This window comes from Salvelinus namaycush, chromosome 19 (assembly GCF_016432855.1).
Source record: "Salvelinus namaycush isolate Seneca chromosome 19, SaNama_1.0, whole genome shotgun sequence".
Lineage (NCBI taxonomy): Eukaryota > Metazoa > Chordata > Actinopteri > Salmoniformes > Salmonidae > Salvelinus > Salvelinus namaycush.
The window spans coordinates 9,207,396-9,324,983 of record NC_052325.1 but is presented as its reverse complement, the minus strand read 5'-3'; the positions used below and the strand labels follow the sequence as shown (position 1 = coordinate 9,324,983).

At 44.0% G+C, this 117,588-nt stretch overlaps 3 protein-coding genes across 3 annotated transcripts; 1 reads left to right on the top strand and 2 right to left on the bottom strand.

Moving 5' to 3' along the window:
- The first annotated feature begins 25,024 nt into the window (after window positions 1-25,024).
- Window positions 25,025-71,901, top strand: LOC120063684 (oxysterol-binding protein-related protein 6-like). The gene is made up of 21 exons (XM_039013979.1): window positions 25,025-25,064; window positions 27,650-27,774; window positions 27,956-28,009; window positions 28,584-28,697; window positions 31,600-31,791; window positions 35,179-35,335; window positions 41,632-41,735; window positions 45,933-46,113; window positions 49,324-49,454; window positions 49,846-49,953; window positions 50,483-50,614; window positions 51,912-51,999; window positions 52,304-52,557; window positions 57,964-58,101; window positions 60,667-60,730; window positions 60,846-60,924; window positions 61,443-61,587; window positions 61,817-61,961; window positions 64,325-64,451; window positions 65,085-65,207; window positions 67,053-71,901. Exons 1-21 carry the CDS (start codon window positions 25,025-25,027, stop codon window positions 67,159-67,161), a joined length of 2,610 nt encoding a protein of 869 aa, XP_038869907.1. The 3' UTR covers window positions 67,162-71,901.
- Window positions 71,902-78,317: 6,416 nt separating this feature from the next.
- LOC120064124 (interferon-inducible double-stranded RNA-dependent protein kinase activator A homolog) lies at window positions 78,318-80,874 on the bottom strand. The gene is made up of 8 exons (XM_039014488.1): window positions 80,744-80,874; window positions 80,337-80,512; window positions 80,090-80,171; window positions 79,896-79,971; window positions 79,591-79,708; window positions 79,328-79,422; window positions 79,051-79,213; window positions 78,318-78,919 (listed from the first exon to the last, which is right to left on the bottom strand). Exons 1-8 carry the CDS (start codon window positions 80,800-80,802, stop codon window positions 78,762-78,764), a joined length of 927 nt encoding a protein of 308 aa, XP_038870416.1. The 5' UTR covers window positions 80,803-80,874; the 3' UTR covers window positions 78,318-78,761.
- Window positions 80,875-90,109: 9,235 nt separating this feature from the next.
- LOC120063683 (caspase-8-like) lies at window positions 90,110-100,271 on the bottom strand. Its single transcript, XM_039013978.1, has 7 exons — window positions 99,991-100,271; window positions 99,239-99,344; window positions 98,958-99,093; window positions 98,353-98,372; window positions 94,426-94,546; window positions 92,163-92,679; window positions 90,110-90,443 (listed from the first exon to the last, which is right to left on the bottom strand). Exons 1-7 carry the CDS (start codon window positions 100,269-100,271, stop codon window positions 90,257-90,259), a joined length of 1,368 nt encoding a protein of 455 aa, XP_038869906.1. The 3' UTR covers window positions 90,110-90,256.
- Between the last annotated feature and the right edge of the window lie 17,317 nt (window positions 100,272-117,588).

The following is a 117,588-nucleotide window of genomic DNA, read 5'->3' as shown; positions in this document are numbered from 1 at the left end:
TCTACTCTACTGAACTCTACTATACTCTACTGAACTCTACTCTACTGTACTGAGCTCTACTCTACTGAACTCTACTCTACTGAACTCTACTGAACTCTACTCTACTGAACTCTATTCTACTGTACTCTACTGAACTCTACTCTACTGAACTCTACTGAACTCTACTCTACTGAACTCTACTGAACTCTACTCTACTGAACTCTACTCTACTCTACTGAACTCTACTCTACTGAACTCTACTCTACTGTACTCTACTGAACTCTACTCTACTGTACTCTACTGAACTCTACTCTACTGAACTCTACTCTACTGAACTCTACTCTACTGAACTCTACTCTACTGAACTCTACTGAACTCTACTCTACTGTACTCTACTGAACTCTACTCTACTGAACTCTACTGAACTCTACTCTACTGAACTCTACTCTACTGAACTCTACTCTACTGAACTCTACTGAACTCTACTGAACTCTACTCTACTCTACTGAACTCTACTCTACTCTACTGAACTCTACTCTACTGTACTCTACTGAACTCAACTGTACTCTACTCTACTGAACTCTACTCTACTCTACTCTACTGAACTCTACTCTACTGTACTGAACTCTACTCTACTGAACTCTACTCTACTGTACTGAACTCTATTCTACTGTGCTGTGCTCTAACCACGTTTCTCTTCTCTTCTTCCTAGACAGAGGAAGAGGAAGTGACCTATAGGCCTATATCTCCATGCTTCCTTCCTAGACAGAGGAAGATACCTATTAGAAAGCTATAATTATCAGAATGGGCTAAGGGTTTGTCTCAGCTTAGTTTCTAGTTGGTTAAAGACAGGGGCTAGTGACATGTTAAATGGATCTGAATTATAGATGGAACTGTGTGTGTGTGTGTGTGTGTGTGGTGCATAAACTGGTACGCTCAGGGGTGTGTCGTTAAGACTATACCGATGTTTCCTGTTATTGAAATAAGGAGTCCTTCTGAATCAGCTCTTTCCTGTAAGAACTAGGCCGACTGTAACTATGGAGGAAGGTTACACGGAAAGAACGTGGTGATCAGACGCACAACTAATCATACCCTGTGTGAGGGAGCAGCTTGGAAACAAGCCCCTTGATTCTACCCTATTAACATGTATTTTTACACAGTCCGTTATTCACTCTACCAGACGTAGGCCTGCCACCAGTCAGTCGTCTGTTCCTGTCTTTGGTTTCAGCCACACCAGTGGAATAGACTGCTGTTATGTGTTACGTTGCCTACTGGGAAATTCAGCTCTGGTCCTCAGGGTCCAATGAACCTGCAGTGTCTCCCTCTCCCTGTACACAGTAGCAGCCTGCATGACATTTGATCAATACACTGCGTCTGGGTGACAGCTAGCTCACACAATGACTCTGCACTGAGGTGTCAGCCTGCCTGGAAATATGGACTGATTGGCTGACCAATGATGGGCCAGGAACCTTTGGTTTGGTAAGCTGAAGATGCATCAGCAATGTTTCTCTTATACAATATGATGGTTATATAATGTAACCATTGACTCAGATGACTATAGCGATGTTTCTGGCTATATAATGTAACCATTTTTTAATTTAGTTTTTAATTTCACCTTTATTTAACCAGGTAGGCCAGTTGAGAACAAGTTCTCATTTACAACTGCAACCTGGCCAAGATAAAGCAAAGCAGTGTGATAAAAACAACAACACAGAGTTACACATAAACAAATGTAGAGTCAATAACGCAATAGAAAAATCTATATACAGTGTGTGCAAATGTAGAAGGAGTATGGAGGTAAGGTAATAAATAGGCCATAGAGGCGATATAATTACAATTTAGTTATAACACTGGAGTGATCGATGTGCAGATGATGATGTGCAAGTAGAGATACTGGGGTGCAAAAGAGCAAGAGGATAAATAACAATATGCGGATGAGGTAGTTGGGTGTGCTATTTACAGATGGGCTGTGTACAGGTACAATGATCGGTGAGCTGCTCTGACAGCTGATGCTTAAAGATAGAGAGGGAGATATGTAAGTCTCCAGCTTCAGTGATTTTTGCAGTTCGTTCCAGTCATTGGCAGCAGAGAACTGGAAGGAAAGGCGGCCAAAGGAAGTGTTGGCTTTGGGGATGACCAGTGAAATATACCTGCTGGAGCGCATGCTAAGGGTGGGTGTTGCTATGGTGACCAGTGAGCTGAGATAAGGCGGGGCTTTACCTAGCAAAGACTTATAGATGACCTGGAGCCAGTGGGTTCGGCGACGAATATGCAGTGAGGGCCAGCCAACGAGAGCATACAGGTCGCAGTGGTGGGTAGTATATGGGGCTTTGGTGACAAAACGGATGGCACTGTATTAGACTACATCCAGTTTGCTAAGTAGAGTGTTGGAGGCTATTTTGTAAATGACATCGCCAAAGTCAAGGATTGGTAGGATAGTCAGTTTTACGAGGGTATGTTTGGCAGCATGAGTGAAGGATGCTTTGTTGTGAAATAGGAAGCCGATTCTAGATTTAATTTTGGATTGGAGATGCTTAATGTGAGTCTGGAAGGAGAGTTTACAGTCTAACCAGACACATAGGTATTTGTTGTTGTCCACATATTCTAAGTCAGAACCGTCCAGAGTAGTGATGCTGGATGTGCGGGCAGGTGCGGGCAGTGATCGGTTGAAGAGCATGCATTTAGTTTAACTTGCATTCAAAAGCAGTTGTAGGCCACGAAAGGAGTGTTGTATGGCATTGAAGCTCGTTTGGAGGTTTGTTAACACAGTGTCCAAAGAAGGGCCAGAAGTATACAGAATGGTGTCGTCTGCGTAGAGGTGGATCAGAGAATCACCAGCAGCAAGAGCGACATCATTGATGTATACAGAGAAAAGAGTCGGCCCGAGAATTGAACCCTGTGGCACCCCCATAGAGACTGCCAGAGGTCCGGACAACAGGCCCTCCGATTTGACACACTGAACTCTATCTGAGAAGTAGTTGGTGAATCAGGCGAGGCAGTCATTTGAGAAACCAAGGCTATTGAGTCTGACGATAAGAATACGGTGATTGACAGAGTCGAAAGCCTTGACCAGGTCGATGAAGACGGCTGCACAGTACTGTCTTTTATCGATGCCGGTTATGATATCGTTTAGGGCCTTGAGCGTGGCCGAGGTGAACCCATGACCAGCTCGGAAACCGAATTGCATTGTACGGTGGGATTCGAAATGGTCGGTGATCTGTTTACTGAGATGACTATAGCGATGTTTCTCTAATACAGTATGATGGCTATATAATGGACCAGTAACCAGTAACCATTGACTCAGATGACTATAGTGACTATTCATTCCATATCCATTCAAAACATATCTTTCTCCTAACTCCTAACAATTGAATAATAATATTGATTAATTAGGTGGGTGCTTATAAGGACACTTTGACAGATTTTTCAACTTGTCGGCTCGGGGATCGAACTAGCAACCTTTCGGTTACTGGCCCAACTTTCTAAACACTAGGCTACCTGCCACTCCCTGGGCTACATTATAGGCAAGCCTGGCATACAGACTAAACTTGTTGGTGTTCCTGGTACTGCATAGACACTGTGTCTTGTTGGTGTTCCAGGTCCTGGTACTGCATAGACACTGTGTCTTGTTGGTGTTCCAGGTTCTGGTACTGCATAGACACTGTGTCTTGTTGGTGTTCCAGGTCCTGGTACTGCATAGACACGATGTCTTGTTGGTGTTCCAGGTCCTGGTACTGCATAGACACTGTGTCTTGTTGGTGTTCCAGGTTCTGGTACTGCATAGACCCTGTGTCTTGTTGGTGTTCCAGGTCCTGGTACTGCATAGACACTGTGTCTTGTTGGTGTTCCAGGTCCTGGTACTGCATAGACCCTGTGTCTTGTTGGTGTTCTGGTACTGCATAGACACTTTGTCTTGTTGGTGTTCCAGGTTCTGGTACTGCATAGACCCTGTGTCTTGTTGGTGTTCCAGGTCCTGGTACTGCATAGACACTGTGTCTTGTTGGTGTTCCAGGTTCTGGTACTGCATAGACCCTGTGTCTTGTTGGTGTTCCAGGTTCTGGTACTGCATAGACACTGTGTCTTGTTGGTGTTCCAGGTTCTGGTACTGCATAGACACTGTGTCTTGTTGGTGTTCCAGGTTCTGGTACTGCATAGACACTGTGTCTTGTTGGTGTTCCAGGTTCTGGTACTGCATAGACACTGTCTTGTTGGTGTTCCAGGTCCTGGTACTGCATAGACACTTTGTCTTGTTGGTGTTCCAGGTTCTGGTACTGCATAGACACTGTCTTGTTGGTGTTCCAGGTCCTGGTACTGCATAGACCCTGTGCCTTGTTGGTGTTCCAGGTCCTGGTACTGCATAGACACTTTGTCTTGTTGGTGTTCCAGGTCCTGGTACTGCATAGACACTTTGTCTTGTTGGTGTTCCAGGTTCTGGTACTGCATAGACACTGTCTTGTTGGTGTTCCAGGTTCTGGTACTGCATAGACACTGTCTTGTTGGTGTTCCAGGTTCTGGTACTGCATAGACACGATGTCTTGTTGGTGTTCCAGGTCCTGGTACTGCATAGACACGATGTCTGTCTTGTATTGATTTGGTATCCTCACCCGATTGGCGTCATTAACTCATTATCATAATGGTAATTAGATGCAGAGGGATTGATGTTGCCTGTGGGATCTGAGATGGCTAGTTTTCCCACTGCAATCGAGACGCTGATTACGCTCATGAATTAACTGAACACATGGCGTTCTGCCACACAATAGAACTGGATAATTTACAAGGCTGAGTGGGTGTCCTGTGTCTCATCTCTGTCTGAGACAAGGGCGATGAGCAAGTTATACTGGGTAGGAGACAGAGACATGCAGAGTAGTGACAGGAGGCCAGACACCACTGCAGTCCAAGGTGGATTATGAGTGACATGCAGAGTAGTGACAGGAGGCCAGACACCACTGCAGTCCAAGGTGGATTATGAGTGACATGCAGAGTAGTGACAGGAGGCCAGACACCACTGCAGTCCAAGGTGGATTATGAGTGACATGCAGAGTAGTGACAGGAGGCCAGACACCACTGCAGTCCAAGGTGGATTATGAGTGACATGCAGAGTAGTGACAGGAGGCCAGACACCACTGCAGTCCAAGGTGGATTATGAGTGACATGCAGAGTAGTGACAGGAGGCCAGACACCACTGCAGTCCAAGGTGGATTATGAGTGACATGCAGAGCACGGCACATTTCTCACCATAACAAACATCATTAAAGTCAAATTTCGATAGTTGAAGTCTACGCCCTTTCATCAGTGATTGGTCAACAGTACTACCCCTAGTAGGAGTGGGAACTATTGACGGGATTCTTCAATGAAGTGTTTCTGGTCATTCAACAAGACGACTAGTTTTCATGCACATTCTTTCACTTGAAAAGTACTGCACCAAACATCTTAGTAAATGTAACATTGTGCGACTTAGTCCTCGTTGGCAAAAACGTCAATTAATGACAGATTTTAAAAATTTATCTTAGATTAATTGACTATTTTGACAAGTGTTACTGGCTATGTTGACGCAAACAGTGAGGGGAGGAGGGGTTAACATAACGTAGTCTAACGTCTGTTTCCTGTCTGTATGTCTCTCTGTCTCTTTGTCTGTGCTGCAGATGAGAGGAGCGTGAGCCAGGGGAAGTGTGCTGCGTAACTGCCTGAGATAATGCTGTTGACACGCGCAGCCTGGAGCTGCTGCTGAGGGAGGAACAGAGAGTCCTGTACAGTCAGGGAGCTACTCACAGAGAGGGAGGGGGACCATGTCCCACCACCACCACAGGAACCCCAGCCAGGGCAGCCACCGCACAATGAGCGCCGAGGAGAGGAGCTCCACACCCATCCGCCACCACAAGACGCCTACACACAAGAGCGCCTCATCCTCCTCCTCATCCCAGCGCGACAGCCGCCAGGTAAGTAGCGACCGACCTGCCCACCGCCAGACACAGAGTTAGACACAGTCAGCTGCTCTGGGAACAGTGACTAGTAGACTGATTCAGTCTCTGGTGCCATGAGAAAGAGTGGGACTGACTGGTTGGTAGTAGCAGCTCCATCAGCACAGCCTGCAGGTGATCTCTCTAGGATTGGATGGTATCTGTATTTTCATACCATCATACCGTTTCTGTACCATATCGGGGTTTATGGTATTACCGAATGTGCACAATGTGCACTACTTAAAAATAGATATAATAATTGGGAGCACAAAACTATTTTGGCAACAGGGATCTTGATCTAGGAGGGGGTTGAATATCTCTGTTGTAAGCAAGAATCTTGACATATAGCCACTTAGCTAGCAAGTTAGCAAACCAAACGCATAGCTGGAGCCCTGAGCTGGATATCATTTATTTGACAGGAGCCCTGGACTGGATATCATTTATTTGACAGGAGCCCTGAGCTGGATATCATTTATTTGACAGGAGCACTGAGCTGGATATCATTTATTTGACAGGAGCCCTGGACTGGATATAATTTATTTGACAGGAGCCCTGGACTGGATATCATTTATTTGACAGGAGCCCTGGGCTGGATATCATTTATTTGACAGGAGCCCTGGACTGGATATAATTTATTTGACAGGAGCCCTGGGCTGGATATAATTTATTTGACAGGAGCCCTGAGCTGGATATCATTTATTTGACAGGAGCCCTGAGCTGGATATCATTTATTTGACAGGAGCCCTGGGCTGGATATAATTTATTTGACAGGAGCCCTGAGCTGGATATCATTTATTTGACAGGAGCCCTGAGCTGGATATCATTTATTTGACAGGAGCCCTGGACTGGTTATCATTTATTTGACAGGAGCACTGGACTTGATATCATTTATTTGACAGGAGCACTGGACTGGATATCATTTATTATGACAGGAGCACTGGACTGGATATCATTTATTTGACAGGAGCCCTGAGCTGGATATCATTTATTTGACAGGAGCCCTGGACTGGATATCATTTATTTGACACATCTTATATTTGTTATAGTTACAACTTAACTTATAGTTAGTTATAAGCAGTGGCTTTGCACGTACCCTGCAGACCCCGTGAAGCCGGGGTGCCCCCAAACCCCCTATACATACATACACACTACTGTTTTAGAACACCTACTCATTCAAGGGTTTTTCTTTATTTTTACTATTTTCTACATTGTAGAATAATAGTGAAGACATCAAAACTATGAAATAACACATGGAATCCTGTAGTAACCAAAAACGTGTTAAACAAATCAAAATATATTTTATGTTTGAGATTCTTCAAAGTAGCCACCCTTTGCCTTGATGACAGCTTTGCACACTCTTGGCATTCTCTCATCCAGCTTCACCTGGGATGCTTTTCCAACAGTCTTGAAGGAGTTCCCACATATGCTGAGAAGTTGTTGGCTGCTTTTCCTTCACTCTGCGGTCCAACTCATCCCAAACCATCTCAATTGGGTTAAGGTTGGGTGATTGTGGAGGCCAGGTCATCTGATGCAGCACTCCATCACTCTCCTTATTGGTCAAATAGCCCTTACACATCCTGGAGGTGTGTTGGGTCATTGTCCTGTTGAAAAACAAACCAGATGGGATGGCGTATCACTGCAGAATGATGAGGTAGCCATGTTGGTTAATTGTGCCTTGAATTCTAAATAAATCACAGACAGTGTCACCAGCAAAGCACCTCCACACCATAACACCTCCTCCTCCATGCTTTACGGTGGGAAATACACATGCGGAGATCATCCGTTCACCCACACCGCGTCTCACAAAGACACGGCGGTTGGAACCAAAAATCTCCAATTTGGACTCCAGACCAAAGGACAAATTTCCACCGGTCTATTGTCCATTTCTTGTGTTTCTTGGCCCAAGCAAGTCTCTTCTTCTTATTGCTGTTCTTTAGTAGTGGTTTATTTGCAGCAATTCGACCATGAAGGCCTGATTCACACAGTCTCCTCTGAACAGTTGGTGTTGAGATGTGTCTGTTACTTGAACTCTGGGAAGCATTTATTCGGGCTGCATTTTCTGAGGCTGGTAACTCTAATGAACTTATCCTCTGCAGCAGAGGTAACTCTGGGTCTTCCTTTCCTGTGGCGGTCCTCATGAGAGCCAGTTTCATCATTGCGCTTGATGGTTTTTGCGATGGTATTGTAAACAGTGAATTAGAATTCTTATTTAGGGTCAGCTTATGGGGGCTTAAATGTTAGGCCATTTAGTCGTGGTGTGAAGCTGAAGCCTTTAGTCATAGTGTGAAGCTGAAGACTTTAGTCGTGGTGTGAAGCTGAAGACTTTAGTCGTGGTGTGAAGCTGAAGCCTTTAGTCGTGGTGTGAAGCTGAAGCCTTTAGTCGTGGTGTGAAGCTGAAGCCTTTAGTCGTGGTGTGAAGCTGAAGCCTTTAGTCGCGGTGTGAATCTGAAGCCTTTAGTCGTGGTGTGAAGCTGAAGCCTTTAGTCGCGGTGTGAAGCTGAAGCCTTTAGTCGTGTTCTGAAGCCTTTAGTCGTGTTGTGAAGCTGAAGCCTTTAGTCGTGGTGTGAAGCTGAAGCCTTTAGTGTTGTTGTGAAGCTGAAGACTTTAGTCGTGGTGTGAAGCTGAAGCCTTTAGTCGTGGTGTGAAGCTGAAGCCTTTAGTCGTGTTGTGAAGCTGAAGCCTTTAGTCGTGGTGTGAAGCTGAAGCCTTTAGTCGTGTTGTGAAGCTGAAGACTTTAGTCGTGGTGTGAAGCTGAAGCCTTTAGTCGTGGTGTGAAGCTGAAGCCTTTAGTCGTGGTGTGAAGCTGAAGCCTTTAGTCGTGGTGTGAAGCTGAAGCCTTTAGTCGTGGTGTGAAGCTGAATCCTTTAGTCGTGGTGTGAAGCTGAAGCCTTTAGTCGCGGTGTGAAGCTGAAGCCTTTAGTCGTGTTCTGAAGCCTTTAGTCGTGTTGTGAAGCTGAAGCCTTTAGTCGTGGTGTGAAGCTGAAGCCTTTAGTCGTGGTGTGAAGCTGAAGACTTTAGTCGTGGTGTGAAGCTGAAGCCTTTAGTCGCGGTGTGAATCTGAAGCCTTTAGTCGCGGTGTGAAGCTGAAGCCTTTAGTCGTGTTGTGAAGCTGAAGCCTTTAGTCGCGGTGTGAAGCTGAAGCCTTTAGTCGTGGTGTGAAGCTGAAGCCTTTAGTCGTGGTGTGAAGCTGAAGCCTTTAGTCGTGGTGTGAAGCTGAATCCTTTAGTCGTGGTGTGAAGCTGGAGCCTTTAGTCGTGGTGTGAAGCTGAAGCCTTTAGTCGTGTTGTGAAGCTGAAGCCTTTAGTCGTGGTGTGAAGCTGAAGCCTTTAGTCGTGGTGTGAAGCTGAAGCCTTTAGTCGTGGTGTGAAGCTGAATCCTTTAGTCGTGGTGTGAAGCTGAAGCCTTTAGTCGTGGTGTGAAGCTGAAGCCTTTCTTTTTCTTCTGTCTTGGTCTGTGAACTGAACTGCCGTATCACCGTAGCAACCAAGAAACAGGACATTGCACCGGAGTCTCTGACATCACAGCTTTTACGATGGTGGGTCATGAATTATTCATGAGGTAGAGTGAGAAAGCCAAGGCTCTATTGGTTCAGGAAACATGTGGCACGCCCTGGTATGCTGTGCTGTGTGGGAGCTACTGCTGCATTCCTGTAACCATGGGAGATTGCTTTCTGAAGAGGAGTGCCTTGGGGGCGTTGTTGGGGGAATAGCAGACTAGCCAGAACACTTGCTGTGGCAGTCAGGCTTGCTGCTAAATGAGAGATGTACCCTCCCTATGGCTCTCTGGTTCCTGTCCTATACTGGTCCCTATCCTACTCTGGTCCCTGTCCTACTCTGGTCCGTGTCCTACTCTGGGTCCCTGTCCTACTCTGGGTCCCTGTCCTACTCTGGGTCCCTGTCCTACTCTGGGTCCCTGTCATACTCTGGGTCCCTGTCATACTCTGGGTCCCTGTCATACTCTGGGTCCCTGTCATACTCTGGGTCCCTGTCATACTCTGGGTCCCTGTCCTACTCTGGGTCCCTGTCCTACTCTGGGTCCCTGTCCTACTCTGGGTCCCTGTCCTATTCTGGTCCCTGTCTTACTCTGGTCCCTGTCTTACTCTGGGTCCCTGTCTTACTCTGGTCCCTGTCTTACTCTGGGTCCCTGTCTTACTCTGGGTCCCTGTCTTACTCTGGGTCCCTCTCCTACTCTGGGTCCCTCTCCTACTCTGGGTCCCTGTCCTACTCTGGGTCCCTGTCCTACTCTGGGTCCCTGTCCTACTCTGGGTTCCTGTCCTACTCTGGGTCCCTGTCCTACTCTGGGTCCCTGTCCTACTCTGGGTCCCTCTCCTACTCTGGGTCCCTCTCCTACTCTGGGTCCCTGTCCTACTCTGGGTCCCTGTCCTACTCTGGGTCCCTGTCCTACTCTGGGTCCCTGTCCTACTCTGGGTCCCTGTCCTACTCTGGGTCCCTGTCCTACTCTGGGTCCCTGTCCTACTCTGGGTCCCTGTCCTACTCTGGTTCATGTCCTACCCTGGTCCCTGTCCTACTCTGGGTCCCTGTCCTACTCTGGGTCCCTGTCCTACTCTGGTTCATGTCCTACCCTGGTCCCTGTCCTACTCTGGGTCCCTGTCCTACTCTGGTCCCTGTCATCTCATACTGTACATGGTGTACAAAAGATGCCTTGTGAGTTCTGCAGTCTTCTAGCCTATTGTCTGAACTCACTCTGATCTCAATAACATATTAATGTCCCATTCCTACTCCTTTAATTTCACAAGTTTAATTAAAGTAGAGAGTGAGGGAGGTAAGAGGTGCTCAACAAATTAGGGACTTGTCCAATTGAATCACTTTAGTCTGTTCTTTGTGAGGCTGCGAAGCCTAGAGAATGTTATTGGACCATAGTGACTGCTGTTGTATTTGGTTACTGTAGTCATTTACTGGGCAGGAAAGTCCTAGTGGATTGTCTCCAGTACACAGGTATTGTTGTGTTGAGGCTAGAGGCGGGACAATGTGGTGTGATTAATTAATTCAGGCTTATCCTGTGTCCCTGTTGGCTCCCAGGTGAACGTCACAGCTAGCTACAGCCCAGTGTCGCCATCACCATAGTGATGCATTAACTCAAGCCACAAGACTCATCTTGATAACTCTATGTCGCCTCATTGTCTATGCTGGATAGTGTGTGTGTGTGTGTGTGTGTGTGTGTGTGTGTGTGTGTGTGTGTGTGTGTGTGTGTGTGTGTGTGTGTGTGTGTGTGTGTGTGTGTGTGTGTGTGTGTGTGTGTGTGTGTGTGTGTGCCGTGCCGTGCCGTGCCGTGCCGTGCCGTGCCGTGCCGTATAAGGGTTACATCGTCCCTAGGGACTCCTGGGGAAGCGGTGCAGACTACAGACGGGGTAAAGCCCATGGAAGGCTGGGCTGCAGTGCGTGTCAGTGTGTGAGGGGAAAGTGAGTGAAGTGGCTATTTGTTTGGGAAGTTTTTATGAGATCCAGCCCCTCTGGGATCATATCACTTCCCCCTTATGCTGCTGACCACCATTAAACGCGCACACACACACACACACACACACACACACACACACACACACACACACACACACACACACACACACACACACACACACACACACACACACACACACACACACACACACACACACACACACACAGTCATCCCTCTGTGTATCCACAACCACCTGTCATCTCTTGGTTTTGAGACATATTAGATATAGTGTGGAAGATTCCTCTGAAACAGGAGGTTCCCTGTATGGAAGATTCCTCTGAAACAGGAGGTTCCCTGTATGGAAGATTCCTCTGAAACAGGAGGTTCCCTGTATGGAAGATTAATCTGAAACAGTTGGTTCCCTGTGTGGAAGATTCCTCTGAAACAGTTGGTTCCCTGTATGGAAGATTCCTCTGAAACAGGAGGTTCCCTGTATGGAAGATTCCTCTGAAACAGTTGGTTCCCTGTATGGAAGATTCATCTGAAACAGTTGGTTCCCTGTATGGAAGATTCATCTGAAACAGTTGGTTCCCTGTATGGAAGATTCATCTGAAACAGTAGATTCCCTGTATGGAAGATTCATCTGAAACAGTAGATTCCCTGTATGGAAGATTCATCTGAAACAGTTGGTTCCCTGTATATTTCTGTGGGTGACCAGGAAAAGTATTTTGATAGCAGATGACTAGTGTATTAATCAATCAAATCAAGTTTATTTTATATAGCCCTTCGTACATCAGCTAATATCTCGAAGTGCTGTACAGAAACCCAGCCTAAAACCCCAAACAGCAAGCAATGCAGGTGTAGAAGCACGGCGGCTAGGAAAAACTCCCTAGAAAGGCCAAAACCTAGGAAGAAACCTAGAGAGGAACCAGGCTATGAGGGGTGGCCAGTCCTCTTCTGGCTGTGCCGGGTGGAGATTATAACAGAACATGGCCAAGCTGTTCAAAATGTTCATAAATGACCAGCATGGTCAAATAATAATCAGGAATAAATGTCAGTTGGCTTTTCATAGCCGATCATTAAGAGTTGAAAACAGCAGGTCTGGGACAGGTAGCACGTCCGGTGGACAGGTCAGGGTTCCATAACCGCAGGCAGAACAGTTGAAACTGGAACAGCAGCAAGGCCAGGTGGACTGGGGACAGCAAGGAGTCATCATGCCCGGTAGTCCTGACGTATGGTCCTAGGGCTCAGGTCCTCCGAGAGAGAGAAAGAAAGAGAGAAGGAGAGAATTAGAGAGAGCATACTTATTAATACTTATTAATGGCTGATTATGAGTAGCAGGAGTGAAATCATAGAGGTAGCCACAGAAAGAGGCTGTGTTCATGGTAATGGTCAGAACACATTGATGGCAGATGGTGTGATGAACCACCTGCGCTGACAATGGAATAAATCTCTGCCTTTTTCACTGTGGAAAAGTATATCCAATAAAGCACTTGTTTTGTTCTTGTCTTTCCCCTCTGTCCAACCACCAAGTCCCATGTTTTATTTAACCTATTTTTTACCAGACAATTTCATTGAGGTCACTTGGCCAATGTAAAGGCTCTAAGATGTCAAGGGACACTTGACCAACGTAAAGGCTCTAAGATGTCAAGGGACACTTGACCAATGTAAAGGCTCTAAGATGTGAAGGGACACTTGACCAACGTAAAGGCTCTAAGATGTCAAGGGACACTTGACCAACGTAAAGGCTCTAAGATGTCAAGGGACACTTGACCAATGTAAAGGCTCTAAGATGTGAAGGGACACTTGACCAACGTAAAGGCTCTAAGATGTCAAGGGACACTTGACCAACGTAAAGGCTCTAAGATGTCAAGGGACACTTGACCAACGTAAAGGCTCTAAGATGTGAAGGGACACTTGACCAACGTAAAGGCTCTAAGATGTGAAGGGACACTTGTAAAGGCACGGAACCCAAACCGGCTGCGCGTGTGCGCTATCGTGCATAAATGTATTTTGTCCCCCCTACACCAAACGCGATCACAACACGCAGGTTAAAATATCAAAACAAACTCTGAACCAATGACATTAATTTGGGGACAGGTCGAAAAGCATTAAACATGTATGGCAATTTAGCTAGTTAGCTTGCACTTGCTAGCTAATTTGTCCTATTTAGCTAGCTTGCTGTTGATAGCTAATTTGTCCTGGGATATAAACATTGAGTTGTTATTTTACCTGAAATGCACAAGGTCCTCTACCCCGACAATTAATCCACACATAAAACGACCAACAGAATCGTTTCTAATCATCTCTCCTCCTTCCAGGCTTTTTCATCTTTGAACTTATATGGTGATCGGCATCTAAACTTTCATAGTATTACCACGATGACCGGCAAAACAGTTCGTCTATCAATCACCCACGCTGGTATAACCAATGAGGAGATGGCACGTGGGTACCTGCTTCTATAAACCAATGAGGAGATGGGAGAGGCAGGACTTTCAGCGCGATCTGCGTCAGAAATAGGAATGACTTCTATTTCAGCACTTGGCATCGCAGACGCTCGTTGGCGCAATAATTGAATAACATGAATTTCTACATTTATTTTGCGACGCTCACACATGTGACGTGTCCGGTCTGGTCAGCATGTAAGATGTCAAGAGACACTTGGCCAATGTAAAGGCCTCCCGGGTGGCGCAGTGGTCTAGGGCACTGCATCGCAGTGCTAGCTGCGCCACCAGAGTCTCTGGGTTCGCGCCCAGGCTGGGCTGGGTTCGCGCCCAGGCTCTGTCGCAGCCGGCCGCAACCGGGAGGTCCGTGGGGCGACGCACAATTGTCATAGCGTCGTCCGGGTTAGGGAGGGTTTGGCCGGTAGGGATATCCTTGTCTCAGTATGTAAAATGTAATAAAATGTATGCACTCTACTGTAAGTCGCTCTGGATAAGAGCGTCTGCTAAATTACTAAAATGTAAAATGTAAAGGCTCTAAGATGTCGGAGAGCCTTGAGAGAGATCACATCCACTGAAAGGTCTGTCCAAGGATTGGCTCCTAGATCCCCCTCTTGATGAACAGTCCATCTGCTGCCCTTATCTCTCTGTGTGTAGAGAGTCAAGCAGACACCACCTAGGCCTATTCCCACCTTGCCCACACTGAGAAATCCTCTCAGTAAATATGCTCCACTATAGGTCAGGCTTTTCCCTTCTGGCTCTATAGGTTTAGCTCAGTGCTTTAATAGACCCAGTGTGGGTCAAAAGTAGTGCACTATATAGGGAATAGGGTGTAATTTGGGGAGACAGGGTTTTATATTACCTCACACTGTGTTACATCCTATCATTAACACAGCAGCAACAGCCCAGCCCCTGAGTCTCATCACAATCACATTGGCAGTGATTATCACTACTGTCTGCTGGTGATCAGCGCTGGAGGTCCAATGGGTACTTGACGTAGAACTTAACATCCACGACATACTACCAACTACTCCCCCAACATGATGGATGTTAAGTTCTACGTCAAGTACCCATTGGGCCTCAGCGCTGATCACCAGCAGACAGTAGTGATAATCACTGCCAATGTGATTGTGATGAGACTCAGGGGCTGGGCTGTTGCTGCTGTGTTAATGATAGGATGTAACACAGTGTGAGGTAATAGTGTTCAGCCTGCTACTTGTTATTGTTGAGGCAGCAGGTGAGTTGTCTCGATTAGTTGTCGAAAACAAGAGAGCTCCTTCAAAACACGAAAGCAGCACTGTCTCAAGTGTTGTGGTGTTAGCATTACCTGGTGGAGTTTATTAGGTGTGTTTCAATACACAGCGAACATGTCGGTAATTTCCTAATGCTGCGGCAGTGTGCTGCTGTGCCCTCAATGTCCTGTTGTGTGTCAGGTGTCCCTCTGGCTCTCTACCCCACAGTGCTGCTGCCGTGTAGGTCTAGAAATCAAATCAAATGTTATAAGTCACATGCGCCGAATACAACAGGTGAGGAAATGGGAGAGGCATTTCCTCACCTGGAAATGCCTCTCCCATTTCCTCACCTGGAAATGCCTCTCCCATTTCCTCACCTGGAAATGCCTCTCCCATTTCCTCACCTCGAAATGCCTCTCCAGTGAAATGCTTACCTACAAGCCCTTAACCAACAATGCTTTAAGAAGTTTTAATGAAAATAAATATATAATAAAAGTAACAAATAATTAAAGATCAGCAGTAAAATAACAATAGCGAGGCTATATACAGGGGGTACTGGTACAGAGTCAATGTGTGGGGGGGCACAGGTTAGTCGAGGTAATTGAGGTAATGTGTACAGTTGAAGTCAGAAATTTACATACACCTTAGCCAAATACCTTTAAACTCAGTTTTTCACAATTCCTGACATTTAATCTGAGTAAAAATGCCATGTCTTAGGTCAGTTAGGATCACCACTTTATTTTAAGAATGTGAAATGTCAGAATAATAGTAGAGAGAATGATTTATTTCAGCTTTTATTTCTTTCATCACATTCCCAATGGGTCAGAAGTTTACATACACTCAATTAGTATTTGGTAGCATTGCCTTTAAATTGTTTAACTGGGGTCAAACGTTTCGGGTAGCCTTCCACAAGCTTCCCACAATAAGTTGGGTGAATTTTGGCCCCTTCCTCCTGACAGAGCTGGTGTAACTGAGTCAGGTTTGTAGGCCTTGCTCACACACACTTTTTCAGTTCTGCTCACAAATTTTCTATGGGATTGAGGTCAGGGCTTTGTGATGGCCACTCCAATACCTTGACTTTGTTGTCCTTAAGCCATTTTGCCACAACTTTGGAAGTATGCTTGGGGTCATTGTCCATTTGGAAGACCCATTTGTGACCAAGCTTTAACTTCCTGACTGATGTCTTAAGATGGTGCTTCAATATATCCACATAATTTTCCTCCTCATGGTGGCATCTATTTTGTGAAGTGCACCAGTCCCCCCTGCAGCAAAGCACCCCCACAACATGATGCTGCCACCCCCGTGCTTGACGGTTGGGATGGTGTTCTTCGGCTTGCAAGCCTCCCCCTTTTTCCTCCAAACATAACGATGGTCATTATGGCCAAACAGTTCTATTTTTGTTTCATCAGACCAGAGGACATTTTTCCAAAAAGTACGATCTTTGTCCCCATGTGCAGTTGCAAACCGTAGTCTGGCTTTTTTATGGCGGTTTTGGAGCAGTGGCTTCTTCGTTGCTGAACGACCTTTCAGGTTATGTCGACATAGGACTCGTTTTACTATGGATATAGATACTTTTGTACCTGTTTCCTCCAGCATCTTCACAAGGTCCTTTGCTGTTGTTCTGAGATTGATATTCACTTTTCGCACCAAAGTACGTTCATCTCTAGGAGACAGAATGCTTCTCCTTCCTGACCGGTACTATTGTTTGTACAGATAAACGTGGTACCTTCAGGCGTTTGGAAATTGCTCTTAAGGATGAACCAGACTTGTGGAGGTCTTCAATAATTTTTCTGAGGTCTTGGCTGATTTCTTTTGATTTTCGCATTATGTCAATCAGAGGCACTGAGTTTGAAGATAGGCCTTGAAATACATCCAGAGGTACACCTCCAATTGACTCAAATGATGTCAATTAGCCTATCAGAAACTTCTAAAGCCATGACATCATTTTCTGGAATTTTCCAAGCTGTTTAAAGGCACAGTCAACTTAGTTTATGTAAACTTCTGACCCACTGGAATTGTGATACAGTGAATTATAAGTGAAATAATCCGTCTGTAAACAATTGTTGGAAAAATTCCTTGTGTCATGCACAAAGTAGATGTCCTAACCAACTTGCCAAAACTATAGTTTGTTAACAAGAAATTTGTGGAGTGGTTGAAAAACGAGTTTTAATGACTCCAACCTAAGTGTATGTAAACCTCCGACTTCAACTGTACATGTAGGTAGAGTTAAAGTGGCTATGCATAGATAATAAACAGAGAGAAGCAGCAGCGTAAAAGAAGGGGTCTCGGTAGCCCAGATTTACCCTAAGGTGTCCCTCTGGCTCTCTACCCCACAGTGCTGCTGCCGTGTAGGTCTAGATATTTATAGCCCAGATTTACCCAGATTCACCCTAAGGTGTCCCCAAGGATCGTTTGTTCTATTCCCTGCTCCTAAAGACCTTACCTGTAGTAAAGGTTTGATTCATTGCAGTATTAGAGGTTAAGGTAGCCTAATACACCAGTGTGTTTCAATGTAGCTAGGTGTCGTAATGCAGCCTAAAACACCAGTGTGTTTCAATGTATACTGAACAAAAATATAAATGCAACATGCTTCTGTCCTACCAAGCAAAAAGGCAGAAACTGCTCATACCATGGAACTGAGAAATATGTATTTTATTTACCTTGGATTCAGAGTAACTTTATGCAGTTACTGCTAACATGACCCCCATTTTCTCCAAAACACAATAGAGGCAGGATACTTGTCCACATGATTAAGGATGTATTTAATGTAGCAAAAATTACATTAACTCAAGTGAGCAGTTACTGCCTTTTTGGCTTGGTAGGGCTGTATTGCTTTGGCCTAATCATGGCTGTCTGTTTTGAAGTTCTATTAAGGCATTTGTATTAAAACCTGTTATGGCTGCAAGGGAAAGTATTGAGTAGCCAGATAAAAGATGCCCATTTCAAACGGCCTCGTACTCAATTCTTGCTCGTACAATATGCATATTATTATTACTATTGGATAGAAAACACTCTCTAGTTTCTAAAACCGTTTGAATTATTTCTCTGAGTGAAACAGAACTCATTATGCAGCACTTTTCCTGACCAGGAAGTTCAAAGTCTGAAATCGAGGCTCTCTTCCTCTTCATGCCTATACATGGGCAATGAACGTAAGAGTCTACGTACACTTCTTACGCCTTCCTCTGGGTGTCAAGAGGATGTGAGAGAAGAAATTTTGTGTTTATCTTGGTCTGAGGTGGAATAAAAGCTATTTCTTTGACGTGACCGTCCACTTCCGGTACTCTGAAGCGCGCGACTTGGACATGGATATGCCTTCTGTTTAGCTGTCGTTATGAACGACTAACATCTCCGTCTTAGATTTTATTTGATACATGTGACCATATCATAGTAACGTATGTTTTTTCAATATAGTTTCATCAGATTATTGAAATTTTTTCGGGAGTTTTACCGTGTTCCGTTCTCTTCCGTTTGTTTACATGGAGAGATCCGTGCAACCCGGCTAGCGCGCTTGCTAAATGGAGAGAGAAAGTTGCCATTCTGAATCCAAACAACGACTCATCTGGACAAAGGACACCTTGTTCAACATTCTGATGAAAGATCAGCAAAAGTAAGACCCAATTTATGATGTTATTTCATATATCTGTCGTAGTCGCCGGCGCCCAAGTGTTTCTATTGTGCTAAGCTAAGCTAATATAGCGCTACATTTTGTTTTCGCTGTAAAACATTTAATAAATCGGAAATATTGTCTGGAATCACAAGATGCCTGTCTTTCAATTGCTGTACACTATGTATTTTTCAGAAATGTTTTATGATGAGTAATTAGGTATTTGACGTTGGTGTCTGTAAATATTATGGCTGCTTTCGGTGCAATTTCTGATTGTAGCTGAAATGTAAACTATGATTTATACCTGAAATATGCAAATTTTTCGAAAAAAACATATGCTATACAATAAATATGTTATCAGACTGTCATCTGATGAAGTTTTTTCTTGGTTAGTGGCTATTTATTTCTTTATTTGGTCGAATTTGTGATAGCTAGTGATGGAGTAAGAAACTGATGGAGTTAGAAAAGTGGTGTCTTTTGCTAACGTGGTTAGCTAATAGATTTACATATTTTGTCTTCCCTGTAAAACATTTTAAAAATCGGACATGTTGGCTTGATTCACAAGATGTGTACCTTTCATATGCTGTATTGGACTTGTTAATGTGTGAAAGTTAAATATTTTTAAAAAATATCTTTTGAATTTCGCGCCCTGCACTTTGAGCTGGCTGTTGTCATAAGTGTACCGACGTCGGGCTTGCAGCCCAAACAGGTTGTATTAACAGTCTAGATCGTTTTACTACCTGGGTTTGTGATTTAATAGCCATGACATATACACTGGATCCAACCAATGACTGGCTACTGCACTGCTTTAATGCTTTTGATGCATTGGGCTCCCGAGTGGCGCAGCGGTCTAAGACACTGCATCTCAGTGCAAGAGGCATCACTACAGTCCCTGATTTGAATCCAGGCTGTATCACATCCGGCCGTGATTGGGAGTCAGCGTCGTCCGGGTTTGGCCAGGGTAGGCCGTCATTGTAAATAAGAATTTGTTCCTAACTGACTGGTCTAGTTAAAATAAAATAATTTTTATTTAACTATGCAAGTCAGTTAAGAACAAATTCTTATGTACAATGATGGCCAAACCCAGGCGACGCTGGGCCAATTGAGCGCCGCCCTATGGGACTCCCAATCACGGCCGGATGTGATTCAGCCTGAATACGAACCAGGGTCTGTAGTGACGCCTCTAGCACTGAGATGCAGTGCCTTAGACCGCTGAACCAGGGTCTGTAGTGACGCCTCTAGCACTGAGATGCAGTGCCTTAGACCGCTGAACCAGGGTCTGTAGTGACGCCTCTAGCACTGAGATGCAGTGCCTTAGACCGCTGAACCAGGGTCTGTAGTGACGCCTCTAGCACTGAGATGCAGTGCCTTAGACCGCTGAACCAGGGTCTGTAGTGACGCCTCTAGCACTGAGATGCAGTGCCTTAGACCGCTGCGTTTATATTTTTGTTCAGTATCATCAGGGAAGTAGTTTTAACTTGTTATTGTTCTTTATTGTCTATTAAACACGATCGTAGAGCTGGAAGCCTGCATACTCATACTCAGCCAAATAGGAAAGAGTAGCCAGCAAGGGAGTTCCGGGCTGGGGGGGTCCGGATTGCCCCCCCCCCCCCCCCCCCCCCCCCCCGGTGATTTTGTTTTGCAGAACGAGCTCTATTTTGGTTGCCTCTGGAACATTCTAATGCCTTGATTCCATCCGAAACACACAGCTAAATTATAGAATACTTTAACGGCTTTACCTCCCAGTAAAATGAGTTGTAATATTTGGGAGAAAAGCATGACTTTACAATTAAAATGACAGAACATTTATGAATTCAGTGTGTTAGTTGTTTTGGATATCATCTAGGCTTAGACTTATATGATCAGGACTATTTTGTTTGTAAGATAACCTTTTTTAACATGAAACCTGTCTTCTCTTGAGATTCAAGTCATATTTACAGTTTTACTACAAGGTATGAATGGCCACAATGGTGTTTGTTCTTCAAATTATGTATTTTATTGGCTCTGCTGCTGTGGACACTTAGGGTAAGGAAACCAATGTGTCATTTTGTAATTTGGGTGAACTATCACTTTAACAGTTTTGCCTGTCAATCAATCACTCTGGGTGGGATTGTCAGGGGAGAGGGCAGGATGTTTGTGACTCAGAGTTGTCAATCAATCGCTGTGAGTGGGACTTTGAGGGAAGGCGGTAGATTAGTAATCTAGTCAGAAAAACTAGTCTTTCCGTTTAGTATATTGTAGCAAAAAACAAAAATATTGTACTCTGTCAAGTACACATGGATTCCCTAATGAGAAACAAAATATAATTGCAGGAAAATGTTTTTTTTAAATGCTAAAAATTTCAGGGGGGAGGACCCCCCGCCAGGTTGTGCAAACCCACTTTTATACCAAGTACGGCGTCCATGAATAGACTTAAGTATGATGGAAGAATGAAGTAGGTGTTAAACGTGAGCTTTGCTATACAGAAAGCAGGAGTTCACTACTCCATAGTCGAAATTGAAATCAAATCAGTAGACCTATATCAATATCTTTAATATTACTATAGGGACCCGCACAGACAGCTGTGTGTTATGCGTTAGGCTAGGAGGTGGTTGTGTTGTACTTACCAGTACCCAGTGTTCGCGGGGTCCGACATGCCAATCAACCTGCTATCTGCCAATCACGGGAATGCCTGGAATGTTCTGATGCCAGGCATCCTGGCGGTTGGCGGAGTGGCGTGGAGGGGGGTTGGGCAGGGGGATGGAGCATTGGAAGTTAAGACCAGGTTTAGCCTTTGTTCTCTCGCTCTTACGTCTGGCCTTCACAAGAGAAGGTCACGGTTGGCTTGTGGGTTATCTTTCATTTATTTGGCGTTGGCTATGGCCAAACAGTAGCCTGTGTAAAGTTGGGTTAATAAACCGTCAATTCGTAAACTCAATCCTCTGTCTGGACAATTGTTCCTTTATGATCTAGTCAGGTCATTACAATACCATATAAGTATCATTAGCTTTTATAACCTTTAACCTATTTTCTTTTGTCATATTTTGGACCGGAATGAGGCTCTCTATCCGCAACCTATTTATCCTGTAGTGAAGGTTCAACATCTTCACCGAATGTTTTCATAATTTATCTAATTTATCTGCAGATAATTAACAAGAAGCAGTAGTAGCCTACCAGTATGCAAATTATGGAGCCAAATGAACGGCTCTCTCGCCGATGCGATTCGGTTCCCAAAGTTCACCTAAAAGATCCGTTCAAAAAGAGCCGTTTGTTCGCGAACAACCCATCACCAAGCTACACTGACAAGTCACTTTAGCGGTCACTGGCAATTCTCGACATGTGCTTCGATTCGGAGGAAATTACAAACAAGTTCTTTGGTTTACTGTCCCGATGCGATGCCATGGACATATAACTACGTTGTATGATTTATGAATGGCAATTAAAGGAGATTGACTTTATTCAATCAGTTTGACACCTTTTATAAACTCGTCAAAACGTGCTGTTCGGTCATCAATCAAACCACATTAAATAGCCTATGCACCCCGACTCCGTGGCTGTATAGTCCTATGAAACACGCGAAAGAAAATAAATGAATTTGCCAAAAAAATACATTAAGTTGATTTCAACTCATCTTTACCACTTAAATTAGCCTACATGGGACGTGTAAATTCACTCACAGGAGACGTTGAAGAAGCATCATGCTCTCCCCTCCTCCGTGAGAAATTAGACTGCAGCCAACCACAGCGTACATAAATAACACCGGTACCGAGAGGCGGGACAGACAGAAGACCAGTAGTTTCCCTGTCATTGCTCGCTTTGTGACTGACAGGCGCCTGTCCTATCAATAGATCACTATAAGATGCATATTGTTCATTCTAGCCGTGGGTGAAGGCTACACATTTCTGATTTAGCGAATTGAGAACTTGTAAATAAAAGAAGCCTAGTTAATTTAATGAAATGGAAAAAGTAGCCGGCTAAAACCATATAAGTATCCTTAGCTTTTAAAACCTTTAATCTGTTTTATTTAATCATATTTTGGACCAGAATGAGGCTCTCTCTCCACTAGCCTACCTATTGTTCCTACAGTGAGGGTTTAGCATCTTCATCGAATATAATTCATCTGCAGATAATCGCCAAAAACAGTAGTAGGCTATACAGACTTTTCTGACTCGCGCATTGAAACGTTTAAGTCAAAAGAAGCCTAATAGCCGGTTTACAATGAGTCTGTTATTGGCTATTTAGTAGACGGCCGGTGCTTATGGAAAACACTGCTTACTGTGTATTGGGACAACATGGTGGTAGTGTTATTATTGCAGCGCCATCAATCCATCTATCCTCCAGCATTGCGAGGACACAACTTTAGCGATTTATGCATTTAGCCTATACTGTTTCATATTCAAGTGTCCAAACAATTCTAGTTTTTAAAAATCCATATCTTTTGAAGGTGAGATTAACTTTTGAAATAGAGGGATTGGAATGGCCTACTTCTACCAGGCTGCTATGGTGACTGAACTGGGTCACACCAGAACAGAATAGCTTTCTGCACTGTCCTGGATTAAAAACACATTATGTTCATTTGCTTTCAACGGGTCAGGTTGTTGCACACTTAGGTCATGTCTACTTCACCATCTTTATTACGCTGCTCAATGTTTTTTACACACAAACACAGAGACACACACACACACACACACACACACACACACACACACACACACACACACACACACACACAGAGACAGACATTTAGAAATAGCCACATGGCCCTTCATGATCTATATTGATCCCTGGGTGTTGTGTTTAGTAATAGCCACATGATCTATATTGATCCCTGGGTGTTGTGTTTAGTAATAGTCACATGATCTATATTGATCCCTGGGTGTTGTGTTTAGTAATAGTCACATGATCTATATTGATCCCTGGGTGTTGTATTTAGTAATAGTCACATGATCTGTATTGATCCCTGGGTGTTGTGTTTAGTAATAGTCACATGATCTATATTGATCCCTGGGTGTTGTGTTTAGTAATAGTCACATGATCTATATTGATCCCTGGGTGTTGTGTTTAGTAATAGCAACATGATCTATATTGATCCCTGGGTGTTGTGTTTAGTAATAGCCACATGATCTATATTGATCCCTGGGTGTTGTGTTTAGTAATAGTCACATGATCTATATTGATCCCTGGGTGTTGTGTTTAGTAATAGCCACATGATCTATATTGATCTCTGGGTGTTGTGTTTAGTAATAGTCACATGATCTATATTGATCCCTGGGTGTTGTGTTTAGTAATAGCCACATGATCTATATTGATCTCTGGGTGTTGTGTTTAGTAATAGTCACATGATCTATATTGATTCCTGGGTGTTGTGTTTAGTAATAGCCACATGATCTATATTGATCCCTGGGTGTTGTGTTTAGTAATAGTCACATGATCTATATTGATCCCTGGGTGTTGTGTTTAGTAATAGTCACATGATCTATATTGATCCCTGGGTGTTGTATTTAGTAATAGTCACATGATCTGTATTGATCCCTGGGTGTTGTGTTTAGTAATAGTCACATGATCTATATTGATCCCTGGGTGTTGTGTTTAGTAATAGTCACATGATCTATATTGATCCCTGGGTGTTGTGTTTAGTAATAGCAACATGATCTATATTGATCCCTGGGTGTTGTATTTAGTAATAGCCACATGATCTATATTGATCTCTGGGTGTTGTGTTTAGTAATAGCCACATGATCTATATTGATCCCTGGGTGTTGTGTTTAGTAATAGCCACATGATCTATATTGATCCCTGGGTGTTGTGTTTAGTAATAGCAACATGATCTATATTGATCTCTGGGTGTTGTGTTTAGTAATAGCCACATGATCTATATTGATCCCTGGGTGTTGTGTTTAGTAATAGTCACATGATCTATATTGATCCCTGGGTGTTGTGTTTAGTAATAGTCACATGATCTATATTGATCTCTGGGTGTTGTGTTTAGTAATAGTCACATGATCTATATTGATTCCTGGGTGTTGTGTTTAGTAATAGCCACATGATCTATATTGATCCCTGGGTGTTGTGTTTAGTAATAGTCACATGATCTATATTGATCCCTGGGTGTTGTGTTTAGTAATAGTCACATGATCTATATTGATCCCTGGGTGTTGTGTTTAGTAATAGCAACATGATCTATATTGATCCCTGGGTGTTGTGTTTAGTAATAGTCACATGATCTATATTGATCCCTGGGTGTTGTGTGAGGCCACAGCCTGTCACACACACACACACACAGCGCTGCAGGGGGCAGCTTATAAGGCAGCTAACTGTTCTGTATTCAGCTGTAACTTCCCCTGACCATGGCCTAACCCACGTCGCCGGGTGGGGCCCTCCAGGGTCTCAGTCTCATAGTGGGACACTTCTGCTGCCATGTCATACTTATCCCCACCTGACCCCATCCCTGCCTCCACTCCTCTGCTCCAGAGGAGCCCTGAAACAGGAGAGCAGAGTAGGGGACAGCTAGTGGAAATGCTGAGAGGGCTGGGAGATACTCAAATTGGGTTGTATTTCTGTAAATAGGTAGAACAAAAAATGCACAGTTCAACGTAATATACAGTAGTGTACTGGTTATATTTATGTTGTATCTGGTAGTATTTATGTTGTATCTGGTAGTATTTATGTTGTATCTGGTAGTATTTATGTTGTATCTGGTAGTATCTATGTTGTATCTGGTAGTATTTATGTTGTATCTGGATCTGGTAGTATCTATGTTGTATCTGGTAGTATCTATGTTGTATCTGGTGGTATTTATGTTGTATCTGGTAGTATTTATGTTGTATCTTGTAGTATTTATGTTGTATCTGGTAGTATTTATGTTGTATCCGGAAGTTTTTATGTTGTATCTGGTAGTATTTATGTTGTATCCGGTAGTATTTATGTTGTATCTGGTAGTATTTATGTTGTATCCGGTAGTATTTATGTTGTATCTGGTAGTATTTATGTTGTATCTGGTAGTATTTATGTTGTATCCGGTAGTATTTATGTTGTATCCGGTAGTTTTTATGTTGTATCCGGTAGTATTTATGTTGTATCTGGTAGTATTTATGTTGTATCTGGTAGTATTTATGTTGTATCTGGTAGTATTTATGTTGTATCTGGTAGTATTTATGTTGTATCCGGTAGTTTTTATGTTGTATCTGGTAGTATTTATGTTGTATCTGGTAGTATTTATGTTGTATCCGGTAGTTTTTATGCTGTATCTGGTAGTATTTATGTTGTATCTGGTAGTATTTATGTTGTATCCGGTAGTTTTTATGTTGTATCTGGTAGTATTTATGTTGTATCTGGTAGTATTTATGTTGTATCTGGTAGTATTTATGTTGTATCTGGTAGTATTTATGTTGTATCTGGTAGTATTTATGTTGTATCTGGTAGTATTTATGTTGTATCCGGTAGTTTTTATGTTGTATCTGGTAGTATTTATGTTGTATCTGGTAGTATTTATGTTGTATCTGGTAGTATTTATGTTGTATCTGGTAGTATTTATGTTGTATCTGGTAGTATTTATGTTGTATCTGGTAGTATTTATGTTGTATCTGGTAGTATTTATGTTGTATCTGGTAGTATTTATGTTGTATCCGGTAGTATTTATGTTGTATCTGGTAGTATCTATGTTGTATCTGGTAGTATTTATGTTGTATCCGGTAGTATTTATGTTGTATCCGGTAGTTTTTATGTTGTATCTGGTAGTATCTATTATTCATACTGTTTAAAGGCAGCAGGATGCAATGCGGTCCCAGTGTTTTCCATAAGCACCGGCCGTCTACTAAATAGCCAATAACAGACTCATTGTAAACCGGCTACTAGGCTTCTTTTTACTTAAACGTTTCAATCCGCGAGTCAGAAAAGTCTGTATAGCCTACTACTGTTTTTGGCGATTATCTGCAGATGAATTATATTCGATGAAGATGCTGACCCCTCACTGCAGAAACAATGGGTAGGCTAGTGGAGAGAGAGCCTCATTCTGGTCCAAAATATGATTAAATAAAACAGATTAAAGGTTTTAAAAGCTCAGGATACTTATATGGTATTATTAAAGATATTGATGAAGATCTACTGATTTTATCACTGTCGACAATGGAGCAGTCAACTGCTGGTTTAACACCTGCGTTAGTCTTCCATCACTCCATCATCCAGGCTGTATCACAGCCGGCCGTGATTGGGAGTCCCATAGGGCGGCGCACAATTGGCCCAGCGTCGTCCGGGTTTGGCCGGTGTAGGCCGTCATTGTAAATAAGAATTTGTTCTTACCTGACTTGGTTAAATAAATAAAAATACTGGTAGATCTATTCCTGACTTTGTTTCTCAACAGGGAATTCATGTTTACAATATTTTTTTCTTTGGTTTTTGCCACAATAAACTAAATTGAAATTGTAGACTAGTTTTTATGACTAGATTACTCATCTACCACCTTCCCTCAAACTCCCATCCACAGTGATTGATTGACAAGTCGGAAACCCTACCAATTCCTTGAGTCACAAGCATCTTGCCCCCAGTAGCAGCATAATTTGAAGAACAAACATCATTGTGGCCATTCATATCTTGCAGTAAAACTGTAAATATGACTTGAATCTCAAGAGTAGAGAGGTTTCATGTTAAAGGTTCTCTTATTTAGAAAATAGTGTTGATCACAAAGGCCTAGACGATAACCAAAACAACTAACAACACACTGAATTCATACATTTTCTGTCATTTTAATTGTAAAGTCATGTCTTTCCACTCAATACCACAACTCATTTTACCAATCTGGGAGGTAAAGTCGTTAAAGTAGCTGTGTATTTTGGATGGAATCAAGGCATTAGAATGTACCAGAGGCCACCAAAATAGAGCTCGTTCTGCCAACGCCCTGGCTGGCTACTCCATGTACTTGGGGAAACCACTGCGGTCCGGGCCGGGGGCCTTTCTGTACTGTTGCTGTTTTTTCTGCTGTTACCGCCGGACCCGGAGAAGTGAACAGATGAGTTCCGACACGGCTCTGTTTTTCTCTCCATCCCTAGGAGGCAGACAGCTGGGAAATCATTGAGGGGCTGAAAATCGGTCAGAGCAACGTCCAGAGGCCAGATAAACACGAGGGCTTCATGCTGAAGAAGCGAAAATGGCCACTGAAAGGCTGGCACAAGGTAGGGCTTGATGGCCGACTGAGAGAGAACAACACTTGTACTTGTCTTCATCGATTTCCTTGTTGTTTGAACCCTTCAGAAAAGCCATCAACCACACCTTCTTTCAGATAGAGTACATTCATTTCCAGAGACAAGTGCTGTTATTCTCCTACTCAATGTTTGTTCTTGTTTTGTCCTACAGCGTTTTTTTGTCCTGGACAATGGGATGCTGAAGTACTCCAAGTCACCAATTGATGTGAGTAACCCTGACTAGTAGCCAATGGAGCAGAGACGGAGCAGGGATGGAGGGCAGCCTCAGTTGGCATCCCTATGGCACAATGGTAACTTAGCAGAAACACCTCCAGGGTCACTCTGCCTATAGTGTTTCTGCTGCCCATGTCATTCTGTAGGAAATCTCCAAATGACTGGCGAAACTGCTGCGTCCACACTTATCTGATGTTTCCAAAGGGTCCTTCACTTCCACAGTGTCTCCTGGAAGCAGCCATTGTTCTTGTCAGCCTTGATCTCTTTGAACCAAACTGACAAACTAGCCTCACTGCAGGATATTGCGTAATAGTGCAGAATGATGATTCATGGTGGTTACTTTTGAATAAGACTTCAAGTAGACCTATAAGACTTCAAGTAGACCTATAAGACTTCAAGTAGGCCCGCAAGGGTCAAGTAGGCCTATAAGAGCAAAGTAGTCCTAACAGAGTCAATTAGACCTTTTGATCATGATCCTATATCTTTCTTTCTTCACCTTGAGATTCCATTTATACATCAACAATGAGATACCATACATGACTTATGTTAACTCTCTTTTCTCTAAGATTCAGAAAGGCAAGCTGCATGGCTGCATTGATGTGGGTCTCTCTGTCATGTCCATCAAGAAGAGAGCCCGCCGCATTGACTTGGACACAGAGGAGTATCTCTACCACCTCAAGGTTAGCATTGACTTGGACACATAGAAACATCTCTACCACCTCAAGGTTAGCATTGACTTGGACACAGAGAAACATCTCTACCACCTCAAGGTTAGCATTGACTTGGACACAGAGAAACATCTCTACCACCTCAAGGTTAGCATTGACTTGGACACAGAGAAACATCTCTACCACCTCAAGGTTAGCATTGACTTGGACACAGAGGAGCATCTCTACCACCTCAAGGTTAGCATTGACTTGGACACATAGAAACATATCTACCACCTCAAGGTTAGCATTGACTTGGACACATAGAAACATCTCTACCACCTCAAGGTTAGCATTGACTTGGACACAGAGGAGCATCTCTATCACCTCAAGGTTAGCATTGACTTGGACACATAGAAACATCTCTACCACCTCAAGGTTAGCATTGACTTGGACACAGAGAAACATCTCTACCACCTCAAGGTTAGCATTGACTTGGACACAGAGAAACATCTCTACCACCTCAAGGTTAGCATTGACTTGGACACAGAGAAACATCTCTACCACCTCAAGGTTAGCATTGACTTGGACACAGAGGAGCATCTCTACCACCTCAAGGTTAGCATTGACTTGGACACATAGAAACATATCTACCACCTCAAGGTTAGCATTGACTTGGACACATAGAAACATATCTACCACCTCAAGGTTAGCATTGACTTGGACACAGAGAAACATCTCTACCACCTCAAGGTTAGCATTGACTTGGACACAGAGAAACATATCTACCACCTCAAGGTTAGCATTGACTTGGACACAGAGGAGCATCTCTATCACCTCAAGGTTAGCATTGACTTGGACACAGAGAAACATATCTATCACCTCAAGGTTAGCATTGACTTGGACACAGAGAAACATATCTACCACCTCAAGGTTAGCATTGACTTGGACACAGAGAAACATATCTACCACCTCAAGGTTAGCATTGACTTGGACACATAGAAACATATCTACCACCTCAAGGTTAGCATTGACTTGGACACAGAGAAACATATCTACCACCTCAAGGTTAGCATTGACTTGGACACATAGAAACATATCTACCACCTCAAGGTTAGCATTGACTTGGACACAGAGAAACATCTCTACCACCTCAAGGTTAGCATTGACTTGGACACAGAGAAACATCTCTACCACCTCAAGGTTAGCATTGACTTGGACACAGAGAAACATATCTACCACCTCAAGGTTAGCATTGACTTGGACACAGAGGAGCATCTCTATCACCTCAAGGTTAGCATTGACTTGGACACATAGAAACATCTCTACCACCTCAAGGTTAGCATTGACTTGGACACAGAGAAACATCTCTACCACCTCAAGGTTAGCATTGACTTGGACACAGAGGAGCATCTCTACCACCTCAAGGTTAGCATTGACTTGGACACAGAGAAACATCTCTACCACCTCAAGGTTAGCATTGACTTGGACACAGAGAAACATATCTACCACCTCAAGGTTAGCATTGACTTGGACACAGAGGAGCATCTCTATCACCTCAAGGTTAGCATTGACTTGGACACATAGAAACATCTCTACCACCTCAAGGTTAGCATTGACTTGGACACAGAGAAACATCTCTACCACCTCAAGGTTAGCATTGACTTGGACACAGAGGAGCATCTCTACCACCTCAAGGATAGCATTGACTTGGACACAGAGAAACATATCTACCACCTACAAGGTTAGCATTGACTTGGACACATATAAACATATCTACCACCTCAAGGTTAGCATTGACTTGGACACATAGAAACATATCTACCACCTCAAGGTTAGCATTGACTTGGACACATAGAAACATCTCTACCACCTCAAGGTTAGCATTGACTTGGACACATAGAAACATCTCTACCACCTCAAGGTTAGCATTGACTTGGACACATAGAAACATCTCTACCACCTCAAGGTTAGCATTGACTTGGACACAGAGGAGCATCTCTACCACCTCAAGGTTAGCATTGACTTGGACACATAGAAACATATCTACCACCTCAAGGTTAGCATTGACTTGGACACAGAGAAACATATCTATCACCTACAAGGTTAGCATTGACTTGGACACAGAGAAACATATCTACCACCTCAAGGTTAGCATTGACTTGGACACAGAGGAGCATCTCTACCACCTCAAGGTTAGCATTGACTTGGACACAGAGGAGCATCTCTACCACCTCAAGGTTAGCATTGACTTGGACACAGAGAAACATATCTACCACCTCAAGGTTAGCATTGACTTGGACACAGAGAAACATATCTACCACCTCAAGGTTAGCATTGACTTGGACACAGAGGAGCATCTCTACCACCTCAAGGTTAGCATTGACTTGGACACAGAGAAACATATCTACCACCTCCAAGGTTAGCATTGACTTGGACACAGAGAAACATATCTACCACCTCAAGGTTAGCATTGACTTGGACACATAGAAACATATCTACCACCTCAAGGTTAGCATTGACTTGGACACAGAGAAACATATCTACCACCTCAAGGTTAGCATTGACTTGGACACAGAGAAACATATCTACCACCTCAAGGTTAGCATTGACTTGGACACAGAGAAACATATCTACCACCTCAAGGTTAGCATTGACTTGGACACAGAGAAACATATCTATCACCTCAAGGTTAGCATTGACTTGGACACATAGAAACATATCTACCACCTACAAGGTTAGCATTGACTTGGACACAGAGAAACATATCTACCACCTCAAGGTTAGCTTGAAAGAGTGACAGAGATTCACAGGATGGATGATAGAAGTCTAGCCCTTGTCTGAGGGCTTGGACGATTACAATTTCTATGAACAATAGCCTACTGTGGCATCTCTCTCCTCTTCTTTCCTCTCCCCTTTCCTCTCCTCTTTACAGATCAAGTCTCCAGACATCTTTGACTGCTGGGTGGTCAAGCTACGCCACCACCGTCTCTACCGGCAGAATGAGATCGTCCGCTCCCCCCGAGACGCCACCATAAGGACGTTTCCTCCCCCTGCCAGCACAGAGTCCCCCATCCTTCACCCCCACCCAGCCCCCTCCCCCGCTGCAGGACAACATGAAGTAAAGGTGGGCTACTCTTCCCTGGCGGTTAGCTCCACTTCCCTGGTGGGTTAGCTCCTCTTCCCTGGCGGTTAGCTCCACTTCCCTGGCGGTTATCTCCACTTCCCTGGTGGGTTAGCTCCTCTTCCCTGGCGGTTAGCTCCACTTCCCTGGCGGTTAGCTCCACTTCCCTGGTGGGTTAGCTCCTCTTCCCTGGCGGTTAGCTCCACTTCCCTGGCGGTTAGCTCCACTTCCCTGGTGGGTTAGCTCCTCTTCCCTGGCGGTTAGCTCCACTTCCCTGGTGGGTTAGCTCCTCTTCCCTGGCGGTTATCTCCACTTCCCTGGTGGGTTAGCTCCTCTTCCCTGGCGGTTAGCTCCACTTCCCTGGCGGTTAGCTCCACTTCCCTGGTGGGTTAGCTCCACTTCCCTGGTGGGTTATCTCCACTTCCCTGGCGGTTAGCTCCTCTTCCCTGGCGGTTATCTCCACTTCCCTGGTGGGTTAGCTCCTCTTCCCTGGCGGTTAGCTCCACTTCCCTGGTGGGTTAGCTCCTCTTCCCTGGCGGTTAGCTCCTCTTCCCTGGCGGTTATCTCCACTTCCCTGGTGGGTTAGCTCCTCTTCCCTGGCGGTTAGCTCCTCTTCCCTGGCGGTTATCTCCACTTCCCTGGTGGGTTAGCTCCTCTTCCCTGGCGGTTATCTCCACTTCCCTGGTGGGTTAGCTCCTCTTCCCTGGCGGTTAGCTCCACTTCCCTGGTGGGTTAGCTCCACTTCCCTGGCGGTTAGCTCCACTTCCCTGGTGGGTTAGCTCCACTTCCCTGGCGGTTAGCTCCACTTCCCTGGTGGGTTAGCTCCTCTTCCCTGGCGGTTAGCTCCACTTCCCTGGTGGGTTAGCTCCACTTCCCTGGTGGGTTAGCTCCACTTCCCTGGTGGGTTAGCTCCACTTCCCTGGTGGGTTAGCTCCACTTCCCTGGCGGTTAGCTCCACTTCTCTGGTGGGTTAGCTCCACTTCACTGGTGGGTAACTCCACTTCACTGATGGGTTAGCTCCACTTCCCTGGCAGTTAGCTCCATTTCCCTGGCGGTTAGCTCCTCTTCCCTGGCAGTTAGCTCCATTTCCCTGTCGGTTAGCGCTACTTCCCTGTGGGTCAGACAGAAAAGAGCTCAGCTTACCACAACAGAGAACAACTGTGCCGAGCTAACTGACAGGAAAGTGAAGCTAACTGACAGGGAAGAGGAGCTAACTGACAGGAAAGTGAAGCTAACTGACAGAAAAGCTAACTATCCTGGCAGTTAGCGCCACTTCTCTGGCGGTTGGCACCTATTCACTGTCAGTTAGCTTTACTTCCCTGTCAGTTAGCTTCACTTTCCTGTCAGTTAGCTCCTCTTCCTTGTCAGTTAGCTCCTCTTCCTTGTCAGTTAGCTTCACTTTCCTGTCTGTTAGCTTCACTTTCCTGTCAGTTAGCTCCTGTTCCTTGTCAGTTAGCTCGGCACAGTTGTTCTCTGTTGTGGTAAGCTGAGCTCTTTTCTGTCTGACCCACATACAAAGCTATTAATGTTTCAGTATACAGACACGCAACATTTCATTTGTGACTGGTTCTATTACTACTAACAGCCCTGTTCAGTTACTGAGCTAATTATAAGACTAATGAGTCTGAATCTGAATCAGATATGGCCTTAATGCCGTAATGCTGTGGGTAATTACAGTGGGTAATGCTGTGTGTAATTACAGTGGGTAATGTTGTGTGTAATTAACGTGGGTAATGTGGTGAGTAATTACAGTGTGTAATTATAGTGGGTAATGTTGTGAGTAATTAGTGTGTAATGCTCTGTGTAATTACAGTGGGTAATGGTGTGAGTAATTACAGAGGGTAATGATGTGGGTAATTACAGTGGGTAATGTTGTGAGTAATTATAGTGGGTAATGCTGTGGGTAATTAAAGTGGGTAATGATGTGAGTAATTACAGTGTGTAATGCTGTGTGTAATTACAGTGGGTAATGGTGTGTGTAATTACAGAGGGTAATGATGTGGGTAATTAAAGTGGGTAATGATGTGAGTAATTACAGTGTGTAATGATGTGTGTAATTATAGTGGGTAATGCTGTGGGTAATTACAGTGGGTAATGTTGTGAGTAATTACAGTGGGTAATGTTGTGAGTAATTATAGTGGGTAATGCTGTGGGTAATTAAAGTGGGTAATGATGTGAGTAATTACAGTGTGTAATGCTGTGTGTAATTACAGTGGGTAATGATGTGGGTAATACAGAGGGTAATGATGTGGGTAATTGCAGTGGGTAATGCTGTGTGTAATTACAGTGTGTAATGCTGTGTGTAATTACAGTGGGTAATGATGTGGGTAATTACAGTGGGTAATGCAGTATCACTATGAATGTGTTAAGTCAAACACACTGTGTCCCCAGGGAGAGAACAGTCTGGCAGACTGAAGCCATTAGGACATCAAACAGGCCTGTATTCAGAGCAGCTGGGTCAGGGACTGGGTCTTTGTCCGGTCTGGGCCTTTTCTGGGCCTGGTCTGGATCTGGGCCTGGTCTGGGTCTGGGCCTGCATGGATTTGGGTCTTGGCCTGGTCTGGGTCTGAGCCTGCATGGGTCAGGGCCTGGTCTGGGCCTGGATCTGCACGGATCTGGGTCTCGGCCTGGTCTGGGCCTGCATGGGTCTGGGCCTGGTCTGGGTCTGGGCCTGCATGGAGCTGGGTATTGGCCTGGTCTGGGCCTGGATCTGCACGGATCTGGGTCTCGGCCTGGTCTGGGCCTGCATGGGTCTTGGCCTGGTCTGGGTCTGGGCCTACATGGATCTGGGTCTTGGCCTGGTCTGGGCCTGGATCTGCATGGATCTGGGTCTCGGCCTGGTCTGGGCCTGCATGGGTCTTGGCCTGGTCTGGGTCTGGGCCTGCATGGATCTGGGTCTTGGCCTGGTCTGGGCCTGGATCTGCATGGGTCAGGGCCTGGTCTGGGCCTGGACCTGCATGGATCTGGGTCTCGGCCTGGTCTGGGCCCGGTCTGTGTCTGGGTCTGCATGGCCTCCTACTGATCAACACTCTCACAGGGCCTGAGACTGAGTCAGTAAACATCTGCTGCTTTGAAGTGATGGTGAAACAGAAGGGATATCTTTGGTGGTTTGACATTTAGAGTTGTAGGACACATACTATGTCTTCCTTTTCTTCAGCTATTATACAGATTTCTCTTAGAAGGCATGGAATTATCTTAGACTTGAAAGCCTGAAACGTAATGTTTTTTTCACATCTGGTGTGTGTTATTCAGGTGTTGTAGACTGAGGTGTGTTAACTAACCAACCCCTTTGTCTCTCTCCATGTCCTCCAGCAGACCAAGCCCACCAGCCTTCCACCATGGCAGTCCCCCACAGCCCCCAGTAGCAGCACCAGCCTCCCACCATGGCAGTCCCCCCCAGCCCCCAGTAGCAGCACCAGTCTTCCACCATGGCAGTCCCCCCAGGCCCCCAGTACCAGGAGCAGCCTGCCTGCCTCCTACAGTAACGGGCAGAGCAAGGTGGCCGCATGGCTCCAGGAGTCAGAGGAGATGGACAAGTGTACAGAGGGTAAGTTCTTTCTCTCTTCCTTCCTCTCTTCCTCCCTTTCTTCCTCTCTTCCTTTCTCTCTTCCTCCCTTTTCCTCTCTTCCTCCCTCTCTTCCTCTCTTCCTCCGTTCCTCTCTTCCTTCCTCTCTTCCTTCCTTTCTTCCTCCCTCTCTTACTCTATTCCTCCCTCTCTTACTCTCTTCCTCCCTCTCTTCCTCCCTCTCTTACTCTCTTCCTCTCTCTCTTCCTCTCTCTCTTCCTTCCTCTCTTCCTCCCTCTCTTCCTCCCTCTCTTACTCTCTTCCTCCCTCTCTTCCTCCCTCTCTTCCTCCCTCTCTTCCTCCTCTCTTCCTCCTCTCTTCCTCCCTCCCTTCCTTCCTTCCTCGCTCTCTTCCCTCCTTTCTTCCTCCCTCTCTTCCCTCCTTTCTTCCTCCCTCTCTTCCCTCCTCTCTTCCCTCCTCTCTTCCTCCCTCTCTTACTCTCTTCCTCTTTTCCTCCCTCTCTTCCTCTCTTCCTCCATCTCTTCCTTCCTTCCTCCCTCTCTTCCTTCCTCCCTTTCTTCCTCTCTTCCTTGCTCCAACCATCAATGCTTTAGAACATCCATCTGGATGATGACAAGGATCAGCAATATATTTCCCTTTCCCTGCCAGTAGTGGAAGATGTACTGTGTTCATATGATGGAACTGTGTTCATATGATGGAACTGTGTTCGACGTGGTGGAACTGTGTTCGATGTGGTGGAACTGTGTTCGATGTGGTGGAACTGTGTTCATATGATGGAACTGTCTTGACGTGGTGGAACTGTGTTCACATGATGGAACTGTGTTCACATGATGGAACTGTGTTCACATGATGGAACTGTCTTCACATGATGGAACTGTCCTCACATGATGGAACTGTCCTCACATGATGGAACTGTGTTCACATGATGGAACTGTCTTGACGTGGTGGAACTGTGTTCACATGATGGAACTGTGTTCACATGATGGAACTGTCCTCACATGATGGAACTGTCCTCACATGATGGAACTGTCTTCACATGATGGAACTGTCTTCACATGATGGAACTGTGTTCACATGATGGAACTGTCTTCACATGATGGAACTGTCCTCACATGATGGAACTGTCTTCACATGATGGAACTGTGTTCACATGATGGAACTGTCCTCACATGATGGAACTGTCCTCACATGATGGAACTGTCTTCACATGATGGAACTGTCTTCACATGATGGAACTGTCTTCACATGATGGAACTGTCTTCACATGATGGAACTGTCTTCACATGATGGAACTGTCTTCACATGATGGAACTGTCTTCACATGATGGAACTGTCTTCACATGATGGAACTGTCTTCACATGATGGAACTGTCTTCACATGATGGAACTGTCCTCACATGATGGAACTGTCCTCACATGATGGAACTGTCTTCACATGATGGAACTGTCTTCACATGATGGAACTGTGTTCACATGATGGAACTGTGTTCACATGATGGAACTGTGTTCACATGATGGAACTGTGTTCACATGATGGAACTGTGTTCACATGATGGAACTGTGTTCACATGATGGAACTGTGTTCACATGATGGAACTGTGTTCACATGATGGAACTGTGTTCACATGATGGAACTGTGTTCACATGATGGAACTGTCTTCACATGATGGAACTGTCTTCACATGATGGAACTGTCTTCACATGATGGAACTGTCTTCACATGATGGAACTGTCTTCACATGATGGAACTGTGTTCACATGATGGAACTGTGTTCACATGATGGAACTGTGTTCACATGATGGAACTGTGTTCACATGATGGAACTGTCTTCACATGATGGAACTGTCCTCACATGATGGAACTGTCTTCACATGATGGAACTGTGTTCACATGATGGAACTGTGTTCACATGATGGAACTGTGTTCACATGATGGAACTGTGTTCACATGATGGAACTGTGTTCACATGATGGAACTGTGTTCACATGATGGAACTGTCCTCACATGATGGAACTGTCCTCACATGATGGAACTGTCCTCACATGATGGAACTGTCCTCACATGATGGAACTGTCTTCACATGATGGAACTGTCTTCACATGATGGAACTGTGTTCACATGATGGAACTGTGTTCACATGATGGAACTGTGTTCACATGATGGAACTGTGTTCACATGATGGAACTGTCTTCACATGATGGAACTGTCCTCACATGATGGAACTGTCCTCACATGATGGAACTGTCTTCACATGATGGAACTGTCTTCACATGATGGAACTGTCTTCACATGATGGAACTGTGTTCACATGATGGAACTGTGTTCATATGATTCATATTTGTATTTATTATGGATCCCAATTAGTTCCTGCCAAGGCAGCAGCTACTCTTCCTGGGGTCCAGCAACATTTAGGCAGTTATACAATTTTAAAAACATTACAATACATTCACAACAGATTTCACAACACATTAAATGTGTGCCCTCAGGCCCCGACTCCACTTCCACATATCTACAACACAGAATCCACGTGTACGTGTGTGTATTAGAGGTTGACCGATTAGGATTTTTCAACTCCGATAGCAATTATTGGACGACCAAAAAAAGCCGAAAACCGATTAATCGGACTATTTTTATATATAATTAATCAGACTATTTTTAAATATCAATACTGAATGATCAATGAACACTTAGATTTTATGTATTATATTAAGTTAAAATAAATTTAGTCTCAAATAAATAATGAAATATGCTCAATTTGGTTTAAATAATACAAAAACACAGTTTTGGAGAAGAAAGTAAAAGTGCAATATGTGCCATGTAAAAAGCCAATGTTTAAGTTCCTTGCTCAGAACATGAGAACAAATGAAAGCTGGTGGTTCAATATTCCCAGTTCAGAAGTTTTAGGTTGTAGTTATTATAGGAATTATGACGTGTCGACTATTTCTCTCTATACCATTTGTATTTCATATACCTTTGACTATTGGATGTTCTAATAGGCACTTTAGTATTGCCTGCCTAATCTCAGGAGTTGATAGGCTTGAAGTCATAAACAGCGCTGTGAGCATTGGTAAGAGCTGCTGACAAACGCAGTAAAGCTTGAAAGAATGCTTACGAGCCTGCTGCTGCCTACCACCGCTCAGTCAGACAGCTCTATCAAATATCAAATCATAGACTTAATTATAATATAATAAACACAGAAATACGAGCCTTTGGTCATTAATATGGTCAAATCCAGAAACTATCATTTCGAAAACAAAAGTTTATTCTTTCAGTGAAATACGGAACCGTTCCGTATTTTATCGAACGGGTGGTATCCATAAGTCTAAATATTGCTGTTACATTGTACAACCTTCAATGTTAAGTCATAATTATGTAAACTTCTGGCAAATTGGTTCGCAAACAAGCCAGGCGGCCCAAACTGTTGCAATATACCCTGACTCTGCGTGCAATGAACGCAAGAGAAGTGACACAATTTCCCTAGTTAATATTGCCTGCTAACATGAATTTATTTGAACTAAATATGCAGGTTTAACAAAATATACTTCTGTGTATTGATTTTAAGAAAGGCATTGATGTTTATGGTTAGGTACATTCGTGCAACGATTGTGCTTTTTTCGCGAATGCGCTTTTGTTAAAGTGGATAATGATGTGATGATGTGTCATCCCCCGTTTGGCAAAGTAGGCTGTGATTCGATGATAAATTAACAGGTACCGCATTGATTATATGCAACGCATAACAAGCTAGTTAACGTTGTAATATCACCAACCATGTGTAGTTAACTAGTGATTACGTGAAGATTGATTGTTTTTTATAAGATAAGTTTAATGCTAGCTAGCAACTTACCTTGGCTCCTTGCTGCACTCGCGTAACAGGTGGCCAGCCTGCCACGCAGTCTCCTCATGGAATGGAATGTAATCGGCCATAATTGGCATCCAAAAATGCAGATTACCGATTGTTATGAAAACTTGAAATCGGCCCCAATTAATCGGCCATGCCGATTATTCGGTCGACCTCTAGTGTGTATGCATGTGTCTGTGCCTATGTTTGTGTTGCTTCGTAGTCCCCGCTGTTCCATAAGGTGTATTTTTATCAATTTTTTAAATCTAATTTTACTACTTACATGAGTTCCATGTAGTCATAGCTCTATGTAGCACTGTGCGCCTCCCATAGTTGTGAAGAGACCTCTGGTGGCATGTCTTGTGGGGTATGATGGTATATGTTCCCCAGGGAGTATTATGGTATATGTTCCCCTTGCCCTGGTATTATGGTATATGTTCCCCATGCCCTGGTATGATGGTATGTTCCCCATGCCCTGGTATTATGGTATATGTTCCCCATGCCCTGGTAATATGGTATGTTCCCCATGCCCTGGTATTATGGTATATGTTCCCCTTGCCCTGGTATTATGGTATATGTTCCCCATGCCCTGGTATGATGGTATATGTTCCCCATGCCCTGGTATTATGGTATGTTCCCCTTGCCCTGGTATTATGGTATATGTTCCCCATGCCCTGGTATGATGGTATATGTTCCCCATGCACTGGTATTATGGTATATGTTCCCCATGCCCTGGTATTATGGTATATGTTCCCCAGGGAGTATTATGGTATGTTCCCCTTGCCCTGGTATTATGGTATATGTTCCCCTTGCCCTGGTATTATGGTGTATGTTCCCCAGGGAGTATTATGGTATGTTCCCCTTGCCCTGGTATGATGGTATATGTTCCCCTTGCCCTGGTATTATGGAAAATGTTCCCCATGCCCTGGTATTATGGTATATGTTCCCCATGCACTGGTATTATGGTATATGTTCCCCATGCCCTGGTATGATGGTATATGTTCCCCATGCACTGGTATTATGGTATATGTTCCCCATGCCCTGGTATTATGGTATATGTTCCCCAGGGAGTATTATGGTATGTTCCCCTTGCCCTGGTATTATGGTATATGTTCCCCATGCCCTGATATTATGGTATATGTTCCCCATGCCCTGGTATTATGGTATATGTTCCCCAGGGAGTATTATGGTATGTTCCCCTTGCCCTGGTATTATGGTATATGTTCCCCATGCCCTGGTATTATGGTATATGTTCCCAATGCCCTGGTATTATGGTATATGTTCCCCATGCCCTGGTATTATGGTATATGTTCCCCATGCCCTGGTATTATGGTATATGTTCCCCTTGCCCTGGTATTATGGTATATGTTCCCAATGCCCTGGTATTATGGTATATGTTCTCCATGCCCTGGTATTATGGTATATGTTCCCCATGCCCTGGTATTATGGTATATGTTCCCCATGCCCTGGTATTATGGTATATGTTCCCCATGCCCTGGTATTATGGTATATGTTCCCAATGCCCTGGTATTATGGTATATGTTCTCCATGCCCTGGTATTATGGTATATGTTCCCCATGCCCTGGTATTATGGTATATGTTCCCCATGCCCTGGTATTATGGTATATGTTCCCCATGCCCTGGTATTATGGTATATGTTCCCCATGCCCTGGTATTATGGTATATGTTCCCCATGCCCTGGTATTATGGTATATGTTCCCCATGCGCTGGTATTATGGTATATGTTCCCCTTGCCCTGGTATTATGGTATATGTTCCCCATGCCCTGGTATTATGGTATATGTTCCCCATACCCTGGTATTATGGTATGTTCCCCATGCCCTGGTATTATGGTATATGTTCCCCATGCCCTGGTATTATGGTATATGTTCCCCATACCCTGGTATTATGGTATATGTTCCCCATGCCCTGGTATTATGGTATATGTTCCCCATACCCTGGTATTATGGTATATGTTCCCCATGCCCTGGTATTATGGTATATGTTCCCCTTGCCCTGGTATTATGGTATATGTTCCCCATGCCCTGGTATTATGGTATATGTTCCCCTTGCCCTGGTATTATGGTATATGTTCCCCTTGCCCTGGTATTATGGTATATGTTCTCCATGCCCTGGTATTATGGTATATGTTCCCCATACCCTGGTATTATGGTATATGTTCCCCTTGCCCTGGTATTATGGTATATGTTCCCCATGCCCTGGTATTATGGTATATGTTCCCCATGCCCTGGTATTATGGAAAATGTTCCGCATGCCCTGGTATTATGTATTTACAATATCTCCTGATAGTAGCGCCTGTCTATGATATTATTACACTTTGTTACTTAAACTAATAAGGACATTTGTTTTTCCGTAATTGTTCTCTCATGTGTTAAGCACAGCAGGGTGTCACATTCACTTCATTGGGTCTGAGGTGGCCTTCCAGTGTGACCCATGTCCTTGTGTTGCTTCTTTCCAGAGCTCGCCCGCTGCCAGTCCAGCCTGATTGAGCTGAGCAAGTTACTGCAGAGCCTGGAGGGCCTACAGAGGACCCAGTCAGCGCCCAATTTCACTGACATGCAGGTAACACACACACACATCGTCAAGGACCCCGTCAGGTCGACGGTAACAGAGCATGAGGCCTGATAAGAACCGTCTCAGAGACTGTTTCTATCTACAAGCCATCAGACTGCTGAACACTTGAACTGGACTGACACCTGCTCTGATTCTCCACACACACACACACACACACACACACACACACACACACACACACACACACACACACACACACACACACACACACACACACATACACATACACATACACACACACACACACAGGAACCTGCAATTAAGCATTTAGTTGAACAGTGTACTCCACGTGTATGCTGTTGGACGGTGTACACCACGTGTATCCTATTGGACGGTGTACACCACGTGTATCCTATTGGACGGTGTACACCACGTGTATCCTGTTGGACGGTGTACACCACGTGTATCCTGTTGGACGGTGTACACCACGTGTATCCTGTTGGACGGTGTACACCACGTGTATCCTATTGGACGGTGTACACCACGTGTATCCTGTTGGACGGTGTACACCACGTGTATGCTGTTGGACGGTGTACACCACGTGTATCATGTTGAACAGTGTACACCACGTGTATCCTATTGGACGGTGTACACCACGTGTATCCTGTTGGACGGTGTACACCATGTACAGTACCAGTCAAAAGTTTGGACACCTACTCATTCCATGATTTTTCTTTATTTTTTACTATTTTCTACATTGTTTAATAATAGTGAAGACATCAGAACTATGAAATAACACATATGGAATCATGTAGTAACCAAAAAGTGTTAAACAAATACAAATATATTTGATATTCTTCAAAGTGGCCACCCTTTGCCTTGATGACAGCTTTGCACACTCTTGGCATTCTCTCAACCAGCTTCATGAGGTTGTCACCTGGAATGCATTTCAATTAACAGGTGTGCCTTGTTAAAAGTTCATTTGTGGAATTTCTTTCCTTCTTAATGCGTTTGAGCCAATCAGTTGTGTTGTGAGGAGGCAGGGATGGTATACAGAAGATAGCCATATTTGGTAAAATACCAAGTCCATATTATGGCAAGAACAGCTCAAATAAGCAAAGAGAAACAACAGTCCATCATTAGTTTAAGTGTAACGTGTGCCCTGGGAGTCGGGAAGCAAGTTCAGGGAGTGCATCATTTAATAAACAAATGAACAAAACAAGAAACACGAACAACGCACAGACAGGAAACTGAAACAGAAACAATGACACCTGGGGAAGGAACCAAAGGGAGTGACATATATAGGGCAGGTAATCAAGGAGGAGACTGGGGTCCAGGTGAGTCTGACGCGCATGTGCGCGTAACGATGGTGACAGGTGTGCGCCATAACGAGCAGCATGGTGACCTAGAGGCTGGAGAGGGAGCACACGTGACATTAAGACATGAAGGTCAGTCAATCCGGAAAATGTGAAGAACTTTGAAAGTTTCTTCAAGTGCAGTCGCAAAAACCATCAAAAGCTATGATGAAACTGGCTCTCATGAGGACCGCCACAGGAAAGGAAGAACCAGAGGATAAGTTCATTAGAGATTGCAGCCCAGATTGCTTCACAGAGTTCAAGTAACAGACACATCTCAACATCAACTGTTCAGAGGAGACTGCATGAATCAGGCCTTTATGGTTGAATTATTGCAAAGAAGCCACTTCTAAAGGACACCAATAAGAAGAAGAAGAGACTTGCTTGGGCCAAGAAACACAAGCAATGGACATTAGACTGGTGGAAATCTGTCTTGTGGTCTGATGAGTCCAAATTTGAGATTTTTGGTTCCAACCGCCGTGTCTTTGTGAGAAGCTCTTATTCTTTGCTTGCTCCCTACTGCTGTGGAGCAGTGCGCACTTTCCCTCACTCCAGGTACCAATGGGTGGTCTCCTAGATATGGAAAATGTTAGGCGGGGCTGACATAGATCTTTACGCATCGTGAGAAAATGCGACTTGTCAGCTGTCTTTCTAGATAAGGCACCTGGATGATCCGTTGGAAATGGATACTCTCACGCACCAGGGGCCTTTGACCCTCCGTTCTGCTTTTCCCGCTGTGGATCTGATTCAGCACTCGCTAGACGGTACGTTGGGAGGGCTTGTCCTTGATCCTTGTGGCTCCCCATTGGCACAAACGACCTTGGTTCATGGGGATCATCCTTTTAGGCGGGGATTGCGCAGGGACTTGTTGTCCCAGGTGCACGGACAGGTCTGGAACCCGCGGCCGGAGATTTGGAATCTGTGGGCTTGGACCCTGAAAGGTCCAATCTGATGGTAAGGTGTTTACCTCTAAACGTTATTGCTACTATACAGTCTGTATGAAGTTCGCCCTTGGCGACTCTAAGTTGACGTTGTGTCCTAGTGTGACCTTTGACCCTAAGGTCATGACTATGTCCTACAGGTCTCTAGCTTTTGAGCTTTTCAGGTTGCATGCCCTGTGTCCAGTACGAGCATTACCATGTACGTTGAGCGGACCAGGGGTGTCAGTTTGTGTGACTAACTTTTTGTCTGTTTTGATAATCCGGCTCGTGGTAGAGCGCTTTCTAAGCAGCGTCTCTCCAACTGGATTGTGGATGATATCTCTCTGGCAAATGACAGGAATTACATAACGGTGTACACACCCACTTTACCAGGGGTCTGGCGGCCTCTTGGACGTTGTTTAAAGGGTTGCCTGTAGGAGATATTTGTGTTGCGGCGAGTTGAGCATCACCACACACTTTTTTGTTTCAGGTTTTATCGCCTGGATGACACTCCTCCCAGTGTAGCCCAAAGTGGGCAGATTGCGCAATACCCGGGTACCGGAGGTTTTCCTGTCGGGTTGGAACTCTGGGTGGTCTGTTGTGGGGCCATTTCATTTGGTGTCCACTGGGGGTTCGGCTTGGGGCGTGATTTCATATCTCCGTAGCTGTGTTGTACCGAGTTGACCGACTGAAAGGGAACGTAGAGTTATGACTGTACCTACTGTTCCCTGAAGGAGAAACGAGGCCCCGCGCCGCCCAGTTCTGAGCTCGGTGAAGAGCAGTACTTAATTGAAGGAATGAATCCGTGCCTCGAGTTTATTGCCTGTGGAAGGCGGGGCTTCCGGTGAGGCACAGCGTTCCTTGGCCTTGTCAGGTGTGATTCTAATGTTCTTCAGTAGAGGGATCTAGCGAGCAAACTCCTAATAGCTGTGTGGTACCTCGTTTCCCTCCTTCAGGGAACAGTAGTTATAGTCATAACTGTACGTTATGCAATTATATGTCAGGGCAAAGAACATTTTCGGTTATCTTCTCTCGATTCAATGTCCTTTTGTACTTATCATAATACAAAGCCTGAACCACATTTTTTGGGCTGTACAATGCCTTATTCTCATGTTGTCTAAATTACCCCATTTTGAACACTCTGTAAAGCTTCAGGAGAAGGCTAATCATGCTTTGGATTATTAAACTCTCTGAAACTCTCCCAATTACCTATGGCAAATGTTTAAAAGCCTTTTCCTTCATGATACTTCGTTTTTATCACTACGTGTGTTCTGGTAGATTAGGTAGCCCAGAACCAACCATTTTCTCACCAGGAAGCCCAAAACCAACCGTTTCGTCACCAGGAAGCACAAAACCAACCGTTTCGTCACCAGGTAGCCCAGAACCAACCATTTTCTCACCAGGAAGCACAAAACCAACCGTTTCGTCACCAGGAAGCACAAAACCAACCGTTTCGTCACCAGGAAGCCCAGAACCAACCGTTTCCTCACCAGGTAGCCCAGAACCAACTGTTTTCTCACTAGCGGCCCTCTGGTATACATACATAGTGTTGTTAATGAATGAGTGAGTCATCAGTCCAGGAGAAACAAGGGGAAGGATTTTTTTCCTTTTTTTTTTTTTTTTAAGCAAATGAAGTGATGTATTTATAGCCAAGGCTTAAAAAGAACATTGGTTGGAACGAAGCCTCAGCTTCATCTGTGCTTTGCTGTCCCATATGACTTGTCAGACTTGGTGTGATTCATATAGTGATATAAACACTGAGTGTGTATCTGTCTTGACTATGTCAGAAGAGACCGCAGAAGGTCTTATGGAGCTCCATCTGTAGATCACATTACTACATTCCCAAGTCTCCAAGTGGTACTGACACTCCTCTCCTCCCTCTCCTTCCTCTCCTCCTCTCCCTCTCGTTTCTCTCCATTCTCCTCTCCTCCCTCCCTCCTCTCCTTCCTCCCTTCCTCTCCTCCTCTCAGGTCCCCTCTCTCCCTGTGAGTGCCAGTATGTCGCCCACGCGCCTCCACTCCTCCAACCCCAACCTGTGCGCTGAGCAGGTGGACTTCCAGACCCCTGTCTCTCGCCAGATTCCTGACAACATGGAGTGTGGCGGTGACTACATCAAACTACAGGAGGACTTCTGCCTCATCGCTCAGAAAGGTACAGTGGCTTGCGAAAATATTCACCCCCCCTTGGCATTTTTCCTATTTTGTTGCCTTACAACCTGGAATTAAAATATATTTTTTGGGGGGGGTTGTATCATTTGGTTTACACAACATGCCTACCACTTTGAAGATGCAAAATATTTTTTATTGTGAAATAAGACAAAAAAACAGACAACTTAAGCGTGCATAACTATTCACCCCTCCAAAGTCAATACTTTGTAGAGACACCTTTTGCAGCAATTACAGCTGCAAGTCTTTTGGGGTATGTCTCTCTTAGCTTGGCACATCTAACCACTGGGATTTTTGCCCATTCTTCAAGGCAAAACTGCTCCAGCTCCTTCAAGTTGGATGGGTTCCGCTGGTGTACAGCAATCTCAAGTCATACCACAGATTCTCAATTGGATTGAGGTCTGGGTTTTGACTAGGCCATTCCAAGACGCTTAAATGTCTCCCCTTAAACCACTCGAGTGTTGCTTTAGCAGTATGCTTAGGCTCATTGTCCTGCTGGAAGGTGAACCTCCGTCCCAGTCTCAAATCTCTGGAAGACTGAAACAGGTTTCGCTCAAGAATTTCCCTGTATTTAGCACCATCCATCATTCCTTCATTTCTAACCAGTTTCCCAGTCCCTGCCGATGAAAACACCCCCACATCATGATGATGCCACCATCATGGTTCACTGTGGGGATGGTGTTCTCGGGGTTATGAGAGGTGTTGGGTTTGCGCATTTTCCTTTATGGCCAAAAAGCTCAATTTTAGTCTCATCTGACCAGAGTACCATCTTCCATATATTTGGGTGGTCTCCCACATGCCTTTTAGCGAACACCAAACGTGTTTGCTTATTTTTTTCTTTAAGCAATGGCTTTTTTCTGGCCACTCTTCCGTAAAGCCCAGCTCTGTGGAGCGTACGGCTTAAAATGGTCCTATGGACTGATACTCCAATCTCCGCTGTGGAGCTTTGCAGCTCCTTCAGGGTTATCTTTGATCTCTTTGTTTCCTCTCTTATTAATGCCCTCCTTGCCTTTTCCGTGAGTTTTGGTGGGCAGCCGTCTCTTGGTGTGGTGCCATATTCTTTCCATTTTTTAATCATGGATTTAATGGTTCTCCGTGGGATGTTCAAAGTTTCAGATATTTTTTTAGAACCCAACCCTGATCTGTACTTAGTGGGGCCACTTGCTTGGTGGTGTTGCAGACTCTGGGGCCTTTCAGAACAGGTGTATATGTACTGAGATCATGTGACACTTAGATTGCACACATGGACTTTATTTAACTAATTATGTGACTTCTGAAGGTAATTGGTTGCACAAGATCTTATTTAGGGGCTTCATAGCAAAGGTGGTGAATACATATGCACGCACCACGTTTCTGTTTTTTTTTTTTTTTTTTTTTTTTTTTTACCATTTACTGTTTTCACTTCACCAATTTGGACTATTTTGTGTATGTCCATTATATGAAATCCAAATAAAAATAGATTTAAATTACAGGTTGTAATGCAACAAAATAGAAAAAATGCCAAGGGGGATGAATACTTTTGCAAGGCACTGTAGACATACACATATATATTGTATACACAATCACACACACACAAACACACACACGCACAGTCTGCTGCACTGATTGATAGGTCATGTTAACTACACTGGAATGCATTTCACACCAACCAACAAATGTATTTACACTTCACGTTCAGATTAACAAATCATTGGCCCTGGGGTTTTGTTATCCCCGGCACATCCTCCTGGCACACCCTCATTTTCTGGAAACAAATTGGCGCACAAAGATGCAATTTGTTAACTTCAGTAGCGGCCCATGGGTAAATTTACTGGGGGGGAAAGCCAACCAGACCAGTTGAAATATTGGTTTGGTCTATATCCCATTGGAAATGCCTTCATAGGCTACACGTCCGTGAAATAAGGCCGATAAGCTGTCATTGCACAGACAAAGTTCCAAGATAAGAGAAACACTGCTCGTACCACTTGTTTTATAAGCCCAGAATGTCACTTTTGAACACCCGCAAAAGTCAGCAAGATTGTTTGGGGAAAGTATATGTTCTCTTTCATTGTCTCATTACAGTATATGCCTATTCTTACTATAAAACATAAAATATACAGTGCTTTCGGAAAGTATTCAGACCCCTTGAATTCTTCCACATTTTGTTACGTTACAGCCTTATTCTAAAATGTATTAAATAAATACAAATCCTGAGCAATCTACACACAATACCCCATAATGACAAAACGAAAACACGTTTTTAGAAATGTTTGCAAATATATAACATTTTTAAACAGAAATACCTTATTTACCTAAGTATTCAGACCCTTTGCTATGAGACTTGAAATTGATCTCAGGTGTATCCTTTTTCCATTGATTATCCTTGAGTCCACCTGTGGTAAATTCAATTGATTGGACATGATTTGGAAAGGCACACGCCTGTTGATATAAGATCCCACAGTTGACAGTGGCACCATCCCTATGGTGAAACCTGGCACCATCCCTACGGTGAAGCATGGCGGTGACAGGATCATACTGTGGGGATGTTTTTCAGCGGCAGGGACTGGGAGACTAGTCAGGATCGAGGGAAAGATGAACGGAGCAAAGTACAGAGAGATCCTTGATGAAAACCTGCTCCAGAGAGCTCAGGACCTCAGACTGGGGGCGAAGATTCACCTTCCAATAGGTCAATGACCCGAAGCACACAGCCAAGACAACACAGGAGTGGCTTCGGGACAAGTCTATGAATGTCTATGAGAGACCCAGCCAGAGGCCGGACTTGAACACGATCTAACATCTCTAGAGAGACCTGAAAATAGCTGTGCAGCAACACACCCCATCCAACCTGACAGAGCTTGAGAGGATCTGCAGAGAAAAATGGGAGAAACTCCCTAAATACAGGTGTGCCAAACTTGTAGACTCATACCCAAGAAGACTCAATGCTATAATATTAATTGAATCAATTTTAGAATAAGGCTGTAGCGTAACAAAATGTGGAAAAAGGGGTCTGAATACTTTCCGAATGCACTGTATATATTAAAACGTATTATTATATATATTGTTATTTGATTTTTTTCAGCCCCGGTAAGCTCCTGCATCAGTCCGTCCCTGTTCACCGTCCCTTTACACTATCCATACCAGCAAAGTGTAGGGAAACCATTAGTAAGAGTTGTAAGTAACCAGAGGGTGTGTTTAAAATGATTTCTGTCTTTTGCAGTCCACTCCATGTTGAAGTCTGCGTTCACCACGGTGGCCATGGAGAAGGAGAAGATCAAATCTGTTCTCTCAGACCAGGAGCAGTCAGAACGGTCTGCCCAGGTCATCACCCTCAGGAAGTCTCTGTCACAGGTGAGACCGGCAGGTGTTCATTTAGAATTCTCCTTCTACACTACCCATAATCCTCCTGCACTGGGAACAGTCACTATAAATGGTTAATTGTGTTGTTTTTGTCAGAACACACCTTAAACACACCTTAAATATTCTGTGCAGTACTTGAAACATGAAATGTACTGGCTGGAGAGATGAGGGGTTTCAATGGAATTGGTATGACTTTCATCACTGCTTGAGTTAGATTTCTGTTACTTTGCGAATGGATCCATTTCATAGCTGAATATGAATGTAGAGCTGTACAATATAGATCCAGTTGTAATGTTTATCTGTTTAGTTCTGTATTCCTCTCTACACCCCTCTCCTCCAGTTGACAGATTAGTGAATTGATTCGTATTTCTCCTCATTTCAGGCCCTGTCCCAAAACGCTGAGCTTAAAACCCGACTGGGCCGCATCCACTCTGAGTCGGTCCTGTCTGAACAAACAATCAGTGTGAACCTCATCACCAGTCCTGATGAGGTAGCTAGCTACGTCTTCTACTGGATCAAGTCGTTGTTTTTTGTCATTGTCCCTGACATGCAGGACACTTGCCATTGCAGTGCCTGGTGTGCTTATAGCAGCCAGCTGGTAGCTACCAGGTGAGGTCAGGGAGAATAGTGATCTTGTGTGCTGTTTATCTCCTCTGTGGTGCTATGCATCCTGTTGTAGAGCTGGACAGGTAACTTTAGTTAACTGGAAAACATTGTGTATTCTCTGCTTTACTGCGTTTACCAATTAGGGTATTGATTCCTGTCCTTAAAGAAGGACGGTGCTTCCAGTATCTCTTGGCAGGTGAGCTCACTGATCATTAAAGTTGTGCTGAACCTGACGTCAAGGTAAATGGAAAAAACAATGTGATCTTACCAGGAATATAGGAAGAATAAAGTCACCAATGACTGCTGGGTCTCCACCGTCTCCACTTTGACACAGTTCAGTTCTATGTCGTCTCACCACCTAAAGTCACGAGTAAAAGACGTTGTACTGATTGTGTTTCTCTGTTTCCTTAAAGGGGGGAGAGCAGAGGGGAATCCCTCTGACTCAACAGACGTCCAATGAGAGCAGGCTGTCTATGTCAGAGTCTGTGTCGGAGTTCTTCGACGCCCAGGAAGTGCTGCTGTCGGCCAGCTCGTCAGAGAACGAGGTGAGAGAGGGCTGGGGGTCGGAGCTCAGATAAAACATGGCCGAGTGGAGCTGGAGTTAGTCAGATATGAATAAAACCAGTGTGAGGGACAGAGATAGCACACAGCAGAAACTCAGACATGTAGAGACAGAGCAAGACCAACTTTCAACTCTCCAAACTAGAGGGGGGCTCCTCCAAACTAGTGGGGGGCTCCTCCAAACTAGTGGGGGGCTCTCCAAACTAGAGGGAGGCTCTCCAAACTAGAGGGAGGCTCTCCAAACTAGAGGGAGGCTCTCCAAACTAGTGGGGGGCTCTCCAAACTAGAGGGAGACTCTCCAGTCTCTAGTCTATTATGCTGCTGGGTCCAGTCATGTCCTTCAACTGGGTCCTTCAACTGAGTCCAGTCATGTCCTTCAACTGAGTCCAGTCATGTCCAATTTCTCATGAAACCAACTCCAGGTTTTCAATGGTACGCCCTTCTTTATGGATTTGACATGGTCCTTCTCCATGGTCCTTCCTCCAGTCTGATGGTTTGTCTGTTCTTAAGCCAAAGAGATGGCTTTTTTCCCTCACTGCCATGACAGGCCCAATGCCATGAGTACCGAGCACCAGTCAATATGGCCCCATAAGAGCCATCACCCTTCAGGCCTATCTGGCTGCTCCCCAGGTATGAAAACCAAGTGCTACTATCTAGAGTCCTGCTGAAGGATTACTCACCAAGGAGGTCCCTCACCAGGCTAGGGCCAAACCCTCTGCCTCAGGTGCCAGGCCCTATTCATTACTACCAACAGCCACAATCTGCTATTCTCTGGCACCGTCAGTAAGTTCATTGTATGTTACTATATATAAAGTGGAAATGCTGCAGTGTCTCATCTTGTGGTGACTGCAGAAAGAGAGAGAAGAGATAGCAAGCACTGACGGCAGTTTGCTAGTCACTGGAAAAATGCAGTGTGTGTGTGTGTGTGTGTGTGTGTGTGTGTGTGTGTGTGTGTGTGTGTGTGTCTGTGTGTCTGTGTGTCTGTGTGTCTGTGTGTCTGTCTGTCTGTCTGTCTGTCTGTCTGTCTGTCTGTCTGTCTGTCTGTGTGACTGTACTGTCTGTGTGACTGTACTGTCTGTGTGACTGTACTGTCTGTCTGTCTGTGTGACTGTACTGTCTGTCTGTCTGTGTGACTGTACTGTCTGTCTGTCTGTGTGACTGTACTGTCTGTCTGTCTGTGTGACTGTACTGTGTGACTGTGTGTGTGACTGTACTGTGTGTGTGTGACTGTACTGTACTGTACTGACTCAGTGGTTCTGTTGTCTTCCTCTAACCCTCTAGGCCTCAGACGATGAATCATACGTCAGCGACGTGAGCGATAACATTTCAGAAGACAATGCCAGCGTGACTGATAACGTCTCCAGACAAAGTAGGTCCTCCTTAGCTTTCCAGCTTTCTCCTTCCATTACAGTGTGTGTGTGGGGGGGATTGACCTTGCAGGCCTCAATGTGTGCCAGGGGCTGCACTCAGGGCTTATGAAAGCTATCAGTGTGAAGTGCAGGAATGCCTCTATCCTCTATTCTAACCCTTCATCCGTCCACTATGTTTCAGTCATGAACTGCCTGTGGCTATTATGAGATGCAAGGATGAGGATTTGACGAAGCCTTGTAGGTCAGACAGTCATCAGTCCTGACGATGGTCCGTGACAGTACTGTACTTTCTTCTGGTTTCAGTGCCGAACGGAGACCTGGCTGGAAGTGCCTTCCGTAACGGGCGACGCCCGTGTCTCCCCGCCCCCTCGCCAGACTGCAGCAACATCAACCTGTGGAACATCCTGAGGAACAACATAGGAAAGGACCTGTCCAAGGTGTCCATGCCTGTGGAGCTCAACGAGCCCCTCAACACCCTGCAGCACATGTGTGAAGAGCTGGAGTACACTGAGCTACTAGACAGGGCTGCCGATACGGAGGACCCCTATGAACGCATGGTACGGCCCAAGCACTCATCTCTGTGTATGAAGGCATGGTACGACCCAAACACTCACCCCTCTGAGTATGAACGCATGGTACGGCCCAAACACTCACCCCTCTGAGTCGTATAAAGCTTCATGGTTACAGTTCTGAAAAGACCACCAGTATAACTCTGCATTCTCTACCACCACAATGTATGATAAAATGGCACATTACTGTAACTCTTAGTGATGATGTGACCCAGTCAATCAGCTAACACAGAGGAAACATACCACAGAGACTCATCAGATGATGTAACACTTCTTTATATTAGGATCCATTAGCAACCATAGACATTACCATCACTAACCCATACAGCGTGACCCAGCGTCTCCCATCACTAACCCATACAGCGTAACCCAGCGTCTCCCATCACTAACCCATACAGCGTAACCCAGCGTCTCCCATCACTAACCCATACAGCGTGACCCAGCGTCTCCCATCACTAACCCATACAGCGTAACCCAGCGTCTCCCATCACTAACCCATACAGCGTGACCCAGTGTCTCCCATCACTAACCCATACAGCGTGACCCAGCGTCTCCCATCACTAACCCATACAGCGTGACCCAGCGTCTCCCATCACTAACCCATACAGCGTGACCCAGTGTCTCCCATCACTAACTCATACAGAGTATCCCATCACTAACCCATACAGCGTCTCCCATCACTAACCCATACAGCGTGACCCAGTGTCTCCCATCACTAACCCATACAGCGTGACCCAGTGTCTCCCATCACTAACCCATACAGCGTGACCCAGTGTCTCCCATCACTAACCCATACAGCGTGACCCAGTGTCTCCCATCACTAACCCATACAGCGTCTCCCATCACTAACCCATACAGCGTGACTGTGTCTCCCATCACTAACCCATACAGCGTGACCCAGTGTCTCCCATCACTAACCCATACAGCATGACCCAGCATCTCCCATCACTAACCCATACAGCGTGACCCAGTGTCTCCCATCACTAACCCATACAGCGTGACCCAGCGTCTCCCATCACTAACCCATACAGCGTGACCCAGTGTCTCCCATCACTAACCCATACAGCGTAACCCAGTGTCCCCCATCACTAACCCATACAGCGTGACCCAGCGTCTCCCATCACTAACCCATACAGCGTGACCCAGTGTCTCCCATCACTAACCCATACAGCGTGACCCAGTGTCTCCCATCACTAACCCATACAGCGTGACCCAGCGTCTCCCATCACTAACCCATACAGCGTGACCCAGTGTCTCCCATCACTAACCCATACAGCATGACCCAGTGTCTCCCATCACTAACCCATACAGCGTGACCCAGTGTCTCCCATCACTAACCCATACAGCGTGACCCAGTGTCTCCCATCACTAACCCATACAGCGTGACCCAGTGTCTCCCATCACTAACCCATACAGCGTCTCCCATCACTAACCCATACAGCATGACCCAGTGTCTCCCATCACTAACCCATACAGCGTGACCCAGTGTCTCCCATCACTAACCCATACAGCGTGACCCAGCGTCTCCCATCACTAACCCATACAGCGTGACCCAGCGTCTCCCATCACTAACCCATACAGCGTGACCCAGTGTCTCCCATCACTAACCCATACAGCATGACCCAGTGTCTCCCATCACTAACCCATACAGCATGACCCAGTGTCTCCCATCACTAACCCATACAGCATGACCCAGTGTCTCCCATCACGAACCCATACAACGTGACCCAGCGTCTCCCATCACTAACCCATACAGCGTGACCCAGCGTCTCCCATCACTAACCCATACAGCGTGACCCAGTGTCTCCCATCACTAACCCATACAGCGTGACCCAGTGTCTCCCATCACTAACCCATACAGCGTGACCCAGTGTCTCCCATCACTAACCCATACAGCGTGACCCAGTGTCTCCCATCACTAACCCATACAGCGTGACCCAGTGTCTCCCATCACTAACCCATACAGCGTGACCCAGTGTCTCCCATCACTAACCCATACAGCGTGACCCAGCGTCTCCCATCACTAACCCATACAGCGTGACCCAGCGTCTCCCATCACTAACCCATACAGCGTGACCCAGCGTCTCCCATCACTAACCCATACAGCGTGACCCAGTGTCTCCCATCACTAACCCATACAGCGTGACCCAGCGTCTCCCATCACTAACCCACACAGCGTGACCCAGTGTCTCCCGTCACTAACCCACACAGCGTGACCCAGCGTCTCCCATCACTAACCCATACAGCGTGACCCAGTGTCTCCCATCACTAACCCATACAGCGTGACCCAGTGTCTCCCATCACTAACCCATACAGCGTGACCCAGTGTCTCCCATCACTAACCCATACAGCGTAACCCAGTGTCTCCCATCACTAACCCATACAGCGTGACCCAGTGTCTCCCATCACTAACCCATACAGCGTGACCCAGTGTCTCCTATCACTAACCCATACAGCGTGACCCAGTGTCTCCCATCACTAACCCATACAGCATGACCCAGTGTCTCCCATCACTAACCCATACAGCGTGACCCAGTGTCTCCCATCACTAACCCATACAGCGTGACCCAGTGTCTCCTATCACTAACCCATACAGCGTGACCCAGTGTCTCCCATCACTAACCCATACAGCGTGACCCAGTGTCTCCCATCACTAACCCATACAGCGTGACCCAGTGTCTCCCATCACTAACTCATACAGCGTGACCCAGCGTCTCCCATCACTAACCCACACAGCGTGACCCAGTGTCTTCCATCACTAACCCATACAGCGTGACCCAGCGTCTCCCATCACTAACCCATACAGCGTAACCCAGTGTCTCCCATCACTAACCCATACAGCGTGACCCAGTGTCTCCTATCACTAACCCATACAGCGTGACCCAGTGTCTCCCATCACTAACCCATACAGCGTGACCCAGTGTCTCCCATCACTAACCCATACAGCGTGACCCAGTGTCTCCCATCACTAACCCATACAGCGTGACCCAGTGTCTCCCATCACTAACCCATACAGCGTGACCCAGTGTCTCCTATCACTAACCCACACAGCGTGACCCAGTGTCTCCCATCACTAACCCATACAGCGTGACCCAGTGTCTCCCATCACTAACCCATACAGCGTGACCCAGTGTCTCCTATCACTAACCCATACAGCGTGACCCAGTGTCTCCCATCACTAACTCATACAGCGTGACCCAGTGTCTCCCATCACTAACCCATACAGCATGACCCAGTGTCTCCCATCACTAACCCATACAGCGTAACCCAGTGTCTCCCATCACTAACCCATACAGCGTGACCCAGCATCTCCCATCACTAACCCATACAGCGTGACCCAGTGTCTCCCATCACTAACCCATACAGCGTAACCCAGTGTCTCCCATCACTAACCCATACAGCGTGACCCAGTGTCTCCCATCACTAACACATACAGCGTGACCCAGTGTCTCCCATCACTAACCCATACAGCGTGACCCAGTGTCTCCCATCACTAACCCATACAGCGTGACCCAGTGTCTCCTATCACTAACCCATACAGCGTGACCCAGTGTCTCCCATCACTAACCCATACAGCGTGACCCAGTGTCTCCCATCACTAACCCACACAGCGTGACCCAGTGTCTCCCATCACTAACCCATACAGCGTGACCCAGTGTCTCCCATCACTAACCCATACAGCGTGACCCAGTGTCTCCCATCACTAACCCATACAGCGTGACCCAGTGTCTCCCATCACTAACCCATACAGCGTGACCCAGTGTCTCCCATCACTAACCCATACAGCGTGACCCAGTGTCTCCCATCACTAACCCATACAGTGTGACCCAGCGTCTCCCATCACTAACCCATACAGCGTGACCCAGCGTCTCCCATCACTAACCCACACAGCGTGACCCAGTGTCTCCCATCACTAACCCATACAGCGTGACCCAGCGTCTCCCATCACTAACCCATACAGCGTGACCCAGTGTCTCCCATCACTAACCCACACAGCGTGACCCAGTGTCTCCCATCACTAACCCATACAGCGTGACCCAGTGTCTCCCATCACTAACCCATACAGCGTGACCCAGCGTCTCCCATCACTAACCCATACAGCGTGACCCAGTGTCTCCCATCACTAACCCATACAGCGTGACCCAGTGTCTCCCATCACTAACCCATACAGCGTGACCCAGTGTCTCCCATCACTAACCCATACAGCGTGACCCAGTGTCTCCCATCACTAACCCATACAGCGTGACCCAGCGTCTCCCATCACTAACCCATACAGCGTGACCCAGTGTCTCCCATCACTAACCCATACAGCGTGACCCAGTGTCTCCCATCACTAACCCATACAGCGTGACCCAGTGTCTCCCATCACTAACCCATACAGCGTGACCCAGTGTCTCCCATCACTAACCCATACAGCGTGACCCAGCGTCTCCCATCACTAACCCATACAGCGTGACCCAGTGTCTCCCATCACTAACCCATACAGCGTGACCCAGTGTCTCCCATCACTAACCCATACAGCGTGACCCAGTGTCTCCCATCACTAACCCATACAGCGTGACCCAGTGTCTCCCATCACTAACCCATACAGCGTGACCCAGTGTCTCCCATCACTAACCCATACAGCGTGACCCAGTGTCTCCCATCACTAACCCATACAGCGTGACCCAGCGTCTCCCATCACTAACCCATACAGCGTGACCCAGCGTCTCCCATCACTAACCCATACAGCGTGACCCAGTGTCTCCCATCACTAACCCATACAGCGTGACCCAGTGTCTCCCATCACTAACCCATACAGCGTGACCCAGTGTCTCCCATCACTAACCCATACAGCGTGACCCAGTGTCTCCCATCACTAACCCATACAGCGTGACCCAGTGTCTCCCATCACTAACCCATACAGCGTGACCCAGTCCCTGGTACTGACAGACATGTTAGTTTGTCTATATCTGTGCACTGCTGTGGCGTTGACAGTGACAAGCCCAAAGTAAACATTCTGAAGGATAGCCTTGGTCTTCCAGAGACAAAGGCCAGAAATATCATGCTCTGATGCAGCTGTCGACCTTGTTCAATCTCACATCTGTCATTCTACTGGCTTAGTTATCATAACAGGACGGTGTGTGAATAAAACATTTTGGACTTGTTAGATAAAAGATTATGACATTTCATTACTGGGATGTTGTAAACCAGTATGTTCCAGGGGTTTAACTGCTGTTACTTTATGGTACCATGCAGTATTTGATGCACAATTGATTCATGCATAACTTTCAGAAAAGGAGAATTTGTGTTTCAGTGTAACGGCAGCAGCCATGTAAGGCATTGAAGACATTGTCTATGTTTTATGTATTTAGTGTAGTTTGTTTTGATTGTGTTGCTGTTTCTCTGCTACAGGCCATTATGGCAGCGTTCGTCATCTCAGGGTACTCCTCCACGTACTACAGAGCGGGAAGCAAGCCATTCAACCCTTTACTGGGAGAGACGTATGAATGTATCCGTGAGGACAAGGGCATGTGTTTTATCGCTGAGCAGGTAGGTTCCCACAGTACTGATTATAATGAATGGACAGGGTGAAACCTGATCCTAGATCAGCACTCCTATGAATACAGGCTCTGGCATATTTACCAATACCTTAACCCTCATACAGTGTATATGTTGTCAAGAAATGAATAAATACTGTAAATGTCCCTCAAAAAAAACAGGTCAAATGTAGTTTCTCTAGACAGACTGGTTGCCTCCCACAATGTACAGTTGAAGTCTGAAGTTTACATACACTTAGGTTGGAGTCATTAAAGTGGTTTTTCAACCACTCCACAAATTTCTTGTTAACAAACTATAGTTTTGGCAAGTCGGTTGGGACATCTACTTTGTACATGACACAAGTAATTTTTCCAACAATTGTTTACAGACAGATTATTTCACTTATAATTCACTGAATCACAATTCCAGTGGGTCAGAAGTTTACATACACTAAGTTGACTGTGCCTTTAAACAGCTTGGAAAATTCCAGAAAATTATGTCATGGCTTGAGAAGCTTCTGATAGGCTAATTGACATAATTTGAGTCAATTGGAGGTGTACCTGTGGATGTATTTCAAGGCCTATCTTCAATCTCAGTGCCTCTTTGCTTGACATCGTGGAAAATAAAAATAAATCAGCCAAGACCTTAGAAATAAAATTGTAGACCTCCACAAGTCTGGTTCATCCTTGGGAGCAATTTCCAAACGCCTGAAGGTACCACGTTCATCTGTACAAACAATAGTACGCAAGTATAAACACCATGGGACCACGCAGCCGTCATACTGCTCAGGAAGGAGACGCGTTCTGTCTCCTAGAGATGAACGTGCTTTGGTGCGAAAAGTGCAAATCAATCCCAGAACAACAGCAAAGGACCTTGTGAAGATGCTGGAGGAAACAGGTACAAAAGTATCTATATCCACAGTAAAACGAGTCCTATATCGACATAACCTGAAAGGCCACTCAGCAAGGAAGAAGCCACTGCTCCAAAACCGCCATAAAAAAGCCAGACTACGGTTTGCAACTGCAGATGGGGACAAAGATCGTACTTTTCGTACAAAAATAAAACTGTTTGGTCATAATGATCATCGTTATGTTTGGAGGAAAAAGGGGGCTTGCAAGCCGAAGAACACCATTCCAACCGTGAAGCACGGGGGTGGCAGCATCATGTTGTGGGGGTGCTTTGCTGTAGGAGGGACAGGTGCGCTTCACAAAATAGATGGCATTATGAGGCAGGAAAATTATGTGGATATATTGAAGCAACATCTCAAGACATCAGTCAGGAAGTTAAAGCTTGGTCGCAAATGGGACTTCCAAATGGACAATGACACAAGCATACTTCCAAAGTTGTGACAAAATGGCTTAAGGACAACAAAGTCAAGGTATTGGAGTGGCCATCACAAAGCCCTGACCTTAATCCTATAGAAAATGTGTGGGCAGAACTGAAAAAGCGTGTGTGAGCAAGGAGGCCTACAAACCTGACTCAGTTACACCAGCTCTGTCAGGAGGAATGGGCCACAATTCACCCAACTTATTGTGGGAAGCGTGTGGAAGGCTACCTGAAACGTTTGACGCAAGTTAAACAATTTAAAGGCAATGCTACCAAATACTAATTGAGTGTATGTAAACTTCTGACCCACTGGGAATGTGATGAAAGAAATAAAAGCTGAAATAAATAATTCTCTCTACTATTATTCTGACATTTCACATTCTTAAAATAAAGTGATGATCCTAACTGACCTAAGACAGGGAATTTTTACTGGGATTAAATGTCAGGAATTGTGAAAAACTGAGTTTAAATGTATTTGGCTAAGGTGTATGTAAACTTCCGACTTCAACTGTGCCATTGTTCCCTAGGTCTGGGATTTCTGAGACCAGGTCAAATGTGGCCGTTCTCTCCCATGCACTGGAGTCTATAAGGTCCATTTATAACTAACATGAGCTGCAGGTTGCAGTATTGTATTGCATTGTGCTGCGGACGGATCCTGTCAGGTCTGTAGGCTTTCAGAGTGCTTAAAGAAAGACTGTGTCCAAGTCTGCTGCTAGAGTAGGACCAGGGTCAGGTCCTAGTCCAGGGTCAGGTCCAGGTCCAAGGTCAGGTCCAAGTCCAGGGTCAGGGAAGGCTGTCATTCTGCCCTCTCTCTTTATGATGGGGACCCTGTTGTTGTCATCTCTCAGATATTCTCCCTGACCTGACTGAACCTGACTGACTGAACCTGAATGACTGAACCTGACTGAACCTGAATGACTGGCCTGACTGAACCTGACAGACTGACTTGGCCTGACTGACTGACTGGCCTGACTGACTGAACCTGACTGACTGACCTGACTAAGAACCTGAATGACTGGCCTTGACTGAACCTAGTTTGCACTTAGCCTCGGTGCTGGTGTTAGCTGTTACTGGTTGCCCAGTCCGCATGATAGTCACGATATAATGACTCACCCTCTTCTTCTCACAACACGTTTAGAATGGTTCTACAATGAAGTGGCTGCTTTTGTATCTGCACCTAAAATGAATTCCTCTAAGAGGCAATAATCTAGCAGTATTGTCACTGTTATGACGTTTGATTATCTCTTGAAGGTGAGCCACCATCCACCCATATCAGCTTGTCATGCTGATTCCAACAAGTTCACCTTCTTGCAAGGTACGTTACCTGTTGAATTACAGTGTCACACACGCACTTCCTCAATGAGGTCATGGTTTTTCATTTTGCATCAAGATGGTACATTGATGGCTATTTCTGACGATTTTCTTCTCAGACGTCAGATGGAAAAACAAATTCTGGGGGAAATCAATGGAAATCCTCCCGATTGGCACCGTTAATGTTATCCTTCCAAGGTAACACACACACACACACACACACACACACACACACACACACACACACACACACACACACACACACACACACACACACACACAATCTGACATCGTCAAGACATATCCCCACTGTCACTATAGGAGGTACATCCATAACAGTGGCCTTACCTTCTTGAAGCATTCAGGTCCCTGCTAGCCTACCCCTGCCACAGCCATCACTCCACTCTGGGTCCCTGGAAGCTTTACAGAGCTACTGTACGCCCTATTAAAGTGCCCTTGACAGGGTTTGGGGGGGGGCTGTGGGAAATGAATCACTCAGACAGAATAGCAGGAAGGGATGTGTGAAGGCTTATAGTACATCGCAAGTGTCTCTGCCTCAGAAAATGACATTCCACAGGCCCTGCTATTTAGCTTGTGAGACTTCTAACGCTCTGTGTGATTATGTGGCCCAGTGAGCATCTTAAAGACACAGACAGACTTCATAACTATCATGTGATTACTGTAGATATTCTGACTGCTGCTGTTATGTCGCTCAGCTTTGGTGACCACTATGAATGGAACAAAGTCACCACCTGCGTACACAACATCCTAAGCGGGAGAAGGTGGATCGAACACTACGGGGAGATCACCATTAGGAACACCAAAAGCAGTGCCTGTATCTGCAAACTTACCTTCGTCAAGGTAAGACAGCGGTGAACTCAGCTGTGGATATGTTACGGTAAAATTACTATGAAGTCCAAAGACAATTATGTGCTGAGAAATAACCACCCCTGTGAAGCATGTATCACTTATCTTGGCTGACTACAATTTGGACATTTAATTATTGTCTATATTGTTTCCTTGCCAGTGGATGATGAATGTTATTTATCTTATGATCACAATATTACTGTTGTCTAATTTTTGCTTGTAGGGAAATTACTGGAGTTCTAATGTGAATGAGGTTCAAGGGTTTGTGATGGACCAAGAGGGGAAGGTAGTGCGTCGCCTGTTCGGAAAATGGCACGAGGGCCTTTACTGTGGAGTCCCGCCTTCTGCCAGATGCATCTGGAGGCCAGGTAACTACCAGTGTGAATTTTGGCAGCTATTTTAGATTTGATCTTAAAATACCTTTTAGTCTTAGTCACATTTGAGTCATTTCATCCTTCGTTAGTTTTAGTTATTATCAGTCTACTAAAACTATTTTAATGTAGTTTTAATCACAGACATTTTAGTCACATAATAGTCGGTGCATTTTTTTAAAGATTAAATAATGAATATTTAGGCTATCTCTAACTTCCATCATGTACACGTTCAGATAGCCGTGTCCAACTAGGCCTACTATCCCCTCGTATACCTTAGCTGGCAACATTGATATTGTGGCAGATTGTAACCAATGCCAGCCATAATTAACCATATAGGCTATAAAGCCTTGGCTACAGGTTAAACAATTTACAGCTGATTTGTCTCCCCATCATAACTGTCAAGGAGGGTAAATAAAAGTGGTTTCCTTAAAAAGGGGAGAATTTCAGCTTTCCAAAATCTGTTACTGTACTCCTTATATTCAACAAATAGCATTCGTTTTTCCCGTAGGAAAAAAGCAACAACAACTTGATGAGGACTTGTGAGGCATCTATATCTCAAACTAGACACTCTAATGTACATGTCCTCTTGCTCAGTTGTGCACCAGGGCCTCCCACTCCTCTTTCTATTCTGGTTAGAGACAGTTTGCGCTGTTCTGTGAAGGGAGTAGTACACAGCGCTGTACGAGATCTTCAGTTTCTTGGCAATTTCTCGCATGGAATAGCCTTCATTTCTCAGAACAAGAATAGACTGACGAGTTTCAGAAGAAAGGTCTTTGTTTCTGGCCATTTTGAGCCTGTAATCGAACCCACAAAAACTGATGTTCCAGATACTCAACTAGTTCAAAGAAGGCCCGTTTTATTGCTTCTTTAATCAGAACAACAGTTTTCAGCTGTGCTAATATAATTGCAAAAGGGTTTTCTAATGATCAATTAACCTTTTAAAATTTTTAACTTGGATTTGCTAACACAACGTGGCATTGGAACACAGGAGTGATGGTTGCTGATAATGGGCCTCTGTACGCCTATGTAGATATTCCATTAAAAATCAGCCGTTTCCAGCTACAATAGTCATTTACAACATGAACAATGTCTACACTGTATTTCTGATCAATTTGATGTTATTTTAATGGACAAAAAAATATAATTTTCTTTCAAAAACAAGGACATTTCTAAGTGACTCCAAACTTTAGAACAGCAGTGTATGTATTGTTTTTTACTGACAAATAAAAATCGTTTAATCAATCAATCCAAACTATGCAGCGGACATTTGATGAATGGAAAGAGACATCTATTACAAAACAACAAACATTTTAATGACATGCAGAATACATTTTCTGTTTGTTGAGATTGACACAGTCTATTTACTGTGGTGTTGAAAACACAAACCGTGATATTGAAGTGCCCACAGTCGGTGTTGTTTACTGGTTGTGTGGTGCATCGGCACAGAAACCTGTTGGTGATAAATGTGTTGCATATATTTTATATACTTATAAATATGGCATCAAAATAATGAAAATGTGATTTCCTCCTAGCTGATCATTGTCTGCAGCCGACTCTGATCATAGTGCAATGAAACAGGCGGGGAGAGTGAGCTCGTCTGTGGTGGTCGGTGAAACCTCACCCTTCTGGCCTGTAGCCCTGCGTGGCATCGACTGGGCCACAAAAGCATGCTGAAGTCGATATCCACGTTTATAAACACAAGGTCGCTACAGTTGTTGTTATTTGTGTTGGTAAACATTATTTTGAGTTAATTCAAAGAGGGGGGAGGGTGTTCCATGTATTTGACTGGCTAAGGGGAGGGTCGTGTAAAAATATTTTTTATGTTGGGGGGGATTTTTTTTATGACACTTTGAGTTGGACCAGCCCCTCCCACTCCCCAGTAAATTTCGATCTGTCCCTAATCAAAGCAAAAATAGCCTACATGAAAGTCAGAAAGATTATTGTTTCTAGTTGAGGTTAGACCAGGTCTCTCTTGAAAAAGAGATGTTATCACAATGAGAAAAACCTGTATAAATAATGGTTAATAAAAAGGAGGTGTCCTTGCTTCACATCAGTTCAAAAGATGGACAAGTGAACAAGGCGGTCGCCTGGGAGCTGTGTGGGAGAACCGGGCAGAGCAGCTCAATCAGACCATGCAACTGAGAGGATTGCATGAAATATTTTTCAAGCATATATGCATTAAGACAAAACAGATGAAAAGGAGCTTCATGTCAAACTAAATGTCCATTAGTCTCACGTGGAATTCTCATCTCGTCACATTTTCGGCGACTAAAATGAAAATGTCTGCATTTAAAAAAAAAAATTTAAAACTTTGAACTGATTCTTGATCCGTGTGATGTCATGTGTTCCTTCCTCAGGGTCCATGCCCACAGACTACGAGCTGTATTATGGCTTTACCAGGTTTGCCATTGAGCTCAATGAGCTTTGCCCTGAGATGCAAGACCTGCTACCACCCACAGATGCCCGCTTCAGACCCGATCAAAGGTAGAAACATACAACCGTTACGCCATCACACTTTCAGCTACTGTGCCTAGAAGACGGTATGAGAAATGCACTGTGTGCTACCTACTGCTGCCACCTGTTGAGAGAAGGTGAAGTGGTACCATTATCATACAGATCTGACTGGATGAACCACTGAACTAGCACACCTTTATTGTCATGAACCTTGCCCTGGAGGCTAGTTGAACCTGCTGCCAAATCAAAATGGACTATATCGTAAAAATTTATGAAAACAAAAATGTGCTTTTTGGTCTAAATGTAAAGCAAGGGTTAGGCATTAGGGTTAGCGGTGTAGTTAATGTTAATGTTAGGTTTAAAATCTGATTTTATGACTTTGTGGCTGTGCCAGCTAGTGACCACTCTGCGGAATTGCCTCCAGGGTAAGATTCATGACAATAAATGCCAACCAGCACAATGCAGCTGTTGTCTGATATAGATTTACAGAATGGTTGATTAGTGAAGCTCTAAAAAGGACTAAAAGCTAGTTTTACATCTGAAATAAGTGGATGAGATATTATTTGTATGGTTAAATATGTTTACAAGCTTTATGTGTATGTCCCTGATGAGTGACGTTTGACAGTATATTTGACTCATAGGGATGTTGTTTCTCTACATTAGACACCTGGAGGAGGGGAATGTGGAAATGGCAGCCTCAGAAAAGCAGCGTATTGAGGACATGCAGCGCACCAGGAGGAAGTGGCAAGACGAGAACGACATTAAGCATGAACCACGCTTCTTCAAGTGAGTAAAGAGGCTAGATGGTCATTTACAAGGACATACTGTATTCCCCAGGCCAGCTTAGTGAGGGAAACGGGGTAGGCTGGGAAAGTCTCCCCCAGGCCAGCTTAGTGAGGGAAACAGGGTAGGCTGGGAAAGTCTCCCCCAGGCCAGCTTAGTGAGGGAAACAGGGTAGGCTGGGAAAGTCTCCCCCAGGCTAGCTTAGTGGGGGAAACGGGGTAGGCTGGGAAAGTCTCCCCCAGGCCAGCTTAGTGGGGGAAACGGGGTAGGCTGGGAAAGTCTCCCCCAGGCCAGCTTAGTGGGGGAAACGGGGGAAAGTTTGGGAAGGTTTTTCCCAGGCCAGCTTCATGGGGGAACTGGGTAAGTTGGGAAGGTTTTCCCCAGGCCAGCTTCGTGGGGGAAACAGGGGAAAGGTTGGGAAGGTTTCCCCCAGGCCAGCTTCGTGGGGGAAACAGGGGAAAGGTTGGGAAGGTTTTCCCCAGGCCAGCTTCATGGGGGAAACAGGGGAAAGGTTGGGAAGGTTTTCCCCAGGCCAGCTTCGTGGGGGAAACAGGGGAAAGTCTGGGAAGGTTTTCCCCAGGCCAGCTTCGTGGGGGAAACAGGGGAAAGGCTGGGAAGGTTTTCCCCAGGCCAGCTTCGTGGGGGAACTGGGTAAGTTGGGAAGGTTTTCCCCAGGCCAGCTTCATGGGGGAAACAGGGGAAAGGTTGGGAAGGTTTTCCCCAGGCCAGCTTCGTGGGGGAACTGGGTAAGTTGGGAAGGTTTTTCCCAGGCCAGCTTCATGGGGGAAACAGGGGGAAAGGTTGGGAAGGTTTTCCCCAGGCCAGCTTCGTGGGGGAAAGGTTGGGAAGGTTTTCCCCAGGCCAGCTTCGTGGGGGAACTGAGGAAGTTGGGAAGGTTTTCCCCAGGCCAGCTTCATGGGGGAAACAGGGGAAAGGTTGGGAAGGTTTTCCCCAGGCCAGCTTTGTGGGGGAACTGGGTAAGTTGGGAAGGTTTTCCCCAGGCCAGCTTTGTGGGGGAACTGGGAAGGTTTTCCCCAGGCCAGCTTTGTGGGGGAACTGGGTAAGTTGGGAAGGTTTTCCCCAGGCCAGCTTCGTGGGGGAACTGAGGAAGTTGGGAAGGTTTTCCCCAGGCCAGCTTCGTGGGGGAACTGGGTAAGTTGGGAAGGTTTTCCCCAGGCCAGCTTCGTGGGGGAACTGGGTAAGTTGGGAAGGTTTTCCCCAGGCCAGCTTCGTGGGGGAACTGGGTAAGTTGGGAAGGTTTTTCCCAGGCCAGCTTCATGGGGGAAACAGGGGAAAGGTTGGGAAGGTTTTCCCCAGGCCAGCTTTGTGGGGGAACTGGGTAAGTTGGGAAGGTTTTCCCCAGGCCAGCTTTGTGGGGGAACTGGGTAAGTTGGGAAGGTTTTCCCCAGGCCAGCTTTGTGGGGGAACTGGGTAAGTTGGGAAGGGTTTCCCCAGGCCAGCTTCGTGGGGGAACTGAGGAAGTTGGGAAGGTTTTCCCCAGGCCAGCTTCGTGGGGGAACTGGGTAAGTTGGGAAGGTTTTCCCCAGGCCAGCTTCGTGGGGGAACTGGGTAAGTTGGGAAGGTTTTCCCCAGGCCAGCTTCGTGGGGGAACTGGGTAAGTTGGGAAGGTTTTCCCCAGGCCAGCTTCGTGGGGGAACTGGGTAAGTTGGGAAGGTTTTCCCCAGGCCAGCTTCGTGGGGGAACTGGGTAAGTTGGGAAGGTCTCCCCAAGATAGATAGAAATACCTCTGACTGTTACTTGTGTGGCTGAGTTGTGTCATTAATGATTATCCATTCCATTCATGACATTTAACTCCCTACCATTGATTGCTCGTCTCTTTCGTCCCAGGAAAGTGGTTGATGCCAATCAAAGGGAGCGCTGGGTCACTAACAACACCTACTGGGAGCTTCGCAAATCCCCCGGCTTCATCAACATGGAAAACCCTGACCTATGGTAGCATATGGATCGCTATGCACACCATATCATCATCGCTGACAAAGGCTTTTATCTATGCACAATGAGGTTTTCAAATGAATATCTCATTGACAAAATGACAGTGTGGAAGGATACAAGAGCTGAGATGAGTTGATGACTTACCGTCGCCCTATTCAGCCGGCCAGTCACCCATCCAACCATCCTCTTGGATCCCCCTCATTGAGCTTGGTGCGGAGGCTGGGTTGTCAGGGCAACAATCTTACCACGTAGATCTATCCTAAGTCGTTTTGTGTTTGTCCTTGCCTTAAAGTCACCTATCCACACCACACATTTTAAAGCTTTTAGTGAAACCCACTTGCGGTTTGATTTAGACTGGTGTTTGTTCTGAAAGCGGTTTGATTTAGACTGGTGCTTGTTCTAAAAGCGGTTTGATTTAGACTAGTGTTTTGTTCTGAAAGCGGTTTGATTTAGACTGGTGTTTGTTCTGAAAGCGGTTTGATTTAGACTAGTGTTTTGTTCTGAAAGCGGTTTGATTTAGACTAGTGTTTTGTTCTGAAAGCGGTTTGATTTAGACTAGTGTTTGTTCTGAAAGCGGTTTGATTTAGACTAGTGTTTTGTTCTGAAAGCGGTTTGATTTAGACTAGTGTTTTGTTCTGAAAGCGGTTTGATTTAGACTAGTGTTTTGCTCTGAAAGCGGTTTGATTTAGACTAGTGTTTTGTTCTGAAAGCGGTTTGATTTAGACTAGTGTTTTGTTCTGAAAGCGGTTTGATTTAGACTAGTGTTTTGTTCTGAAAGCGGTTGGATTTAGACTAGTGTTTGTTCTGAAAGCGGTTTGATTTAGACTAGTGTTTTGTTCTGAAAGCGGTTTGATTTAGACTAGTGTTTTGTTCTGAAAGCGGTTTGATTTAGACTAGTGTTTTGTTCTGAAAGCGGTTTGATTTAGACTAGTGTTTGTTCTGAAAGCGGTTTGATTTAGACTAGTGTTTTGTTCTGAAAGCGGTTTGATTTAGACTAGTGTTTTGTTCTGAAAGCGGTTGGATTTAGACTAGTGTTTTGTTCTGAAAGCGGTTGGATTTAGACTAGTGTTTGTTCTGAAAGCGGTTTGATTTAGACTAGTGTTTTGCTCTGAAAGCGGTTTGATTTAGACTAGTGTTTTGTTCTGAAAGCGGTTTGATTTAGACTAGTGTTTTGTTCTGAAAGCGGTTTGATTTAGACTAGTGTTTTGTTCTAAAAGCGGTTTGATTTAGACTAGTGTTTTGTTCTGAAAGCGGTTTGATTTAGACTAGTGTTTGTTCTGAAAGCGGTTTGATTTAGACTAGTGTTTTGTTCTGAAAGTGGTTTGATTTAGACTAGTGTTTTGTTCTGAAAGCGGTTTGATTTAGACTAGTGTTTTGTTCTGAAAGCGGTTTGATTTAGACTAGTGTTTTGTTCTGAAAGCGGTTTGATTTAGACTAGTGTTTTGTTCTGAAAGCGGTTTAATTTAGACTAGTGTTTGTTCTGAAAGCGGTTTGATTTAGACTAGTGTTTGTTCTGAAAGCAACCGCTTTAGACTAGTGTTTGGATTAGGCCTTTGACTACCTACTAATGTATGTGTCATGCATGTTTAGAGTGCAGCTTTCATTGGCATATCCTATATAGACTAACATTATTTGTTTTAAAAACAAAAAGAAAATAAAGAAGTCTGAAGTTTTTGTAAAATATCTTCAACATCATAGAATTGAGCGAAAATGTAACTAATATACAATATTGGAAGATTGCTCTTATTTCTTTCTGAATTAGCCATTTGCATTAGTTCAGTCTGTATCATAGCTGTATTCTCTATTGGGTCACACATTTTTCGTGAAAGTTAAAGAGATTCTCTGGTAGTTTTGTATAGTTTTTAGCCAGTCGTTCTGAAAGTAGCACTCACGAGCCAAAAAAGTGGAAAATTGCATACTACATCACATATGTGCAGATTTGTGCACCACCTCATTGCTCTGTCTCTCTCTCTGCTGTGTGTGCATGATGTGCCTCTTGTTAGCTGTCACTCAAATGGTTGAAGCTCATTGGTTGAACTCGAATTTCTAGGGGGCTGGACCATGTGGGGGAAAATGTAGGGGAAATGGTGCAGCTCAGCTTCCAGAAAAACAGTCACTTTCAAACTAGGGATTTTGTGTCTAATTGAGGTAAAACCGTAATTCTGCTCATAGATTATGCATGTATGAACTATACATTAGCCCCGTTTATACCTGCCACTTACATGCGTCCTTCGTCCTGATCTGGTCCTGATCTTGCCAGTATGCAATTGTAAGATCTGATCAAACTCAGTTCACAATGCGTCTTTTATTGATCTACACCTGTCTATAAATGTGGCACAATCAGAATGAGGACAAGAGCAGGACAAAGGGCGCATGTTATTAACAGGTATAAACGTGGCTATTGACACATCCAGCCCAAAGCGAGAGGTTTAAAAAAATATATACTTATTAGTCGCCAAAGTTCCGGAACATGTCTTTAATTTGTTTTAATCACTGGTTTTGGTGAAGGACATTGCTGTATGCCGAGACGTTTTCTCAGCAACTCCCAAAGACAAAACCCCTTGAGTTGAGACGTTTAGTTCCAGTTTGGCTAGTTGAGGGAGACTGGCCCAACAGCTGATACATAAGCACTGGGAAGCGACTTCCTTTTCGAGCCTTCATGCAGCACACCACTTTCGTCACTCATCACAACTGTTTAAGCTACAGACAATACTTCCTTGTAATTAACTTTGACATGTATAGACAATACTGCTTTCTGTTATTCAGCTCACACGAAAATTATTTTTGATCGTTTAAGAAAGAGAAAAAAAAGTATTAATATAATTTGAATGTTCTTTCATTTCCTGTAATACAATTGATCCGTGTTGTTGTCTGAGTGTTATAGTGAGAATCCTAGCCTGCAGTAGAACTATAACGACATGCCAACACCCAAGACATCTGATATGGTGATATGACTAGATACCCCCACTTATACAACTACACAACACTGACTACCTCCACTTATTCAACTACACCAGATTGACTAGTTATCCCAATTTACACAACTACACCAGACTGACTGACTGGATACCCCCATTTATACAACTACAGTACACCAGACATACTGACTAGATACCCCCACTTATACAACTACAGTACACCAGACTGACTGACTAGATACCCCCACATACAAGTGTATTGTGAAACACTAGGGAAACCTATTTGTCAGTTCTTTGATAATACATAACAGATTCACATAGACATATTAATTTCTGTTATGTAAAGAGGCCAAGGGCCAAAGTTATTTTACAACGTTCAGAACTTTCTTGCTTTTGCAAATCCTTTAACGTGACAAAATGTTGATGTTAAAGCCAAAGACAAGTGTTTTTTAATTATAGAAAAATATAAATTCATTCTAGTTATGGTGTTTTTATTATGTAGTTACCACACAGAGAAAAAGCTATTATGATATTTGATTATCCTTTAAACAAGTGTCCAGTTCCTAGAATTTACTGCTATGATGCTGTCCTTAACCATTCACCAATACAATTTTAAAAGGGTTTAGATTATTACTGCCAAACAGCTTTAATGTATAGTTGATGTCCCCCTTCCCTTTGGCACTACTGTGTGTAGCAGTCCATACACAAAGTGTGTTAGATTACCACAGAATCTGTAACAATACATTGTACATTTGGATTATATTGATTTGTTCATTGTTTTGTCTTAGTGAAGCCGTAAATTGAAACAAGGAAAGTGGTTCTACGTTAGAAATATTTAGAATGGAAACATTCAACTATAAAGTCAAACCATTCTTTTGTGTGTAATGTCCAGTACTGCAGATTAGACAGAAAAACGATAGATATGACTACAATATCATATTGTAGTCATGTATTCAGAAATCGATTTGTTTGTCAGCGTCAATTCCACTTGCTGTGCCTTAATACATTTGATTAACGCCACGCACACAATATTGATAAGAAACCCCATACAAGTCAGATAAGGAAACCATTTCAAATCCAATCAACCACTTTCCCCACTGAGTACTGTTCCCCACATTGTATTATGTACTAAATAATGTTGGGGAATAGAAGTGTTCTGAATGTGTCTGAAATCTTGTTACGATGTAGGCGGGGACAATGACATTTCCCATAAATCGTCTAGAAATTCAAATTTTCTGTGCAGTCAACCCCTCATTTGTGATCACTGTTATTGTCAGTATCATACTGTCAGCCCAGTACACTACATGTAAACAGCAGAATATTCCTGTCTCCTCTTTTGGATTGGACTGATGCAAAGACCTTACTATCAAACTTCAACATAATACTTAGTTCATCAGGATATTTGAGGAGGATCATGTACTCTGTGATGTTCCAGATGAATACATTGTTTTCAGAGAGAGAGAGAGAGACCTTGTAGAAAATAACTAAGACTTGTTTCATCACAGTAGAACAATGAAACTTCCTGAGTAGTTAATGGGTTACAATGTGTATGTATCTGCATGTTTAAATGACATAGCCTGCCAATGAATGTTGCAAATGCCTTATGAAAGATTTTATTTCCTCTATTGGACTTTTTCTTTTGAGTTTCGAACTGACATGTAAACATTACACACTGTTTCAGCGGAGTTCTTTAAATCCATTTTCTAATGGGTACCTTCTAAAGTGCAATTGTCTAAGTACATATCTTTCCATGACCACTGTACGCTGCTGCTATCATAGTGCTTGTTCTAATACAAAATAAATAAAACCGAGGAGTCTGTCTCACACTGTGCTGCCTTGAGTGTTGATCCTCCAAACTTCAGCCAAGCATTACCGAGGTTGGAGAAGTAGTTATTACCGAGGTTGGAGAAGTAGTTTCAGCCAAGCATTACCGAGGTTGGAGAAGTAGTTTCAGCCAAGCATTACCGAGGTTAGTGAAGTAGTTTCAGCCAAGCATTACCGAGGTTGGAGAAGTAGTTTCAGCCAAGCATTACCGAGGTTAGTGAAGTAGTTTCAGCCAAGCATTACCGAGGTTGGAGAAGTAGTTTCAGCCAAGCATTACCGAGGTTAGTGAAGTAGTTTCAGCCAAGCATTACCGAGGTTAGTGAAGTAGTTTCAGCCAAGCATTACCGAGGTTGGAGAAGTAGTTTCAGCCAAGCATTACCGAGGTTAGTGAAGTAGTTTCAGCCAAGCATTACCGAGGTTAGTGAAGTAGTTTCAGCCAAGCATTACCGAGGTTGGAGAAGTAGTTTCAGCCAAGCATTACCGAGGTTGGAGAAGTAGTTTCAGCCAAGCATTACCGAGGTTAGTGAAGTAGTTTCAGCCAAGCATTACCGAGGTTAGTGAAGTAGTTTCAGCCAAGCATTACCGAGGTTAGTGAAGTAGTTTCAGCCAAGCATTACCGAGGTTGGAGAAGTAGTTTCAGCCAAGCATTACCGAGGTTAGTGAAGTAGTTTCAGCCAAGCATTACCGAGGTTAGTGAAGTAGTTTCAGCCAAGCATTACCGAGGTTAGTGAAGTAGTTTCAGCCAAGCATTACCGAGGTTGGAGAAGTAGTTTCAGCCAAGCATTACCAAGGTTGGAGAAGTAGTTTCAGCCAAGCATTACCGAGGTTGGAGAAGTAGTTTCAGCCAAGCATTACCGAGGTTGGAGAAGTAGTTTCAGCCAAGCATTACCGAGGTTAGTGAAGTAGTTTCAGCCAAGCATTACCGAGGTTAGTGAAGTAGTTTCAGCCAAGCATTACCGAGGTTGGAGAAGTAGTTTCAGCCAAGCATTACCGAGGTTGGAGAAGTAGTTTCAGCCAAGCATTACCGAGGTTAGTGAAGTAGTTTCAGCCAAGCATTACCGAGGTTAGTGAAGTAGTTTCAGCCAAGCATTACCGAGGTTAGTGAAGTAGTTTCAGCCAAGCATTACCGAGGTTAGTGAAGTAGTTTCAGCCAAGCATTACCGAGGTTAGTGAAGTAGTTTCAGCCAAGCATTACCGAGGTTAGTGAAGTAGTTTCAGCCAAGCATTACCGAGGTTAGTGAAGTAGTTTCAGCCAAGCATTACCGAGGTTGGAGAAGTAGTTTCAGCCAAGCATTACCGAGGTTGGAGAAGTAGTTTCAGCCAAGCATTACCGAGGTTGGAGAAGTAGTTTCAGCCAAGCATTACCGAGGTTAGTGAAGTAGTTTCAGCCAAGCATTACCGAGGTTGGAGAAGTAGTTTCAGCCAAGCATTACCGAGGTTGGAGAAGTAGTTTCAGCCAAGCATTACCGAGGTTAGTGAAGTAGTTTCAGCCAAGCATTACCGAGGTTAGTGAAGTAGTTTCAGCCAAGCATTACCGAGGTTAGTGAAGTAGTTTCAGCCAAGCATTACCGAGGTTGGTGAAGTAGTTACTAGAATAGTTCTTGTAATAACATCATACTCTGAGTCTCCTGCACAGTAGATAGCAGTAATGGACTAGGTTGCCAGTGACTTTCAAAAACAAGTGAAGGAATTATTACACCGGATTGAGGGAGCACCCCCCTATCCACATCGACGGGACAGTAGTGGAGAAGGTAGAAAGTTTTAAGTTCCTCGGCGTACACATCACGGACAAACTGAATTGGTCCACCCACACAGACAGCGTTGTGAAGAATGCGCAGCAGCGCCTCTTCAACCTCAGGAGGCTGAAGAAATTCGGCTTGTCACCAAAAGCACTCACAAACTTCTACAGATGCACAATTGAGAGCATCCTGTCGGGCTGTATCACCGCCTGGTGCGGCAACTGCTCCGCCCACAACCGTAAGGCTCTCCAGAGGGTAGTGAGGTCTGCACAACGCATCACCGGGGGCAAACTACCTGCCCTCCAGGACACCTACACCACCCGATGTCACAGGAAGGCCATAAAGATCATCAAGGACAACAACCACCCGAGCCACTGCCTGTTCACCCCGCTATCATCCAGAAGGCTAGGTCAGTACAGGTGCATCAAAGCAGGGACCGAGAGACTGAAAAACAGCTTCTATCTCAAGGCCATCAGACTGTTAAACAGCCACCACTAACATTTAGTGGCCGCTGCCAACATACTGACTCAACTCCAGCCACTTTAATAATGGGAATTGATGGAAATTATGTAAAAATGTATCACTAGCCACTTTAAACAATGCCACTTAATATAATGTTTACATACCCTACATTACTCATCTCATATGTATATACTGTACTCTATATCATCTGCTGCATTTTGCCATCTTTATGTAATACATGTATCACTAGCCACTTTAAACTATGCCACTTTATGTTTATATACCCTACATTACTCATCTCATATGTATATACTGTACTCTATACCATCTACGGCATCTTGCCTATGCCGTTCTGTACCATCACTCATTCATATATCTCTATGTACATATTCTTTATCCCTTTACACTTGTGTGTAAAAGGTAGTAGTTGTGGAATTGTTAGGTTAGATTACTTGTTGGTTATTACTGCATTGTCGGAACTAGAAGCACAAGCATTTTGCTACACTCGCATTAACATCTGCTAACCATGTGTATGTGACCAATAAGATTTGATTTGGATTGCAAGAATATTTTGTGGACTATTTGGGGTTTTTCATCAGTGCTGCTGCTGCCATGTTGACCCATACCAAGAGACTGTAGAGAGGACTGAATTATTAGTCACAGAAACCAAAGTACAGAGTTCACTGTGTTCACTCTCCTACAAATCAGGCTAGTCTATATAGTCAGTCTACAGTAGTGGTTCAAATCTGAGGTAAAAAAAAAAAAAAAAAAATCTATTTTTCATGATTGTTTAAAAAGGGGACAAATTAAGAATGAGATCGATGTCAAGTAGATTTATTTAACATAAATCTGTCCCACTTCACATGTAATAGTTGTGTATTAATGTGGTCAGGTACACAGCACACGTTTGGGATGAGTCTACCAAAAACATTACATACAATACACACCTTGTTAAAGGAAACCAAAATGTTATTAAACCACCCAATCTAGGCTTTGTGACAAACTCAGGACAAGGTGGAATCCGGTAGTAAATATCATCCCGTCATTAGCATAACATTTCAACCAGCACAAACTTAAAGCCTTCAAAACACACACACACACACACACAGCAAAATGACTTCATACACAGCTGACATAACTAGGCTACATTACAGGTAGACCGAGAAAGATGACGTCACCAATCACAACAGGGTGACTACCTTCTTAGTCAGCAACATCAAAGCTACCAAGATTCCAATTATTGTCTCTTTGTAGAGCGAAGACAACAAAATGGCGGTCTTGAAGTCTAAGACAGGAGTTGTCCCGATGTTTCTGAGTATGCAATCTTGCTACCGTTAACTTAAATATACATTTTACAAAAAGAAATACATATTTTCATATTCTAGACATGTAGATTTATATAATCTCATATGATGTAAGCACAATTCAACCTAAACAAGGCAAATGTTACATTTTCTAATTAATTTTTATTTTTATTTAACTAGGCAAGTCCGTTAAGAACACATTCTTATTTACAATGATGGCCTAACCCGGCCAAACCCGGACGACGCTGGGCCAATAGCGCGCCGCTCTATGGGACTCCCAATCACGGCCGGTTGTGATACAGCCTGGAATCGAACCAGGGTCTGTAGTGACGCCTCTAGCACTGAGATGCAGTGCCTTAGACCACTGCGCCACTCCGGAGCCCAATTGAGCAGTTGTTTTTGTTTTGACACAAAATTAAAACCTGCTCTTGGTCTTGTTAAGACGTGTGGTAGTTACACAAAACAAGAGTCCTGTTTGACGGAATCAAATACAATAAAAAATAAACTAATATAATGGTGTTAACCAAAGCTCAAACTTTACTCTAAAATCTAACTAAAAGTGATGATGGACCATGTCATTAATATACACAATGGAAAAGTGTTTCACAGTAATGTAATTGAATCTTGACTTGGCAAAGAGGAATGATAACCAATTAAATCAAGCAAAGATAATGTACAAACAAAATACCAATGTGTAATGAATATTTAGTTTGTTCCTACTTAATTTATCAAACTGACCTTTGTCAATCTGCTTCATTATTTAGAAAATATCCCTATGTGAAAAATGAGGGGCAGACTTACGTTAGTGTTTCATCAAATTCATTGATAAATTCCTTTTTTTATCATAGGCTTATGAGTAAACGAGGCAAAACGAGTTCTCTCACTAATTTTGTTCAGTGCACAAAGTTTTACATTTATCATTCAATACACTATTGCATGTATAGAAAAACAACGACAATGGGATAGGATGGAGACTGTTCTCAACATGTCAACAATGGGATAGGGTGGAGACTGTTCTCAACATGTCAACAATGGGATAGGATGGAGACTGTTCTCAACATGTCAACAATGGGATAGGGCGGAGACTGTTCTCAACATGTCAACAATGGGATAGGGCGGAGACTGTTCTCAACATGTCAACAATGGGATAGGGTGGAGACTGTTCTCAACATGTCAACAATGGGATAGGGTGGAGACTGTTCTCAACATGTCAACAATGGGATAGGGTGGAGACTGTTCTCAACATGTCAACAATGGGATAGGGTGGAGACTGTTCTCAACATGTCAACAATGGGATAGGGTGGAGACTGTTCTCAACATGTCAACAATGGGATAGGGTGGAGACAGTTCTCAACATGTCAACAATGGGATAGGGTGGAGACTGTTCTCAACATGTCAACAATGGGATAGGGTGGAGACAGTTCTCAACATGTCAACAATGGGATAGGGTGGAGACTGTTCTCAACATGTCAACAATGGGATAGGGTGGAGACTGTTCTCAACATGTCAACAATGGGATAGGGTGGAGACTGTTCTCAACATGTCAACAATGGGATAGGGTGGAGACAGTTCTCAACATGTCAACAATGGGATAGGGTGGAGACTGTTCTCAACATGTCAACAATGGGATAGGGTGGAGACTGTTCTCAACATGTCAACAATGGGATAGGATGGAGACTGTTCTCAACATGTCAACAATGGGATAGGGCGGAGACTGTTCTCAACATGTCAACAATGGGATAGGGTGGAGACTGTTCTCAACATGTCAACAATGGGATAGGGTGGAGACTGTTCTCAACATGTCAACAATGGGATAGGATGGAGACTGTTCTCAACATGTCAACAATGGGATAGGGCGGAGACTGTTCTCAACATGTCAACAATGGGATAGGGTGGAGACTGTTCTCAACATGTCAACAATGGGATAGGGTGGAGACTGTTCTCAACATGTCAACAATGGGATAGGATGGAGACTGTTCTCAACATGTCAACAATGGGATAGGGTGGAGACTGTTCTCAACATGTCAACAATGGGATAGGGTGGAGACAGTTCTCAACATGTCAACAATGGGATAGGGTGGAGACTGTTCTCAACATGTCAACAATGGGATAGGGTGGAGACTGTTCTCAACATGTCAACAATGGGATAGGATGGAGACTGTTCTCAACATGTCAACAATGGGATAGGGCGGAGACTGTTCTCAACATGTCAACAATGGGATAGGGCGGAGACTGTTCTCAACATGTCAACAATGGGATAGGGCGGAGACTGTTCTCAACATGTCAACAATGGGATAGGGTGGACTGTTCTCAACATGTCAACAATGGGATAGGGTGGAGACTGTTCTCAACATGTCAACAATGGGATAGGGCGGAGACTGTTCTCAACATGTCAACAATGGGATAGGGTGGACTGTTCTCAACATGTAAACAATGGGATAGGATGGAGACTGTTCTCAACATGTCAACAATGGGATAGGGCGGAGACTGTTCTCAACATGTCAACAATGGGATAGGGTGGAGACTGTTCTCAACATGTCAACAATGGGATAGGGTGGAGACTGTTCTCAACATGTCAACAATGGGATAGGGTGGAGACTGTTCTCAACATGTCAACAATGGGATAGGGTGGAGACTGTTCTCAACATGTCAACAATGGGATAGGATGGAGACTGTTCTCAACATGTCAACAATGGGATAGGGCGGAGACTGTTCTCAACATGTCAACAATGGGATAGGGTGGAGACTGTTCTCAACATGTCAACAATGGGATAGGGTGGAGACTGTTCTCAACATGTCAACAATGGGATAGGGCGGAGACTGTTCTCAACATGTCAACAATGGGATAGGATGGAGACTGTTCTCAACATGTCAACAATGGGATAGGATGGAGACTGTTCTCAACATGTCAACAATGGGATAGGATGGAGACTTATGTCAACAATGGGATAGGGTGGAGACTGTTCTCAACATGTCAACATTATGGCAGCAAGGCCTTTCAAGACTAATGTCCATTCTATTCCCTTGTCCTTGTTTTTCCATAGTACATAAACTCCACAGGATTAGCTTTCACTGTGAACCGCTGATCTTTTTCTTAAACTAATTTTAAAATGGCCGACAGACACCACAGGTGATGAACTGTGTTTCCTGTCACTGTAAAAAAAACATCAACTAGGTAGATTTGTCTGAATGGCATGATTTCTATTGATACTGCCTTCAATATTCACCAATTCCACACAAAGTGAACACTGGGGTAAGGAGTGAAAACAGTGGTAGATGGAGGATAGCGACACCTTTCAGTTGAGATTAAATATTGTTTTTCCTTAAAAAAACATCTGTGCCGTTTACTACGATCGCTCATTTGATGGAAGCCATGATCTTGATGTACTGGAGAGCGTTGTGTGCGGCGTCGTTGTGTGCGTTGCCGCAGGAGATGCCCGTGCCGTGGCATACGGTGACGGGTGAGGTGGACAGCTCTGCCAGGCACTGGTACTGCCCGTTCACTGTCAGCTCATCTGCCAAGCAAACGACAGACACACTGTACAATACACCTGGAATAGGCCCCTGTTTAGCCATTCTTGAAAACAGACAAAAGTTCACATCTATGAGTTGATTTCAGTAAAATTAAGAGATGAACTCTACTCACCAATGTCAAAGTATGTGACTTCGAAGCCCTGCTCTTGGGACAGCTCCAGCATCATCTGGATGTAGTCTGTGTTGGGAATACTGACTGGGTTCCTTCTCAGGAGAGACATCTTCTCTGCTGAGGAGTTACGCAAGTTCTCCAATCGGACACCGGGCTTTGGGATCTGGAATGAGTTGGTCAAACAATACACATTACATACATTCTAGATGACAAAATGCCCTAAATATGTTTTATTATTCTTGGTGGAGAGGCCAAATAGAGGAAATATTTTACATACCCATGTGATTTCAGGACAACCAGACACATTTAGAAGTTTTGCCAACATCTTCTCAGCACCTGCCTTTTTAGCCACCTTCTTGGAATTTCCCGTTGCTATCAGTTTGATGACATACAGCACTATGAATGACTCAATTGAACACTTCCCGAAGGTAGAATGTGTTTAAATAATCCACCAATCCCCCCCCAAAAAACACAACTCTAATATGTTATTTCAATGCAATGATAAAACATTTATAAAGAACAACAGTGGAATCACCATACCAGTCTCTGTGAGTGACTCCATTCTGCAGGTAACAGTGAACTCTCTCTTGTGAGGTGGGCCTGCCTCTGTGAAAACAGTGTATTCAGGGAGGCGCCACCCCCGCTGCAGGGCCAGCTCCTTTGGGGAGGAATCCATATTAGCAAAGATGTGAAAACAAGCAATCTATTCATAATCATGTGTGTGGACTATTTTTCATCTGTTACCCTGAAAGGTCTCAATGACAACACACATGTGTTACTACGATTACAGCCATGCAACAGTACACAGCCCTATTGTCTTACAAAAGGGCAATAACAAAAAACACCTGCAGTTTCCCCACTGAGTTGGGTTGGTCGTTAGGCTTTGCTGGGTTGCCATTACTCTCCTTCTTTATGTGAAGGCTGCAGTAGGGGAAATCAGACGTTAAAAAAAATGTGAATGTTACTGGTGGCCATAATGGTTGCAAATGCTACTTGTTTTCATAAATGCTCATGTCAGATATCGTCCATGTTAACTCACTGTGTTCCAGGATCTATTTCCAGAAGGTTCAGGGCAGACTCAGCGGCCTGATGTTTGGCGGCTTTTTTACTGGCTCCTTGACCTGGGATACAGCAACGGAATGACATTATGCAAAGTATTGAAAATGAGGCAGACAACATAAAGGTGATGCCCATCTTGTTTATACAAGCCCCCTAATCCTCTAGCTACTGTAAAAGTAGTGTAACGAACATGGCTAGCGATCTACGTTGCAAGATGACTCACTCACCTGTGCAGGACACATCTCCTATTGTAACGTTGAAGATAAAGCTGGGTTGGTGCGCCTCCCCTTCAGCCTTTTCCATCACGTACACGGGAAGGTTACCAATTTTTGTTCCATATTCATGTAGAACTTGTATGGGTGTTTTACCAGGGCACGGTGCCTGTGGTTGTTGAATACTCGAGCTGCGTAAAAGGCATGATGAACAGTCATTAGTGTCACTGCATTAGATTCAATGGTATAGCTGTGTTTGTTGTATTATTCAGCAACTAATGACAGTACAAGGTGCGATAAGCACAGTGTGGCTAGGTAGTTGGGCATTCCTATTAACAATTATACCAGGTAGCTATCTAGGGTTAGCGTACTAGCTAACGTCGAGCATCAAATGGATGTAGCTAGCTAGTAGCATGACAGACCTCGTGTTGTTATTGTGCGTGGTCCTTATAAGTGTAGGTTGAAATCCGTCTTGAGACATGGCTAATAATATCTACTTAATAAAACTGTTGGGTATATTGATCAAAATCTCATCGGCAACCCTAACAAAGTACTTCCGGGTCACGGAATTTCAGAAATCTTCCAAATAAAAGTCCCCCACGTAATAGCAAAAAAATGTCAATAACTTGTATTTATTCATGATATATGAAAAATAATTGTCCAAACATTAACAGTGATTAATATTTGTTAATATTTCAGTGACATTTTAATTAAATGTGGGTTTTAAAACATGCTCCAAGGTCAAATAAATGCCCTCAATGCAAATCACTGTATATGAAATACATATTAGTTTAAAGAGTAAAATCTATTCTAGGTGCTAAGGAAAAGTGTTGTTGTGAATACTCAATATGGTCTGTATAATGTATATATGGTGTCATTTCATGTGGCTCTGAATTATACAGAGTGTTGCTGGCCTGTTACTCAACCCATCCCATTGGCCACATTTACATTTACATTTTACATTTAAGTCATTTAGCAGACGCTCTTATCCAGAGTGACTTACAAGTTGGTGCATTCACCTTATGATATCCAGTGGAACATCCACTTTACAATAGTGCATCTAACTCTTTTAAGGGGGGGGGGGGGGTTAGAAGGATTACTTTATCCTATCCTAGGTATTCCTTAAAGAGGTGGTGTTTCAGGTGTTTCCGGAAGGTGGTGATTGACTCCGCTGTCCTGGCGTCGTGAGGGAGTTTGTTCCACCATTGGGGTGCCAGAGCAGCGAACAGTTTTGACTGGGCTGAGCGGGAACTGTACTTCCTCAGAGGTAGGGAGGCGAGCAGGCCAGAGGTGGATGAACGCAGTGCCCTTGTTTGGGTGTAGGGCCTGATCAGAGCCTGAAGGTACGGAGGTGCCGTTCCCCTCACAGCTCCGTAGGCAAGCACCATGGTCTTGTAGCGGATGCGAGCTTCAACTGGAAGCCAGTGGAGAGAGCGGAGGAGCGGGGTGACGTGAGAGAACTTGGGAAGGTTGAACACCAGACGGGCTGCGGCGTTCTGGATGAGTTGTAGGGGTTTAATGGCACAGGCAGGGAGCCCAGCCAACAGCGAGTTGCAGTAGTCCAGACGGGAGATGACAAGTGCCTGGATTAGGACCTGCGCCGCTTCCTGTGTGAGGCAGGGTCGTACTCTGCGAATGTTGTAGAGCATGAACCTACAGGAACGGGTCACCGCCTTGATGTTAGTACAATGTGGAAGCACAATTCCGTGCTTCTACACCTGCATTGCTTGCTGTTTGGAGTTTTAGGCTGGGTTTCTGTACAGCACTTTGTGACATCAGCTGATGTAAGAAGGGCTTTATAGATACATTTGATTGATTGATTGATTGATTGAATGCATATCACTGTATATGGTTTACATATTGACATATTTTCTGAACGCCATAGGATAATACTTAGAGCTGATCAAGGGAAACCGTCTTCTCACTTCACAAAGGCTATTTCCCAGTTTTAAGCATTGAAATAATTAACATTTCCACAATCCATGGTTGAAGAACAACTTCATTACGGTGGTGTAAAAGGACATTGTTGAACATTTTGTTCAGGAAATTCTACCCGGAAGTTGCTTAGCAAATGATCTGCTCTACATTCACAGTGTAAACCTTTCCAGGATGTGTTATGCCCAGGCAGTGTATGGCCAGACAACAAAACAACTGATAGTAGAAATAAGGGACATTTCTGCAGAAAGCATCGGCCAATACCTTTACACAAGGCTGTAAGCCACTAGAGGGTGTTACTAAGATAAGATACACGAGGCTGTAAACCACTAGAGGGTGTTACTAAGATAAGATACACGAGGCTGTAAACCACTAGAGGGTGTTACTAAGGTAAGATACACGAGGCTGTAAACCACTAGAGGGTGTTACTAAGATAAGATACACGAGGCTGTAAACCACTAGAGGGTGTTACTAAGGTAAGATACACGAGGCTGTAAACCACTAGAGGGTGTTACTAAGATAAGATACACGAGGCTGTAAACCACTAGAGGGTGTTACTATGATAAGATACACGAGGCTGTAAGCCACTAGAGGGTGTTACTAAGATAAGATACACGAGGCTGTAAACCACTAGAGGGTGTTACTAAGATAAGATACACGAGGCTGTAAGCCACTAGAGGGTGTTACTATGATAAGATACACGAGGCTGTAAACCACTAGAGGGTGTTACTATGATAAGATACACGAGGCTGTAAACCACTAGAGGGTGTTACTATGATAAGATACACGAGGCTGTAAGCCACTAGAGGGTGTTACTAAGATAAGATACACGAGGCTGTAAGCCACTAGAGGGTGTTACTAAGATAAGATACACAAGGCTGTAAGCCACTAGAGGGTGTTACTAAGGTAAGATACACGAGGCTGTAAACCACTAGAGGGTGTTACTAAGGTAAGATACACGAGGCTGTAAACCACTAGAGGGTGTTACTAAGATAAGATACACGAGGCTGTAAGCCACTAGAGGGTGTTACTAAGGTAAGATACACGAGGCTGTAAACCACTAGAGGGTGTTACTAAGGTAAGATACACGAGGCTGTAAACCACTAGAGGGTGTTACTAAGGTAAGATACACGAGGCTGTAAACCACTAGAGGGTGTTACTAAGATAAGATACACGAGGCTGTAAACCACTAGAGGGTGTTACTAAGATAAGATACACGAGGCTGTAAACCACTAGAGGGTGTTACTAAGGTAAGATACACGAGGCTGTAAACCACTAGAGGGTGTTACTAAGATAAGATACATGAGGCTGTAAGCCACTAGAGGGTGTTACTAAGATAAGATACACGAGGCTGTAAACCACTAGAGGGTGTTACTAAGATAAGATACACGAGGCTGTAAACCACTAGAGGGTGTTACTAAGGGTAAGATACACGAGGCTGTAAACCACTAGAGGGTGTTACTAAGATAAGATACACGAGGCTGTAAGCCACTAGAGGGTGTTACTAAGATAAGATACACGAGGCTGTAAGCCACTAGAGGGTGTTACTATGATAAGATACACGAGGCTGTAAGCCACTAGAGGGTGTTACTAAGGTAAGATACACGAGGCTGTAAACCACTAGAGGGTGTTACTAAGGTAAGATACACGAGGCTGTAAACCACTAGAGGGTGTTACTAAGATAAGATACACGAGGCTGTAAGCCACTAGAGGGTGTTACTATGATAAGATACACGAGGCTGTAAGCCACTAGAGGGTGTTACTAAGGTAAGATACACGAGGCTGTAAACCACTAGAGGGTGTTACTAAGATAAGATACACGAGGCTGTAAGCCACTAGAGGGTGTTACTAAGATAAGATACACGAGGCTGTAAGCCACTAGAGGGTGTTACTATGATAAGATACACGAGGCTGTAAACCACTAGAGGGTGTTACTAAGGTAAGATACACGAGGCTGTAAGCCACTAGAGGGTGTTACTAAGATAAGATACACGAGGCTGTAAGCCACTAGAGGGTGTTACTATGATAAGATACACGAGGCTGTAAGCCACTAGAGGGTGTTACTAAGGTAAGATACACGAGGCTGTAAACCACTAGAGGGTGTTACTAAGGTAAGATACACGAGGCTGTAAGCCACTAGAGGGTGTTACTAAGATAAGATACACGAGGCTGTAAACCACTAGAGGGTGTTACTAAGATAAGATACACGAGGCTGTAAGCCACTAGAGGGTGTTACTAAGGTAAGATACACGAGGCTGTAAGCCACTAGAGGGTGTTACTAAGGTAAGATACACGAGGCTGTAAGCCACTAGAGGGTGTTACTAAGGTAAGATACACGAGGCTGTAAGCCACTAGAGGGTGTTACTAAGATAAGATACATGAGGCTGTAAGCCACTAGAGGGTGTTACTAAGATAAGATACACGAGGCTGTAAGCCACTAGAGGGTGTTACTATGATAAGATACACGAGGCTGTAAGCCACTAGAGGGTGTTACTAAGATAAGATACACGAGGCTGTAAGCCACTAGAGGGTGTTACTATGATAAGATACACGAGGCTGTAAGCCACTAGAGGGTGTTACTAAGATAAGATACATGAGGCTGTAAGCCACTAGACGGTGTTACCAAGATAAGATACACAAGGCTGTAAACCACTAGAGGGTGTTACTAAGATAAGATACACGAGGCTGTAAACCACTAGAGGGTGTTACTAAGGTAAGATACACGAGGCTGTAAGCCACTAGAGGGTGTTACTAAGGTAAGATACACGAGGCTGTAAGCCACTAGAGGGTGTTACTAAGGTAAGATACACGAGGCTGTAAGCCACTAGAGGGTGTTACTAAGGTAAGATACACGAGGCTGTAAGCCACTAGAGGGTGTTACTAAGGTAAGATACACGAGGCTGTAAGCCACTAGAGGGTGTTACTAAGATAAGATACACGAGGCTGTAAACCACTAGAGGGTGTTACTAAGATAAGATACATGAGGCTGTAAGCTACTAGGCCAGGGGTAGGCAACCCTGTTCCTGGAGTGCCACAGAGGTACTGAAGGATTTTGTTCCAACTTCGTGAATCACATGACCAACTGAGCTAATTGATCAGTTCAGTGATTAAACTCAATACACCTGGTCTTCCAGGTCAGTTCAATCAAAAACATGAAGTGCCTGCAGAACTTCAGAACCAGGAGTTGCCTACACCATGCACTAGGCCATATAATCACCCAGGAATACCTCTTGAGCAAACTGGAATTCAATTAAAACCGTGATAGGATCTGTAAGAACCAAGAAACACTTTTAAGCTTAGCACCAGTCATGTACTTAATAACATACAATGACATATTAAAAACATAGTAATTTCTCAATGTGATCCACTTTATAATATTCTTTATCTTGTATGAAGTAGTAATTATCTTTAGTTTAGATTCTTCCCTGATGTAGTTATAATTTTTTAACATAATTTTAACATTTTGCACTATGAATATACAAATAGCGTTTTACCGCAGAGTTTTATTTTGAAGGCAAAATCGGAAAACCGCAAGTCTTAATGTTGCTGCTGGGACGTTAATGTCGCGTGACGCTAATGGTATATTGTACAAATGTATTTGTCAGTTGCAGAAACCGGCGAATTTAGCTGGGTGAATTGCCGATTCCATCAGTCGACAACTTGATCAACAACAACCGGTTCACCCGGTCAAATAGATATTTTTCTTCCGCAGTTGTAGGTCAGATAATAGGTTAATACTGTCATCTACTGGTTGTAATGAGGAGCACGAGATTACATTTTCTAGAAAGAGATTGCAGCTTTATTCCTACAGTATCATTGTTTTAATCAGTGGTGTAAAGAACTTAAGTAAAAATACTTTAAAGTACTACTTAAGTAGTACTTTTAATGATAAAATATACTTTATACTCCTTACATTTTGGGTGTCATTGTAGGCAACTGGGTTTCCCAAACTATGGACATGTCCTTCTACACCTGCATTGCTTGCTGTTTGGGGTTTTAGGCTGGGTTTCTGTACAGCACTTCGAGATATTAGCTGATGTACGAAGGGCTATATAAAATAAATTTGATTTGATTTGATGTGAGAGTTTTTAATTTCCCTTGCCCTAGTCAGTATATCACTCAAAGCACAAAACTCATTCAAATACCATTGATATAGTTAAAATGGGTAGTTTACATGGGTTTATTCCGTCCATAAAATCTGTTCTTGACCAATACATTTTATGTATTTATTTAACCTTTATTTAACTGGGCAAGTCAGTTAAGAACAAATTCTTATTAACAAGGACGGCCTACCCCCGGGTGGCGCAGTGGTCTAGGGCACTGCATCGCAGTGCTAGCTGCGCCACCAGAGTCTCTGGGTTCGCGCCCAGGCTGGGCTGGATTCGCGCACAGGCTCTGTCGCAGCCGGCCGCAACCGGGAGGTCCGTGGGGCGACGCACAATTGGCATAGCGTCGTCCGGGTTAGGGAGGGTTTGGCCGGTAGGGATATCCTTGTCTCAGTATGTAAAAATGTAATAAAATGTATGCACTCTACTGTAAGTCGCTCTGGATAAGAGCGTCTGCTAAATGACTAAAATGTAAATGTAAAAATGTACCCCGGAAGACGCTGGACCAATTGTGCGCCGCCCTATGGGACTCCCAATCACGGCCGGTTATGATACAGCCTGGAATCGAACCAAGGTCTGTAGTGACACCTCTATGACTGAGGTGCAGTGCCAATGAGCCACTCGGGAGCCAATAGGCCTATACATGATTGGCCTATACATGCCTTTGTGTTCTCTAGGCAGGGGGTTTTGCAGGACATGCCGGAGCAGGTGGGGAAGCTGACTGCCCTCCTGATGGATGAATGGCGACCCAACCAACACAACTGCAGTGCGGTGCGATATCTAGATAGTTTCTCCAACATCGTCAGGTGAAGGGAACCTCTGTCTCTTTCTTAGGTCATCATGTCTCTGTTTCACAGCTGTTGGACGAGGCAGAGTCAGGCAGCAGCAACAACCAACTGGAGATGGAGTAGATACTTTATGCCCCAATGCTAGCAGAGATGTACTTTGGATGGAAGGGAAGTAGTGTCTATTTTTTTTTACAGCACATCTAGGTGTGCTGTAAAATTAATGAATTACCTGGAATAGCTTTACCTGGACAACTTTGTTATTACATTGTTGTAGATCACTTTTATGTGGGACTGTCAAATTGGAATATAAGGTCCTTTGACATCGAGGTGATTCCTAGTGCCCACTTCCCTCTGATAACAGGCTGCCGATGCAGCCCCTCAGATCTGAAATCAGTTCTTTGGTGACCCACTACACCAAGGCTCTGGAGGGGGAGAAGGGCTGTGCAGAGGACAGACGTGGTATGAAACAAGAAACAGCTGGTGGCATCCTAACTAATACTTCAAACTGACCACTTTCACCGTTCAAACCCTCCCATCCCTGCTGGAGGAGGATTATGACTTCCTCCAGAGCTCGTTCCGCACGTACAAGGTGAATTAGCCACCTGTTGGCACATAGCACCAGTCAGAACTTGGTGTTTCACATTTTGTATGTAAAATTTACTGCAAAGAAAGTTTGAATTATTGTGGTAATAAAAACATGTTTTTTCCCCCCTTACTGCTCGAGGACAGTAGCGTTGAGGTGATGCGTAGAGAACAGCTAGAAAGAGGAGCAGGAGAGGGATCCCATGATGCATTGTAAGGTTATTCAACTATTAAACCATTGAGGTTATTCACAGTTGGGAAAGTACAGTTATTATACAGTTCCTGAGTTTCAGTGTTGACATTTAATTTAAAAAATTATGTTTCTCAGCCCTGACAGCATGTGAGCAGTTGAACAAAAGTTATCAGGAAAAGGATAACCAAAGAATGGCCTTTGATGTAGAAATGGAAGACCTCCTCACCAGGTTTGAGGAGATCCAGGTCAGAGTGTTCTTGCTACCAATTGTTAACCTGAATTTGACTTATAGGTGGTTTGGACAATAGGATAGTTTACCTCTGAAGTTACTGAGTGTGTGGGGCTTTCTAGGTACTAGCTGGTGATCTGATAGAGGATGTAACCTTCAGTTTGTTGAGAACAGCTCTTCACCAGACACAACAGGAACTGGACATAGTTGTCACAATACTGGTATTCTATATATCCTCTTCATGCAGAGCAAGTGTCATTGGAGTCTCCGCTCAAACCTGGAGTCTCAGCCATCACTAGCAGGTTTGAGCAATCTTCTTCTTGTGACAGACCTGTCATATGTCTGACTTTGAGAAAAACGCACACCGGCTTGGGCCAAGAGGCATGTCACGCAAGAAGCAAGAGAGCCATAGTGCTCGTGACCACACCAATAAATGTTTGAACGTCACTTTGTTTTATTCTTGATATGTCAAAGAATTTGTCTTAAATGTGTTGTATGACATGCCATGTTGTGCCAAGGAGTACACTGATGTGTTGTAACAGCAACCGCAACAAACTTATCAACATTGAATGAAAATTGCCTTTATTGATTTAGGAAGTCAACGTACAAGGGGATAAGAACTTTATAATACAGAAGAAGAAAAAAAAAACTGGTAAACAAGTTGCATAATAAGTGCTCTTCAGTTCTCTTGTTATTGCTTCTCCTTTACAACATTTAAAAATACCCTTTAAAGAATCAGTATGCAGAAATCACTCTGCCATTTCCTGGTTGCTAAAATTCAAATAGTTCGCCTAATTTCAGTTTGTGACAAAACAAGCAAGTATAGTGTAGAGAATCATTGTACCATCTAAACTGCTGTGAAATATATTTTCCATAACCAAAAATATTGTATTTTCAGGTGTTTGAAACTGGTGTGCAAAACCGATGTAAACATTTTATTTTTTTAAGCATAGAAATAGTCCACATAGAACCGATCTACTGCTTCATAGACTTGCTTTCAATGAGAATGACAGATCTATAACTCAAATTTAATGTGAATTTGGTCAAAAGGTTTCATATTGCAGCATTAAAAACATTTCCTACAATTTTCTATTTACAGTTCTTTGGATATATTTCTACTGAATTCCATTTTTTTTTTATACAGTACCTGTCAAAGGTTTGGACACACCTACTCATTCAAGGGTTTTTCTTTATTTTTACTATTTTCTACATTGTAGAATAATAGTGAAGACATCAAAACTATGAAATAACATATATGGAATCATGTAGTAACCAGTAGGCTACAAAGAATATAAAAGGAGAGAAAACAAACATAATTTCCAGGGTTTGTGAAATTATTGCTCTGTGTAGGATTTAACCCCAGCTCCAACATTCCAAAAAGGTTATGTTAAATTAAACAGCTCCTCAATATTTACGAGTCTCTGTGAGATTTAAACTTTGCACAAACAAGACTACCTAAATTGATAGCAGAGCAGAGCCGAGTAGAGCGATGACTACTATGTGTGTTATTTTGTCTTTACTTGCCACTCTGACAGCAGTGACATGTTTTGACATGCCAGTCAGATTAGGCAGAATTACCACTCCTCCTTCCTCTGCCTGAAAATTGTGAAACATGGTTTAAAACTCTCCTAATGTTCTAATGGCCCCTTCTGGTACCATCTGCACCACAAAGGTGAAAAATCACATTAAGCCTCAGTACAAGAACAAGTAGCAAGTCACAATGTAGATATATACAGTACCAGTCAAAGTTTGGACACACCTACTCATTCAAGGGTTTTTCTTTATTTGTACTATTTTCCACATTGTAGAATGACAGTGAAGACGTCAAAACTATGAAATAACAGATATGGAATCATGTAGTACACAAAAAACCCTGGAATGAGTTGGTGTGTCCAAACTTTTGACTGGTACTGTAAATAAAACAGAGCGAGGTATAAAACAAGTGTAAACCTGCACCTTCTACCTGAGTGATCCCAGAGGGTGTATATATTGTTGATGAGTCTACACATATAGTGTCTGAATCAGTCCCTGATTTGGTGGGAAAGTATAAGGACCAGATTTAAACCCCTCTGCTCTAGTGCTCTCAAGCCAATATTTGTGGCTCACGTCGTCGGGGAGGTGTAGTCTGGGAGGTGTAGTCTCGGAGGAGGGTCTTTTGGGATGGGAAAGACCAGCCTCTTCCTGAGTGAGTATGCAGGCTGGGGCATCTGCTTCCTGGTGCCATGGTTATCACTCTTACTGCTGACATCATCGTTCACCTTGGTCAGGATGGACAGCAAGTCATACCCACTGGACGGAGAGAATGAACAATGAGAGGAAATTCAATCTGATAATGATTTACCAACCATACGCTGACATCTGTATGTCATAGTTCAGTGTTTACTGATGTTTTCAAAGAGGATGTCAGAATGACACAATATAAAGAAACCATGCACATCTGAGCACTAACCTGGGAACCATGTTGATGAGGTTCTGGAACCAACCTGGGAACCAAGTTGATGAGGTTCTGGCACTAACCTGGGAACCATGTTGATGAGGTTCTGGCACTAACCTGGTCTCATGTTGATGAGGTTCTAGAACTAACCTGGGAACCATGTTGATGAGGTTCTGGCACTAACCTGGTCTCATGTTGATGAGGATCTGGCACTAACCTGGGAACCATGTTGATGAGGTTCTGGAACCAACCTGGGAACCAAGTTGATGAGGTTCTGGAACCAACCTGGGAACCAAGTTGATGAGGTTCTGGAACTAACCTGGGAACCAAGTTGATGAGGTTCTGGAACCAACCTGGGAACCAAGTTGATGAGGTTCTGGAACTAACCTGGGAACCAAGTTTATGAGGTTCTGGCACTAACCTGGGAACCATGTTGATGAGGTTCTGGCACTAATCTGGGAACCATGTTGATGAGGTTCTGGCACTAACCTGGGAACCATGTTGATGAGGTTCTGGAACCAACCTGGGAACCATGTTGATGAGGTTCTGGCACTAATCTGGGAACCATGTTGATGAGGTTCTGCAACTAACCTGGGAACCATGTTGATGAGGTTCTGGAACCAACCTGGAAACCAAGTTGATGAGGTTCTGGCACTAACCTGGGAACCATGTTGATGAGGTTCTGGCACTAACCTGGGAACCAAGTTGATGAGGTTCTGGCACTAACCTGGGAACCATGTTGATGAGGTTCTGGAACTAACCTGGGAACCATGTTGATGAGGTTCTGGAACTAATCTGGGAACCATGTTGATGAGGTTCTGGCACTAACCTGGGAACCATGTTGATGAGGTTCTGGAACCAACCTGGAAACCAAGTTGATGAGGTTCTGGCACTAACCTGGGAACCATGTTGAGGTTCTGGCACTAACCTGGGAACCAAGTTGATGAGGTTCTGGTACTAACCTGGGAACCATGTTGATGAGGTTCTGACACTAACCTGGGAACCATGTTAATGAGGTTCTGGAACTAACCTGGGAAGCAAGTTGATGAGGTTCTGGCACTAACCTGGGAACAATGTTGATGAGGTTCTGGAACTAACCTGGGAACCAAGTTTATGAGGTTCTGGAACTAACCTGGGAACCAAGTTGATGAGGTTCTGGAACTAACCTGGGAACCAAGTTGATGAGGTTCTGGAACTAACCTGGGAACCATGTTGATGAGGTTCTGGAACTAACCTGGGAACCATGTTGATGAGGTTCTGGAACTAACCTGGGAACCAAGTTGATGAGGTTCTGGAACTAACCTGGGAACCAAGTTGATGAGGTTCTGGAACTAACCTGGGAACCAAGTTGATGAGGTTCTGGAACTAACCTGGAAACCAAGTTGATGAGGTTCTGGAACTAACCTGGAAACAAAGTTGATGAGGTTCTGGAACTAACCTGGGAACCATGTTGATGAGGTTCTGGAACTAACCTGGGAACCAAGTTGATGAGGTTCTGGAACTAACCTGGAAACCAAGTTGATGAGGTTCTGGAACTAACCTGGAAACCAAGTTGATGAGGTTCTGGAACTAACCTGGAAACCAAGTTGATGAGGTTCTGGCACAATGACTGGATGAACCAAGTGCCCTGCCTCTTGTCTCTGAACGAGGCAAAGTGAGGGACGGTGGCCATGCCCAGAAGGAAGTCAGCATCAGAGGGAATGGAGTCTCTGGGTACCACTGCATCAGTGCAGATAGAGCTGGTGGTAGTAAAGCCATCAGCGCCTGGGCAATCGGACTGGATGAACACTGGCTGTTGTTCCTTGATGCCCTGACAGGCCTGGATAAAGAACAGTTTGGGCTTTCCCCTCAGTGAGCTGCACTCCAGTCCAGAGAAGGGCTCTGTGAGCTCCCTGACTCTGACCTTCAGCCCATCCACCCCATAAACACATCCCTCCAGCCCGTGGCTCAGAACGCAGCACACCAGGCAGTCCATCTGGCTGTGGTCACGGCTGCGGAGCTCCGCAACTAGAGACAGTAACTGCTCCCGGCTGCAGTCTGGCTCAATCTGCGTTTCAAATCCCAGCCACTCAAACACACTCACCAAACTGCCTGAGATACAAACACATAGAGGTACATGGGGATTGTGATTTAGGCCTGGTTCTACAAACAAATTAAAAGTATTTCACTATTTCAAGAATAACATGTACAGTTGAAGTCAGAAGTTTACATAAACCTTAGCCAAATACATTTAAACTCAGTTTTTCACAATTCCTGACATTTAATCCTAGTAAAAATTCCCTGTCTTATGTCAGTTAGGATCACTTTATTTTAAGAATGTGAAATGTCAGAACAATAGTAGAGAGAATTATTTATTTCAGCTTTTATTTCTTTCATCACATTTCCAGTGGGTCAGAAGTTTACATACACTCAATAAGTATTTGGTAGCATTGCCTTTAAATTGTTTAACTTGGGTCAAACGTTTTGGGTAGCCTTCCACAAGCTTCCCACAATAAGTTGGGTGAATTTTGGCCCATTCCTCCTGACAGAACTGGTGTAACTGAGTCAGGTTTGTAGGCCTCCTTGCTCGCAAATGTTTTTTCAGTTCTGCCCACAAATTATCTATGGGATTGAGGTCAGGGCTTTGCGATGGCCACTCCAATACCTTGACTTTGTTGTCCTTAAGCCATTTTGCCACAACTTTGGAAGTATGCTTGGGGTCATTGTCCATTTGGAAGACCCATTTGCGACCAAGCTTTAACTTCCTGACTGATGTCCTGAGATGTTGCTTCAGTATATCCACATTATTTTCCTTCCTCATAATGCCATCTATTTTGTGAAGTGCACCAGTCCCTCCTGCAGCAAAGCACCCCCACAACATGATGCTGCCACACCCATGCTTCACGGTTGGGATGGTGTTCTTCGGCTTGCAAGCCTCCCCCTTTTTCCTCCAAACATAAGGATGGTAATTATGGCCAAACAGTTCTATTTTTGTTTCATCAGACCAGAGGACATTTCTCCAAAAAGTAAGATCTTTGTCCCCATCTGCAGTTGCAAACCGTAGTCTGGCTTTTTTATGGCGGTTTTGGAGCAGTGGCTTCTTGCTTGCTGAGCGGCCTTTCAGGTTATGTCAATATAGGACCCGTTTTACTGTGGATATAGATACTTTTGTACCTGTTTCCTCCAGCATCTTCACAAGGTCCTTTGTTGTTGTTCTGGGATTGATTTTCACTTTTCGTACCAAAGTACGTTCACCTCAAGGAGACAGAACGCGTCTCCTTCCTGAGCGGTATGACGGCTGCGTCGTCCCATGGTGTTTATACTTGCGTACTATTGTTTGTACAGATGAATGTGGTACCTTCAGGCGTTTGGAAATTGCTCTTAAGGATGAACCAGACTTGTGGAGGTCTACAATTTTCTTCTGAGGTCTTGGCTGATTTATTTTGATTTTCGCATGATGTCAAGCAAAGAGGCACTGAGTTTGAAGTTAGGCCTTGAAATACATCCACAGTTATACCTCCAATTGACTCAAGTAATGTCAATTAGCCTATCAGAAGCTTCTAAAGCCATGACATCATTTTCTGGAATTTTCCATGCTGTTTAAAGGCACAGTCTACTTAGTGTATGTAAACTTCTGACCCACTGGAATTGTGATACAGTGAATATAAGTGAAATAATCTATCCGTAAACAATTGTTGGAAAAATGACTTGTGTCATGCACAAAGTAGATGTCCTAACCGACTTGCCAAAACTATAGTTTGTTAACAAGAAATTTGTGGAGGGGTTGAAAAACAAGTTTTAATGACTCCAACCTAAGTGTATGTAAACTTCCAACTTCAACTGTAACCAATATCTTACTTTCATCAACCTGTGTTCCCTCTCTATTGTTTAGGAGTTTTGGAGAATTTTTGAAGTTGTAGTTGTTAATTATCAGACAGTAACCTCTCTTTCGTCCTGTCATGGCATATTCTCCCACTTCCTACAGAAAGAAAACATGCATAAATAATTCATAAATCCAGTTAAGGACAGCATCATCCATAATCCCCAAAACTGCTACTGTACCTCAAATAATCTATACAATACCCAGTCAGTTTTCAGTAAAAGCATGTGCTGACTAGACTTTGTCAATGCTCATTTAAAAAAGGTCAGTATCAGAGAGACCTCTTTTGTGGTGTTTCCTGTCTGACGATTTGCAGGGTCAAAGTTCTTATTGTGTCCACATGAGGGTACGGATGAAACATGGTGATTCTCTATGGGAGAGAAGACATGGATCAGGTAAGAATGAATCAATTGTCACGTTCGTCGTATGAATCGGACCAAGGCGCAGCGTGGTATGCGTACATTCTTATTTATTAAAAGAATGAACACTGAACAAACTAACCAAAATAACACGTGAAGCTATACAAAACGAGTGCTGACAGGCAACTACACAAAGACAAGAACCCACGAACACCAAAGGGAAAATGGCTACCTAAATATGATCCCCAATCAGAGACAACGATAAACAGCTGCCTCTGATTGGGAACCATATCAGGCCACCATAGACATACAAATCACCTAGACCTACAAAAACCCTAGACATACAAAAACCCCTAGACATACAAAAACCCCTAGACAATACAAAAACTAACGTACCCACCCTAGTCACACCCTGACCTCACCAAAATATAAAGAAAACAGAGATATCTCAGGTCAGGGCGTGACATCAATGATATGGCTAACAGTTAACAGTGATGCCGATGAGCCAACAGAAAGAGTAGGAGAGGGGACAGTCTACAGGCCCCTTTTGTATGCTGAACAAAAATATGAAACGCAAAAATGCAACAATTTAAACGATTTTACTGAGTTACAGTTCATATAAGTCAATTGAAATACATTTATTAGGCCCTAAACTACGGATTTCACATGATTGGGAACCAAGTTGATGAGGTTCTGGAACTAACCTGGGAACCAAGTTGTTGAGGTTCTGGAACTAACCTGGAAACCAAGTTGATGAGGTTCTGGAACTAACCTGGGAACCATGTTGATGAGGTTCTGGAACTAACCTGGGAACCAAGTTGATGAGGTTCTGGAACTAACCTGGGATTTCACATAGGCACAGCCAGGAGCCAAACCCACCCAATCAGAATGCGTTTTTCCCCACAAAAGGGCTTCAATAAAGTCAGAAATACTCCTCCGTTTCATCAGCTGTCCGGGTGGCTGGTCTCAGATGATCCCGCAGGTGAAGAAGCCGGATGTGGAGGTCCTGGGCTGGCGTGGTTACATGTGGTCTCCGGTTGTGAGGCTGGTTGAACGTACTGCTAAATTCTCTAAGATGGCGTTAGAGGCGGCTTATGGTAGAGAAAGAACATTCAATTCTCTGGCAACAGCTCTGGTGGACATTCCTGCAGTCAGCATGTCAATTGCACGCTCCCTAAAAACTTGAGACATCTGTGGCATTGTGTTGTGTGACAAAGCTGCACATTTTAGAATGGCCTTTTATTGTCCCCAGCACAAGGTGCACCTGTACTTGCTGTTTAATCAGCTTCTTGATATGCTGCACCTGCCAGGTGGATGGATTATTTTGGCAAAGGAGAAATGCTCACTAACAGGGATGTCAACAAATTTCTGCACAAAATTTGAGAGAAATAAGCTTTTTGTGTCTATGGAACATTTCTGGGATCTTTTATTTTAGCTCATGAAACCAACACTTTACATGTTGCGTTTATATATTTTTTCAGTATAGATTGGCATTCTAAATGATATGAACTGACCTTGGCTGAGAGCAGCATCGTTGTCCCCACTGGTACTTAGGAGACCCAGCCTATGTGAAAGTACTGCATCCGCTGTATCTGAGACCCTCCGAACATCTGGTGTGTGAGCAGACCAAGATGAAACAACAAAGGTTTTGTGAGTTCTGTACTGTACTCCAATACAGAGAAAAATGTGCTGAGCCACACCTTGTTCAGTGTGGGACTCACCCAGAGAGGTGTCAGCTGGATTCAGAGTGGACACCTGTGGAAGGAAGTAGAGGGAATAATTAGTGACTACACAGACATGAGGGATGGCCGTAGCCTCTGATCTAAAGACACGTGGTGTGTTCCGGTAGATCTAATGCAGCATAAATAAGTGTGTCTCAAAACCTGGACTGAACATTAGACACCAACCTCAGTTGAAGGCTGTGACCCTGAACATTAGTCACTGACCTCAGCTGAAGGATGTGAAGCTGAACATTAGTCACTGACCTCAGTTGAAGGCTGTGACCCTGAACATTAGTCACTGACCTCAGCTGAAGGCTGTGACCCTGAACATTAGTCACTGACCTCAGTTGAAGGCTGTGAACCTCAACATTAGTCACTGACCTCAGTTGAAGGCTGTGACCCTGAACATTAGTCACTGACCTCAGTTGAAGGCTGTGAACCTGAACATTAGTCACTGACCTCAGTTGAAGGCTGTGACCCTGAACATTAGTCACTGACCTCAGTTGAAGGCTGTGACCCTGAACATTAGTCACTGACCTCAGCTGAAGGCTGTGAAGCTGAACATTAGTCACTGACCTCAGTTGAAGGCTGTGACCCTGAACATTAGTCACTGACCTCGGCTGAAGGCTGTGACCCTGAACATTAGTCACTGACCTCAGTTGAAGGCTGTGACCCTGAACATTAGTCACTGACCTCAGCTGAAGGCTGTGACCCTGAACATTAGTTACTGACCTCAGTTGAAGGCTGTGACCCTGAACATTAGTCACTGACCTCAGCTGAAGGCTGTGACCCTGAACATTAGACACTGACCTCAGCTGAAGGCTGTGACCCTGAACATTAGACACTGACCTCAGCTGAAGGCTGTGACCCTGAACATTAGTCACTGACCTCAGCTGAAGGCTGTGACCCTGAACATTAGTCACTGACCTCAGCTGAAGGCTGTGACCCTGAACATTAGACACTGACCTCAGCTGAAGGCTGTGACCCTGAACATTAGACACTGACCTCAGCTGAAGGCTGTGACCCTGAACATTAGTCACTGACCTCAGCTGAAGGCTGTGACCCTGAACATTAGACACTAACCTCAGCTGAAGGCTGTGACCCTGAACATTAGTCACTGACCTCAGCTGAAGGCTGTGACCCTGAACATTAGTCACTGACCTCAGCTGAAGGCTGTGACCCTGAACATTAGTCACTGACCTCAGCTGAAGGCTGTGACACTGAACATTAGTCACTGACCTCAGTTGAAGGCTGTGACCCTGAACATTAGACACTGACCTCAGCTGAAGGCTGTGACCCTGAACATTAGACACTGACCTCAGCTGAAGGCTGTGACCCTGAACATTCAGACACTGACCTCAGCTGAAGGCTGTGACCCTGAACATTAGACACTGACCTCAGCTGAAGGCTGTGACCCTGAACATTAGTCACTGACGTCAGCTGAAGGCTGTGACCCTGAACATTAGTCACTGACCTCAGTTGAAGGCTGTGACCCTGAACATTAGTCACTGACCTCAGCTGAAGGCTGTGACCCTGAACATTAGACACTGACCTCAGCTGAAGGCTGTGACCCTGAACATTAGACACTGACCTCAGCTGAAGGCTGTGACCCTGAACATTAGTCACTGACCTCAGTTGAAGGCTGTGACCCTGAACATTAGTCACTGACCTCAGCTGAAGGCTGTGACCCTGAACATTAGTCACTGACCTCAGTTGAAGGCTGTGACCCTGAACATTAGACACTGACCTCAGCTGAAGGCTGTGACCCTGAACATTAGTCACTGACCTCAGCTGAAGGCTGTGACCCTGAACATTAGACACTGACCTCAGTTGAAGGCTGTGAAGCTGAAGAGAAGTACGAAGAGGGAAAGAACATCGTGTCAGAATGTCCACGTTGTTCGACTAAGACAAACAGGAAAATAAATGGACGCATGTTTTAGCAAATTAAATAAAAGGTTAAATGAAAAATAAAAAATAAATAAAATGTTTTATAACATATTGAAGAAGATTTGACATCTACTGTAGTCACAGTTCCTACCTGATAGTCCACATGACACAGGTCTCCTTGGAAGCATGGAGACAGCCTGATGGAAAATAATAGTCATGACATTCTGTGATGATAATCAAGATGGAAACTGAGAAATGTCCATAAGGACTGGTGGATATCAAGATAATGTAAGAAATAAAGCATTCTCTGTTACCTGGTTTTCTGGAAGACATGCAGAAGAAGGCCTTGCTCTTAACAATCCCACCCCTGTTTTTTGGTTTACTGGCCCTGAGTGAATATAGTATTGCATAACACATCTGAGTCATAATACTGTACTAAATCATTGACAGGCATACACAGGCAATGAATAGGATTGTTCAGCCAGTCAGTACTTTATTAGGGAAATGAATCTGTTAGTCACTCACAGAAACTGAAACACTTACCCTGCCGTGTCTTAAACTGGTTGATTCTTGTTTTCAACATGGGGCAGACACTTCCAAATATACTTTCAACTATGTTTAGTTTTATAACGCTCAAAATATCAATTTTCTCCATTTCCAGGAATACTTGCAAGGTAGTCTGAAAGAATAGAGCAAAATGTGTAAATGTCAGTTGGTCCATCAAGATGAAGCATTCTTTCTACTCATATTTCACTAAATAATATAAGTTACTACCCTATTCTGGACAACACATGTTGAATTTCAGACTGTTTTGACGTACTCACCACGTTGTCCTCCAGTTTCCTACGAGGGAGTATGTTAACCAATAGGAACTTAATCTCTCTCAACTCGTCTTCAGTGGTGTTCTCTGACAAGTCATACAGCAGCTTTCTGCAGATGGTGGGATACAATGACTCATACACTTTTCAGAAAACATCATATTACAGGACAGTATTCTGTATGTGGGAAACAGTAACACAACAACATAAGTGTTTACATTTGTGTTATAAATGGCAACTTCTACTTATCGCTATTCATTTGTGGGGAAAGCTGCTGTATCCACTCAGATGTGGTAAATGAGGCCAACACAGTGGTGTAAAGTACTTAAGTAAAAAAAGACTTTAAAGTACTACTTAAGTCGTTTTGGGGGGTATCTGTACTTTACAATTTATATTTTTGACTACTTTTACTTTTACTTCACTACATTCCTAAAAAAAAAAAAAATGTACTTTTTACTCCATACATTTTACTCGTTACAATTTGAATGTTTAGCAGGACAGGAAAATGGTCCAATTCACGTACTTAGCAAGATAATTTCCCTGGTCATCCCTACTGCCTCTGATCTGGCAAACTCACTAAACACAAATGTTTAGTTTGCAAATTATGTTTTGAGTGTCCCCCTGGCTGTCTAAAATAAATAAAAATTTGGAAATCGTGCCGTCTGGTTTGCTTAATATAAGGAATTTGATGTATAGCACTTACTTTTACTCAAGTGTGACAATTAAGTACTTTTTCTACCTCTGGCCTGTATATTCACCTATAAGGAGAGATGAGGCTACTGGTTGTTGGAAGCTGGTTGTTGAGGCCAAGCTCTCGCATCAAGCTGTGGCGCTGGATGGTGCATAGTAGATCAGCAAGCAAGTAAAGCTGATCGGGGGTTAACAGTTCTTGTTCCGTCAGAAGAGAGAAGAGTTTACTTGCTGTGGGCACTGAGCTACAGTCTTTCTCAAGCAGATCTTTGCAAATAAATGCAAGTGCTTGTACTTCTTCACTGCTCAGGGCTTGTTCCACCCGCAATAGCAGCCTTTGGAAATCCATCTCCTGTCGCAAAACCAATATGATGAAAACCAACATGATCACTATGTTTGATATTGATACTATAAATACATATTGTTCATTTACAATCTCAGCACATGGTAATAATATGTTGTCAGTTGAAAATATCTATCAAGTGTGTAATAAATATAGGCCTATGGATAGACCTCTTGAATAGTCCAGCAACTTTCAACCAGGGGGCTGGAGACCAAAACCAGGGTGCTGGGGACCCCTAGGTACCTCACTTTAAACCAGGGGGCTGGGTATGGGGGCAAAAATCACCTCACACTATAGAAGAGCAGGTGCTTAAGACATTTTGTTAAAGATTAGGCTCACATAATTAAATAGAATTGTAATATATATATATATATATATATATATATATATATATATATATATATATATATATATATATATATATATTTAAATATCCATATGTCTAATTATTAGGCTAAACTATGTATGAGAATCCATGACAAGTATACATTAATTCACCCATGGCTGTCCAATAAAAATGTGTTCACTGTACAGATAGACTATACCGTGTAGAATACTATGTTTACTGTTAATTCGAACAAATGCCTACCATTAGGTAACCTGTGCGCTCGATGTTTTAAATGTGCGTCAGATATCTCACATCCACGTTTGGAGGGGTAACAAAGTAGGCTACAGGAATATCAATGTTTTCCAACGATCCGGTATTCTTCACGATGACAAACAACCACAATTCATTTTAGTTGATCAACAACTTGAAGTCCTTCGGGATTTCCTTCGGGAACACAAGTACAGTACTCTCGCGTTCCTTACGCCCATTTCCAACTAGAAAGGAACATTTCTTGAAGAAAATGTGTGCGCTTGCTAGCTTGGCTGTGTTTCAAACTCATAAAAGACACACCCTTGTCCACTTACCCTCGGCATCATGCTTTGGGGGAATCCCCGCGGCAATATTTGTAGTCGGTCCAAATGATTAGCTAAGCAAGGGAAGTTTGCAACGTCAGCCCCTTAGCCCTAGTTTTTAATGGAGTTTGCGAGTGTACAATTATGTTCACTTCGGGACCTGAAACGCCGCCAAAAACTTAAAACCTCAAAGTCAACATACAAGTGTAAGTAAAAACGAATGTAAATAAGTTACAAATTGTGCTACTAATGCACAAACACGTATCGTAAAAGTAATTTGTTTTTGTTTGGTCAGTTTTTGGAAATTGTAGAAATAAAAAATGTTCCTTCTTCAGAAGTTCTAGCTAATTCATTTGCTAGCTATCATACAGTAGACGTATATTAATAATTAGATAGTTAATATAAGTAGACGTGCAATCATAATTGAGTGTAGCGCATATAAAGCACCCACAAGCTACCAGTGGCTGAAAACACTAGTGATGGGCTCGCATATCAGAAGAGCAGAATCAATTTATTTATTTTTTAAATTAAGATATGAATAATCAAAATATTTAAATTAATAGAATTAACTAATTCAAAGAACGAAAACAATTATAGGCCTAAATGCTCAAGCGTACACACTCGTTCTGTCTGCTCAATCAGACACAACAGTGTCAACCAATGAACCAAAGATGCGTGAGGGAGGGCCGAGTCAACTCACACAGTCACACACTTAGCAGCCGAGGAGAGAGAGGAAGGACAGCTGTGAAAACATCAGCTGGAAAATGCGCAACCCACAGCAACGCAGTCTTCTATGGACCAGTTTATGCCAATGTCTGTAGCAAAACAAGACCAAATGGATATTGCATTGGCTAAAATGATTGCCACCGATTTCCAGCCATTTTCGATCGTGGAGGACAGAGGTTTTACAGAAATTATAGCAATAGTCTAAATCCAATGTACACAATTCCAAGCAGGAAAACCCTTTCAAAATCCCTTATTCCACATCTGTACGAGAGTACACAGGCTTCAGTGTGGGAAAGAGTCCAAAAAGCTACTGCAGTTTGCCTTACCACTGACTGCTGCATATCAAGGGTAACCACTTCTTACATGTCGGTTACATGTCACTTCATTGAAGATTTTTCGATGTCTAGCTGTGTGTTCTGGACTGCTTTGAGTTCAGCGACAGACACACCTCAGAGAACTTGGCAGAGGAACTGTTGAGAGTGGCCAGAGAATGGCAAGTAGATGGAAAAGTGGTCTGTTGTGTTAGCAACAATGCAGCTAACATAACCAAAGCCATGAACAATTTTTAAATGGACCCATCATCCATGTCTTGCCCACACAATCAACCTGATTGTAAGAGATGCTCTGAAGGTGATGAAGCCCACTGTGGACAAAGTGAAAGCAGCTGTGGAATACTTCCACAGGAGCACAGTAGGTGCTGAAAAAGTCTACACAACGCCAGATGTGGATGCCTGAGCTGAGGCCTAAACAAGACTGCACTACAAGGTGGAATTCAACATTTTATATGTTGAAGCGGTTTCTTGAGTCAAAGGATGCCATTATCTCTACTCTGGCCATTGTCAATGCACCTGTTGATGCTCTGACCCAAGAGGAATGGGAGGTGGTGGAGGAGGTGTGCAGAGTCCTGGAACCCTTTGAGCAGGTCACTGTGGGGATCAGTGGAGAGAGGTACAGTAAGCAGTTATTACTACATCATTATTTAATCCAGTATTATATATGTATATGAGCAGTAGATGAGAATGTAGTAACAGTAGACAAAACATGAACCTGAAATAATAAGTTACTGTTCTCTATTTTCAGCTATGTGACAGCCTCAAAAATGATACTCCAGTGTATGGGTCTGCAGCGAATCACAGCCAGCCACCAGAGAGAAGCAAATGTAACCACAGGACATGTGACAGAGTTGATGGATACCCTATGTTCATCAATGGACAGAAAGTTCCACAGAATGGAATATAATCACGTGCTATCAGAAACCGCTGCACTTGACCCCAGGTTTAAGAAGTTAGCCTTCAGTGATGCCAGAGCGATTGATGAGGCTCTTCAAAGAATAACCTCAGCAGCAGGGAGGGACAGCCCCAGCAGTCAGCTGGCTCAGGCACCAGGGTAACAGGAAGAAGAGGGATCAGATGGAGCAGAAGCACCAACAGTACTGCCACAAACGTCTGCTGTTTGGATGCTGTTTGACGAGAGAGCAACTGGGGATGCAGCACGAAGGAATCCCTCAGCAGATGCCATAATGGAGGTCCGATCCTATTTGGAGAGACCCTCCTCCAAAGATCTGCAGGTCCTCTGAGCTGGTGGAAGAACAAGGCCTCTGTCTACCCACGGCTTACTAAAGTCATGACAGGGAGACTCTGCATAGTGGCCACATCCATTCCCTCTGAGAGGGTCTTCTCGAAAACGGGACAAATAATTACTGAGAGAAGAAACCGCATCAGCCCCTCAAAAGTGAGGCAGCTTGCATTTCTGAATGCAAATCTCTCATAACAGCAAAATATGGTCAGCATTGCTGTGTGCTGCTGGTTATAACATGTCAATAAAGAAGAGAGAGAAAAGAGGGACTAGTTTAATGTTTTAAGTGGGATGCTGCAGTTTTGCACATTGTTATTTATTTTTCTTTAATATGGTGCAATATTATTCTATTATGCTGTTCAGATTGTATTCGTTTTGAATTGTTACATTTACATGCACTTTGTTTATATACATTAAAAAGTTATACTTTAAATGTAAATGTTTTATAGCATTCTTTTTCATAACAAACCAATGCATTTTTAAATACATTGTGGTTAAGGTAGAGTATGATTTCATTTAATAATTTAATTTGAATTGTTTTAACACCAATTATAGTTGGTTATATTATATTTTAACACCAAACTATCGCAAACTGTTTGACTTGAGAAAATACGAAACATTTTTTTTTTAAAGAGCCGTTTGGGAGCCAAAAGAGCCGTCTCTTTTTGGTGAGCTGAGCCGAACGAGCCGGCTCACTGAAAAGAGCCGGAATGCCCATCACTAGAAAACACAATCGTCGTGGGATGAACGAGTGACAAATTTCCGGGGCAAGGGTGGTCCATTTAAAAATCAATTGTTCCTCCTTTACCCTGCAAGTGTATACTTGTCAGACGTAATGATACGTCATCAGAAGTGTCCACTTAATTTTTGAGGGCTGAGGGGAGAGGGTGTGTCTGTTAAGTGTTTGGAATGCAACCCTTGTCTTGAAGGTTAGGAAAGCCTTACAAAGGCCCAGTGCAGTCAAAATTCTATATCATATTGTAGAACAGCTGATGAAACTAACACTGTAAAAGTGTGAAAACATTTGATCAGTGTTATTTCCTGATAGTTGCTGGTTGAAAATACAATCTACACAGGACCTTCTAATCAGAAGGTTTGCATGGGCAGGGGTTTTGGCTTTCCACGGTGACATCACCATGCAGTAAATTGGTTAATAGACCAATAACAAAGAGAGTTCCAAACTAGTTTCAGTTTTCCCCTCCCCACTCAGACCATTCCTAGACAGTCCTAGCAAAATTCTTGCTTGAGAAATAGTATTTTGCTAAAAGCAATTTTAGCCCATTTTCATGGAAATCTATTACAGTAAGGTACTGGTTTGTTCCCCAGAAATGATTTGATATTGATATAAAAACATGTGCGTTGGTGTAACGACTGTCTTCGGGTGAAAGAGAGGAGGACCAAGATGCAGCGTGAATATCATCCATATTTAATGGGAAAATACTTAAACACCGAACAAAACAACAAACCGACAAAAAAGGAACGAAGACGATACAGTCCCGTAACGTGAACACTAAATACTGGAACACTGAAACAGGAACAATCACCCACAAACCAACAGTGAAAACAGACTACCTTAATATGGTTCCCAATCAGAGACAATGACAAACACCTGCCTCTGATTGAGAACCATATTAGGCCAAACAACAAACCCAACATAGAAACACAAAACATAGACTACACCCACCCAGCTCACGTCCTGACCAACTAAACAAAGACTAAACAAAGGAAATAAGGTCAGGAACGTGACAGTTGGGCCTGTAACATATGAATGTTAGTTTGGTGTCTCTAGATTGAACGGTTCAAGAGTTACTATTACTGTTGGTGGGTAATTGCTATGCTAATTTAGCTCATTTAAATAGTTCTAATTTCTAAAAGTTTTGAAAATGTTAAAGTTGTTTTAATGTTTGTAGCTGAAATGGTTAAAGAGCAGTAGCATTTTTTCAAATGTCTACCACTGTGTTCTTATGGTTGCCATTGAATCCATTAAATGCTATGCTAATTTATGCAAATTAAACGTGTTTCTAAAGGTTTTAGAGAATTTTAAGTTAGGATAGCTTGAAAGTTTTAAAGTTGGTCTTGTAGCTTAATTGATCAAGGAGCAGGGCCATTTTGAATAGCTACAACTATATATATTCCTATGGTTCTCATTCAAACCCATGTTAGTTTATGCAAATGTTAAATTGTTAAGTTCAAAAAGTATAAATAGTATCACACAGCTTTTGACAAACAATCTAAATTGGGTCGGTCTGTACATTTCAATGTTGGTTTGGTCTTTGTAGCATTGTCACGATCGTCGTAACTTTGTAGAGAGGACCAAGGCGCAGCGTGATAACAATACATCTTACTTTATTAAGAAGACGAAACAAACGAACAAAAACAACAAACAGACGACCGTGAAGCTATACGAACAAATAGTGCTGACACTAAACACTACACATAGACAATTACCCACAATAACCTAATGCCTATGGCTGCCTTAAATATGGCTCCCAATCAGAGACAATGAATGACAGCTGTCTCTGATTGAGAACCATTCAGGCAACCGTAGACATACCTAGACACCTACACTCAACACAAACCCATACACTCTACCCAAAACCCCCTATACCATACAACCACCCAAGACGAGACAAATACACAAACATCCCCCCTGTCACACCCTGACCTAACCAAAATATTCCAGAAAATAAAGATAACTAAGGCCAGGGCGTGACAAGCATAAATTGTTCAAAAGGAGTGGTGAATCCAAATATTTCCCATTAAAGGCTATGGAGCTTTTAATACACATTTTTTTTATCATTTAGTTTTAAAAGTATAAATAGTATCAAAAATCTGTATAGAATGCCCACATTTTCCCCATCTAAGTCTATGGCATTTTTATTGCCATTTAAAATGCTTTGGGAGCTAATTTAAATATTGTTGTAGTACAAAAAGTATAAATGCTATCAAAAATAGCAGTCTGCACATTTAAATAATTTAAGCGCTAGAGGGGGGGGGAAATAATAATAATGAGAGTATGTAAGAAATCGAGACAACCTCTCCAATGAACACATTGCAAAGAACACAATGTTGCAATGTTGCAATAACTGACTAATACAGTGGTGAGCACGAGGACATTGAGCATGTTTGGGATGCTCTGGATCTACGTGTACGACAGCATGTTCCAGTTCCCGCCAATATCCATCAACTTTGCACAGCCATTCAAGAGGAGCAGGACAACATTCCACAGGCCACAATCAACAGCCTGTGTCGCGCTGCATGAAGAGAATGGTGGTCACCAGATACTGACTGGTTTTATGATCCACACCCCTACTTTGTTTTTAAAGGTATTTGTCACCAACATATGCATATCTGTATTCTCAGTTATGTGAAATCCATAGAATAGGGCCTAATTAATTTATTTCAATTGACGGATTTCCTTATATGACCTGTAACTCAGTAAAATCTTTGAAATTGTTGCATGTTGTGTTTATATGTTTTTGTTCAGTGCACATCAACACACAACATAGTGGTTAGCATCTCACAACACACTGTCTAAGGAGGCACCAGATCAGCGTGTGTCCTGTACTCACAGACAGAGCCGAGGATGCCTCCTTTTAAAAAGTATCCATGCCCAAACTGTAAAATGGAGAGAAAAGTGCCAGATACAGGCACTAAGGCCTAGATTCAATCAGTTAAAGTGTTAAAAAGGGGAAATTCCACCACTTTTCAACCTCATATTCATTTTCTCCAGCAGCAAACCATTGTCTACACATTTATGTTTCTATGATCTGTGGTTAGAAAGATGAGAAGGAAGACCTCTGTGACATCACAGGGTTGGATAAAAAACAAACAGTGATTTTCAAAACCCACACAGAGTTTCAAGCCAGAGACAGGGTTATTTTCTTGCTAGCCACGTCCCCACGAATCTCATCGTTATTTTTTGAAAATCACTCTTTTTAATATGTTTTGACATTTGATGACGTCATCGGCTAGAACTTTTGAACTTTAATATATTTTCTTTGTACAAAAAGTAGAAATGTGTCGTTTTCACACATGTATACAGTGGTATTGTGCTGGAGATAATGAAAATGATGTTGAAAAGCGGTGGAGTTTCCCTTTAACCCTGTTCTCAACTGGATGGTAGAGCATATTTTGACAGTGGATTTAGAACTGGATATGAACAAAACCTCCACTTGAACCTGATTGGTCAACTCCCCCAGCCCTTCTGCACCAATGGCTTACTGCAGTTCAGTGTTGTGGCACTCTAACTTTTCCCATTCAGAGGTCTGTAAGAAAACTCAGAATCAGTCACCAAAGACATTGGACAAAAGTCAGGAATTCAATTGGTGAGGGATTAATATAGCACCATTCCTGTTAGTAGAGACCTTGAATAGTAGGAATATGACAATAAATAGTTAAAATGTAAAAAGACTAAAAAACAAGAATCTTGTAAAAATGTTCTTAATTAACCAGGTGGTTGATATGTCAGTAAAAAGTATGGTGGACTAAGAATAAGGTACATGTAGTTTTTATTAAAAATACTTACTTTGGTGAAAAACATGATTGAATTATTGACAAGATACTACAGTATGTTACGCAACATAAATGGGTTAAACCACATTTCATGCCCCATGGGGAAATATTAATCAATATTCAGTCTAAAGGTCGTCTGTAAAATAATAAAAACGTATCTTTGTCAAGCAGCTGGATGGACTACAGGAGAAAGAGGGTCGAGCACGCCCCCATCCACATCGACGGGGCTGTAGTGGAGCGGGTCGAGCACGCCCCCATCCACATCGACGGGGCTGTAGTGGAGCGGGTCGAGCACGCCCCCATCCACATCGACGGGGCTGTAGTGGAGCGGGTCGAGCACGCCCCCATCCACATCGACGGGGCTATAGTGGAGCGGGTCGAGAGCTTCAAGTTCCTCAGTGTCCGCATCACTAAGGAATTAACATGGTCCACACAAACCCACAGAGTCGTGAAGAGGGTACGACAGAGTCGTGAAGAGGGTACGACAGCACCTCTTGCCCCTCAGGAGGCTGAAATTATTTAGCAAGGGCACTCAGATCCTGAAGAAATTATACAGCTGCACCACTGAGAGCATCTTGACTGGCTGCAGCACCGCCTGGTAAATCCACTACACTCGGCCACAAAGCGCTACAGAGGGTAATGCGGACAGCCCAGTACATCACGGGTGCCGAGCTCCCTGCCATCCAGGTCTTCTATACCAGGCGGTGTCAGAGGAAGGCCCCAAAAATTACCCGACTCCAGCCATCTAAACCATAGACTGTTCACTCTGCTACCGTCCGGCAAACGGTACCGGAGCATCGGCTCGCGGACCAACAGGCTCCGAGACAGTTTCTACCCCTAAGCCATAAGATTGCTTAATAGCCATAAGACTGCTAAATAGTTGATGGTTACCCAGACTATCTTGCACTGACTCTATGCACACTCACAAGACTATACTGTATATACACACTATATATACACTCACACATACACTCACCCACACACACTTTTACACTCTTAATTTGCTGCTGCTACTCTGTTCTTTATTTTACTCCTATTATTATCTATCCTGATGAAAAAATCACTTTACCCTGCCTTCATGTACATATCTACCTCAAATACCTCGTACCCCTGCACATTGACCTGGTACTGGTACTCTCTGTGTATAGCTCCACATTGATCTGGTACTTGTACTCTCTGTATATAACTCCACATTGATCTGGTACTTGTACTCTCTGTATATAACTCCACATTGATCTGGTACTTGTACTCTCTGTATATAACTCCACATTGATCTGGTACTTGTACTCTCTGTATATAACTCCACATTGATCTGGTACTTGTACTCTCTGTATATAACTCCACATTGATCTGGTACTTGTACTCTCTGTGTATAGCTCCACATTGATCTGGTACTGGTACTCCCTGTATATAGCTCCACATTGATCTGGTACTGGTACTCCCTGTATATAGCTCCACATTGATCTGGTACTTGTACTCTCTGTATATAGCTCCACATTGATCTGGTACTTGTACTCCCTGTATATAGCTCCATATTGATCTGGTACTGGTACTCCCTGTATATAGCTCCATATTGATCTGGTACTGGTACTCCCTGTATATAGCTCCATATTGATCTGGTACTGGTACTTCCTGTATATAGCTGCACATTGATCTGGTACTGGTACTTCCTGTATATAGCTCCTCATTGATCTGGTACTGGTACTCCCTGTATATAGCTCCATATTGATCTGGTACTGGTACTTCCTGTATAAAGCTCCACATTGATCTGGTACTTCCTGTATATAGCTCCTCATTGATCTGGTACTTGTACTCTCTGTGTATAGCTCCACATTGATCTGGTACTTGTACTCTCTGTATATAACTCCACATTGATCTGGTACTGGTACTCTCTGTATATAGCTCCACATTGATCTGGTACTTCCTGTATATAGCTCCACATTGATCTGGTACTGGTACTTCCTGTATATAACTCCACATTGATCTGGTACTGGTACTCCCTGTATATAGCTCCACATTTATCTGGTACTGGTACTCTCTGTATATAGCTCCACATTGATCTGGTACTTGTACTCTCTGTATATAACTCCACATTGATCTGGTACTGGTACTCTCTGTATATAGCTCCACATTGATCTGGTACTTCCTGTATATAGCTCCACATTGATCTGGTACTGGTACTTCCTGTATATAACTCCACATTGATCTGGTACTGGTACTTCCTGTATATAGCTCCACATTGATCTGGTACTCCCTGTATATAGCTCCACATTGATCTGGTACTGGTACTCCCTGTATATAGCTCCACATTGATCTGGTACTCCCTGTATATAGCTCCTCATTGATCTGGTACTGGTACTCCCTGTATATAGCTCCACATTGATCTGGTACTCCCTGTATATAGCTCCTCATTGATCTGGTACTGGTACTCTCTGTGTATAGCTCCACATTGATCTGGTACTGGTACTCCCTGTATATAGCTCCTCATTGATCTGGTACTGGTACTCTCTGTGTATAGCTCCACATTGATCTGGTACTTGTACTCTCTGTATATAACTCCACATTGATCTGGTACTTGTACTCTCTGTATATAGCTCCACATTGATCTGGTACTGGTACTTCATGTATGTAGCTCCATTCTTGTGTATTTTATTCCTCTTGTGTTATTAATGTATTTATTTTTTAACGTTTTTTAGTTTTACGATCTTGTGTCATCGCTGCAACTCCCCAACGGCCTCAGGAGAGGCCACGGTCGAGTCAGGCCTCCTCCTCCAAACCGCGCTTAATAACATCCGCTCGCTTAACCCGGAAGCCAGCTGCAGCAATGTGTCGGAGGAAACACTGTTCAACTGATGATCTTAAGTCAGTCTGCAGGCGCTCAGCCCGCCACAACGAGTCACTAGAGTGCAATAAGCCAAGTAAAGCCCCCCCTGGCCAAACCCTCCCTTAACTTGGACGACGCTGGGCCAATTGTGCGCCGCCTTATGGTACTCCCGGTCACAACCGGTTGTGATCAAACCCTAAGCTGTAGTGACGCCGCAACACTGCAATGCAGTGCCTTGGACCGCTGCACCACTCGGGAGGCCCTTTGTGTTTTTTATTTTAATTATAAATGTTTAACTCTTCATCTTTGGGAAGGGCTCGTAAAGCAAGCATTTCACGGTAAAGTCTACACCCGTTTTATTTGGCGTAATCCAAATTGTAATTCGTAACATATCATACGAAATGAGTGACGGACGTCCACAAATTAATACATACCATACGAAACGTATCATATCACACTAAATGGAACGTCGCGGATTTACGTACAGAATAATACGAAATTCTCTGAGACCAGGTTGGATAAGAAGACACTAGAATTGTCTTTCAAATAAAGGAAAGCAATCACGTCAGGGTACAAATTAGGAATAGTAAAGTTCAAATCAAAATGATAGAGCGATTATAAGAAGGAAGTTCAGGACTCACTATTAATTTAGACGGTATAAACATGAGGAAAGTGGTTGTTATACTGTACATGTGTGACAGAAGCATCAAGACTTTGGAAGAGTTCACTTACAGGAGTTTGAGCTGCACTTCCTGGCTGATGATGCAGTTTTCTTTTCATGACATAGGGCCTACATATTTATAATACATTCACGTTCATGTTCCTATTCAACACGTCTGAGAACAGGATATGGACAGTATTACGTAATGGATTTATATACAGAATCAAGTTGGTTGCTCTAAACTCGTTTATGGTGTACATTGCCTGTATAATTTAGGCCAGATGTGTACTACTAGTACTCAGGCTCATAAGAAAGACAAGAGGTCCTTGGATAAAATATTTAAGTCGTTTATTCGTCGGTCCAACTGTACATGATGCAGTGTTGATAGGGACTAGAGATGATGACTAACATGGAGGTTTACACAATGCCAGTGCTATGACAGCACTTGGAACACACCAACTGTCTGTCAGCTGAGCTGGAAACTAAAGTCCTGGAAAAGTAACCTGTTGAGGCCTCGGCACATACAGTATGTCAGATTTAGAATAGTCATTTTAGATAGGTTGAAAAACACACAAAATATATATTTTCTTCGATTCCACAAATGTAAAAGGATGCTCTTTCGCTTTTCACTTGGACATGTTGATTCAATTATGCATTGTCATTCTTTATTTCAGTACTTTGAAGCGAAATTAAATGAGATGTGGGAATAGCTGAAAACAAAATGTTGGCTGATTCGCAGAGGTTTTTTATTCCATGTTTATACTGATATCATTATTACATGTAATAACCCCATACGTTTGTGCAATATCTTTCTTTGCATAGAAATAAAAGTTTAATATTTTGTTTGTTGACATGCACCTATCTTTAGCAGCATATTTTATCTTGCGTATTTGGGACTCCCTTAAAGAAGTATAAGCCCACTATAGTGTGAATACATGCAGCGTACCAGCAGAACTTGATTTCTAGTAAGAGTTTATGAGAGCACAAGCCAGCCAGTATAGTGGGTGTTGATGAGGACTGTTAAATATTGACACCACCTGATCAGACAGGTGGAACTAGTCTGCAGGGACACACTGTGTGTCTGTCTGCAGCACTGGGAGAGAGAGGAACAGACTAAGGGGAAAGTGCTCTGTGTGCAACAACATCCAAACATTCCACCTGATTGGTTCTTTGGATTTTGAGTCACTACTGGAAGTACTTAAGGAACCCCATGACATCATTCATAGACCGTGTCATGTGTGATCTATCTTTTTGTCATTATCACTATGCCCTGACCTTTAGAGAAGACACATGTACTCTATACCCCTAAATCTGACCTCTGGAGAAGACACCCCTAAATCTGACCTCTGGAGAAGCACCCCTAAATCTGACCTCTAGAGAAGCACCCCTAAATCTGACCTCTGGAGAAGCACGCCTAAATCTGACCTCTAGAGAAGCACCCCTAAATCTGACCTCTGGAGAAGCACCCCTAACACCCCAAACCCTCTGCTCTGTCCCATGTAAACTGACCCTGACCCTTGACCTCTATATTGGATAAATACAGTGTGTAACGAGTGATAACTTTGCTGAACACCTAATAGGTAGAGCATTACATTCTCTGGTTATCCATAGCATTTTGTACCAAATCATAATTCCGTTACTGTTTTTCATTAACATTACCATAAACACCCGCTATACAACATGCTTAAAATAAACCCAAAGCAGAAATGATGTTATAATTCAGAAGCTGGACTCTTGCTCCTCTTTTATGTACAATCTTGCCCAATGTATATTTCCATTTATTGAATGTGGTCTGCATTTCCCATTTTTATGAGGCTATCTCCTCCATTTGATGATTCAGTAGATGTCTCTTTTTTTGCTGTGTGGGCTCCGCATGCCAGGGCCAGCGAGCTGCAAGCTCTGTGAGGGAAATCATGCCTGGTGAGACAATAGAATGGTGTGTTTTCCGCCTGAACCACTGTGGACTGGCGATCAGAAGAGAGGAGTTCTGTGGCTATAGATATCAGGGTGGTGTTGTTAGGTAGGTTGGGGTTGTTAGATTGTTAGGTGGTTGGGTTGTTAGGAAAGTGTGTTGTTAGGTAGGTTGGGGTTGTTAGGTGGTTGGGTTGTTAGGAAAGTGTGTTGTTAGGTAGGTTGGGTTGTTAGGTAGGTTGGGTTGTTAGGTAGGTTGGGGTTGTTAGGTAGGTTGGGGTTGTTAGGTAGGTTGGGGTTGTTAGGTAGGTTGGGTTGTTCGGTGGTTGGGGTTGTTAGATTGTTAGGTAGGTTGGGTTGTTAGGTAGGTTGGGTTGTTCGGTGGTTGGGGTTGTTAGATTGTTAGGTAGGTTGGGTTGTTAGGTGGTTGGGTTGTTAGGAAAGTGGGTTGTTAGGTAGGTTGGGTTGTTAGGAAAGTGGGTTGTTAGGTAGGTTGGGTTGTTAGGAAAGTGGGTTGTTAGGTAGGTTGGGTTGTTCGGTGGTTGGGGTTGTTAGATTGTTAGGTAGGTTGGGTTGTTAGGAAAATGTGTTGTTAGGTAGGTTGGGTTGTTCGGTGGTTGGGGTTGTTAGGTAGGTTGGGGTTGTTAGGTAGGTTGGGTTGTTCGGTGGTTGGGGTTGTTAGGTAGGTTGGGTTGTTAGGTAGGTTGGGTTGTTAGGAAAGTGTGTTGTTAGGTAGGTTGGGTTGTTAGGTAGGTTGGGTTGTTCGGTGGTTGGGGTTGTTAGGTAGGTTGGGGTTGTTAGGTAGGTTGGGGTTGTTAGGTAGGTTGGGGTTGTTAGGTGGTTGGGTTGTTAGGAAAGTGGGTTGTTAGATTGTTGGGTTGTTAGGAAAGTGTGTTGTTAGGTAGGTTGGGGTTGTTAGGTAGGTTGGGTTGTTCGGTGGTTGGGGTTGTTAGGTAGGTTGGGGTTGTTAGGTAGGTTGGGGTTGTTAGGTAGGTTGGGGTTGTTAGGTAGGTTGGGGTTGTTAGGTAGGTTGGGGTTGTTAGGTAGGTTGGGGTTGTTAGGTAGGTTGGGGTTGTTAGGTAGGTTGGGGTTGTTAGGTAGGTTGGGGTTGTTAGGTAGGTTGGGTTGTTAGGAAAGTGGGTTGTTAGATTGTTGGGTTGTTAGGAAAGTGGGTTGTTAGGTAGGTTGGGTTGTTAGGTAGGTTGGGTTGTTAGGTAGGTTGGGTTGTTAGGTAGATGGTTTTATTTGTAATTTATTTATTTTTTACCCCTTTTTTCTCCCCAATTTCGTGGTATCCAATTGGTAGTAGTTACAGTCTTGTCTCATCGCTGCAACTCCCGTACGGACTCGGGAGAGGCGAAGGTCGAGAGCCATGCGTCCTCCGAAACACAACCCAACCAAGCCGCACTGCTTCTTGACACAACGCACATCCAACCTGGAAGCCAGCCGCACCAATGTGTCGGAGGAAACACCGTACACCTGGCGACCTGGTCGGCGTGCACTGCGCCCCACCACAGAAGTCGCTAGTGCGCCTGCCGGCCAAACCCTCCCTAACCCGGAGAAGGCTGTGCCAATTGTGCGTCGCCCCATGGACCTCCCGGTCACGGCCGGCTGCGACAGCCTGGGCTCGAACCCAGAATCTCTGGTGGCACAGCTAGCACTGCGCTGCAGTGCCTTAGACCACTGTGCCACCCGGGAGGCCCGGTAGGTGGGTTGTTAGGTAGGTGGGTTGTTAGGTGGTGGGGTTGTTAGGTAGGTGGGTGGGGTTGTTAGGTGGGTGGGGTTGTTAGATGGGTTGTTAGGTATGTGGGTGGGGTTGTTAGGTGGGTGGGTGGGGTTGTTAGGTAGGTGGTAAGGTAAGTGTGTTGGGTTGTTAGGTAGGTGGGTGGGGTTGTTAGGTGGGTCGGTGGGGTTGTTAGGTAGGTGGGTGGGGTTGTTAGGTAGGTGGGTTGTTAGGTAGGTGGGTGGGGTTGTTAGGTGGGTTGTTAGGTAGGTGGGTGGGGTTGTTAGGTGGGTGGGTGGGGTTGTTAGGTAGGTGGGTGGGGTTGTTAGGTGGGTTGTTAGGTAGGTGGGTGGGGTTGTTAGGTAGGTGGGGGGGGTTGTTAGGGGGGTTGTTAGGTAGGTGGGTGGGGTTGTTAGGTGGGTTGTTAGGTAGGTGGGTGGGGTTGTTAGGTGGGTTGTTAGGTGGGTGGGTGGGGTTGTTAGGTAGGTGGGTGGGGTTGTTAGGTAGGTGGGTGGGGTTGTTAGGTGGATTGTTAGGTAGGTGGGTGGGGTTGTTAGGTGGGATGTTAGGTAAGTGGGTGGGGTTGTTAGGTAGGTGGGTAGGTGGGTGGGGTTGTTAGGAAGGTGGGTGGGGTTGTTAGCTGGGTTGTTAGGTAGGTGGGTGGGGTTGTTAGGTGGTTGGGTTGTTAGGTAGGTGGGGGGGGTTGTTAGGTAGGTGGGTGGGGTTGTTAGGTAGGTGGGTGGGTGTGGTTGTTAGGTGGGATGTTAGGTAAGTGGGTGGGGTTGTTAGGTAGGTGGGTAGGGGGGTGGGGTTGTTAGGAAGGTGGGTGGGGTTGTTAGCTGGGTTGTTAGGTAGGTGGGTGGGGTTGTTAGGTGGTTGGGTTGTTAGGTAGGTGGGTGGGGTTGTTAGGTAGGTGGGTGGGGTTGTTAGGTAGGTGGGTGGGTGTGGTTGTTAGGTGGGTGGGGTTAGATAGGTGGGTGGGTTGTTAGGCAGTTGGGTGGGGTTGTGAGGTGGTGGGGTTGTGAGGTGGTGGGGTTGTTAGGTGGGTGGGGTTGTTAGGTGGGTGGGGTTGTTAGGTGGTGGGGTTCAGGGGCGGACTGAAACAATAATTCAGGCCGGGAATTTGACCCAGGCCACCCTGTTCACGCAAACCACCAGACCGCTAATTTTGTAGGCTAACCCTATTAGTTGATGTAACGGGTACCAAACTAGTTATACATTTGGCCACTATGTTCATCTGGGAAGAAAGTTATCCACATTACAAAATGCAAACATTTGGGACTGACCAACAAGTAGCCTAACTGAACACTGAGTTGTCAAGGTATGCTATGGCTATGGGTGCACCCTCAAAAACTCGCTAGGAATACACCAAGCATAGCACATACACATGTACAAGGTATGCCCCCCCGATTACAGTCCTACTGATAATCTCATAAATAAAGCACATATTAATCTAAAATCATAGCCTCCATGTTTAGGTTTGTGCTCTTAAGTTGTACCTGAAGGTTCCTGCTCTGAGTCTGTCTCTGAACTGACCACCACCTCCAGTTCTGCAGGAGCACCTGAAGGTTCCTGCTCTGAGTCTGACTCTGAACTGACCACCATCTCCAGTTCTGCAGGAGCACCTGAAGGTTCCTGCTCTGAGTCTGACTCTGAACTGACCACCACCTCCAGTTCTGCAGGAGCACCTGAAGGTTCCTGCTCTGAGTCTGACTCTGAACTGACCACCATCTCCAGTTCTGCAGGAGCACCTGAAGGTTCCTGCTCTAAGTCTGACTCTGAACTGACCACCACCTCCAGTTCTGCAGGAACACCTGAAGGTTCCTGCTCTGAGTCTGACTCTGAACTGACCACCATCTCCAGTTCTGCAGGAGCACCTGAAGCTCTAGTGCTGCTGCTGCTTCCTTCTCCACCTTTACAAAGAAAATACTCTATTATCATACTATCAGTAGTGTATCAGTAGGCTACATTAATACCGCTCTGGAAAAAATTAAGAATAGTCTCTTAATTTCCCCCCAGAGCTGTATATTATTGTAGTAACTTGTAATGCTGGTACTAATGGCGCTAATGGTCTATGTCAATGCCTATGCTGTGTCACACAGGCTACTGTGTTATGTTCATGGATGTATTATGGTTACGTTACTGTAGCCTGTTTCGCTGTACAGTGTATGTGCACTTTCCCCAGCTTATGTGGCATGAGTCATGACCGAATGCCGGCAAGTCCATAGTCTAGGTTTACTATTTTTTACTAGTTGAAATATATTGCCTTCAATGTCATATTATGATCGCTATGTTGCACTCATTGCTATGATATAATTCTTCCACGAAGACGTAAGACGTGCAAACTGTTTAGCCGACCGGCCATTGTGTCACTATTATTAGCTAGGCTACTTAGCTAGCCATGCTGGGTGACGTGTGTGTGTCAGTGTGTGTGTTTCAGCTAGTGTTTTTGACTGTGGCAAGGGCCTTTCTCTTTTTTATTCTCTCC

Excerpts from the sequence above, each read along its gene's own strand:
- LOC120063684 (XM_039013979.1), top strand. The coding sequence starts at position 25,025 with ATGTCATACTTATCCCCACCTGACCCCATCCCTGCCTCCA. Across the intron at positions 28,010-28,583 it reads ACTCCAAGTCACCAATTGAT|ATTCAGAAAGGCAAGCTGCA; the intron begins GTGAGTAACCCT and ends CTTTTCTCTAAG. Across the intron at positions 52,000-52,303 it reads TGATAACGTCTCCAGACAAA|TGCCGAACGGAGACCTGGCT; the intron begins GTAGGTCCTCCT and ends TTCTGGTTTCAG.
- LOC120064124 (XM_039014488.1), bottom strand. The coding sequence starts at position 80,802 with ATGTCTCAAGACGGATTTCAACCTACACTTATAAGGACCACGCACAAT. Across the intron at positions 80,172-80,336 it reads AGGAGATGTGTCCTGCACAG|GTCAAGGAGCCAGTAAAAAA; the intron begins GTGAGTGAGTCA and ends GCTGTATCCCAG. Across the intron at positions 79,709-79,895 it reads ACTCAGTGGGGAAACTGCAG|GAGCTGGCCCTGCAGCGGGG; the intron begins GTGTTTTTTGTT and ends TCCTCCCCAAAG.
- LOC120063683 (XM_039013978.1), bottom strand. The coding sequence starts at position 100,271 with ATGGATTTCCAAAGGCTGCTATTGCGGGTGGAACAAGCCCTGAGCAGT. Across the intron at positions 98,373-98,957 it reads CCAGTTTAAGACACGGCAGG|CTTCACAGCCTTCAACTGAG; the intron begins GTAAGTGTTTCA and ends ACTTCTCTTCAG. Across the intron at positions 94,547-98,352 it reads CTTCACAGCCTTCAACTGAG|GAAGTGGGAGAATATGCCAT; the intron begins GTCAGTGTCTAA and ends TTCTTTCTGTAG.